This window comes from Eretmochelys imbricata, chromosome 27, assembly GCF_965152235.1.
Source record: "Eretmochelys imbricata isolate rEreImb1 chromosome 27, rEreImb1.hap1, whole genome shotgun sequence".
Classification (NCBI taxonomy): domain Eukaryota; kingdom Metazoa; phylum Chordata; order Testudines; family Cheloniidae; genus Eretmochelys; species Eretmochelys imbricata.
This window is the reverse complement of record NC_135598.1, coordinates 15753268-15869170: the sequence shown is the minus strand read 5'-3', so window position 1 is coordinate 15869170 and position 115903 is coordinate 15753268. Positions and strand designations below refer to the sequence as shown.

The following is a 115903-nucleotide window of genomic DNA, read 5'->3' as shown; positions in this document are numbered from 1 at the left end:
GCCCCCAATTCATCCCTGCCCCCCAGTCCCCAATTCATCTCTGCCCCCCAGTCCCCAATCCATCCCTGCCCCCCATCCCCCCAGGTCAGCCCGAGCCCCCAGTTCATCCCTGCCCCCCAATCCCCAATTCATCTCTGCCCCCCAGTCCCCAATCCATCTCTGCCCCCCAACCCGGCCCGAGCCCCCAGTTCATCCCTGCCCCCCAGTCCCCAATTCATCTCTGCCCCCCATCCCCCCAGGTCAGCCTGAGCCCCCAGTTCATCCCTGCCCCCCAGTCCCCAATTCATCTCTGCCCCCCAGTCCCCAATCCATCTCCGCCCCCCAACCCAGCCCGAGCCCGCAGTTCATCCCTGCCCCCCAGTCCCCAATTCATCTCTGCCCGCAACCCAGCCTGAGCCCCCAATTCATCCCTGCCCCCCAGTCCCCAATTCATCTCTGCCCCCAACCCAGCCCGAGCCCCCAATTCATCTCTGCCCCCCATCCCCCCAGGTCAGCCCGAGCCCCCAGTTCATCTCTGCCCCCCAGTCCCCAATTCATCTCTGCCCCACAACCCAGCCCGAGTCCCCAATTCATCCCTGCCCCCCAGTCCCCAATTCATCTCTGCCCACAACCCAGCCCGAGCCCCCAGTTCATCCCTGCCCCCCAGTCCCCAATTCATCTCTGCCCGCAACCCAGCCCGAGCCCCCAATTCATCTCTGCCCCCCAGTCCCCAATTCATCTCTGCCCCCAACCCAGCCCGAGCCCCCAATTCATCTCTGCCCCCCATCTCCCCAGGTCAGCCCGAGCCCCCAGTTCATCTCTGCCCCCCAGTCCCCAATTCATCTCTGCCCCCCAACCCAGCCCGAGCCCCCAGTTCATCCCTGCCCCCCAGTCCCCAATTCATCTCTGCCCCCAACCCAGCCCGAGCCCCCAGTTCATCCCTGCCCCCCAGTCCCCAATTCATCTCTGCCCCCCAGTCCTTAATCCATCTCTGCCCGCAACCCAGCCCGAGCCCCCAATTCATCCCTGCCCCCCAGTCCCCAATTCATCTCTGCCCCCAACCCAGCCCGAGCCCCCAGTTCATCTCTGCCCCCCATCTCCCCAGGTCAGCCCGAGCCCCCAGTTCATCTCTGCCCCCCAGTCCCCAATTCATCTCTGCCCCACAACCCAGCCCGAGTCCCCAATTCATCCCTGCCCCCCAGTCCCCAATTCATCTCTGCCCACAACCCAGCCCGAGCCCCCAGTTCATCCCTGCCCCCCAGTCCCCAATTCATCTCTGCCCGCAACCCAGCCCGAGCCCCCAGTTCATCTCTGCCCCCCAGTCCCCAATTCATCTCTGCCCCCCAGTCCCCAATCCATCTCTGCCCCCCAACCCAGCCCGAGCCCCCAGTTCATCCCTGCCCCCCAGTCCCCAATTCATCTCTGCCCCCAACCCAGCCCGAGCCCCCAATCCATCCCTGCCCCCCATCCCCCCAGGTCAGCCCGAGCCCCCAGTTCATCCCTGCCCCCCAATCCCCAATTCATCTCTGCCCCCCAACCCAGCCCGAGCCCCCAGTTCATCCCTGCCCCCCAGTCCCCAATCCATCTCTGCCCCCAACCCAGCCCGAGCCCCCAGTTCATCCCTGCCCCCCAGTCCCCAATTCATCTCTGCCCCCAACCCAGCCCGAGCCCCCAATCCATCCCTGCCCCCCATCCCCCCAGGTCAGCCCGAGTACCAGTTCATCCCTGCCCCCCAGTCCCCAATCCATCTCTGCCCCCCAACCCAGCCCGAGCCCCCGGTTCATCCCTGCCCCCCAGTCCCCAATTCATCTCTGCCCCCAACCCAGCCCGAGCCCCCAATTCATCCCTGCCCCCCAGTCCCCAATTCATCTCTGCCCCCCAGTCCCCAATCCATCCCTGCCCCCCATCCCCCCAGGTCAGCCCGAGCCCCCAGTTCATCCCTGCCCCCCAATCCCCAATTCATCTCTGCCCCCCAGTCCCCAATCCATCTCTGCCCCCCAACCCAGCCCGAGCCCCCAGTTCATCCCTGCCCCCCAGTCCCCAATCCATCTCTGCCCCCAACCCAGCCCGAGCCCCCAGTTCATCCCTGCCCCCCAGTCCCCAATTCATCTCTGCCCCCCATCCCCCCAGGTCAGCCCGAGCCCCCAGTTCATCTCTGCCCCCCAGTCCCCAATTCATCTCTGCCCCACAACCCAGCCCGAGCCCCCAGTTAACCCCTGCCCCCCAGTCCCCAATTCATCTCTGCCCCCAACCCAGCCCGAGCCCCCAATTCATCTCTGCCCCCCATCTCCCCAGGTCAGCCCGAGCCCCCAATTCATCCCTGCCCCCCAGTCCCCAATTCATCTCTGCCCCCAACCCAGCCCGAGCCCCCAGTTCATCCCTGCCCCCCAGTCCCCAATTCATCTCTGCCCCCCAGTCCCCAATCCATCTCTGCCCCCCAACCCAGCCCGAGCCCCCAGTTCATCCCTGCCCCCCAGTCCCCAATTCATCTCTGCCCGCAACCCAGCCCGAGCCCCCAATTCATCCCTGCCCCCCAGTCCCCAATTCATCTCTGCCCCCAACCCAGCCCGAGCCCCCAGTTCATCTCTGCCCCCCATCCCCCCAGGTCAGCCCGAGCCCCCAGTTCATCTCTGCCCCCCAGTCCCCAATTCATCTCTGCCCCACAACCCAGCCCGAGTCCCCAATTCATCCCTGCCCCCCAGTCCCCAATTCATCTCTGCCCCACAACCCAGCCCGAGCCCCCAGTTCATCTCTGCCCCCCAGTCCCCAATTCATCTCTGTCCACAACCCAGCCCGAGCCCCCAGTTCATCCCTGCCCCCCAGTCCCCAATTCATCTCTGCCCACAACCCAGCCCGAGCCCCCAGTTCATCTCTGCCCCCCAGTCCCCAATTCATCTCTGCCCCCAACCCAGCCAGAGCCCCCAATTCATCTCTGCCCCCCATCTCCCCAGGTCAGCCCGAGCCCCCAGTTCATCTCTGCCCCCCAGTCCCCAATTCATCTCTGCCCCCCAACCCAGCCCGAGTCCCCAATTCATCCCTGCCCCCCAGTCCCCAATTCATCTCTGCCCCCAACCCAGCCCGAGCCCCCAGTTCATCCCTGCCCCCCAGTCCCCAATTCATCTCTGCCCCCAACCCAGCCCGAGCCCCCAATTCATCTCTGCCCCCCAGTCCCCAATTCATCTCTGCCCCCAACCCAGCCCAAGCCCCCAGTTCATCCCTGCCCCACAGTCCCCAATTCATCTCTGCCCCCTAACCCAGCCCGAGCCCCCAGTTCATCCCTGCCCCCCAGTCCCCACTTCATCTCTGCCCCCCAACCACCCAGCTCAGCCCGAGCCCCCGATTCATCTCTGCCCCCAACCCAACCCGAGCTCCCAATTCATCCCTGCCCCCCAGTCCCCAATTCATCTCTGCCCCCCATCCCCCCAACTCAGCCCAAGCCCCCAATTCATCTCTCTCCCCAACCCAGCCTGAGCCCCCAATTCATCCTTTCCCCCCAGTCCCCAATTCATCTCTGCCCCCATCCCCCCAGCTCAGCCCAAGCCCCCAATTCATCTCTGCCCCCCATCCCTCCACCTCAGCCCGAGCCCCCGATTCATCCCTCCCCCAGCCCCCAATTCATCTCTCTCCCCAGCCCCCCAGCTCAGCCCGAGCTCCCAATTCATCCCTTCCTCCCCAGCCCCCAATTCATCTCTGCCCCCCAACCTAGCCCGAGCCCCCAATTCATCCCAGCCCTCCAGCTCCCAATTCATCTCTGCCCCCCAACCACCCAGCTCAGCTCAAGCCCCCAATACAACCCTTCCCCCCAGCCCCCAATTCATCTCTGCCCCCATCCCCCCAGCTCAGCCCGAGCCCCCAATTCATCCCTTCCCCCCAGCCCGCAATTCATCTCTCTCCCCAGCCCCCCAAATCAGCCCTTCCCTCGATACCCCAATTCATCTCTACCCCCCAGCCTCCAACTCATCCCTCCTCCCCAACCCCCCCCAGCTCAGCTCTCCTCCCCAAGCCCCCAGCTCAGCCCTCCCGCTGGCCCCCCAACTCATCCCGCCCCCCCCCTCGACTCATACCTCTCCCCAACCCCCGCAACTCATCCCAACCCATCCCTCCCCCGACCTCCCAGCTCAGCCCCCTTCCACACAGTCATTGGGACAGCCCCGAGGGCTGGGCCCGGAGGTGCCGGGTTCTGCAGGGGCTGCGTTTCAGCCAGTAACTCGTTGCCTCTTGGTTCCCCTTTGTGCTCGGCTCGCTGGCCCCGTGCTGCGGCGTTTGGGTCGGGGCTGAGTAAGAACTAAGGGGGGCGGGGGAGACAGGCTGAATCAATTTGTATAGTGTGGGGGCTGAGAGCCCTTGAACCAAACTGTAAACCCTGCATGTGATGGAAACCACTTCAAGACGGGTTCCAGCGCCCATGGGCTGAATTGAACTTTATCTGGGGGCACAGGAGACATCTCAGCTGCTCGCTTAATGCACTGAATGTTTGTAGGGTTACACCACCCCAGAGCTGGGCTCTGTTGTGCTGCCCTACAGCTACCAGGGGGAGCACCCAACTCTGCTTTCTGGGGGGCCTGCAGTTAATTCCTCCCCCCGTTTGTTTTTTGGGGTATTTTTTAATTTCTCGGCAATAAGGCAGGTTTGATTGGAATGGGATCTATTACAATAGCTCCAGGCAGAGGCCCCAGCCAGGTGTGCCACCCAGTCAAGGCAGGCTCTGTACAGACAGGCAGCCTAAGCTGCTGACCTGCCAAGATTTGTGCCTATGCTTACTGGGATGCGGCTAGTAGGACTACTGCAATGTGTAAAGTTAAGTGTGTGCCTCAGTCTTTGCAGGATTGGGGCCTGAATAGACGTGATTAGAATTCAGCAGGCCTTGCTCTGGCAAGCTTTAGCAGAGACACTGCTGACATGAGCAAGGTCCTGATCCTCCCAGAAGAACTCTGCAGGCAAACCCTAGGCCCACACATGGCCCCACCCACATAAAAGGGGCCCTGCTGCTCACACAGGATCAGGGCCTACAAGTCCCCAATGCATCTCTTGCCATTAATCTGTAATGGGTGGATTAGAGAAGCACACCGTTCATCATTAACTGTTATTGATAGCACACTGTGGGTGACTTAAGTGTTTTACAAATAATAATAATGTTTTTTCCCTGGTGCAAATAATGTAGCTCATCAGTCAGTGAAGGTGTTGTTTCTCCCAGGCTGTGGATACTGATATCCGTGCACTGGCCCAGAGCTGGTGCTAAACTAACCTAGTAATAAGGACCCGCCAGCATCCGCCTGCAACCAAACTTCTAGCAGCTCATTAAATAGCAAGATATGCTGTCTGAGCTGCCAGGTCCTTTTCTTGCTCTGAGCTAGCCAGATGGTTGTAACCAGTTCTGGGGAAGTCTTTGGCACATCCCAGAGCACCTCTCTTGCCTATGTCTAAAGCTAAGAAAAAAAATTCATATCCGGGTGCTCACCATAAGGAAAGCATGAACGAATACACAGGTATCGCCAGAGCAAAAATCAGAAAGCCAGACCTGAGCCTGCATGGGTCAAGGGTCTTTGCCCCTTTTTGCCAGCCTGTTGTCTGGGTTCAACGGGGGGCCTGGTGAAATTGCACTTTCAATAACATTTGTGAGTACTTGTGAAAAACAGGAGTTTTCACAGATATTTGCAAAGCAGGGCTTGGTTGTGTTGAGGGAGGGCCACCGGTAAACCAAGTGGGAGGAGTCACGTGGTGCCCAGGCCATGTGCACTGGGATGAATTTCACCCGCGGTGCAGTGCTGACCTGGCTTTAATTGAAAGTACCTTTGTATGTTACAATGGAGGGTTTCTTTCTGTAGATCACATAGGGTGAGAACTGTGATTGTCAGCTCTTCGGAGCAGGCTCTGTCTTTTGGGTTATGTTCATGCAGCATGGTGGGGCCTGGGGCACTACCATAATGCAAATAATAACAACACTAATGAAAGGTACCAAAGGGCCTGGAAAGCATCCCAGAGGTCAAGGCTGCTCACTCTCACCTAGCGCTGTTCCCGCTGTGTCACCCCAGCATGTGTTAGCCCTTAGTCAGGAGCAGAGGTGGTGGGGGATGTTTTGTTCCCGTGAACATTTTCAGCAAAAATTTTAAACTTCATTTTCATTAAAATTTTCTTTAAAAAACAACCACCACCCCCCGCAGTTTTTAGACTTTTTGTTTCTGTTTTCAGTTGCCAAAAAAGTTTGTCAGTTCATTGTTCACCTCCAAAATTCTGTCGAAAGCAGACATTTCCCACTGCGACAAAAACGCCATGTCTTCACTGAAAAAAAAATGGTGAATGAAGAATGTTGACTAGTTATACCCAAGAGTCTAAAACCTCTGCATTATTTAATGAAGAGCATCAAGTAATATCTGCAAAGACAGAAGTCTGGTCTGCTCGCCACTTATACATGCTGCTCTGCCTCCAGGCAGATTCACAGGCCTGGTCTGAGCTTCCACAGCCCTCTGCAAAGAGTTTGGTAATTTTAGCTCCGCAGTGGAGAGGCATTTCTCACTACGTATGGACCGTGTGTCTATACATTACGTGCACCGATTTTAATTAGCAGAGTTATTGAAAGAGGAAGGGCTCCTTCTGTGCTAATATCTCACTGGCTGAGTTGCAGAAAGATTTACCCTAATGGCAAACTTTAATTTGTCAGCGACAGGCTGTCACAAAATGCTGTAAAAATAGAGATAACGAAGACACAGTGACTCTGAAGAAGTGGAAATAGAAATGTTTTGGCAGCGATGGCGGGGGGGGGAGGTTATTAATGGGCTGGTGGGGCTCATTTGTTATTCCTCAAAGCATGTTCATTTTTCATGAATAAATGTTGTGAATGGGACAGGGAGCGGGAGGCAAAGGACGGAGACAACACCAGGAAAGGTCTCTCTTCTCTGAGAGAGTCAGTGGGGCTATCAGTGCCCAAAGCTCTGAATTGCTCTGCCATCAGCTAATGAGTCTGTCCACCTGAGCACTGACTGGGACACATTTCCTCAGACTGGCTTGCACCTTGCAGAGCGGGCTACAGCTCAATTGCACATGTTAGCACATGTTAACTAGCGCACTGTAAAAGTCCAATCTAGACAAGGCTGTGCGCCTTTGATGTGTTAAAGCCTGTGTCCCCCCGGCCCCGACACCTTCACATCCTGGCAGGGGAGCGGGAAGTCATAGAACAACATCGCCAGTCCTGTATAAGCTGGAAGCCAGGCAGTTGGTGCCATTATTCCTTTAAGCCAGGGGTGCTGCTGCATGCCCACACCCCTCATTCAGCCCCCCGTGCACTCTAGACAAGCCAGAGAGAGCAGAGTGGGGCTCTCCTTGCAGCCCTGTGACACAGCTGCTCACAGACTATAAGGCCAGAAGCATCCTTGAGAGCATTTACTCTGAGTTCCCCCAGACACAGGCCACAGGACTGCCCTGAATGAATCCCTGCTGGAGCCAGAGCAGTGCTAGTTAGAAAGCCATCCAGCCTTGACTGGAAAAGAGCCAGTGATGGAGAATCCAGCCCAGCCCTTGGCGAATTGCCCCAGTGGCTAATTACCCTCACTGTAAAATTTTGGGCCTTGTTTCTATCCTGAATTTATCTAGCTTCAACTCCCAGCCATTGAATCATGTTAGACCTTTGCTCCAGAGGGAGTAGACGAGTTTTCCCCACGCTCAGTCCCTGGGGCCTTGCAGCACCCTCAGCCACTGCTGACTCAAAAGCACCTACGGGAGAAACTGCTTGATTTCCCAATCCCCTCCCCCGCAGCTTTTCCAGAGCCAAGTAGGGAATTCAGCAGCTAGTCTTCTGCAAAGAGAGGAGGATCCCAGCTGCAGAATGTGTCCCGTTTGGTGCAATCTACCATTTGGCAGGGCAACACTTGCATAATGTCTATTAGCCAACCCACACTTGCGGTGTAAATGTTCAGCGCAGGGTGCAGAGAGCTACCCAATGAAATCCCACCCTGCTTCGGACCACTTGCTGTGAACGACAGATGGTTTCCACACACACTGCTGACCCTGATAAAGGAAAAGGAGGACTTGTGGCACCTTAGAGACGAACAAATTTATTTGAGCATAAGCTTTCGTGAGCTGCATCCAATGAAGTGAGCTGTAGCTCACGAAAGCTTATGTTCAAATAAATTGGTTCGTCTCTAAGGTGCCACAAGTACTCCTTTTCTTTTTGCGAATAGACTAACACGGCTGCTCCTCTGACTGCTGACCCTGGTTTCTCCCGGGGTTGGATAGTCCCTTTCTCCAGGGAGCTGTTGAATTATTACGACAACTCACACAACTTCGTGCTACTATTACTACTTTATGTATGGTAGCCCCCAAAGCTCCCATTCAGGATCGGGCCCCATTGTGCCGAGCACGGAGCAAACACATTGCAGGAAGCCGTCCCAACCCGAAGCCCGGCAGGGCTCAAACGCAGGCCTGCAGAACGACTGGGGAGCAGCCACCTCCATGCTGCCACCCAGTGGGAGCTGTAAGAAGCTTCTGCTCCACTGCCCAGGACCCAGTGTGGACACAGACCATGGAAAGTCCCACCTCAAGGCGGAGGTGTCTTCTGTAGCTGCCACAAACATTCCTGCTCCCGAGGTCCTGGCTTTGACCTTGGCTTGATTTTGGACTTCACTCCTGACCTGGACCCTGAAACCTGACTCTGATCCTTGGTATTGACCCTGACCTGGAACTTGACTATGAACACCTCCGTGGCTCTCAGGGCGTGTGCAAGCGGGGGCAAGCAGGAACGCCTCCCCCCCCCAATCATCAGGGGCACAGGACTGCTCCAGAACTTCTCTGGAGGGAGGGAAGATTGAGCTCTTCTGGGGGTGGCAGCAAGCTCCTGCTGGGGGTAGGGAGTGGGGGCAGTGAGCTTCTGTGCTGCCTCAAAAGAGGGGTCAAATTTTAATTCCTGCGCATGCCCCTGGCTGCTCTCAGCCCCAGGTTTGACCCTGCTCTGACTCTTGGTCCCAACTCCCCTTGTCAGGATCCTGACACCCTGCCCCAAAGAGCTCACTCTCTAAAAGCTCAGTCCCGCAATGGCCCACGGAGTGCTCCCGCGACGTTAGCAAGGACCTGCCCACATAGAGCAAGTTGCAGGATCTGGGCCTAATTTAAGACAAAATGCAAAAAGTGAGTATCACGGACAAGAGGAGGGAGTGGGGAGGGGCACAGGAACAGGCCACCAACATGCACAAACAGAGTCTTCCGGATCCTTAGGGGCTGAATTTTTAATGTCTTTGCAGAGGGGAAGCCAAAGGAATCCCCCATGCTGTTCTGTGCAGTAAGGCCCTGGTCCAGCAGAACACTTAAGCATGCATAAAGAAAAGGAGTCACTTGAAGCACGTGACCTCTCCTGTTGACACTGCATGCTTCAAGTTAGGCGTGTGCCTGCATGCTGGGCAGGATTGGGTATTTTTCACTCCTTTCTGCATTTCTGTGTCTTGCATTACTTGGTACCGAGCTTTTCCTGCACCGTTTAACCCCTCCCTCTGTAGCTCCACAGCCTTGCTGTTACGTCCCAGGTCACTCTGGAATCTCCCCAATGCATTTCTCCACCAGGAAGACAGAAATAGGGAGAGAAACACATTTTTATTTCCTGACGGATCTATTTTTACATATCGCCTTGGTGTCTGATTAAATATTGTGCCAGAGAGCTAGAAACACACAAGGCAAACATGCAGAGTCTTGATGGGCTCTAGCAGAAAATGCACTTTCAGCAGTTAAGTCATTCAGCCCTGAGTAGCGTGTTATTTGATGGATTCACCTGGAAGATTAGGAGGTGGAGTTTGAACACACACAGCAAAAGATACAAATCAACAGCAATTAGGGAGGTTCAGAGAGAGAGAACATCCCAACCAAATCCCCTTTAATGTGTTTTGCCTGTTTTCATTCTGCACTAGAATGATGCTGATCTGACTCGCCACTGGCATTAATGAAGTTTGCACCTTGGGGTGAGCAATTTAATTTATCTCAGCAAACCAAAGCTCATTATAACAGTCCATAAATGTTATCCGATGAAAGCAGCATCCTTCAGCAATCTCAGGGATTAAAGCAAGGAGGTATTCGATTTCCAAGGACAGTAATCAGAGCAGCAGCCATGTTAGTCTGTATTCGCAAAAAGAAAAAGAGGACTAGTGGCACCTTAGAAACTAACCAATTTATTTGAGCATGAGCTTTCGTGAGCTACAGCTCACTTCATCGGATGCTGTAGCCTAATGAGATACTGAGAATTCACAGCTCTAACCGAGACATTGTATCAGAAAGGAGAGCGGGAACCCCCGAAACACTCCAGAGTTACAGCAGCCCCTCTTTTCTCTGGTTCTGCTGAAGAGACAATCCCTGGGATGCCTTCAAGACCAACCAGGCTGAAACTTCATTTGAGCTATGCCAGGGTCTGAAGGACTCTCCAGACACTGCAGAGTCCAAGAGCTTTCCTTCCAACCAGGATACAAAGACAGGCTTATGGGAGGGGCTGTCACTTGCAGCATCAGGTACACATACAAACAGGATGGGGCTGAGATGGGGAAGGAAGCGTGATCTCCCTTTTCTGCTTGGATGTGAAAATGTGCCCCCACCACCTTGGAGTACAGCCAGCTGTTTGAAATTCAGTCGCCCCTGCTTGTTTGGGCCTTTCCCAGGCTGTAGCTTCGAGGTGGAAGCAGTACTGAACAGACAAGCTCTATTTTAGGGCCCTTTGTATCAAGGCTGTCAGTTGTTTTCACAGCAGTACAGCTCTCTGCTGACTCCTGGATCACAGGTTATCAGGATTATGGAGCTGCGTGGCTGAAATCTTTTCATTAGAGATCTTTCAACAAGACCCAGCTTTGGAACAAGGCGACCGTTTTCCACGGGCGTGTTCTTATTGTTTGGCATCTTTTGTCGCAATGAGATGAACATTGGTGCTGGGATTTTTTCTGTTCTCCCTCTTTTCCAGTGTGGAGGTGGGGGTAGAACTGACAACCAAAACCGGACAGTTTCAATTTCAGTTTCAACCAAAATGAATTTTTGTTTAGTATGAATGAAAAATTGAAAATTTACAGGAAATTTTGAAAAAAAAGCCCACCACCATTTAGACATTTCTTTAAAAAAAATCTCTACCCAAAATATGTTTCATTTTTAGACCTGCCCATCATTTACTCCTGGTGTCCAAGTAGCACCTGCAGGGTGCAGGGAGGGGTCCCACTGGGCCAAGCACCACCCCCCATGTGGCAGAAAGACAGCGCTTAGTTCCTGCTCTAGGCTAACAACAGGGTGCACCAGGCTGACGAAGCAGGGTTGGGGGGAGTCACAGGAACACACTCCTGAACAGACCAGATGTGCCTGCTGTCACAGAGTCCCCAGGCGATGATCTGGAACTGCTCCCCATGAAGCCAGGCAGGACTCTGGGGAAGTCTCCTCCCTGGGAGCAGCCTGTCTGCAGGACACACAGCTCACCCGGCTTCCACCTTCCTGGGTCTGACCTCGGAGCATTCAGCATCCTCTGCCCCTCCATGCGCTTCCCACAGCGAGTCCGCCCAGGCGGGGTCCTGGGGAAGCCAGAGGGTCCTGCACCCCAACTCCACAGTCAGACGTGACTCTCAGCCAGCCAGTAAAACAGAAGTTTTGTTAGATGACAGGAACATGATCTAAAACAGAGCTTGTAGGTACAGGAAACAGGACCCCTCAGCCAGGTCCATTTTGGGGGGCAGTGAGCCAGACAACCCCGTCTGCCCTTCACTCCATGTCCCCAGCCAGCCCCAAACTGAAACTCTCTCCAGCCCCTCCTCCTCTGGGCTTTGTCCCTTTCCCGGGCCAGGAGGTCACCGGATTCCTTTGTTCTCCAACCCTTTAGCTCTCACCTTGCAGGGGGGAAGGGCCCAGGCCATCAGTGGCCAGGAAACAGGGTGTCGGCCATTCTCTGTGTCCAGACCCCTGCACACACCTGCCCTCTAGGGCTCTGCAACGATCATACACCCTTATCCCACCCCCTAGATAGTTAAGAACTGCATAGGGGAAACTGAGGCACCCCCCACACTATTCAGAGGAAACATTAAGAAGAGTCCCGCTTTGTCACACCTGCAGTTTAGCTTCCCACCAGCCGTGCCACTCTGCAGTGTTTATAAATATCTGTCGTTCTACGTGTGTGATAGGTCTACGAACACCCCTGCTGCCAGCTAGTGAGAAAATCCCCTGTGACATGGCTGAGATGCAATCAGAGAGCCATAGCAAGCACTGTGACAGAGTAGCTATGAAGTGCAAAAACAATCACACAGCTCTTTAACTTGCCGCGCTGTATGGATAGCTGTATCTTCCTTGCTACTGTATTCCCACCTCCCAGCCAGCTCGGGCTCCCACCCACAGAACCCTTGGCTCTTGCATGGCCCTCTTCAGCCTTGGCGCTCCCAGCGCGGTATAAAGGAGGGCTGTACCGCTATCCCCTTGGACAGGAGGGGGCAGTTACGTGCCCACAGTACGCCAGGGACTAAAACCCACACGCATTAGTGCTGTACTAACCGTGCACAAAGCTATTTATAACTAGGTTGGCTTAGACAGCTCATTTCTTCTTCTGTAAGACAAAAATTCAATGGGATCAAGCCCCTTGGCTTCACGCTCAGCCCGTTGGCTTCCAGCATTAGAAGAATGAGCCACTTTGCAAAGAAACTGGATCAAACCGTTTCCTCTCTTTAAATCATTGAGAAGGCGTCTGTTCGGCAATCCCAGAGCACCCCAGTCCTGCTGGAGTGAAGAGTGTGCGGATGGGAGCGGAGGCAGGGTGCAGGTACTCCCGCTGGCCCAGGCCTAGCCCACAAGCAGGAGATGCCTCTTTGGTGTATCACTAGGTTTGGAAGGATTCGATTTTCATTGGGAAATGTCAATTTCATGGTCCACACGCAAACGGATGAAAAAATAGTTCCCTCAATAATAATCAAACTATACAGACAGGCAAGGCACATAAGGGATAACACTGCTTAAGAACTTGTTGGTGTCTGATTTAAGGCTCTTTACTTTATTTATTTTACTTTGGCTTGCGTTGCTGACCATTTATGTTTTAACAGTTCTAAAATATTATGAATCTCAGCATCTACAGCCCCCAGCCCATAATTATCGCCTGACATACCCACCCCCAATTTCCCACACCTGTGAACATTTAAATAGCTAAAAAAAAAAAAAAAATCTTAAAACTCATCATTTGTGCAACTGTGGAAATTTAAATAAAAATAATCAGGGAAAAATGCTTTAACAGAGACATTGCTGTTATCCCTCAAAATTATACACATCGAATTCTGCCAAAGCTCCTTCCTGGGGGTGGAGGGACCAGTTCCCAGGGCGGGAGCCTAGTGAAGGAAAAAAGAAAATGAGTACTTGTGGCACCTTAGAGACTAACCAATTTATTTGGGCATAAGCTTTCGTGAGCATCCGATGCATTGATGCATCCGATGAAGTGAGCTGTAGCTCACGAAAGCTTATGCTCAAATAAATTGGTTAGTCTCTAAGGTGCCACAAGTACTCATTTTCTTTTTGTAGGCAAGGACTGGCCTGTCTCCCAAGATCTGTGAGAGTGATGGGTCGTCCTTCAGGATAGGTTGTAGATCCTTGATGTTGTGTTGGAGAGGTTTTAGTTGGGGGCTGAAGGTGACGGCTAGTGGCGTTCTGTTATTTTCTTTGTTGGGCCTGTCCTGTAGTAGGTGACTTCTGGGTACTCTTCTGGCTCTATCAATCTGTTTCTTCACTTCAGCAGGTGGGTACTGTAGTTGTAAGAATGCTTGATAGAGATCTTGTAGGTGTTTGTCTCTGTCTGAGGGGTTGGAGCAAATGCGGTTGTATCGCAGAGCTTGGCTGTAGACAATGGATCGTGTGGTGTGGTCAGGGTGAAAGCTGGAGGCATGCAGGTAGGAATAGCGTTCAGTAGGTTTCCGGTATAGGGTGGTGTTTATGTGACCATCGCTTATTAGCACCATAGTGTCCAGGAAGTGGATCTCTTGTGTGGACTGGTCCAGGCTGAGGTTGATGGTGGGATGGAAATTGTTGAAATCATGGTGGAATTCCTCAAGGGCTTCTTTTCCATGGGTCCAGATGATGAAGATGTCCTCAGTATAGCGCAAATAGAGTAGGGGCATTAGGGGACGAGAGCTGAGGAAGCGTTGTTCTAAGTCAACCATAAACATGTTGGCATACTGTGGGGCCATGCGGGTACCCATCGCAGTGCCGCTGATTTGAAGGTATACATTGTCCCCAAATGTGAAATAGTTATGGGTAAGGACAAAGTCACAAAGTTCAGCCACCAGGTTAGCCGTGACATTATCGGGGATACTGTGCAGCCACTTACAGCCTGTGGCCACAAGAGGGTGAACAGGACCTGTCACAGGATTCTGGTCACTCATGGCTTGTTTTCCCTTGCAGGATGGGTGTCCGTCTGTGCTGCACATTTGTTTTAGGGGTGTCCCTTGGGTGTGGTACACATAAAACACTGATGATGATGGTCATTGTCTGTACTGGGGTGTACCTAGAAGCCCCACCTGAGGCTGGGACCCCGGGGTTCTGGGCGCTCTGTGAAGTCATAGGGAGAAACAGCCCCTGCTCCACAGGAACAGGAGGAAGGATCAGTTCCCCATTGTACGGAGGGGAAACTGAGCCTCACCCGAGAAGTTTCTGGCAGAGCAGAGCACTGAAGCCATGTCTCTTGAGCCATAGCTCAGAGCTCACTCTCCCCATTAGCAAACAGTCCCTCTCTCCCTTTGCCTTCTCTCCTGGCATCAGCCCCCTCCCCATCTGTAACAATCCAAACAACCCCAGCACCTGACCCAGCCTCGTGACACCCACAATGTTCTGGGTGGGCACAGATGTGTCAGACGGGTCCAGGGGTTTAAAGATATTTAGGTTTAGGTGCCTGAAGATACTGAGAAGTGCCTAACAGGGTATTTGAAAGGACCTGAAGACCTCTCAGGCCTGGCTGGAACAGACAGAGAGAGAGAGAGCGAGAGGGTCCGAAAGATAAGTCTGCCCAGAGCTATGCATCGGCTGAGCCTTGAAGGACCCACCTCCTCAGCGTCTCCTTCCCCGGCTCTGCTGGGGGAAGAGGACAGCGCGGTTCAGCCCTTCTGCTCCAGCCAGGCGGGGCTGGGGAGGGCTCCCTGCGGGGCTGGGAGGTTGGGGCAAGGCAACTCAGCGCTAAAGGCAGAGGGAGGCCGTGGCACCTCCGTCCAGAACTCCCACAGAAGAGGCGCCCCCCGCACGACCCAATGCTGGGGACAGAGGGGCGAGGGGAATCTGCAGCTGGAGGCCTCTTGTGGCAGCTGAAAGGCCTTTATCCCTGTGGGGTTACAGCGCAGAGGGCCTGTGACCCACAAGCCCAGACTGCCCCCTGCCAGCCTCCAGTGCAGAGGATGCTGAGAGGATGCCAAGTTGCTCCTGAGAGCTCCCCTGAAGGCTGTCTCAAAAGGCGGACTGGATTCAGGTGTCTGGGGAGTGAACTGCTTTGTAAAGAGATAGCAGAGTTTGCTAAAGAGCTGTGTAGCTAGGCTGGCATTCGCCCAGGAGCAGGACACAGGGCCCACTGCACCACCAAGCTCTAGGGCAGGGGGCACAAGGCACGGCTGCAAAGGCGCCCCGGCATAGTGAGGGACTTGCCACGCCAGCCTCACGTGGATCAGAGTTGGAGCTGTAATGGGGGAGAGCCAGGGGACTGGCAGCCGTGGGGAGTTGAGGGTCTCCCCTGGGCCCCAAGCTCCAGCCCCAGGTTGTGGGAGTGGATTTCACATACCCCCAAGCCTGCTGCCTGCTGCGGATGCTGCAACACAGAGCCTCAACTCCGACCTGCTAACTGACTTCGCTATATGGCATGTGCCCCTGTCGTCCACCCCGCATGGCTGTTCTATGCCAAGCACGGCAGGGCCCCAGCCCAACTGGTCACTCTGGGCGCTGCTGCAGTACACAGGACAGTACTCTTAGATTTTGTCCGGGCGTGTGCATCTCAGTAAAGACCGGTCAAGAGCTTCAAAAGCGGGTGCCTAAAATTTGACACCTAAACCCAGATTTCTGCACCCCAGAAAGTGGCCTGATTTTCCAAAGTGCTAAGTACAAGCATCTCCCATTGATGCTCTGTCTAGGGCTTTGCTAAGTGGTGCATCTCAGATGAGCTGGTTTTATGAACGCCATCATGTGAATCGAAAGCAGTTAGTTTTGTGGTTTTGATAAGGTAGGAAATGCAGACCCTGCAATTCGTCTTCTGCCAGACAGCATGTGAAGATGCTAGGACTGTCATTTTAAGATTACCGTTGTCATTAAATGATTAATGCAGCGCTGGACGGTCGGCGTTGTACACTGGAGTGTGATTTTCAGATCCTGACTGTGCACCGAGCATGACAATACTGTGGAAAGTGCGTTAAGCGGGATAGTCGTGTGCTGCTGAGGTCCAGAGCGGCACCTCAGCAGCTGATGCTTGGAGACTGGTGTTAGGTTGAGTGTGAAAGTTGTCCTGGCTTATTATGATTTCCTGGCTATCTGGTGCTTGGGTCTTTGCAAGGAAATTCACTGGAGGAGCCTCGACTCGAGCTTAACAAAGTGGTTTGTATGGGAATTATATAGTGGAGTTGCAGATTTTTTTCAGTGTCTTGTCACTATAAAGAGTGAATTGCCATTCACTAAGCATCAGTTAGTGTCAGACAATTGCCTCTATTGTCTGTGTGATCAAAACAGCTGGCAGGAGAACTACAGCTCTGAATGGCAGCTAGCTCTGAATGGTCGTGTCAGATGCGCTCCGTGTGCTGCTGTATATGTCAGAAATAAATGTCATTTACTGTGATACACGTACAGACGTAGTCCAATAGTTTTAGCATTCCCCTCGTGTGTGAGATAGCACAGACGTCACCAAATGTCTGCTTCTCCGCTCACCCCAGCCCCACGCGGAGAAAGGGAGTGCAGCATTAGGAAGGATTCATTTTCTCTCATTCCCTACGACTTCAGATAAGTAGATGGGGGCTGCACTGGCTCTAGACCAGCAATGCTCAAAATCTGCAGCCTTGAGAGAACCATATGGACAGACGGCACACCAGGTGCCCAGGACTGCCAGCCCGGAATTTGCTGTATCACTGCTAACCATGCTCCCAATCTGGACATTTACTGCTGCAGTCTCTCCCTTGAAAGCTGGACAGAGAGGGAGGGGGCCTAGCATCCCCCTCTGATGGCTGCTGTCCAGAGAGGTTAACAGCTGCGGGGGGGGGGGGGGGGGAGGGTCTGGAACAATTTGTACAGTGTGGGGGTCTGAGAGCCATTGAACCAAACTGTAAACGCTGTATGTGATGGAAAGCCAGGGGGTGCGGCAGGCTCCCTTCCCCCCTCGTCCCCCCACACTCCTAGTTCCAGCACCTCTGGCCTATTGTGGCTGCCAGCTAATAGTGTTACTCCTTTCGTTCAAGTGGTGGAGGTCTGCACTTTAGTGAAGGCCCCAGCGACATCTGCATTCCCCAGCAATGAAAAGCTGCAGAAAGTGGCTTTGGGTTGATATCTCAGGTTGCCGCCGGCTGCGTTTGGCCTGTGGGCTGCATGTTGAGATCCTAGCCCTGGTGTTCCCTTCCTCCCTACCCATTGTTTACTCGCACACTAAATGGTCACTGAACAAGCTGCCCCCTTTGGTGACCATCTGTCCCACCCAACGTGGCCAATTTGGTTCTGCCAGGCCAATCAAAACCAGGCCTCGGAGCCCAAACCCCCGCAACACCACGTCCTGCACATGGGATAACTGGGGTTTCTGTCATGCACTAAGCAGAGGGGAGGATCCAAGTCTTTCTTGGCAGGATGTCTCCTCTCATGTGACTCTGGCCCATCTGCAAGCCCTGTGTGAGTGCATTACCCGGCCATGACCTGCAAGCTCCTGAATTAGCTCCCCCCATCTCTGGCCATTTACAGGATCCCCAGTGGCTGATCCTGGCCAGGGGGTGGCAGGTGTTTTGCTGCTCCAGGAAACCGGGAATTCTTTCAGAACTGGTTTTAATTCCAGTCAGGCCCAGGGAGAAGCTCTGCCCCTCCCACAGTCAGCACAGAGATTGTCCAGGCCTCAGACCAGGCCACTCCAGAAGGTTCGGAGACAGGAATGAGCATTGGGCATGAGAAATGCAGTGTGAGGGGAATGGTGGAATCCCCCGGAAAAATGTCAGGACAAAGACGCTGGTCAGGAGTCCTCCAGCCCCGGACTCGGGGAAGGTGCAGCAGGGTTGTGCCGTGGTCCCCCGACCCAGATCCTGCCTCTGTACATGTGAGGAGAGTCCCTCAGAGTCAGACCCAGTGCTGGGGCGATGATCAGAACTCGCCTGCTGGCCTCTGCCCCTCCAGGTGAAGGGAATGGGAAACGGGCAAGGCCACCAACACCTGCTGCTATGACAGCCTGCTTCAGAGCTCACTAAACCCCCAGCCTGCCTTCCGCGCCCCCATCAGAACAGCCACCCTCCTTCCCTCCCACAAACACCCAGGGCCAGGCCCTGCGCTCAGGGCTGAGGGCCTGGGGCGAGTCCAGTTTTTGCCACCCTGTCTGTGTGAATGAGAATGTCTGAAATGGGTTTGTGATGTGACGGGAGGGGTGTGAGAGGGACAGGAGGACGGGACTGTCTGTCCGTCTGTCTCTCTCTTTACGTAACGCCCACCACTGTGGCGCTGAGGTGCTGATGGGCTGTGCATGTGGCCTCTCCTGGAGGCCTGCACTGGAGGGGTCCCCACAAGCCACGATCAGCCCGGCCGCAGCCGCTGACCCTCTGTGCGTTTTTCTTATAATCAAACAAAACGTCCTCTGGAGGGACATGGCTGCTCCTCACCACACTGGCGAAGCAGAGACAAGGCTGGAGGGAGCCTGGAGAGAAGATCGCCCTGCACCGGACGTCAGGGCTTTGAGTCAGCAGCCTGGCTTCAGTCAGGCCCCCGCATAAGATGTCTGCACCTGGGAGTCGCTCGCTGGCTGCTCCGGGTCTGCCACTGTTCACGCAGAGAAGTGAGAGCAGGATGATGGAGGGGGCGGGGGCTGGAGGATACAACGCCCCCCCCCCCCACAGGGATCACCAGCTGCTGGGGAAGGGGCTCTGCGGCAGCTCTGATACCTGGGAGCCGTGGCCAGGAATCCCTGCAGGGTAATGTAGCCTCCAAACCATCATGAGGCCGGACAGGACGTGGGTGCAGCACGTGCCAAGCAGCGATTGAACCGTAATCCAGGGATATGGAGCTAAGAAAGGGTCCTTGGAAGCACTTTGCTCCCCTAGGAGCCCCCCGGGGTCTGACCTGGGCCAGAGTCTGGCCTCCCTCCCACTGCCCCTAGCTCTCCCCTTTGCCAATGCCTCAGTTTCTCCTCCTGGCATCTACAAAGCTCACCCAGATGTTCCAGCAGTCAGCAGGTGGCTCTGCGGCAGCGGGAATACGGTGCAGTGGGGGGCTGCTCGGGGGGGAAGGTGGAGGGAGCTGTGACCTCACAGACTCGTGACCTGAATGGGCCGTGGAGACTGGCAAAGCACATTGGTGAGGAGGGGAGTCTGCTCCTGGACTGAGGCTGCACAAGCCTGTGGGAGAAGCACAGAAATGGGCCCAGTGGCACCGAGCTGAACACCCAGCAGCTCAGCTCCTCTGCATCCCCACAGTTACCAGACCTGCTCGTTTATCCTCAAAGGCTTTTAATTAAACCCCTCAGCTGGGGCCCACCTCAAGAATTCCTCTTGCCGGGGTGGAGAGGGGAGACCTGCCGCTGGCTGAGTTTCCTCATGACCCCTCCTGTTTCTCAGAAGGCCGGGAACCCCAGGGAACCAGATAGCACTGGCTCCTTGCCCCTCTGCAAAGCAGGGGTGCTCTCGCAGGGGCAGAAGCCTATGGACTGGTGAAGCAGAGGCTGCCCCATGCTTTTCCTTATCCTCTCGCTTGCTCAGTGCTCTTTGTTCGGTGTCCTTGAGAGCAAAGGAGAGGGATTGTTAAAGCTCTGTGTGAAAATAAACTGAGCTGAAACAATGAGCCAGGCTTTGGCTCTGTCTGTGCTGCAGGCCCATCCCTCTGCCTCCTCCAGGCTCTGGGGCCAAGCAGTTCTACTGAGACAGAGCTCCGGAGACGGAGGAGTAAGTCAGAGACTCACAACAGCCTCACACAGGGTCTGTGCGACTCTCTGCTTGTAAATCACAGTATCTGCAAAGGAAGTGAATAGCTAGGGCTGGTCCAGCACCTGAACTGCATCCTCCTCCAACGGGCAAAGCCATATTTTGAAAAACAGGGTGGAGGAGAGAAAACTGTCTCCACCAAGCAAACTATTTTCTCTGGCTAAGCTTCCTATGACTAACCAGCTACACTATCACATCTCCAGTGATAAGCGGCCAACCAATCCTCTGCTGAGAAATCAGAGATCTCGCTAACTCAGAGCATTCCAGAAGAAGAGAATCCGGCCAGGACATACAGAGCCGATACCTCCCAAGCTGTAGTCTCCATAGCCACAAAGGCAGGGGCTCTTCACACCCCTCCGCCCCACTGACATTCTGCAGAGTGTTCGAATCCCCAGAAATGTCCCCATGAAACTGATGGAGTTAAGAATTCATAAAAACTGCAAGGAAAAAACACAAATCCAAAGAACCTGGAAAGCAAGACATATTGAGCGAATGTTATTGAATTAACTGGATAAAGGAGGATTGATGGAGCAACAGTAAAGGCCAGTGGGGAGATTCAAGCAGCAAAAGAAGTCTGGCTGATCTAAGTCTGGCTGATCTAATCCCTCTGCCACGCCATACGAACCCCTTGATCCAATCACTGCACACGTCTCCTCTCAGGCTAGGGGGATTTTCCAGAACAGCGATGGGGGTTTTACACCCAAGCCCCGCTGACTTTCACCCATGTTTCCTTTGAAAATCTCCCCCAATCCCCCAAACTGCATCCAATGAAGTGAGCTGTAGCTCATGAAAGCTTATGCTCAAATAAATTGGTTAGTCTCTAAGGGTGCCACAAGTCCTCCTTTTCTTTTTGCAGATACAGACTAACAGGGCTGCTACTCTGAAACCCCTAATCTTAGGTAATAGGTACTCTGAATAGATCCATTTTTCCCCAGCTGCGTGACCCATCGCTGCCCACCTGGCTCTCATTCCTGCACGGATCCGTCCCTCCCAACAAGGCATAGTTATTTGGGACACTTGGAGGAACACCCGTTGAGCTCTAGTAGACTCAGAGAGTTCCTAGGAAGAACAGTGGGAGACAGGAGAGAGATTTTGCTCTAACCCTCCCTTCCTAAACCAACAAACAGATCATCCCATACGCCGCAGCCCAGCCCCCAGTACCTCTTGGGTCAGAACATCGGCGTCGGATTGTGTGTTTTCATCTGTAGCAAAGGCAGTAGGGACTGATGCAGTGTCGCAGGAACTGCTTGGTGTTCTGTAGTACCAGCAGCCTTGGGCCCCCTCCTCTCCTGTTCTTAGCACAACCACGTAAATGCCCCTTAAATGTGCCACACCGCAGAACCCTCTGAGCGGTCTCCTACACAGACCCTTTGCAGTGCTGGCTGCTTTCCTGCCTTTGTCTTCCACTTCCTTCAGAATCCCACTCCTCACCCACTCCACCATAGTGCTTGTGGCTTTCTGAACAATCCTGCATGGTGCCAAATGACTCCTGGGAGGTGCTGAGCACCCCAGCCCCTACTGAAGTCAGTGGGAGTCCAGAGCACTGAGCCCCTTGCAGATCAAGGCCGTGTTCATGCAAAGCTCCCACTGAACCCAAGCTGCAAACTTCCCAGGCCTTGGGATCTGGGGCTGTTGTCACAAAGGAGAGGTTCTGAACACACATGCTCAAGCAGGGTGGGACCCATTCACTGGTTTATACAGGCTGCCTTCAGCAAGTGCTACGAGAGCAGCTCTTTCAAAACTGGGGGCATGCATTCCCTGCAACACATAACACAGCATGCATACCCAGCACGACCTCCTCTGAACGGTCGCCACAGGCATGGAGAACTCGGACAGGATTTTCCTATTCCCCACTGGCCATTCCCCTTTTGTTCAAAGCAACAAGCATATAAACAATAAAAGCTTTTAATGCAACATTTGTCATTCAGGGAACAGTGTCGCTGAGGCAAAGAGTTTCGCAAGGTTCAAAGAGAGATTGGCCATTTTGTGAGAGTATCCAGAGTTACAGCAGCTAATGGTACCAAAATGAGTATTGGAAGGGAAGGGAGAAAACCCCTCATGTGTCAAGGTTGAAACCAATCTCTAACTATTGGGCATTAGAATGAGATCTTCATGGGGGGTAGACTATCTCCCGTCTGCCTACTGAGGCATTTCTTGCATCTTCCTCTGAGGCCGGCTATGATTGGAGAAACCAGCCTGGGCTAGATGGACCATGGGTCTGATCCAGTCCAGCCATTCCTGTGCTTCTGTGAACAAGAGGGATGTGTTAATGTTCTGGTTTTCATTAAACCGCTTGCTTTACTCTCTGGCGGATGGCTCAGCCCTGCACACTCTCCTGGGCTCTCTGATGAGTTCTCTCCACACACAACCCTATTATAATTCAAATGAAGTCAGTGTAGTTACACCAGGGATTAATTTGACCCGGTGAGTTGTTGCGGGTGTGAGAGAGAGAGCTGCACACTCCCTTGTCTCTTTAAAAGATTTGTAAATGATCTTAAAATTCCCTGCTTCATCACTGTGTGGAGTTTTCGAAACACGCAAAGCTGCAACTCAGGGAATTCTCTGGATTTGCTGAGTTGTCTCTTTCTCTCTCCTGCTTCAGATGACAAAGCTAAAAGCTAATACAGAGAAATTACTAAGGAACATTTACAGGAAGGCAGCAAGGGACATGCACTGGTCATATGTTACATCCCCATTTGTCTGGAGCTGAGAGGATGTGTACTATGGATGTTTCTTCTGAACTGCCCCACAGGAATAAATACTCTGCATTTCCTATTCTTTCTTTTCCATTGTGGCCTCCTTTTCCTACAGGAATGGGATGATAGCAGTATGCACCTGGGGGCTTTGCAAAGGACTATTTGTGTCTTGGATATAGTTTTAGTTTTGGTGCAAGCAAATACGCTTTCTGAGAGCTGGAGTTAGGTGCAGTTTTTATCTTCTTCTCAGTACCCCATCTCCACTCTCCCTCCCAGAGCTGGAGCTAGAACCCGGAATCCTAACTCCCCATCGTCATCCTCCCCCCAACACCTAAAGCCCACACCTCCCCCAGAACTGGGAATAGAACCCAGGAGTCTATTCCATTCTATATAGACTCTTACACCACCTTTATTACCATAGGTTTCAGAGTAGCAGCCGTGTTAGTCTGTATTCGCAAAAAGAAAAGGAGGACTTGTGGCACCTTAGAGACTAACCAATTTATCTGAGCATAAGCTTTCGTGAGCTACAGCTCACTTCATCGGATACTTTCAGTGGAAAATACAGTGGGGAGATTTATATACACAGAGAACATGAAACAATGGGTGTTACCATACACACTGTAAGGAGAGTGATCAGGTAAGGTGAGCTAATACAAGCAGGAGAGCGGGGGAGGGAGGTGAACCTTTTGTAGTGATAAGGTGGGCCACTTTCAGCAGTTGACAAGAACGTGGGGGGGGGGGGGAATAAACATGGGGAAATAGTTTTACTTTGTGTAATGACCCATACACTCCCAGTCTCTATTCAAGCCTAAGTTAATTGTATCCAGTTTGCAAATTACTTCCAATTCAGCGGTCTCTCGTTGGAGTCTGTTTTTGAAGTTTTTTTGTTGAAAAATTGCCACTTTTAGGTCTGTAATCAAGTGACCAAAGAGATTGAAGTGTTCTCCGACTGGTTTTTGAATGTTATAATTCTTGACGTCTGATTTGTGTCCATTTATTCTTTTACATAGAGACTGTCCAGTTTGACCAATGTACATGGCAGAGGGGCATTGCTGGCACATGATGGCATATATCACATTGGTAGATGTGCAGGTGAACGAGCCTCTGATAGTGTGGCTGATGTGATTAGGCCCTGTGATGGTGTCCCCTGAATAGATATGTGGACACAGTTGGCAACGGGCTTTGTTGCAAGGATAGGTTCCTGGGTTAGTGGTTCTTTTGTGTGGTGTGTGGTTGCTGGTGAGTATTTGCTTCAGGTTGGGGGGCGGTCTGTAAGCAAGCAACTTATTACCATAGTATCTGAAGCCCAGATCCACAAAGGTATTTAGGTTCTTAACTCCTGAAGTTCAGAACCTAAATACCTTTGTGGATCTAGGCCCGAGCACTTTCCAGTTGCGCGTTAAGCATTGTGACTAACATTGTCATATGTGGGCCGTTCCCTCTCCAGTGGTGTGTTTTGCTTTGGTTGGTTTTGTTTGGAAGTTTGTTTGTTTTTCCAAATGTACCTGCTGTTCTTCATTTATATTGGAGAATGAAGATTTGGAAGGTGGTGACGTGAGGTTTGTGATGGCTCTTAGTTCCTGGCGAAGTTCATTCCACAGTCTTGGACAGGCCCAGACAAGCACACAGATGAGATTTACCCTTAGGGTAGAAAGTTCCACTGTGCCTGGGGATTGGAGTTGTTGACTACGATCTTCATCATAAAGCTGTAGGGTTTTTTGGATATCCCGGGCCCAGGCCATGGAGCTCCTGGAAGGACCAAGACCTTGCACTTGACTTGCTGCTGTATGAAAAGCCAGCGCAGGGAGCAGAGGACAAGTGTGATGTGTTCACAGGAGCCAGCATTGCTGAAGGGCCACAGTGCAGTGTTCTGAACTATATGGAATTTCCTAGGCTCTGAAGACATCATGTCCAGGTACACACTGCTGTAGTCCCGATGGGAAGTGACAAAGGCATGACCAGCTGAGGCCAGGTCCTTGTTTGCCAGGATGGGACAGCTAAACTATGATCTGAATCAACCATTTGTGGGTGTGAACCTTCAACCAAATGAGACTGCACCATGGCCGCAAACTCCTCAAAATACTTTCCTCTGCCAACCAGCATCATCTCTGTCTTGCTTGGGTTTAGCTTCAACCTGCTGTCCTTCATCCATGAACTGATGTCATCGGAGCCTTGGGCATCATGGGCACGTGTGGTGAAGATAGGTAGAGGTGTCCTCCACCCGCACATTGCTGGCACTTGAGAGTTCGGTTCATCTGACCAGTGGCTAGTGGTAGACATTGAATAGAACTGGATAGACAATTTATCCTTGTGGGACCCCATAAATAAGGGGTGTCGTGGCATTCCCCTGGCCCCCTGCCACCTCTCTGACATGGGACAGCACTCTCTCAAGGTGGACAGTGATGAATGTTGCTGGAGAGGCCCAGGAAGACCAGAATCGATGTCTCCCCACCATCCCTCAAAAGCTGATTAACACCATGTTGCTAAAGTCTGTCCCATGATTTGGTCTGAATCCAGATTATTTGAACTAGAGCATCCCTTTTAGAAAAACATCCACTCTTGATAGTCTGCTGCAGTTTCCACGGTATGCATCCGATGAAGTGAGCTGTAGCTCACGAAAGCTTATGCTCAAATAAATTGGTTAGTCTCTAAGGTGCCACAAGTACTCCTTTTCTTTTTGCGAATACAGACTAACACGGCTGTTACTCTGAATCCACTCTTGATGTAACATTTGCAGGGATGAGGAATCCAGCAGGACCCTTGCTAAGCTGTTTCATAGTTAATGACTTTCACTGTTCAGATTTGCACTTTATGAGCCCAGCTTGTTGCTGGCCTTTGGCTACCTTCTCTGGGAGCTTGGGTTTGACACTGGGGTCCTTACTTGTGGATTAAGTTCTGACTCCCCGTCCTCTCCCTGCTCTAACTCGCTAGACCCCCGCTCCGCTCCCAGGGTGGGGAAGAGAACCCAGGAGTCCGGGCTTCCAGCTCCAGCCTCTGCTACCCTGCGTGAGACGCCGCGCCCCGTGGAGGGAGCTGGTGGCTCCGCTCCGTGCGCCCCGTCCACGTTTTCCCTCATTCCAGCCACGCCCCGGATTCCGGCTCCGGGTTTCCCCACAAGCCCGCGCTCAGCCCAGCTGTTCGCAGCTGTCCGGCCGCGGCTGCCCGGTGTCCTGCGCCCGCCGGTCCCGGCCGCTGCCCCAGGGCCCCACACCCGGCTCCGGCCCGTCCGAGCCCCGCACCGCGAGCCCGGCCTCTGCCCCAGGGGCCTCTCCGAGCCCCGCACCGCGAGCCCGGCCGCTCCGGACCCCACCCGAGCCCCGCACCGCGAGCCCGGCCGCTGCCCCAGGGGCCCCTCCGAGCCCCGCACCGCGAGCCCGGCCGCTGCGGACCCCACCCGAGCCCCGCACCGCGAGCCCGGCCGCTGCGGACCCCACCCGAGCCCCGCACCGCGAGCCCGGCCGCTGCGGACCCCACCCGAGCCCCGCACCGCGAGCCCGGCCGCTGCGGACCCCACCCGAGCCCCGCACCGCGAGCCCGGCCGCTCCGGACCCCACCCGAGCCCCGCCATGTCCGGGGAAGAGGCAGCGGCGCCCCCGGCCCCCGCCGAGCCGGCCCCCCCGGCGGAGCAGCGGGCGGCGGGCGGCGGGGACGCGCCCCCGGCGGAGCCCCAGTACCGGGCCCTGGTGCTCTCGGGCTTCGGCGGCTACGAGAAGGTGAAGGTGCAGGTGCGGCGGGGCGAGCCCAGCCCGCGGCCCGGGGAGCTCGCCGTGCGGGTCCGAGCCTGCGGCCTCAACTTCGCCGACCTGCTGGCCCGGCAGGGGCTCTACGAGCGGCTGCCGCCGCCGCCCGTCTCCCCCGGCATGGAGTGCGCGGGCACCGTGCTGGCGCTGGGCGAGGGGGGTCGCCGGCCGCCAGGTGAGACGGGGCCGGGGTCGGGGCAGGCGAGCCCGGGGGTGGGGGCGGGGAACAGGGGCGGCGGGGCAGGCGAGCCCGGGGGTGGGGGCGGGGAACAGGGGCGGCGGGGCAGGCGAGCCCGGGGGTGGGGGGGGCGGGGAACAGGGGCGGCGGGGCAGGCGAGCCCGGGGGCGGGGGCGGGGCAGGCGAGCCCGGGGGTGGGGGCGGGGCACGGGGGCGGGGGCGGGGCAGGCGAGCCCGGGGGTGGGGGCGGGGCACAGGGGCGGCGGCGGGGCAGGCGAGCCCGGGGGTGGGGGCGGGGCACAGGGGCGGCGGCGGGGCAGGCGAGCCCGGGGGTGGGGGCGGGGCACAGGGGCGGCGGCGGGGCAGGCGAGCCCGGGGGTGGGGGCGAGGAACAGGGGCGGCGGCGGGGCAGGCGAGCCCGGGGGTGGGGGCGAGGAACAGGGGCGGCGGGGCAGGCGAGCCTGGGGGTGGGGGCGGGGCAGGCGAGCCCGGGGGTGGGGGCGGGGCACAGGGGCGGTGGCGGGGCAGGCGAGCCCGGGGGTGGGGGCGGGGCACAGGGGCGGCGGCGGGGCAGGCGAGCCCGGGGGTGGGGGCGAGGAACAGGGGCGGCGGCGGGGCAGGCGAGCCCGGGGGTGGGGGCGAGGAACAGGGGCGGCGGGGCAGGCGAGCCTGGGGGTGGGGGCGGGGCAGGCGAGCCCGGGGGTGGGGGCGGGGAACAGGGGCGGCGGGGCAGGCGAGCCTGGGGGTGGGGGCGGGGCAGGCGAGCCCGGGGTGGGGGCGGGGCACAGGGGCGGCGGCGGGGCAGGCGAGCCCGGGGGTGGGGGCGGGGCACAGGGGCGGCGGCGGGGCAGGCGAGCCCGGGGGTGGGGGCGGGGAACAGGGGCGGCGGGGCAGGCGAGCCTGGGGCCGGGAACGGGGGAGGCGAGCCCAGGGCTGGTGACCGTCTGACGGTCTCGGGGCGCTCCGCCCTTCCCGCTCCCAGACAGGGGCGGCAGCTGGGCGATGCCCTGGCGGGTCCCTCCCGGAAAAGGGGCGGGGGGTCCCCCCCATTCCGGCCACCGCTCCGAGGCCGGGAAACAATGGGGGCTGCGGTGCGCATGCGGCCGGGGGGCTCGGGAGCGGCCGCCCGAGCTCGCCCCGGGGCCGGGCCCGCCGCTGGGTTCCGCCCGCGCCTGCAGCCGGAGGCGGCTGGTCTCGGGGTGGGGGTGTGCGCTGTTAGGGGCAGCGGCCAGCGCCCATGTGGGGAGGGGGGTGTTTGGGGCGATTTTCCCCTTGCTGTGGGGTCTGTATGGGGGAGGTGGGGCACCCCCACTTTGTGGCATATCAGGTCCTTGCACCCCAAGCTGCATCTAAATGTCTGCAGACCGCACAGGTCCCGGATCTCCGGGATGGGGCGGGGGGCTGCCGCGCCCCCAGCTTGGGGTGGTGTCCAGCACATCCAGGTTTACAGTTGGGTTCAGTGGCGCTCAGCCCCCTCACTGTACAAACTGTTCCCATGCCCTTGGCTGACAGTAGGACAATGGAGATGGTGATAAATCAGCCAATAATCCTGTAGCCTGGGTGAGGGGGGCGCTTCCTAGCCAGGTGCCTTCAAAAACTGAAGTCCCTTGGTTGTGTGATGCAACATAGGGATAAAACAGGTATTGGCATCCTCCAGATACGTTTCAGGCCCCTGATACTGGCCATTACAGATATCCCGTGGCCACCAACGTAATGCCCTTTAAGCCGCAAACACAGTTTGTAATAGCTCTGTCGGGAGCCCCTCCTCATGCCTGTGGCCAAGTTAACTAGTGGAAGCTAGACCTGTCTGTGATGGTACAATATCTATTCTGTGAGTTCAATAAAGAAACGTGGTTTTCGTTCAGCACAAGGCAGGAGAACAGGTTTCTGGTCTGTGCACAACGTATAGTGGGAGAATAATCTTGTGAAGGGCTGCAGAAATGACTAGGGAACAGAACCGCTTCCATATGAGGAGAGAGTAAATAGACAAGGACTGTTCAGTTTGGAAGAAAGACGACTGAGGGCGGAGATGGGAGAGGTCTATAAAATCCTGACTGGTGGAGAAAGTGACTAGGGAAATGTTATTTACCCCTTCACATATCAGAAGAACCCCAGGGGGCACCCAATGAAATTAGTAGGCAGCAGTTTTAAACATAAGAAAGTATTTCTTTGTGCAACGCACAGTCAACCTATGGAACTCATTGCTAAGGGATATTGTGAAAGCCATAAGTATAATTGAGTTAAAAAAAGTACTAGATAAGTTCATGGAGAATAGATCCATCAATAGCTGTTCGCCAAGATGGTCAGAGACACATCCATGTGCTCCAAGTGTCCCTAAGACTCTGACTGCTAGAACCTGGGACTGGATGATAGGGTATGGGTCCCTTAATAAATTGCTCTGTTCTGTTCATTCTTTCTGAAGCATCTGGCACTGGCCAATGTCAGAAGACAGGATACTGGGCTAGGTGGACCATTGGTCTGACCTGGTATGGCCGTTCTTATGTTCTTCTATATTACGCTTTCCCTGTATTACTTTTCTCAGCAGGGATTAGGCAAAGATGATTTCTCTTTATTGTCACTGTTACAAAAAGAAAAAACTGTTCCCAGATGGCCTATATTACTTGTGCTGGACTGAATGTCTATGACTGCTTCTCCACAAATGTAAAGTGTATCCGCCCACTCAGGGTGGGGCAGTTCCCATGAAGCTGGATTTAAATTAAACTGCTTTGAGGTCTCATTTTGTAGAAATGGGTTTAGTGAATTACAATTTAAATGGCAAAGAATTTCAATCTCATTAGGAGTTGTAAATCCAGCACTTGGCATATGTGCTCAGACATCACACTTTCTTGCGACAAAATTGTCTTCAAATAAAAGCAGTGTACGCTGATTTGGGGGCTTCCATCAAAAGCGTATTTGTGTGCAACAAAGGTGGTCTGTGGAGATGATCATATTAACGCATCAATCTCGGAGGCTAGTTTCTCTATATCATTGTCTTTATGGGCAGAGCTGATTGATGAATGTTACTTAAGAGCTCTTCAATAGTAGAACAAAGATTCTGTATTAATTAGCTTTTTCTAAATATATGTAATTCTTCTATTTAATGGTTGCCTGCTCTAATCCCACTGCCACTAGCATTGTGGATGAGTCAGTAGAGATGGTTGGCTGCTATAATAACACAGGTGTGCTAGAGAGGTGACTTGCTCAGGTGCAGGTGTGAAGCTTTCAAATTAGAGTGGGCAGAACTGTTGATTACAAACTGGTTGTTTTTATTTTGACTGGGATGTTTTGTCTCAACACTCTAGCTGCTGTCAGGTGCATCGTTCTACAATAAGGAGGAAGTTAGCTTTAATGATGTTTCAGACCTGGATATGCTGCAGGGGACAGTATATCTGCCTGTTTCTGATCGTTATGAGATATGTAATAAACATTGACTATGCATCTAACATGGCTTAATCTAGGGGGAAGGAGAAGAGCCTTGGCTAAGCTATCTGAGCATTAGAATACTTGGCAGTAATGATTTCCACCACAGATCTTCATCTGCTTTTAAGCTACCTAAATGAGTCTTTTTCTGGGAAAATGCAGCGTCTCTCAGACCATACTCTGTGGATTCTTTCCTCATTTTTGGGTCTTTAAGTTTTAGTGCAGCTGATTACTGTTTGTCGTCTACTTGTTGTCCAGTTCTCATTTTGAGGAATTAAGCTGCTATATTCTATTCCTTTCTCTGTGCCCTCAAGAGTTTACAATCTAGATAGACAAAGGTTGGGACTGATTTCTGGACCCTCTAAGCGCTACTGCAATAAAAATAGCTTACTATTAATGTACTAGATCTGCTCTGGAACAACATACGGTATATATTTCATTTAAAGATCAGTTTGGGTTTTTTTAAAAACACTTCCACCCCTCGCCAGCTAATAGCAGGTTTATTTAATAGATTGCTGTTTTCATAGTTTCTCCCAGAGAGTTTAAATGGATGTTAATCTGTCTGGCAGATCAATCCTGAGTGTGTTATAAACATGTTAGTTCTGGGAGTCATGTCTCACTTCAACTAAATGGAGAACATTTCCAAGATTGTCTTGAAATTCACCACTGGTTGTAGAACCTTAAAATTACCATCGTTCCTGTGGCTGACACCCATCCAGAAGTGGTTAGTACCCTCCTGGCTTTCTTTCTAGCACATATTGCTGTGCAGTCACTAGGGCAGGGCAGGTGAAACATGTTACTCATACCCACTTGCTGGTGAAGGGCTCTCAGCAGAGCAGATTGGAGTAGCAGAATGCATCTGTCTGACATCAGCAGTTTGGGGAATAAGTAAAATTTAAAATAAAAATAGCGTCCAGGTTCGGTAAACTTGTGGCTGGCTGCATGACTGTTTGAACAGGGGTCATCCTTGCTGTCCCCAGGAAAGGAGGGAAGACGCTGTGATCCTACAGGTTTCAGAGTAACAGCCGTGTTAGTCTGTATTCGCAAAAAGAAAAGGAGTCCTTGTGGCACCTTAGAGACTAACCAATTTATTTGAGCATGAGCTTTCGTGAGCTACAGCTCACTTCATCAGATGCATACCGTGGAAACTGCTGCAGTTTCCACGGTATGCATCCGATGAAGTGAGCTGTAGCTCACGAAAGCTCATGCTCAAATAAATTGGTTAGTCTCTAAGGTGCCACAAGGACTCCTTTTCTTTTTGTGATCCTACAGTGAGCTGAAGGCCGTGTGCTCAACCCCCCCACCCCTCGTGTGTGTGCATGATGTATGTGGCAAATGCTTGTGCATGTGGTAAAAGGGTTCATGTAAAAGGTGAAGGATGCAGAGCATCAATAACCCTTTTTTCCTGACACTGCTGCCAAATAAATACAGGATTTCCTGCCAGCAAAGGAAGATGGTGTTTTCTTTTAGCATGAAGGATGCATTGCTCAGGAGCAGTGGAGGCTTCAGGGGTAAGCAGTTCCAGTGGCGTTGATTTTACATTGTCTCCAGAACCAGTTTCAGGCGTCCACCAGCATGCTGGGGGGAGGCTATTTATTGGCAGGAAGAAATGTCTAGCTATAACTTAATTTAAAAGGAGAATCTTCTTGGGAATCTGGCTAATATGAGATCAGCTGCTGAGGCCCTTTGTCTAGGGGTCACCTGGCTGGTGGCCTGCATGGACGGGATATCTCAGGGGAAAATAACTCTGTGCGCTGGCTGGAGCAAGCTGCTACCTGAGCCAGGTTCCAAGATCTGAGATTCTGTCGGAGCTAGGTGAGGGCAGTGTCGCGGGGCAGACAGTCTTTGAGAGAGGGGAGATCAGATGGAAGAGTGTGGAGCTCTTATTTCTGTTTTTTTATGAGGCTTTGCATGAGCAAAATTGCGTGCTCATTGGAGTTAGCGAGAACCCCTGTGTTGCTCTCCCCTCCACCCCATACCTGGCAGCCTGAGCGCTGTTTCTGAATGCGGCCAAAACACGATTGGCCCCAGTTTCAGCGTGGAAGGCAATTGCTACAACTATTGCAAACGCTGTTTGCCAGCCTTAGAGCTGACGAGGCCTCAAGGGCACGAGCAGGTTAGCCGCTGCGAGGTCTTGCTGAGGCCAATGCAGCATGATTCTGGCGTTGCTCTGTAGATCACGGTTATCTTTGGAAGTTCATCGGACTGAAATGCCCTCTTTGTTCTGTTTCTCTCATTAAAGCTTTGGTAGCTCATTGACAGACGTGCCAAGTTTTTTTCCGTCACCTGTTATCATTGGGTAACAGAGTCGTGACCGTTTGAGACGTGTCTAGGGAATGTATTCGCAAAGCCTCTCAAACAAACCTCGATTATTAAATCTGATTCCGTTACACTTGCCCCTCCCCCCAGCGAAAACATTTCAGTTTGCTCAAGTGTAAATGCCAAACCCACACAGCTATGAGCCTTTCCGCTGCCTCTCTGCTGTCCAATATGCTGCTATCTGGTTTTGCTGGCCCCCCTCCTGACACACGAGGAACAGATGCTCCCTGTCTGGGGGGATGAGAGCAGCTCACTGGAGAGGCTTTGGGTTTCATGCATCTGGAAGCAAAACTAAATTTGAAAGATTTGCACTCACACTGAAACTATGGGTACATCTGCATTGCAGGTAAACACCTGTGGTTGGCCCATGTTAGCTGACGCTGCGAGGGAGGAGGGTCCCAGAGCCCGGGCTCCAGCCCAAGCCAGGACATCTACACTGCAGTGTAGCTCCACAGATTGGCTGCGAGCCTGAATCAGCTGAGACAAGCCAGCCACGGGTGGTTAACTGCAGTGTAGACACATCTTGTCTTGTGTCACAGTACACAGCCTGTTCTCTGTGCTCTTAAAGTTACAAGAGAGGTTCAAGGTGGGGGAGCTAACATCTTTTATTGAATCCACTTCTGTTGGTGAGAGAGACGTGCTTTCGAGCTTGTGCAGAAGTCCAGTAAGTTCGGCATGAGGTGAGAGGACTGTGTTGTCCTCTGTACTTCCTGAATATAGAGCAAAGTGAAATCTGAGGGTCTCCTTAGGTGTCTGGCAGGACAGACTTAAGCTCTTAGCTTACCCCATGCACTTGGGTTTACTGAGTGGCATCTGAATGCAATGGCTGCACATTTTGAGAATTCGCTCCGTCAAGTTGCCACGTGGAAAGGCTTTTTCCACATGTGCATACCCTTAAGTTGCCTTTGAAGAACGTCAGATTCTTGTATCTGATAGAAGCATACGTAGTTTGTGGAGATGTGGTTGGTTCATACAGTGGTTATTCCACGTGTCTTAATTGTACGCTGCCCACCCCCTCCCAGTGCCATCAGAGAGTAGAGCTGGTTCTGTTGATATCATCCTTCAGCCGTGATGTAAGTGCCGTTGTGATGTTGAGTTCGCCTGCAGCCACGTTGTTTTCAGCTGTGATTCCCTCGGGATTTGCAGGGTCAGACCATTTAACAAACTGTCCTGGAAACTGCTCTTATGTTGAAATATTTCTTATCATTATCTGAGGTCTCTCTTAAGAGCAGAAGCTTAAAGCAAAGGCCTGTATTGTGGAAGGAAATCTCTTTTACACAAAAAGAAAAGGAGACGGCTGTTACTCTGAAACCTGTCTTCTACACAGGCTTTCCTGCTGATATCCTCCTAGCAGGGAGTTTTTGGTGCAACTGTTGGACTCTGTGGTGAAATCACTTCCGAAAGAGGAGAAATATATGGAAATTGCCTTTGTGACTTATCAGCTGACTCGTATAACAAATGTCACATGCCTCTTTTAGTGCAGAGTTCAGAGGGGCTCAGTTACTTCCCCAAAATCCTTCTTCAGAAAACCCTTGAGGCATCAAGAATCTAGAACTGGTCATTGCACATACTGTTAAAATATAAAAAGTCTGGTAAAAAATGCAATGCTTTCCTAGTCGCTCCCTCCCTGGACTGATGCTCCTAGAGTACCCCCTTCACAACCTCATTTGGGACTCTGAGAGCAGCTAACGTTTGGGACAGTGTTTGAGTTCTGGTGATTGGTAACTCCGCATTCCCAAAGTGTATTATATTGTTTCACAGCTAGAGTTGCTGCTTGAGCAGTTAAATAACATCCTGAAGCACGCCCCAGAGCTCCAAGCCTTTGCTGGGTAATACTGACACCATGCCAGCTTTCTGCACCTAGCTCTGTAGTCGAAAGGCACCAGGCATGAATGTCTGGACACTCTTAACCTTCCCTTAGTCATTCAGAATGAACAGTGATGCAAACAGAGCATGAAGCAGATGACTCTGCTGGACTGAACAGCACCTTAAAGTTGGGCATGCTATATTCAAAGACAGATCTTACTAACCCAGTGCAATCATCTGCCTAGGAGCCTCTGTCCACACGCAAACAAATTCAGCTATGAACATAAGAGCAGCCATACTGGGTCAGACCAATGGTCCATCTAGCCCAGTATCCTGCCTTCTGACAATGGCCAATGCCAAATGCTTCAAAGGGAATAGAATAGGGCTATTATCGGTTATCCATCCCATGTCATCCAGTCCCAGCATCTGGCAATCAAAGGCTTAAGAACACCCAGAATATGGGGTTGAATCCCTGACCATCTCGGCTAATAGCTAGAGCCTTGTGCAATTATGAAATCTGTATCCACATCCAATCCACGCTCCCAAACATGGTCTGTGGATATAAAGCAGATACTAATAGGCCATTCCTAGGCCTATCCTCCAGGAACTTACCTAATTCTTTTTTGAAACCAGTTATAGTTTTGGCCTTCACAGCATCCCCTGGCAATGAGGTTGACTGTGTGTTGTATGAAGAAGTACTTCCTTTTGTTTGTTTTAAACCTGCTGCCTATTAAATTCATTGGGTGACGACCCCCCCCCCCGTCTTTGTGTTATGTGAAGGGGTAAATAACGCTTCCTTAGTCATTCTCTCTGCACCAGTCATGCTTTTATAGGCCTTAAGCATCTCCCTCCTCAGTCGGCTCTTTTCCAAGCTCAACAGTCCCAGTCTTCTTAATCTCTCCTTATAGGGAAGCTGTTCCATCCTCTCAATTATTTGTGTTGCCCTTCTCTGTCCTTTTTCCATTTTTAATATCTTTTTTTGAGATGGGCAACCAGAACTCCACACAGTGTTCCAGGTGTGGGCGTACCATGGATTTATTCAGAGGCATTATGATATTTGTGGTCTTATTATCTGTCCCTTTCCTATGGTTCCTAACATGCTGTTCGCTTTTTTGATGGCCGCCGCACATTGAGCAGATGTTTTCAAAGAGCTAAGCACAGAGACTCCAAGATCTTCCTTGAGTGGTAACAGCTAATTTAGACCCCATCATTTTATAGGTATAGTTGGGATTGGAAAACATAATGTGCATCACTTTGCACTGATCAGCATTGAATTTCATCTGCCATTTTGTTGCCTAGTTATCCAGTTTAGTGAGATCCCTTTGGAACTCTTCCGTCTGCTTTGGACTTTACCCTGAGTACTTTAGTATCGCCTGCAGATTTTGCCACCTCCCTGTTTTACCCCTTTTCCCAGATCATTTATGGATATGTTGACCCATAGGTGATGTGGGGAGCACAGTTGAAAGGATGGGGGGCGTCACGTGACCGCCCCACACATTGCTTGTGCTGCCCATCCATTGACCCTTTATATGCTCCCCTCCTCGCTGTCCTCCCCCCACTTTGCCCCTTCACCCACCACCATCCCCACTGCTCTTCCATAAACCCCCGGTGGAGCGCGTCCTGTGCCCAGCGCTGTGTGGAGCCCCTGGCGGGAGCTCTCAGCACACCTGTAGCCTGCCCACCGGGCTCCTTCCTCCCCAGCTGCCTCTGGCCGGGCCAGCACCCCAGGAAAGCCCAAGACTCTCCTACATGGGGTGCTGCCCAGGAGGAACCAAGCCCTGCATGTACCAAAGCCGCCCGGAGCCCCTGCCAGTGCCAGGTGGACGCTACACGGGCACGCGGGAGCCTTGCCACCCCTCAGAGAAACGCTGGAGTAGGGAGGGGAAGCAATTTCCAGCCGAACCTGCAGGCTCCGCAGCGGCCCCCTGGGCAGGGGCTTAGCGTCCTCTTCCCCCCGCTGCCCCTGGTCCTGGTCCCAGTGAGCATGGGGCTGCTCCGTCCCCTAGGCGACGGGCGCCCTTCCCTGCTGAGCCACCTCTGGCTGGGCTCCACGGCCGCTGAAGCCCCTGCAGTCAGGTTTTCCAGTGCACAATGCCTCTTCCCCCCAACAAATTGTGTTCATCGATGTCTGATCTTTCTGTTCTTTACTACAGTTTCAACCAGTTTGCCAGGTACCGAGGTCAGGCTGATGGGCCTGTAATTGCCGGGATCGCCTCTGAGCCTTTTATAAAAATTGGAGTCACGTTAGCATCTGGTCCAGAGGCTGATTTAAATGACAGGTTACATTCCACAGTTCTGCAGTTTCATCTTTGAGTCCTTCAGAACTCTTGGGAGAATATCATCTGGTCCTGGTGACTTATTACTGTTTAATTTATCGGTTTGTTCTAAACCCACCTCTATTGATGCCTCAGGTTGGGATAGTTCCTCAGATTTGTCACCTAAAAAGAATGGCTCCTGAATCTCCCTCACATCCTCTGCAGTGAGGACCTCTGCCGGGGTGGCCAAACTTACTGACCCTCTGAGCCACATATAACAATCTTCAGAAGTTTGAGAGCTGGGGTGCACCTGCTGGGGCTCGGGGCTTCAGCCCCATGGGAAATGCCTGTCGGGAATTGGGGCTGAAGCCCTGCTCTTGCTGAAGTCCCAAGACCCGCCCCCCTGCAGAGCAGAAGCCCCGACCCCACCACCCTGCTTCAAGGCAGAGGTCCCGAGCTCCACCCCCAGTCTGGTAGATAGAGAATGGGGGGAGTGTGAGGGGGGCCCCTTGAGCTGCACTTTAATGGTAAAAGAGCCGCATGTGGCTCAAGAGCCATAGTTTGGCCACCCCAACCTATTGAAAGAATCATTTAGCTTCTCTGCGTTGGCTTTGTCTTCCTCGAGTGCTCCTTTACCACCTCAATCCTCCAGTGGCCCCACTGATTGTTTGCAGGCTTCCTGCTTCCGATGTACTTAAAAAACATGTTGCTAATAGTTTTTGAGTCCTTTGCTAATTGCTCTTCAAATTCCTTTTGGCCTGCCTCATGGGAAAATTCTGTGCTGCTTAGAACAGTGATGTTGCTGCAATGCCTGGAGAAGTCAGAACTGCCAGGTATATAAACCAGTGCAGGAATCTCTGCAGAAGTTGTAGAACCAGAGAGGAATTTGCAAGTGTCTGCAGAGAAATGCATGGTATAGCTTCAGCTCCATGGCTGGGCTTTTCCGCACAATGTCTGTATCCATTTCAACATCGTTAAAGTGCTGGATATCCTGTTATTGTTTGAGAGCTAGCAATGAGAATGGTCTCTGCCCTAAGGAGTTTACACCAACCACTGTGCCACTAGGAGCCAACGGAAAACCTGAAGTGAGTCCATGTGTCAGTCTTCTGAGCTGCCTGGCAAAGTAGAAAGTACAAATTCTCTCCACTGTGGTGTCATGCTTACATCGCTAGATCACACGGTCCCAAGACACTGCTGCCTTCAAGCAGACAAGGCCCCTGTTAGAGAGGTAACTCTCAAAGGGAAGCAGGTGTCACAGAATGGCTCGAGGCCTTGGACAACTCCTTGGTCCCTGTTTTGTGAATTCTCCCCCCCACCCCTCCCTGCCTTGCCTCAAGTTTCAGCCCAAGCTTCATGTTCTAAGTGAAACTAAACTCCAGAAGTTTGCTGCTCCCTTTTCCAGTCCAGTATGTCACACCAAGCCGGGCTGCCACAGTGAGTAGGGTCGTGTCAGGGAGCCTGGCTAGGGGGATGGCTGTACGTGTATTGAGTCTGTGGAGGAGGCAGAGAGTCTCGGCATTCCCAACCAGAGACCAGGAGCAGTCCAGGCACTGGAGACCTGGTGCTTGTGCTGAGTGCTGTGGGCTAAGTGCAGACTGGGATGCACAGGATGCTGGGTGTGACCTCCGTGCCGACCCAGAGCATGCCACTATCCGCCCTCCTTCTCTCTCTCTCTGGCCGTAGGTTGGTGATAAGGTGATGGTGCTGGCCAGGGCAGGGCTCTGGCAGGAAGTTGTGACTGTCCCAGCCAATCAGACTTTCCTGATGCCGGACGGAATGAGCTTCGAGGAAGCAGCCGCCTTTCTGGTCAACTACATCACGGCGTACATGATCCTCTTTGACTTTGGGAACCTGAGACCCAACCAGAGCATCCTCATCCACATGGCTGCCGGTAACGTACGCCCAGCACGCCCCGACGGGGCTCAGCCTATGGGGAGTTGGCTTCAGAGCGGCCAGTCCAGCTGCTGGGAGGGGACATGACTTAGGCTCTTGGACAAAGAGTTGACGACCCTGATATAAAGGCTTACACAGATCAGTTACACAGGTGCTGGGTTGGCAAAATATCCCACTGCGCTATTGGCTGATCCGATCCACACCCCGGCCTGTTGGATGGCACACGGTAAAATCAGATGGGTCTGATTGTATTAAAGCCCTGAGCGCCATAGTGAGGTGGCAGATCCCAGGGCCATATTAGTTCGCCTGAGGCCATCAAGCTCTTAGGCTCAAAGCATGAGTTTTTCTGAGCCGCAGACAAACCCTTCGTGCTCAGATTGAGCCGTGGCATGGAGTCAGGTGTGTGTGTGCCGGGGAGGGGGGAGCACCACAGCCGGGGGCTGGTTTGTCTCCTATGTCCTGCCCGCGCCTCTAATTCCCCCGTTGCTGCCTGTTTCAGGGGGGGTGGGAACGGCCGCCGTTCAGCTCTGCAAGACGGTGGAGAATGTCACCATCTTTGGCACTGCCTCTGGCTCCAAGCATGACGCCCTCCGGGAAAGCGGGGTCGCTCACCCCATTGACTACAGGAGCATGGATTACGTGGAGGAGGTCCGGAAGATCTCCCCCAAAGGTACCGTGAGGGACGGGGTGGGATAGGGCTCCCCTACCCCGCTACAGGCCTATCCCTCAGGAAATGGAAGGAAACAGCCTGTTACTCTTTGTGCAAACTCTCTCTAGGAGTCGACATTGTCTTGGATCCACTGGGAGGATCGGACACGTCCAAAGCATTCAACCTCCTGAAGCCAATGGGCAAACTCATAACCTATGGTAAGTATGAGGGAATGATGTGTCTACCGAACAGCTGATCAGTGGTTCTCAAACTTTTGTCCTGGTGACCCCTTTCACATAGCCAGCCTCTGAGTGCGACCCCCCCTTACGAATCAAAACCACTCTTTTTCATATTTAAGACCATTATAAATGCTGGAGGCAAAGCGGGGTTTGGGGTGGAGGCTGACAGCTCGCGATCCCCTGTGTAATAACCTCGTGACCCCCTGAGGGGTCCCGACCCCCAGTTTGAGACCCTTGGCTGACGTCAGCAGGCCAGATTCCCTGTAGGGTGGGGTTATGCATTAGCGCCTGGGGGGTGGCTCTGCATGAGAGCACTCGTACTGGTTTCCCCTAGCCAGGTCCTGAGGGAGAGCAGCCCACTGTGGCTGGTTACCACATTAGTCTGAGCTCTAGATTCTGCTCTGTCTGGAGGATCACACAGGTGAGAGAGCCAGATTCCTACTGGGGGTTTGGTTCGCTCATGGCTCATTTTGAGAGCTGCAACCCTAGGTTCCTGTACTCTTTCCCTGCCTGAGAGATGCAATTCACTCCACTCCATACGCTGACCTCTGCCTCCGGTATCAAATCTCCCCTGCACAGAGAGTTGTTTCCCAGTTCGAATACACACATGCAGGGTGAAGTGGGATCTGTGTCCTGCACACGGGATCAGTTGCAGTGAGTTTATCCTGGTTCAGGCTGACTTAATTCGCAGCACTCACAGAAGCTCACTTTTTTTTCTGTGGGGTGTGTGGGTGACGCGGTTTGAAGCTACCGAATACTTCTCTCTCCGTTCCCCAGCTGCAAAACACAGCGATTCTGTCCCCACAGACAAAGCCCTCACACAGCCCGACGGGATATGCAGGAATCTCACGCTGACTGCATTCCCTCCCTTGGCATTGGCCTCCTCACTCTGTGGACTGCAGAGTGTTTTGGCAGGATTAACCATTACAGCGGGCCAGGCTCCGAAACCCTAGCTTGGGGTGGATTCGGCCAACACGGCTGGCTGCATTTTAGCATCAGCAGTACTCTGATGTTGCACCAGTCTCACTGGCTTGGCACCTAAATCTAGCTGTGTTAACTTGCTGCCTGTCCTAAGATAAGAAACTGTCCGGTTTTGAATACTTACCCTAGCAATGACCCTGCACATCTGCTGGCCCAAAGGGGTCTCTGTTGCATCACTCAAAGCCTATTTGCTTCTGCCTTTCTTTGGTAGATCCTGGCCTTACCTGATCCTGAGTGTGCAGGTCGAGCGAGTACTCTGTGCTCTCTGAGCTGTCTTAGATCTGGTGCACTGGGTTCTTCACCATGCATTAGCTTTTTGAGAGCTCTGAGCGTGACTGTGGCCTTGACTTCCTCCTAGGGGTGGCCAACTTGCTCACTGGGCAGAAGAAGAACCTGGTGGCCATGGCGAAGACATGGTGGAACCAATTCAGTATCAACGCTCTGCAGCTCCTGCACCTCAACAAGGCCGTGTGCGGCTACCACCTGGGTTACATGGATGAAGAATTTGAGCTCATTGGGAGTGTTGTGGCCAAGCTGGTTAGCCTGTACAACCAGGGCAAAATCAAACCCAAAATAGACTCCGTATGGCCCTTTGAGCAGGTGAGTCTGAGTCGTGGTGCAGGCTGGCAGCCTCCGTAAGAGAGAGAGTGCTGCAGGGAAAGCTGCTGCTCCTGTTCCTGGCTGGGTTCGGCAGAGTTCTGGGTCACGGTCTCTGGGATTGGTTTTGTTTTGCAGTCGAGGTCCCAACCAAGATGGGCTGCGTTGTGCCATGTGCTGGATCTGGACACATTGAGAGAGTCCCTGAGCCAGGGAGCTTATAATCTAAATAGACAAGCCAGACAAAGGGTGGGAGAAGGGAATATTATTATTTCCATTTCACAGACAGGGAACTGGTCCAGAGAGATTAAGTGTCTGGCCGGGGGTCACACCGGGAGCATCAGAGCTGGGAAATGAACCCAGATCTCCTGCATCCCAGTTCAGTCTCAGCCACAAGACCACCACTCTCCCCCCGCAGTGCTCTCATGCAGAGAAGAGCAGTGCAGCGTGTCCTGGAACTGGCTGGGTGACTGGCATCTGAACTAAGTGGCTGAAGCCTTCAGCACTCTGTGCCCAGTGTCCCTTTGATTTCCACTGGATTTGGAGCGTCAGGCTCTCTGAGGCAGGAACTGTGTGTGCCCTGTGCCTTGTGCAGTGGGGCCCTGATCCTCGACTGCACGCTAGCACAATTCAAATAATAATTGATCTCCCCTGGGAGACCTGGGTTCGAGCTCCACCCTGGAAGCTAGGCCAGAGGTGAAGGAGTGCTCAAGCCCTCTTGTTCCCCCAAAGCTCTGGCTGGTTAAGGAGCATCGTCCCTTTTCTTGCAGGGAGTCTCCTAGTGCGTTAACCTCTACTTGCCTCCCCCCCAGTCCAAACTGGAAGGATGGAGATTGGATCTTGGAGCCTTGAGGATGGGTTTAAATTGGGGCACTGTGGATTACAGGAGACACTGACTTGCTTAGGGAACTTGTATTCAGCAGTGTAAACCAGGGGGGCTGGAACAATGTGTACAGTGGGGGTGCTGAGAGCCATTAAACCAAATTATAAACCCTGCATATGATGGAAATCACTTCAAGTCAGGGGGTGTAGCAGCATCCCCCGCACTCCTTGTTCCAGCACCTATGGTGTAAACTGAAGCAGATTATCAAGATCGGTGCTGTTCACAGGATTAATGAATCTCCTCTCCACCAGGCAGAGAGCTACCAGCAGGAACTCAGCTTGGATTGCTAGTGTCAGAGCCAGGTGTGGCTGCTAGTGGTAACGGAGCGAGCAGAGAGTGCCAAGCGCTAAGTGGTATCTTGGAGCAGAGACCTTGGGGGAATCTGGAGTAAAATGCAGGAGGCCTCTAGGGGCTGGTAATGTGCTGGGTGTCTGCATGACTGATTTCCGTTGGTCCATGTGTGGTAAGCCTGGAATCGCAGCTCATCAGAGAGGTGTGTGTGTGCAGGAGAATTGGAGAGTGAACTTGCACATCAGGTAGCTTCACCCCAAAGTCCCCTGTACAGTGCTGTGAGGCCTTGGGGCCGCGGAGTCCCTGGGGCCAGAGCAGGGGAACCCCGCTGCAGCGGTGGACGGCAGAGTCCTGGGGAAGAGGCCAATGTACTGATTTCACTCGACAGCTGTTGGCTCCTACATGCTCCTCACTGGGTTTGGGTTGGCACGGGCTGCGGTTTCTCCCTGCAGGGAGGGTGGGGAGAAGGGGGCGTATCCTGCTGAGTATGTGTTCTTATTGTGTCCTGCAGATTCCTCGCTCTGAGTGGGAGACATCCGTGCTTGTTCTCTTCCCCTTAGCAGAGTAACTCTCTGTCTGTGCCTAGGGCTGCTCAGTGTGCCCTGGGAACTCTCTGCTTAAGCAGCCAGCCCACGTAGAGGAGGAGCCTTGTTCCCAGCCGTGGGAGTGTTGCCCTATAGCACAGGCTGCCCTGCAGAAAGCAAAGGGGGAGTTGGGAGTGGCCATGGGAGGAGTGTGGCCAGGCTTGTGCTTGCCGTTGGGAGTTGTGGGTGTATTGGATGCTCTCATCCTTGGCGTGGGGAGTGTTGGAGCCGGCTGTGGACCTACCCGAGTCCCTGGCTGCGCACTGCGGGTGCAGCCTCTGCACTCGAAGGCCCAGCCTGGGTCCCAGGTGCACCTCGGTGGAAGGTGTTCTCACGTCCGAGGCCAGCAGTTCCCGTGGGCTGTTACTTGCGTAAATTCCTGAGCTCTCCCTCGCTTACACTCCCTCCACTTCTCCAGCAAAGCTTTGCTGGGAGCCCCCGTGTCCTCTCTGCAGAGAGGGGCGGGTACCTGACCCGCTCGTTTCCGGGGGGGCGGAAAGGGGAACACTGAGCATACAAAGAGCAGGAGAATTAAGTCACTTTCTTCTTGTTTTAAGTGCCTTTTAGACTGAGGTTTCGAGGCGTTCCCAAGCTGTGGACGGAGAAAGGGCTAAAGGGCTGAGTTACATTGATTAATTACAAACAGCAGCGCTGCACACTGCATGTGGGGCGTGTGCTGTGCGTGTCATACTAGAGACTGCGTTGAATCTCTGCTCAGTAATTACAGAGGAAACTGTATGTGGGTGGGTGGGTCATTTTGTTGCTTTACCCTCAGATTTTTCTGCTGATTGGAAACTGAGGCAGCAGAACAAAGTGGAGATGCTGCAAAGTGAGACTGCGGCTTCCTAAACGGCTGTTACACATTTCTGCATTTGGTGCATCCTTATGTCTAGTCAAATTCTGCTGTAGACTCTGGGCTCTCCACCCTGAGCTGTCTCTGGGGCTGGGGGAGCTCTTACGAAACTAGATCTTTCTGCTAAACCCCGCATGTTGTAATAGGTGGATTCAAACCAGCGTTGCTAACGAGAGAATTCTCCTGACACAGACCCTGCCCTGCTCCGCTCAGTCACATAGCACAGCGATAGTTTGCGATGATGGCTCTGCAGAATGGTCTTTAACAGTGTGATGAAAAAATTCCCAAACCAAGTATTCTAAAGGGCCCTAAAAGAGTTGAGGATCAGAAAACAATGCCTGGCTGGAGGATGGCAGAGAATTACTGCACTGGTTTCCTGTCACCATTTGTGACCTAGTCCAGAGTTAAACAATGACTTCAGATGAAATGGGCTCTGAGAAAAGAGCTGACATCTTTGTCACTTCACAGCGAGAGACCAGGACCGGGATAGCAGGGGTCCTGTGGGTCGGGATTCAGGGGCATCTGCAGAGCTGGGAGTGAGGTGCACGGGACTGATAATGAATGGGACTCTGGGTTTGAAGATGAGCTGGGATGTGGGCACAGTGCCTGCCACAACATGTCTTGGTTTCAGGCACAACACAGCTCCAAAGACTTTAAACAGGTTTTAGAGGGGTAGCGTGTTAGTCTGTATCAGCAAAAACAACGAGGAGTCCTTGTGGCACCTTAGAGACTAACAAATTTATTTGGGCATAAGCTTTCGTGGGCTAGAACCCACTTCATCAGATGCGTGGAGTGGAAAATACAGGAGCAGGTATAAATACATGAAAAGATGTGAGTTGCCTTGCCAAGTGTGAGGCCAGTCTAACGAGACAATTCAATTAACAGGAGGATACCAAGGGAGGAAAAATAACTTTTGTAGTGGTAATGAAAGTGGCCCATTTCAAACAGTTGACAAGAAGGTGTGAGTAACAGTAGGGGGAAATTAGTATGGGGGAAATCAGGTTTAGGTTTTGTAATGACCCAACCACTCCCAGTCTTTATTCAGGCCTAATTTGATGGTGTCCAGTTTGCAAATTAATTCTAGTTCTGCAGTTTCATGTTGGAGTCTGTTTTTGAAGGTTTTTTTTTTTTTTTGTTGAAGAATTGCCAACTGGAAATCTATCTGCAACTGAAATCAACATTTAAAAAAACCCTGACTCCTTTCCAAGCCTGGGGCGAGTGCTGTGGTGCTGTTAAGTCCTTTAATCAAGTCTGTCTTCAAAGGAGATACATAAGGTGGCTGGAATGTAGTCAAATGACCACTTGACTGCTGACTCTCCCTGAGCTCCTTGTGTCTGCCCAGAGCAAGGGATTGTCTGGCTAAGCTGCGGTCACATGGTGTTTTCTCTGGAGATAGTGGTGGTTCTGTTAATCGTATTGCCCATTGTTCTCTGCAGAGATTGTCAGCTTCTGGCATACACTAGAATTGCTTAACCCTCCTCTACAGCTCCAGACCTTGAGATCAAACATCACCGTGTGGGGCAAGAGTGCGTGCTCAAGAGCAGGGCTGGAGGGAGCTGTGTGCCCCTCCTGCCGAGTGGGCCAGAATCTCCACTGGGGAGCTGATTTGTAAGACAGGCAGCCTGGAGTGGCTTTCTTACCCGAAAGCTGCTGGCCAGTAGCAATCGTGGGAGCCAGGGGTTAAGTCTCAGGAGTTTGCTGGACTCTACCAAGCAGCTTCTGGAGCCTGCCGATATAGCTCTGATTTCAGTCTAAGCACGTCAGGCTGCCCGAGCTCAGAGCGGCCCAGGAAGTCTCTGCTTCTCTGAGCTTAACTGTCCAGGCTGCCTCATAGGTGTTGGGCAGAGGCCACCCAAGTCATCTCCGCTGTCAGTGAATGGACAGTAATGCATGGAAGTGTGTTAGCCCTTCAGGCCCAGCCAGGGGCAGAAGTCCTCTCCAGTGAGGAGCAGAGCTGGGTGACTTGTTCCCCTTCACCCAGAAAGAATAGCTGCTTCTCAGGTCTCGACAGCAGAAGCCAAAAGAGATGGGGGGAGATTCCCGTAGAGGGTCTCGGAGTAACCTGGGCCCAAAATACAGAGGTGCAAAGGGCTTAAAGAAGAGTGATGGAACTCTCTCTCCACTAGCTGAGTCTCCCCGAAGGGCCAGCACGGCGCGGCAGGAGGGCGCTTGCTACGCTAGAGCAGCCAGTCTCCAGGGGTGGGGGAGAGAGGGATTTGGCAGGGACGTCGCTGCAGGAAGGAGCAGATTTCTCTTTCCGATGGTAGTTTGTAGCCCCTTTGCTGCTAGCAAAGCGTGTGCATTAGCTCGTAGCCGTTGGTGTCAGATTGGCTTCTGGCCCAAGCACTGGTTGGAGCAATACATGCTTCGTGCCTGTGCCATGCTCTCGCTGAAGCATTCAGCTAGAGCTACGGGGATGGAGACACCACAGACAGTGGAGGCAGGGCTGGGGTGCTCACCCCATTTAGAACCCAGCATGGTGGCCCTGAACATGCACCAGGAGCATTTTCCTGCCCAGTCCTGGGACTTCCCAAGCCTGCCCTGACTCGACAGTGGGTGAGGGAGATGTTTGCCCAAACTGAAGTGCCTGCTAGATGTTAAGACCGTGCTGTCAGCTTTGTGTTGGAAAGTGCCATGGAGGGGGCCCTTCTTTGAGTCCCGTTCTGTGAGGTGTGGGGGATGCAGCTGGGAAACCCTTCCGGAGCCGGGGAGACACTCAGGTGCTTACCAGGTAGTTAGTTAGTTAGTTACCTGGTAAAACATCTTATGTCGGCCTCCCCTGCCCTTGGTTCTGATCTCCCTTTCCTCCCGTTCCCTGCAGTCTGTTTAAATTAACTCTGGCAGGAGGCATGTGGTCCCGGTGCATCACTGTGCTGATCTCCTCCTGCCGGAAAGAGCAGCTCGTAATGGGACTCTGATTGCATTACTAGCAAACAGCTTCTGCTCTGCCTGCATTGATCTGGCCATCCACTTTGCAATGAGCCGGCACCTCCCAGTGGTCTGTGCATGAGGGAGCGCGGTGCCCCAGAGAGATGCAGGCGAACATGAGCATCTCATCAGCATGTCTGCTTGGCATGGTGACGAGGACAGCGCCTTCCAGGGAGCTGAAGGCAAACTGCTTCTTCCGGGCTTTCCAAACTGACTAGAGATGGAACTGTCCAAGCCTGATGTTCTGGGAGCCTTCACCATAGGGCGGCTGGACTCGGCAGCACTGCCGGTTACTCCAGCTGGGGCTCAAAGCAGCAGGATCCTTGTGGCTAGCATAAGATGTCCCTGCAAGGTGCGCCAATGGCCCTGTCCGCTCTCCTCTCTGGTGGTGACCACTGAGTGGCACGGTCATCTGCAGACATGGCTCATCCCTGATGCAGCATGGCTAATGCTGGGGGCTAGAATGTGCTGTACCTTTTTAGGCAGAGCTCCCCACTGATTCCAGACTGATGGTACTGTATGGCCTTTGCCTAGTGCTACATGCTTTTCTCCCTTCCTGACACTAGGCTGTCTCTCAGTAGCTGTTTTGGCACAGTTTGTTTGTGTCGCAAGAAGCCCTAGCGGTGCCAGTGTAACCTGTTGGACATATTCCTCCTTCCTCCCGGCTCTCTGTTCAGTGGGACGCCCTGGAGTGCGCTGCCCTGGGCCCATGTGCTCTGAGCGCGCTCTCCCCTGTCGAGGCAGTGTGGGATAGCTGCCCAGGAGTACCCAGCATTCTCCGTTGTGTGGGATGTGTGAATGTCCAGCAATTGCTGACCCGTGGTTATGCTGTAGATGAAAACGTCACTGTGTGGACACCCCTGGGCTGGCATGTCGCCCGAGTGGTGCAGCGAGGCAGGTGTGGATCTCCTTTCACGGGACTTCTTTCTTTCTAGGTGGCCGATGCCATGAGGCAGATGCAGGAGAAGAAGAACGTTGGGAAAGTCATCCTAGTTCCTGAACTGCCGAAGGAAGAACCCAAAAAAGAGGAAAACTAAAGCAAGGAGACCTGTCTGCAGGTTGTGAATTTGTGGTTTAACTCCTAACCCTTTTGGGACCTGGGAATGGACGGCTCAGTCCCTGCCATCTTCCCCATTAAGGGAATGATACATTTTTAAAGCCAGTTCTAGGACTGTGAGCACCTTGGGTTGTGAATCATATGCATCTGCCATAGCCAGCCTCTCCCAGGTGTGATTGTGTAACATTGAATGTGATGCCTCCAGCCTTAGCCCTGCTTTTCTCACCTGGTTGTTATATTTCCTTTCCCAAATTCCAAACCAAGTTCTTTTTCTCTGGCAGCGCCTCTCTGGCCTCCAAGCAGTCAGTGACTAATGGCTGCGTAGTATGTTGCTGCAAAGTGTAAACGCAAATTGTTATGGCAACCATTGACTGTCTCCATAGAAACCGAGCCCTTTTTGCAGTCTTAAGATGCACGTTCGACAGACGAATGTGCCAAGCCAGAGATGCTTGTCAATGAAATTGCTGTAGGAAAAAAACATCAGACCTTACGTTGTTCTAGTGCTGGTTATTTCTTTGCCATTATTCCTGCTGTCACAACACTTCCCTTCCTCTTCCCCCTCCTCTTCCCCACACCCCCAGTCCTAGGCCTTTAATGCCAATCAGCTGGCAAAAGGCCAGTTTTTCTAAGCCCAGCTTAGTATCTTACATGCTGGTCACGCTGTAGCTTTTTAATTTGCTGTTCCTTCTCTGTTCACGCTGCATGTATCCTGAGGAGGAGTTAGGCTGGTGCTATATGAATACTAAAGAGAAATTTCAATTCAACAATTTGCTCTCGTCCATTTTCTGCTCCCAAACCGTTAGGGAAAGTCTAAACCAATTCTGTGGTCAAGGCTGGGTCTGGAGACTGAAAGAACTCAGCAGTGTCTCCGAAATGACTGACCCATTTGTGTTGGCTCTATGTGCTTTGTTAACGTTGGGCTCTGAATGTCCGTCAGGCTAAACTTCACCCTCGTGTTTGTTACCAAGGGCTGCAAATGTGAAAAGGTGTCTGCAAGACTGGGACAAAACAAGCCTCATGGTCGGCCTTTGCTTCTGCGGTTGTGTGTGCTAGGAGGGGGATGCTGCAGCTCTAGAAGTGAGCAGGCCCAGTAAAGTCTGCGCTGGCATCCTCCCCCTGGAGGGCCAGCCTGTGGTTCTGAGTGAGTCACACGCTGTCTGGGCTTAGACCTGTCGAACCCGCCGGCGTGAGGCTCTCGCCTGGTTAGATCCTGGCTTTTGTTTTTCACTTTCCACTCCAGTTTTAATTGGCTTTTCAGATTCTCCCCTAGTCCCAGGCTGTCCCCATGGCCTCTGCCCGTCCCCATGGCTGGCTAGCTAGCGCCGAAAGGGGGCTTGCAGCTTGTCTGCTCGAATCATGAAGTGCCAGTGTTTTCAGGGTACTTCCTAGTGCTGCTGAGATGCTGGGAACTGCCCAGTGGGCTCCTCTCTCTAGGAAGAAAACTGGGCTTGCCCATGCCAGGCGTGCAGGTAAAGCTGTGGGTGGGAACCGGAACGGTTCAGTCTGTGAGCATCTAAACTTGTCCTTGTTTAATGTCCTGACTGGCGCTGCCCCTTCCAGTGGTGCTCGGTCTCCTGCTGCAGTCCCAGGACTTGGCGCTTGTCAGGTTTGGCCCTGCTGGGTGGCGGATGGCGCAGTAGCTCAGGCTTTGCTTGTATTTTGGATTTGGTAACTGAAGGGACCAAGCCCCCACCTACCCCCTTTTCGTAAAGGTGCCATAGCAGAAGCAAAATGCTGCTCTTAAGAGCAAACATGGATCTCCTGGGCTGTGAACATCCCCTCCTGGGTCCCTCCCCCCATTAAAGAAAACCTGGCCCAGCATCAGCACGAGGACTGTATTGTGCAAGGAAAAGGAAGGCGACGGCCTCTATTAGCTGCAGCCGCCCCAGGAGGCGTAAGTGGTGCTTCGCTGAGGCTTGGGCTACACTTGGAATTAACGTCGGTGGAACTGCATCGCTCAGCCATGCAGTTCTATCGACCTAGCTCCCAGAGTAGACAACGCTGCTCCCAGCGACACGGCCGCCGCCTCCTCGGGGGGCGCGGTACGTACGCCGACAGGACAAGCCTTCCTCTTGGCGCAGGCAGCTTCTTCACGGGTGCGCTACAGTGGGGCAGCTGCGTTATCTCATCAGTGCAGCCTGGGTTTCAGTTCCTAGCTCTCTTACCCTGCTGGGCTGCATGAGGCCTGGAATCTGGAGGATTCACTTCAGGTAAAAAATGGTGCCCAACATTTAGGACTTCAGAAAGGGAACCACGACTGGGTTCAGACCCTCTTCTGTCTTCGTTCCTTCCATTCGTGACACGGGGGTTGACTCCCCTGATGTGATGCAGCAGAACTCACACGCACAACTTTTTTCTAACCTTTTCTAAATACAAACTCTCCTCGCTGGGTTTTTCCCCTCTCAGAACCGCTCCTGCCCAGTGAATTAGATTTTACTTTCCATTGTTTTGTGCCATTTCACTGCAGGTTTGTAAAAACAGTTCAGACACTTGTTTGCTATAAAAGGAAAAGCCCAAGACCTACTCTTGTCCAAATCTTGGCTTCACCTTGAGACAGGAGGAGTCTGGACAAACTGCACCGCAAAGCTTCAGGTTCTCTAGAGTCTTTGAAAGGGGGAAAATGATCCCACTTTCCTACTTCCCTTGGCTCTACTCTGCCAGCTGAGAGCACCTGGTGCCTTACTCTGGCCCTATCCTGGGCACTATCGCAAGGCTTTTGTAGTCTAGTCCCCCTTTTGATACAGCGTGAAGGAAGCAAATGGGAATATCTTGTATCTTCCTGTAGGACAACTCTGACGTATGCTGCATTGCATAGAAAACAGTATCTCAGTGCCTTTTCTAGACCACTTGTAAGACTAGCAAGTCACTGAAGCCTTTGCCATACTGGCCTCTTAAAATACTGCCAAAAAACTAGTGTGCTGCATAATAGATATGGCTTGTGGTACACAAGTGACCTAGCTCTGCTTACCCTCCGCCTTGATATACTCTTCGTACACGTGCGTTTTATGGACTCTCCAGGCTGATCCCTGGAAGCTCCTGCTCCAGAGCCTAAGCAGCAGTGCCTGCCGTAAGGCAATGCCTCACCCAAGTTGGCTGCATTTGGATGTGGCCAAAGGTGATGTCAGCCTGCCCGTGCGCGTCAGTATCTCTAGGCCTGTCCTCTTGCAAAGCTTTGCTGGTTGTGGCCTCTCCCGAGGCTGAGGACGTTGAGGGTTTGTCGCCATTGCGGAGACTCTCTGGAATTTCTTTTCTCTTTGTTTGCAATGTGTAGCTGATGGTGAATTTTCTACCTATAAACTTCTCATGCCCTTTTCAGTCTGACTTCTGAATCCTTCTGAGCAATTAGGTAGTCGTGATAAGAGATTAGCATTGACTCTGCACCCCAGTAGCTAAGTTTTCTACGGAAGATTAAGTGTAACCTTGCGCTTTACTGCCTCACTGACTAATGCTCTGTTCTAGATTTTACAGTAGCCTTTATTTACCCTGGCATTTTAGGGCCCAGTAAGTATTAAACCTACTGATTGTCAGACTTAATACAACTTTATTACCAGTGTCTCAAACAACTTGTTAAACAGCGAGTTGTTCTAGCAAGGACCAAAGCACAATGCCATTCCACTCCAGAAGATGTCTGATTAGAAGGAAGCATGCTGAACAGTTGAGGGCACAGCTGGTGTCATCCAGGGAACAAAGAATGCCAGGTTGCCTCTTAAATTGTGCATCGTTCCAAAATAACTGAAGTGCAGTTTAATGTTCATTTTGCTAATTGATCATTTTGACTCAAATCTTGTGCCATGGGTGCAAAATGGCTGGAGGGCAAAAGTTTGTGTCGTGATGCTATGAGCACTAGCTAAAGGTTTCTGTGTTCCCTGCACTCTCTCCTGCTCCAGTTTGCAGGGTCTTCTGCCTTTGGTATGTATGTGTAGATTGTGAAATCCAGTGGTATCTGTCTAAGTGTGACCTAACCATCATTGCTGTATCTGTTACCAAAACTGCCAGTCCAGGAAGGGGCCCTTAAACACAACTTTACGTACTTTGCCATCCCCAGGCGGCTTTAGAACTAAAAAGCTTGTTTAGTTTAATAAGAAATTTATTAAAGTTACAAATGTTTCTTGCACCTGGGAGATGGGAGTGGAGCTCAGCTTGCACAAACATAAGCCCTGTTGAGAACCGTAGCTACATCAAGACTGTATTTGAGAGATGGGGAAAGGTCCTACAGACACCAGGGAAAGGAGTTTAGCTGTATGTTTAGTTACAAACCAGCTGTGTGAAGTAGAGTTGTGGGCATCAGACTTCAACCAATGCAGGAATCTGACCCATCTGCAGCTGCTGTCAGAGGTATAAGACCACTCCTGTTGCCAAATGAAGTCTTGGATGCCCCAAGTGCTGGTGATGGCAGAGGGTGACGGGCAGGTAGCGTATGAGCACGGTGTGAGAATGCGTTGCTCTTGGAGCCTCTTACGACACATGGCAGTGTCTGTGCCGTCCAGCTGATTTGCGGAGATGAGATATGAGGGGCTGTTGTCCTACAGCACGGCGCCTTTAAAAATAATTATATTCCGCTTTGTGCGTGTAACCAAGTTGAACAGAAAGCGATTGTGCCAATGCTGTTTACATGACTACAACGTGTAATGCTCTTCTGCCTAACGTTACCGTATGCCTTACGTGTTTCAAATGTTAATTAAAAGCATAACAAAATCCTTGCTGGCATGTTTCTCTGCTTGTGACAATACTGGGGTTAAGCATAAAGCAAAAGTCCATGGGTTTGTCAGCGGCCCAGCAATCTATCTGTAGTTCCCTTTATCAGACCTGGGCAGACCCCTGTCCCGTCCATCTCACGCTTGTTCGTGTGACCGAAGAAATCTGGGAGCAATAAATGCTCCCCAGTCTGTCACAGAATCGTAGACTTTAAGGTCAGAACGGACCATTCTGATCGTCTAGCTTGACCTCCTGCACAACGCAGGCCACAGAATCTCACCCACCCACTCCTGTAACAAAGCCCTCACCTATGTCTGAGCTACTGAAGTCCTCAAATCATGGTTTAAAGACTTCAAGGTGCAGAGAATCCTCCAGCAAGTGACCCGTGCTCCACCCTGCAGAGGCAGGCGAAAAACCCCCAGGGCCTCTGCCAATCTGCCCTGGAGGAAAATTCCTTCCTGACCCCAAATATGGCGATCAGCTGAACCCTAAGCATGTGGGCAAGACTCAACAGCCAGACACCCGGGAAAGAATTCTCTGTAGTAACTCAGATCCCACCCCATCTAACATCCCATCACAGGCCATTGGGCCTATTTACCCCTAATAGTCCAAGATCAATTAATTGCCAAAATCATGTTATCCCATCATACCATCTCCTCCATAAACTTGTCAAGCTTAATCTTGAAGCCAGATAGGTCTTTTGCCCCCACTGCTCCCCTTGGAAGGCTGTTCCAGAACTTCACTCCTCAGATGGTTAGAAACCTTCGTCTAATTTCAAGTCTAAACTTCTGATGGCCAGTTTATATCCATTTGTTCTTGTGTCCACATTGGTACTGAGCTTAAATAATTCTTCTCCCTCCCTGGTATCCCTCTGATATATTTATAGAGAGCAATCATATCTCCTCTCAGCCTTCTTTTGGTCAAGCTAAACAAGCCAAGCTCCTTGAGTCTCCTTCTCATAAGACAAGTTTCCCATTCCTCGGATCATCCTAGTAGCCCTTCTCTATACCTGTTCCAGTTTGAATTAATCTTTCTTAAACATGGGAGATAATGTCAATTTGGATCAGTAACACTGGGAGGGGAGCCAAGGTGGGAAGATTCAAGACTTACCCTACAGGTTTCAGATAGCCATTGGCTCATGCTTGCAATGGGGGTTAGTGGATTTAGCAACAGAGCGGCTAGCTGAAAGGTGAATGGGATAACCAGGCAACATGAGCCGGGCAAGCTCTTGTCAAGTCCTGTAGTGACCCGCACAGCAGAACCTGGATGGGTACAATTGTCACCCCTTGTTAATAGAAACTTATCGGGGGAGCATAAACCGATGTTAGAGAACACACGTAGAATTACTGGACTGCTTCTCTGCTGGCACGAACGCTAAGCAGCCCCAGAAACATGCTCTAGGCAGGCTTGAGCCTCTACCCCCAGACTTTCAAGCCCACCCTCCCCCTTCCCTTTTGTGGGGCTGAGTATAAGGCAGGCATCTCCCCTCTGGAAGAATGTGCTGGGTCTGAAAGAGGAGCCTGAACCCATAGAGCCGGCTGAAGAAGATCTTGGTGCCTGACTAAATATTCTTAAGGATGTTTTTCACCCCCAACTCTTCACCTTAGAGCTCTTAAATATTGGTCCAAGCTTCATCGCAGTGCTGTAACACACAAGTGAGCGAAAACAAGGGTGCTTGTCTCCGATGTGACAGGCTATCTCCCCTCCAAGCTGCCACCCCGCTGCAGCGGCAGAGAGCCGTTCTCTGACACAACTTCTAGGGCTAGGTTATAGGGCTGTTGTGCTCAGGCCCAATCACGCTTGTCGCTTTCCCAGCAGGCTCAAGAACTGAATGGAGTGTGAAGTCCCCTCTTGGCCCAATGACAGCCTCTCCACTTCAGAGGGGAGGCTTGTTGGCCAGGGCTGGGGGGAGCTGGTGCTGTGGCTAAAAGGAGACCTTCACCCCAAGCTCTGGCCACGGCTGCACTCCTAGCGCTGCGATTGTAGGAAGCAGATTTTGCACATGGCTTTCGAGCAGCAGCACTGAACACCTGCTGTGAAATGTACCCAGGATCTCAGCTGCTTTCTAAGGTTTCAGGTCAGCCCTGCCCCCTCTGGCATCCGCACCAAGTGTTCATTTGGAGCCTTAAATGCACCATCACAGTCTCATAAAACGCTGCTCGAGAAAGCCCAGTCTCTGCATAGGGGCTGCAGACACTTCAACCTGCAATGGCCCCTCTGCTCTGGAAGCAGCAGCCGCTGCTGGGCGGCCGGTAGCCAGTTGTTGCTAGCCCTGCCTGTGACCAAAATGGGGGGCATTTTGAGGCTCCCAGCCTGAGACACGACCAAGCACTACTGAACAGGGTGGGGAATGAGACTCGTTTATTTGGAATTCTCCACCCAACTACACGGAATGCAAAGTAACAGGGAATGTGCAATGCTGTTTGAACGCTGCAGGTTTGGGCCACGGTCCCACAGGGCTAGAGGCCTAGGGATGGGACGGGAGCTCCGGACTGTCTGTCCAAGGAATGAAATGCCCAGGCTAACAACTGAGATCAAGTGTAGTTCCGCACTGCCCAGGATGCTGGTAGGCGGGACCCCCTGTGTTTTGGCTTCATTAGCCAAAGGGGAAAGTGCCATTCCAGAAGCACTGAACACTACAAAGACGAGCAGCTTCCAGCCTCCCGAAGGCAGAACTGGGATGTCCCAGGGTGACCTTTCCTGCAGCCAGACACGGGCCTCCATTGGAGATTAGCATCGGGCTGGAAGCTGGTAATGGCTCAGCCTGTAATGCTGGTCGTTCACTGATGCCGAAACAAGCTGCTGCTGGCGGCTGGTTAACAAGCTAAATCCAAGTGGGAGCTGGAGCTGACAGCAGGTTTTACTTCCCTTCAGCTGGAGCGAGGGTGGGTGCTGGTGAGACGCTGCTGCTGGACAGCTCGGTTTTCACTTACACTTGGCACAGGAATTCCTGGCTAGCAAAGGGAGGTGGAGATGAAGCCCAAGCAGCGAAAAACCAGCACTGTCCTGAGCAGCTCAGAACTGAACGTGGCTTGTGCCAGCTGGGCTGAGCCTGACTGGGGCTGGAGGACGGCAGAGAGAGGGCGGCTTTTGGCAGCTCAGCGCTGGGAATTTCACTCGATGCCCAAGTTTCTCAGCAGAGCGCAGACCTCGCGGAGGTACTGGGAATCTGGGTAGCCATTCCTACCAGGGGAGAGGAAGAGGCGTGAGGCTGTGGCCCCGCGGGTAACGCTCAGAGCATGTTCCAAACACTACCCCTCCCAACGACCGCAGGAAGTGGGGGGCATCTTTCCCTATTCTCCCACACTCCCTATTTCCCTGATGGGGAGGGAGCCAGGGGCCCCAGCCACCCAGGGAACCTCTCAGAGCTTGGCTACCCCACGCTCCCAGCCCCAGAGCAAGAGGCGGCCTAGGTCTGGGGCAGGAATTGCTCTTCGCTGGGGTCTCACTGGGTCCTGCCTTGCAGAGATGGAAAACGGCCGGCAGGGATGGAGTAGCATGAAACATTTAAAATGGCGTTTGGATGCTGCTCTTGTTCATTCATTTCTTATCTGACAAAGCGGCTGCTGCAGCCCCACACGCCAGGGTACGAGAGGGGCTCTGCCCTCCCAAGCCAGGGCAGGGAAGCAGCTGGGGGGCTCGGACAATTCCTGGGCCTGGTGCTGTGTTGCACCACCGGTGGGTTTGCTCCAAGGCTGGCTGCAGCATTGGGCTCTTGGGCTCTGGCAGGTGCCTGCACGCCGAGCGTGGATTCAGCACAGCACCCAGGCGTCTAGGCCCGGGCCGCCTTCCTCTCCCTCCTAGGCCAAGAGCTAACAGGCCACAGGCAGCCTGGGCCCCCAGCCCCGTTCAAACACCACCGGCACCGTTCCCTACCTGGCCTTGCCCTTGTCGAAGGAGGTTTTGTGGGGAATGAGGTGCCACGTCACTCTCTCCTCCTCGTCCTCACAGGATTGGATCCGGAAGGTCAGGCCCTGCTCAAATGCTTTCTGCAGCAGCTGAGATGTCTTCTTCCCCTCCCTGTTGTCGGGCAGGAAGGCCTGGAAGCGGCCACCCCTGTACGGTCTCCCGGGTCGGGGGTCTCCAGCCTTCAAATGGCGGTGTGGGGGAGGGGAGAAGGAAGAAAGTCGTAAAATTAGCCCGGAGCTCTTGGGTTTGCCCGGTGGGAGGCGAGGCGGGTTTCGTCGCCTGCTGGGGTAATGCTCCCTGGGCCGTGAAGGCAGGGTTGGTTTGTGGGACCCAGCCCCTGCCCTGCCCTGCCCTGCCCAAGGAGCGAGCCGGGAATGCTGCTGCAGCCGGTGCGCTGGCTAGTTAGCAGGAAGCTGGCACCCAGAGGGGGCTGCTAGTGGGAGGTGTTCGTGGTGCTTCCTACCACGCTCCCAATCCCCCTGCTCAGCACTTCTACACAAAAACCCGACTCTGCTGGGGTTTCCTTCTTGGTCGCTTCTCTCTGCAGTGCCTCAGCCCTGGGGTGAAATGGGGGAGGAGACTGCTCTGGGCTATTGCTGGGTTGGAAGGGAACATGGGAAAAGGCTGTTCCACCTAGTGCCGGTAACTCTCACCGCTGGCTTGGGCTTGGGCTTAAAATAATAAATAAATGAAGGTGAGTGGCTGGGGAAAAGCCACTGCCAGGGACCGGGCGGCAGGCCTGGCACCTGCAGGAAGCCAGAGCCCCCTTCAGCCAGAGATGAACGGTGTATCTGCCTCATTCAACTCCCCTCTGCTGCTGTGCCCGCAACAAGCGCGACAACCTCAGGACAGCCAGACTGGGTCAGACCAATGGTCCATCTAGCCCAGTATCCCTGTCCCCGACCGTGCCAGGTGCCCCAGAGGGAATGAACAGAGCAGGGCAATCGTTGAGCAATACATCCCCTGTCACCCAGTCCCAGCTCCTGGCAGTCAGAGGGTTCGGGACACCCAGAGCATGGCGTTGCGTCCCTGCCCATCTTGGCTAATAGCTATTGATGGACCTGTCCTCACTGAACTTATCCATTCTTTTTTGAACCCAGTCATAGTTTTGGCCTTCACAACATCCCCTGACAACGAGTTCCACGGGTTGACTGTGCATTGTGTAAGGAAGGTACTTCCTTATGTTTGTTTTAAACCCATTGCCTAGTAAGTTTATTGGGTGACCCCTGGTTCTTGTGTTATGTGAAGGGGAAAATAGGGGAAAATAACACTTCCTTAGTCACTCTCTCCACCCCCGTCATGATTTTATAGCTCTCTATCGTATCCCCCCGAGTCGTCTCTTTTCCAAGCTGAACAGTATTAGTCTGTTTAATCTCTCCTCGTACGGAAGCTGTTCCACAGACTTAAACATTTTTGTTTCCCTTCTCTGTGCCTTTTCCAATTCTAACCTATCTGTTTAGAGATTTGGCAACCAGATCTACATGCAGTACTCAAGATGTGGGCATTCCATGGATTTATATAGAGGCATTATGATATTTACTGTCTTATTATCTATCCCTTTCCTTACGGCTCCCAACACGCTGTTCGCTTTTTTGACTGCCGCTGCACACTGAGCAGATGTTCTCAAGGACTTATTATCTATGATGACTCTAAGATCTCTTTCTTAGTGGTAACAGCAAATTTAGACCCCGTCATTTTGTATGTATAGCTGGGATGATGTTTTCCAATGTGCATTACTTTGCACTTACCAACACTGAATTTCATCTGCCAGTTCGTTGCCCAGTCACCCAGTTTAGTGAGATCCCTTTGTAACTCTTGGCAGGCAGCTTTGAACTTAACTATCTTGAGTAATTTTATATCGTCTGCAAACTTTGGCACCTTCCTGTTTACTCCCTTTTCCAGCTCATTTATGAATATGTTGACCAGCCCTGCTCCCAGTACAGATCCTTGAGTGACCCCACTATTTACCACTTTCCACTGAAAACTGATCATTTGTTCCTCCCCTTTGTTTCCTGTCTTTTAACCAGTTACTGATCCATGAGAGAACCTTCCATCTTCTCCCATGACTTCTTACATTGCTTAAGAGCCTTTGCTGAGGGCCCTTGTGAAAAGCTTTCTGAAAGTCCATATACACTATATCCCCTGGATCCCCCTTGTCCACAAGCTTGTTGACCCCTCAGAGAATTCTAATAGATTGGTGAGGCATGATGTCCCTTTTCAAACGCCATGTTGATGCTTCCTCAACAAATTTTGTTCATCTGTGTCATAATTCTGTTCTTTATGGGTGTGCTTTGACGACTGCTCACCCCCAGCTGGCATCCGTGCTCCCCTTCTGCCTGTGTTATCCACCCGCCTCTTTTCTTGTGCGCTCTTTGGGGCAGGGACTCTGTTCTGTGTGGGCCGTGCCCAGCACAACAGGGCCCGGGCCGCTGACTGGGATGCCTAGGCATTACCCCAAGTCCCATAATTAGGGGGCTGGGAAGGCCCTGGTGGCAGACTCTTTGTGTGGCCTGGCTACCTACCTCCTGCACACCGTCAGGGATGTCATAGATGATCTTGAGCGTTGGGTCTCGAAAGTAGCCAGGCAGGCTCTGGGACAAGGTCACGACCTTGAATGCCCCTTTAATAGCCCTCGTGCTCTTGGGGGAGCTGCAGCAGGCTGGGTGCGTGTCTTCTGCTGCAAAACAAGTCCGGCACAGGGAGTGGCCGCACTGGGCGCGGCAGGTCGCTGTGCGTGAGGTCTGGCACGCATCACACTTCCCAAGCTTGTGCTCATGGGCTTCCTGCCCAGGGCTGGGCCCTCTTAGCTCTAGCTCTGAAATCCCAGTCTCCTGTGAGTCCCCATCTCCTGCTGGGGGCAAGTGGCCTTCCTGGCTCACAGGGTCCCCTTGGCCTGGCTTGGGGGCTCGCTCTGCTGCAGGCCTGGCCTGCAGTGCAGTCACAGAGCTAGAGAGCCAGATGGGCAAGGACTGTGGGGCACCATCTGCTGCATGAGAATGGGGTCTCGGGCTTCCCCCTGCCTCACTGGGGCCTCCTCGGCTCTTGTCTCTTGCGAACTGGAATCTGTCAGGCAGGACCCGCTTTATCCTGGCTGCCTCGGGCTCTCCAGCTGGCCTCTCCCCCTTCTGCAGCTCCTGGGGGTCCCTTGGGCTGAGGCTCTGTCTGTCTGCCAAGCTGGCATCAAGGAGGCCACTGCCTCCCTGCACGTCCTGTGAGTCGCTGTGGTAACTTGGGTCCTCTTGCCCCACTGCCTGCCGGTAGCTACTGGTTTTCGTGGCGTTCCACCCGGGACCGTACAGTCTCACTGTGTCAGCACCATTCAGCTGGGGGGCGCTCTCCGAAATGTCAGACAGGCCGGTTGTGCTGCTAACCTCCAGCAGCTGCAGTCCCTCCCGGCTATGGGGATATTCTGCAGCCAGCGCTGGGTCCTGGGTTTTCACCTGGTGCGTGTGGCTTGGATATTCCTCAGACAGAGATCCCGCCAGCCCCCGAGACGGGGAAGAAAGCGTCAGAGCACTTCGCCTCCTGGCAGAGAATCTCTGGAACGCCTCATTGACTCTCCGCAGCGCTTCCTTGGGGCACGTGAGATGCAGTTTGTACCTGTCTTTGCTGACTCTGACCTGGGCAGAGCATCCTTTCAAGAGGCTGCACAGCTCATTCAGGGCCTCGTCGCTGGGTCCCTCCACATCAAGTTCGGAGTAGCTCAGACTCTGGCATACGAGAGCAGGACACACCGTCTGGCACAGAGCCTCCATCTTCCACCTGGCTTGGAGGAGCTTTGTCCTGTCCTCAGCTGTGAGCGTCAGCACGGTGCAGTCTTTGTCGCTGCGCTCTGCGAGCAGGACGCCTCCCTCCCTGCACAGCCCGTCAATAGCAGAGCCGTGAATGTCTTTCAGATAAGCCCACTGCACAGGATCCATGGTGATCTCCTCGCTGACCTCGTGGGCCCTGCTGGCTGCCCTGCTGGGGTCTCTGGGTGTGTCGCTTGCCTTCGACTTCGGAATGGAGAAACTGTTGGAGCGTCTCAGAGGGGCGCTAGACTCGGGTGGTTTCGAATCCAGTGCTGAACAGGTCCCCGTGGTATCGAAAAGGCTCAAAGATTTGAAGGCGCTAGACACGTTACTAATGGGCTGAGGCTTTACGGGAATGGGGCTTTTCCAGCCCCCAAGACTCTGCAAAGTGCTGCTTTCTTTGCCTCCAGCCAATAGAGACAGCGTCTTGGGTCTCAAGAGCAGGGGGGCCCCCTTCCTTTGGTCCCAATCCTTCAGCTCCCTCTGCTGACCCTCTGCCGCTGGCCCAGTGCCAGGCGCAGAGACGGGCAGGTGGTGCTGACCACTTGGTGGTGCTGGATCGCTCTGGCTCAGGGCGCCAGCTTCCTTTAACCAGCTGCCAGAAAGCTCCATCTGATCTATGAACGGGGAGCTGCGATCCAGCGAGGGCCATGCACTGGAAACAGGCATGTCGTGCGTTAGGAAGCTGAAGTTGGCGGCTAGCTTGTGTTCACCTTTAGACTCAAACTTGCCAGGGCTAAGTCTTGGGGGTGAAGGATCCACCGGGGGTTCGGGCTTGCCCAGTCTGGCATCCCCTCCATGAAGGGCGGCTGTGTAGGTGGCCAGGGAGGTGTTGGGCATCCTGAGGCCGGCTGTAGCTCTTCTCCCGGTGGTTCGATCTTGGATGTATTGTTTGGCCTGGGAGACATCGACCAGATTCCCGATGAGATAGAGATGCCGCTCATCTTCGTGACAAAAAAGCAGGGGGCACAGCTTCTGCAGGTCCCCTAGCAGGGCCCTCTGAGACCTCATGTCACTGCTCAGCTCCCCCTTGCTGATCTTCTCCTTGCGCAGACTGGCTTCCAGCTGCTGATAGAGGCCCAGCAGCGCCAGGCGGGCTTGCACCACGGAGCTGATGTTCCCCATGTTCTTCGAGGAGGCCTGGAGGTAGAGAACAGCGATGCCGTCACTGCTGACGTCCACCACGTCGACCTGGTGCTGGTGCAGCACCCGCTGGTACTTGTCGCTGCAGAATTTCCGCATGTACAGGTAGATATCCGCGTCCATCACCAAGGAGAAGTCCTCCAGCTGCTCCACAGCTTCTCCGTCCACGGGGTCCCTGTGCAACGGGGGCTCAGACACCTCCTCGTGCACTTGGCCCGGACTTGGCTGCTTCTCCACCCTGGGCTCTGGCAAAGGGGAGCGGGGCCCCTGCTGGGAAGCGGACGTCCCTGTGACTGGGTGGCTGACTCCCTCCGGGGGGCCCTCTCCAGCGTGCTGGCTCCTTAGCAGCTCCCTGCTGAAGGCCTGCAGCTCCGTGAACGGCCCCTTGACAGTGCACAGCGTCTCCTTAGGGTCGAAGCTGAACTGCACGGCACCGTAACGTCTGCGCAGGCTTCTCAGGAGGGTTTTGCCATCCAGGAGCCTCCCGTAGTCGATGATCATACAAACGCGCACGAAGATCTGGGGGGACAGGACCAGAGGAGTCAGAGGACAGCGACTGATGGCAAACAGCCCCGCTGCAGGAGGGAGACGACCCCCTGACCGGCCCCACTCCACCACCCCGGCATCATCAGGACACATTATCTCACCACGACTCCCAGGGTCACTTCAAGGCCAAGCGCCAAGCGCCCCCACCTTCCCTTTCACTCTGTGTTTGCTCTCCTCAAGGGCAGGCAAACAAACCTCACGTAGCTTCGTGCTGCAATCGCTGCCCGTGGCGATGGAGAGGGCGTGCCCAGGCGGGAGTGCACGGAGCACGGACACAGGCAGAGGGCTGCCTTCCCGATGCAGGCTGAGCTCGGCCGGGCACCGTCGCTGGAGGGCCGTGCGGCCAGGGCTGACAGAGAGTCAGCAGCCTGGAGCAGAACTCTCCCCTCCACGCGCGGCACAAAGGGCTCGGCGAGCAGGGAGTGGAGCCGAGTGCGAGTTTACCGCAGCTACAGCATCTCCCATGTGCGCAGAGAGCTCTGCAAAGGGGCCAGGCCTCCCCACTTCTATAACTCTCAGGCCCCTGCGCGTGGAGCCAGGCTCCAGCCGCTTCCCACTCCCTCTGCTCTGGCTGCAGTGTCCCCAGCAGGCCCCAGGCTGCCTGTCTCTGACATCACACGCCGTTGCCAGGGAGATGACTGTGATGTCACAGACCCCGCTGAGCTTCTGTGACACCAACGCCCAGAGCCGGCAGCTGGCCGCGGCGCCAGCTCCCTGACAGCCGAGGAAGGGCAGAACTTCCTCAAGGTCTCTGACACCAGCCTTTCCCCTGACTGCCCTCCCCCCGAGGGAAATCGCCTGCTTTCCTGGCTCATGAAATGGCAGAGAAGTGAACAGAAGCCCTTGCCTGGCCATGCGGGAGCAGACAGCTGGGCTTAATGACCCCCGCCACCCGCGCATCCCCTCGCCCTGCCCCAGTGCTATTCCCTCTGCGCTTGGACAGGTACAAATGCAGACTGACCAAGTGTAAAACGGGGCCCTGCCTCAGGCGCATTATCAGCAAAACCCCTTTTAAATCGTCATTTGAATACAAATAGAACGAGTTTGCTTTAACTCTAATTTAAAGATTAACAGGATGAGCAGAGTCTCCTCTCTGCGTATCTGTTCCGGGCAGCGGCAGGGCTCGGGGAGGGGTGTACACAGCCGGCGGGGGCTGCTGCGGCCCTGCCCACCTGATCCCGCTCGTTACCTCGTCAGGGCTCAGCTCGGCCGCGTGCGCTGTCACTGTCAGCGGGTACGTCTTTCCACCGACCAACAAAACGTGGTTCTCCATCTCCAGGACCCTCTGAGCCACTAAACCGAGCAAAGCAATAGACACTGGTCAGCCAGCTGTGCGCTGGCCCGGGCTGTGCCACTGGGCTCCCCAGCCAGACGAGGCCCAGAGCGGGATCTTTATTCCTCCCTCTCTCCCACCGCATTCTTGGGGCATCCCCTTGTTGGAGGCTGGGGAAGGGCAGGAGGCTGGGAATTCCACCAGTTACCCAACAGGATGAGGGCCCAATGCCCCAGGAGGTGCCCTGGCCTCTAGGCCCCTGTGCAGAGCTTCTTGGCCTGCCCCCGTGACCCCAGGACACAATTTAGCCTGCCAAGCGCTGCCTGGTGCAAGCACCCCAGCCTCACCCCCTGCATTACCTCCCGCTTCCTCAAAGGTGACGAGGGCGCAGGCTGGGGAACCAGCGACGAGCGTGATGTCTGCGATCTCTCCACCGCCGTTGCGGGCCCGCAGGAAGTGGATGGTGAGCTTGTCGGCGACTCTCTCTGGCGGGATGTCTGTTGGGATCCCCCCCACACGCACCGTGCGCCCATCCATGCTGCCAGACCCTCCTGCAGGGAAGGCGCGCAGACATGAGGCAACGAGCAAAGCTCCCAGCCCCCCCCCACCAGGGCTCGCATGCTGCCCCCTCCCCTCTGGAGCCAGGGCTCTGGGCTCGCAGGCAGGCGACCCGGGTTCTGTTCTGGGGTATGTGCCCTGCCTAGGCAATATTTAATGCCATGCTCCTCACTGGGGGTAGGTCCGCTCTGTGACTCAGTTTCTTCACCTGTACAAGGGATTGCCGCACAAAGGCTTGTGCAGCTTAATTCAGGAGTATTTGCAAAGCACGTTTGGATCTGCAAACAAAGCCTGTTGTTATCCAGGGGAAACCGGGCAGCCCTAGCACCCCTTGAGCGAAGCCCGTCCCTTCACCCCATGGCGCTCACTGGGAGCAGACCCCACTGGTTTCAAGGCCGCAGCTCGGCTGTGTGACGAGTCAGTGGGAATCCGGAGGAACCCACTGTCCCGCATGAAACCACACTGGATTTCTGTCACTGGAGCACAGCTGAGTGTGGCCTTGCGTCTCCATCCAGCCTGTGCAGCACACCAGCCTCTGCCCAAGGCACTTCCTGCAGACAGAGGGTCAGACGGGGGAGCTCTCATGCCTGGAGAAAGATGTTCCTCACTCAAGGCCCCATTTGCCCCAAGGGAAACTGAGGCCTCCGTTGGATTTGTATCTCAGCAGCTCTTTTCTCTGAAGGTTTCAGCCTGTTTTTTCCTGGCTTCCAAGCTCCTGCCAGGGTGGCCAAACTTCCACCAACCCCTTGCAAAGGGGTGTCATTGACTGTCTCTTGCAGCGAGCAATAGAATGGCCAACCTCTGCAGGCACCAACGGGCACCGTCATGTTCCCCAGCTGCATGAGGCTCGCGTTTGGCATCAGGGCCCCGGCTTTCTGTGGCCAAAGGAATAATGCCGCCTCGGTGCCCTGCCCTCATGAATACACATCAGTGTTGCTCTTTGGAAAGGCACCGCGGGCAAGACCATGCTGTCTCTGCTAAGGGCTCCAAGCTCTGTGACCTGAGCTCGGGTACCTCTTCTCTGCTCAGCTGCAAGCAGAGGGGCTGAGCTCTTGGATTATTCATGAGCTTCCACTGAACATGCAAAGATGCAGCTGGACAGCCTATAAATATTTATTAGGCCTTGGGGAGGGGGACCCTCTGTTTCTGCAAATTCTCATTAAGCTGGGAGGAGCAGACTGAGAGGTGTCAAGGGGGGAGCCAGCGCCACCAGGCTCCAACAGCCTCTGCTGGCGGGAAGGACAGCACCACTCAGGGTGCAGGGCAGGCCAACCCCCACACGCCTCCGCTGGGCCAACACCCCATGCACCAACTGGTAAAGGGATCAGCCTGTGTTTCTGCTGCTCTCCCCCTCTACTGCCCTCCCCCAGGAGCGATCCGACGCCTGAGGAAAAGCCCTGTTTGCCCCTGCTGCTCTTGGCCTCGAGGCTGGGCCAGGCCCAGACAGAATGGGCCGTGCTCAGGGGTTTGCCGCAGAGCTTCTGGGGACTGAGCTGTTACCGTACCAGCTGCGTTGGAGCCAGGATCTCTCTATGGTTTTTATACAGGCGCTGTCCCCGAGGCCCCAGTGGGAAATGGGGGTAGGGTGTCCCCTCCTGCCCCCAGCGGTTCAGGTGTCCAGGTCACCAACTGCTCCTGCAGACGCGGGTTCCTGTGTCCCGGGCCCAGTCTGAGCAGGCGTCTCCAGGCGGCGTCTCCCTCGATCAAGAAGGAGAAGGGGAAGGTTTAATATTTAAACAAGCTGTTGAATTTTTCAGCACTAAAGGTAGCAGCCGCAGGGCCCCCTGGAGCTCACAGCTGCCTCGCTGGGCGTCGGGGGGCTCTCCACAACCCAGCAGCAGCGCGGCCGGAGGAGACGGCTGCAGCAACCTGTGAGGCTGGCCAGGGGCGCTTGGCTCGGCCCCATCCCTGCAGGGACGCCCCAAGGGGCGCGGGGGGGCCTGCGTTCACAATGCAGCCCCCAGGGGCGCAGGTTGGCCTCGTTGCTCTCGCTCTCAGGGGGCTGCCAGCCTGACAGCGGCAGAGACGGAAAATGCTGCCCTGAAACGGGAGTGTTGAGAAATGGCACCAGCTCCTGCCGCGGCCGTGCCCAGCTGGGGGAGCGCCCGACTCGGGCCCCTGATTGGGCAGTGGTAGCCAGGGACCCCATGGGGCCCCAGCCCCACGGGGCCGAGGGCAGGATCCCGGCCCCAGTACCTTGTCCCCCCCGTGCTGCCCGGGAGCCAGGCTCTGCTGCGGGCCAGGCCGGACCCCTTGGCTGACCCCCCAGGGCCTGGCAGCGAGGGGGGCTGGAGGCTGGGGGCGGGGGGCTGGCGAAGGGCAGGACCCAGCCCCCCAGGCCTGCCCGGAGCAGGGGGCACGGGGTGAGCACAAGCCCTAGTGCCCAGTCCAGCGCGGGGCCCGGAGCCAGCGAGGGCTGATGCCCCCGGAGCCCCCCCAGGCCAGATCCGCGCCCCCAAAGCGCCCGGCCCCGCCCTGCGTGACGCGAGGGGGTGGGGGCCGCAGCTTGGGCACAGGCCCGGGGGGGGGGCGGAAACCCTGTGTTTGCTGTTGGTTATTAGTGCTCCGAGCGGGGGGGGGGCAGCACCCCAAGTTCCGGCCCCCCCCCGGGGACGGTGCCCACCGCGCCCCCCACTCCCTGCCCCCCACTGAGCACGAGCGCCCGGCCCCAGGGCGTGGGGGGGGGGGAGAGACGGGGCATGGCTGGGGGCGGGGCTGTGCGTGCCCCCGGGGGGGGTCCCTGCCCATGGGCGGGGGGGGGACTCCCGCGGGGGCCAAGCGCGGCCCCGTCCCGCGCCCCCCGCGCCCGGTACCTGCGGGCTCCGCTCCCGGCTCCGCGCGGCCGCCGCGGAAACGAAAGTGAAAGTCCGCGGAGGAGCCGCCCCGCCCCCCTCGGGGGGGGTCCCCATAGCCCCCCCCCAGCCCCGACAGCCCCTCCCCCGCCCTCTGGGGGGGTCCCCTATAGCCCCTGCAACCCCCCGCGCCCGGCCCCTACAGCCCCCCCCGCCCTCTGGGGGGGGTCCCCTATAGCCCCTGCAGCCCCCCCCCGCCCTCTGGGGGGGTCCCCTATAGCCCCTGCAACCCCCCGCGCCCGGCCCCTACAGCCCCCCTCCCGCCCTCTGGGGGGGTCCCCTATAGCCCCTGCAACCCCCCGCGTCCGGCCCCTACAACCCCCCCCCGCCCTCTGGGGGGTCCCCTATAGCCCCTGCAACCCCCCCCCCGCCCGGCCCCTACAGCCCCCCCCGCCCTCTGGGGGGTCCCCTATAGCCCCTGCAACCCCCCGCGCCCGGCCCCTACAACCCCCCCCCGCCCTCTGGGGGGGTCCCCTATAGCCCCTGCAACCCCCCGCGCCCGGCCCCTACAACCCCCCCCGCCCTCTGGGGGGTCCCCTATAGCCCCTGCAACCCCCCCCGCCCGGCCCCTACAGCCCCCCCCGTCCTCTGGGGGGTCCCCTATAGCCCCTGCAACCCCCCGCGCCCGGCCCCTACAGCCCCCCCCCGCCCTCTGGGGGGGGTCCCCTCCCATAGCTCCGGCCCTCCACAACCCTATGTACCCATCCACCCCCCCGCCCCAGGCCAGCTAGCACCCCAGCCCCCCCCCCACTATCCCCTGCCCTAAATATCAGGGGGTAGCCCTGTTAGTCTGTATCCACAAAAAGAAGGAGGAGGCCGGTGGCACCTTGAAGACTAACAGGGTTATTTGGGTAAAGCTGCATATGAAGAAGTGGGTTTTTTTAAACCCACGAAAGTTTAGGCCCAAATAAATCTGTTAGTCTCTAAGGTGCCACCAGACGTCTCCTTGTTTTTGCCCTAAACACCCACCCTGGTGCCCCCCCCCATAGCATCTGCCCCCACCGCAGTGACGCCCCCCCCCCATCCTCTACACGGGGCCCCTATGCCAGCCACACGAACCTCCAGGCGTGACAAGCCCAATGAGCTTCTAACACCCATGGAGCTGCAGCCAGCACCCCACCCCTCTGCTGGGCCCTTGCTTGGGCCCCCTGGCACGGCCTCAGAGCGCACACCGGCATGGCAACATCTCTGCCCCCCACCCAGAAAACCCCTGAGCTAGTGCCCCACAGCAAACCCTGTCCCTGCCCCGCTCTGAGCCCAGCACCCTAGGGACCCCCCCCCAAACACCACGCAGCACGGGGAAGCAGCTCGGGCTCAGTCTGCAGCCCCCTCCCTAGCACGTGGGAATGAGGAGCCAGGCAGAGACCACCCTCCCCCTCCCCCCCACCCCACACACGACAAAGGGTTTGCTCAGCCCCATAAGACTAGTCATGCTGGTGTCTGTATGTCCCGCTGGGTATACAACCCCTCCTGCCCCCAGGAACCTCTGCCTGCATGGCCCATCCCATGGACAAGAACCTCACCCCACACCTGTCATGGCCCCCTGCCCAGCCCAGCCGGCTAATGCCAGCCTGCTCCCCGCAGAGCCACGGGGCTGATGCCCAGTGACAGCACGGCTAGGCCTCACCCACCCCTGCCGCCCCACCGGGGGCAGAAATTCAGCATGGGGGGGGGGATCTCTGACTAACACTCCTGCGAGACCACACCACCATGTAAATATCAGGGTTTGGCTAAACTCTGACTCCCCCAGGCTCCAAACTCATTTATTAACCCTACACCCTGCGGGCCCCACACCCTGCTGGAACGAGATGCCCGAGTAGGGCCTAAACGCTATTGGGGTTGGTGGGCAGAGAGCCGTTGGTATTTCACCCACTGCTCATTTCACGCCATTTCATGCCCGTGTCCTCCATGCCGGGTGTTGGCGACAGCCAGGGCTTCGCGGAGAGCCACGCAGGCCGAAACAGGAAGCTCCGAAATGGGGTTCTCTCGCCCCATGGCTCTCTCACAAGATCCTTCCCTCGTGCCCAGCCCCACAACACCAGAGATCCACACTCGGCCCTGAGAACACGGCCAAGGACCCAGAGCAGCTCCCTAAATACTTTAATTCCAATCAGAGGCCGATTAATCTATACAGTGCTACATGGAGCACGCGTGGGCTCTGAGCCTGTGGCTGTCTCAGGCCCAGTCCCCGGGCGCCGACTGTCTTGTGTTCGGGTTAACGTCCATGAAGGAGCTTCAGTCCGTGTCCTCCTCAAAAACAGCAAGTCCCTGTTTCCTCACTGGCACGTATCCCAGGGCATCCACCTCACCTCCGCCTTGGCTGGGCTTCTGGAAGTGAATCTCCAGGGTGTCCCTCATGGACTCCTCGTCCAGAATGTCCGAGATCCCCGACAGGAGCACGGTCTTGGCACAGACGGACGGACGGACCTAGGGGGAGAGAGCAGAGGAGTGACCCCGCAGAGCGCGCTGTCTCCTGCTGGCAGAGCCAGAGGTGTTGGCTGAGCTACGGGGAGAGCAGCCAGGGAAGAAGAGCGTCCGTGGCTGGGGATCTCAACGGATGGAATTAAACGCCACAGAGACATTCCCCCCCCCAGGAGTCAGAGCAGGGTGTGACTCGCCAGGCAAGCTCCAGAGCCTCGCTTAGCTTTGCACAGAGCCTCCTGCAGCTGTCCATCGGGGCAGGGTCCCTGCAGAGCGGCTAGTCTGACCCAGCAGCAGGGAGTGCTGGGAACGCAGAGCAGGGGTTCCCCAGCTGGGCTCCTCCTCACTGTGTCTCAGCCACTCCCCAGCGTTGCCATCTGTATTTCCACAGGGCCTAGGAGCCCAGTCATGGGCCAGGCCCCACTGTGCTCTGCGCTGTGCAGACGCAGAACAAGAGACAGCCCCTGCCCGACAGAGCTCAGTCTGCCTCTGTGCCTCTCGTGCTCTTGGCCATCAACCCTTTCGGCTGGCCGTGTGCCTTCAGCCTCGAGGGAGAGCGAGCGCGGAGCGTGCCGAGGGCGGGGTGGGGCACGCAGGCTTGTGCAAAGTGCATGTAGGGTGGAAAATGGGCACTGGGCTCACGCCCAGGGTGGGGGTGGTCCTAGGGTCAGGAGTGGCGCTGACAGCATGTGCTGGGACTTGTGCAGAGGAGAGGGGTGTCAGGACCAGTGCACACTGTGGGGAGTGGGCATGGTCAGTGTACGCCGGGGCTGGTGGGGGGGGGGGGGGGAGGGGTCTCAGGATCAGTGCACGCTGGGGGGTGCGGTCAGTGCACGCTGGGGCTCACACCTGGCCGGGGGTGGCAGCAGCGCACGCTGGGAACGCACTGGGGCTCGCAACCCCTACCTGAAGGTCTGTGATCTGTCCGCGTATGTAGGGCGTCACTTTGAGCTCGTACGTCTGCTTCCCAATGGGGACTTGGAAGCGTCCTTTCTTCGCTAGCTGCTCCGCCACTGCCGAGGAAGAGAGAAGCCCTGACCTCCTGCTCCCACCCGCAGGCTGAGCCTTTCCACCAGTGCCGGGCGTGCGAAAGTGGCCGCTCAGACACCAATATTGGTGCCTGCACCATCTGCCCAAGGACACCCCAGGAATCCGGTGCCAAGGGCACCTAGCCCAGTGCAGCCTCTGGGAACCTGGAGCCACCCCAGCCTGCTCCCCAGTCCAGCCCTCCTCACGGCTCCCTCTGGCGGACGCACAGAGGGAAGCTCTGTCTGCTGCAGGTAGCTGTCCCCTCCCTGGACTGACAGCTCCAGGGCCCCCCACCCCAGCTCTCAGCGTCTCCCCCACGTACCTCCATTGTGCACAAAGGTCAGCACCACGTGCCCAGAATCACTCAGGAGCTCCCGCTGCTCCACCTCACTGCCCCCATTCTTCTTCTTGCTGAAGAAGATCTCCAGCTTGTCCAGCAGCTGCTCCTCAGAGAGATCCAGGCGCGGGAGGCTGGACAGCAGGATGCACCTGTCACTCAGCTTCATCTCAATCTGCGGGGCAGGTACCAGGCCGTCACGGCTCCAGCCTGGAAAGAGGGGGCCCTGGCTGCCTGGGACATGGCAGGAGGTGGGCACCAGGGAGCTTCATGCCCCAGGCCTCCAATGGGGGGAGCTTTGTGCTGGTACTGAACACAGCCCCGGTTACCTTGAGAACAGGCCACAGCAGGGCACACAGCCCTGCAGGACATGGGGAGGCTTCCCACCCCTGCCGGACACAGCCCATCCCCCCAGCGTGCGAGAGGCTCCCCGCCCCTGCCGGGCACGGCCCATCCCCCCAGCGTGCGAGAGGCTCCCCACCCCTGCCGGGCACGGCCCATCCCCCCAGCGTGCGAGAGGCGGCCGAAGTTCCTCGGGGGAGGCAAAAGCCCCGGGCACTGACGGTGAGCCAAGGATGCTGAGCGGCCCCCGCAAGGGATGCGGCATGCAGACTCCACGGCAGCTGGGCCTCACCTCCAGGGCTGAGGGCAGCAGCAGCTCCACCGGCTCTGCCTGCACTCGCAGTCGGCCCTCACACCCTGTGCTCTCATCCAGCTTCACCTCGTGCCACTTCATCTCTAGGATCCTCTGGGCAACTGCAAACAGGGAGAAACCACTCAGGCCTGGGGAGCGCCAGGCAGGTGGCTCTGGGACGGGATGGGCCAGGGCCGAGCCAGGCAGGGAATCCCCCCACAGGAAGGGCTGGGCCGTGGGGCACGGCCTCCACACAGGAAGGCTCTGCAGGCGGGAGAGAGAGCCTGGCAAAGCGAAGGGCAGCAGGGCTCCAAGCCACAGCAGCACGAAGGGCCCTCAGCGAGGGGAACGCTGGGGCCTCGCGCCCAGGCCAGGCACCTCTGCGGGAGGGACCCCAAGCGGGCACCAGGCTGCTCGTCTGAGCCAGTGTGTGGGGAGCGGGGAGGCCGCCCCAGACTAGGCACTGACCAGAGGCAGGCTGGCCTGCAGCAACAGACCTACCCTCCGGCTCCTCGAAGGTGAGGAGGGCAGAGCCCCCAGGCAGTGCCCACTGGACCCGAGGGGCGACCACCAGTGCGTTCACGTCCTCGGCCTCCGTCACGTGTCCCGTAAACAACATCTTTCTGTCCGGCAGGGAGGGCGGCGCCTGGGGAAAGCACGCCGGGCAGCGTGAGGGAGTGCTGCGCCCAGGGAGGGGTGGGAGGAAACGGCGGGGGCCCATCCCCGCCTGCCCCCACCTGAGATCCTGCAGCTCAGCTCCCCACCGAATCCCACCTCGGGCACCGGCTTTCTAAAGCCTGGAAGGCTGCCACCGGAGCAGCCCGGGCAGGGACCCGGTCGGACCTCCCAAGCGAAGCAGGGTCAGTTTGGGGGTGGGAGCCCTCCAAGGGAACAACCCCCCACAGCACACGGAGGATTCCGGAAGGGTGCTCCCCCGAGCCGCGCTGACCCCAGTGCTGGGGGGCGCCGTGCTGCTGGAGGCATCTTCTCGGCCGAGATGTAAAAGCAAGGTCCTGAGCCCATGTGCTCACCACTTCTCCCGAGAGCCAGACTCCGGCCGGGGGACTCGGCGGATCGGCAGAGCCGCTAGCGGGCTGCTGTTCCCTCCCCTCCGACCAGAATGGGAGTCGAGCGCACTCACGGCAACCAGCCCTGAACTGATCGGCCCCCGCCAGGCCCACGGCCCCTCAGCGACAATCACCAGCGGACGGGCGGGGCCAGCGCGGGACCCTGCTGAGAACTTCCTCACCTTGGCTTGCTTCTCCCAGGCCACTCTCCTCGCCTCCAGATCCTCCAGCTCCTTTTCCAGCCTCTGCTTCTCCTGAAGCAACTTGCCCCTTTCCTCCTTTGCCAGACAAAGCTCCTTCAGGAGGGAGGGAAAAGCCAATCAGAGAGGGGGGCAGGGGAGCTCTGCCAGTGGACCACCCATGATTCCCGCCCTGCGCGCCCCCCACCCAGCTCTGCTACAGCCTGACGCCCACCCGCAGCCCCGGCTCCTCCCGCCCTGCGCGCCCCGCACCCAGCTCTGCTACAGCCTGACACCCACCCGCAGCCCCGGCTCCTCCCGCCCTGCGCGCCCCCCACCCAGCTCTGTTACGGCCTGACGCCCACCCACAGCCCCTGCTCCTCCCGCCCTGCGCGCCCCCCACCCAGCTCTGCTACAGCCTGACGCCCACCCGCAGCCCCTGCTCCTCCCGCCCTGCGCGCCCCCCACCCAGCTCTGCTACGGCCTGACACCCACCCGCAGCCCCCGCTCCTCCCGCCCTGCGCGCCCCCCACCCAGCTCTGCTACGGCCTGACACCCACCCGCAGCCCCGGCTCCTCCGGCCCTGCGCGCCCCCACCCAGCTCTGCTACGGCCTGACGCCCACCCACAGCCCCGGCTCCTCCCGCCCTGCGAGCCCCCCACCCAGCTCTGCTACGGCCTGACACCCACCCGCAGCCCCGGCTCCTCCCGCCCTGCGCGCCCCCCACCCACCTCTGCTACAGCCTGACGCCCACCCGCAGCCCCTGCTCCTCCGGCCCTGCGCGCCCCCCACCCAGCTCTGCTACGGCCTGACGCCCACCCGCAGCCCCGGCTCCTCCCGCCCTGCGCGCCCCCCACCCAGCTCTGCTACAGCCTGACGCCCACCCGCAGCCCCTGCTCCTCCGGCCCTGCGCGCCCCCCACCCAGCTCTGCTACGGCCTGACGCCCACCCGCAGCCCCGGCTCCTCCCGCCCTGCGCGCCCCCCACCCAGCTCTGCTACGGCCTGACGCCCACCCGCAGCCCTGCTCCTCCGGCCCTGCGCGCCCCCCACCCAGCTCTGCTATAGCCTGACACCCACCCGCAGCCCCGGCTCCTCCCGCCCTGCGCGCCCCCCACCCAGCTCTGCTACGGCCTGACACCCACCCGCAGCCCCGGCTCCTCCCGCCCTGCGCGCCCCCCACCCAGCTCTGCTACGGCCTGACACCCACCCGCAGCCCCTGCTCCTCCCGCCCTGCGCGCCCCCCACCCAGCTCTGCTACAGCCTGACGCCCACCCGCAGCCCCTGCTCCTCCGGCCCTGCGCCCCCCACCCAGCTCTGCTACGGCCTGACACCCACCCGCAGCCCTGCTCCTCCCGCCCTGCGCGCCCCGCACCCAGCTCTGCTACAGCCTGACACCCACCCGCAGCCCCTGCTCCTCCCGCCCTGCGCGCCCCCCACCCATCTCTGCTTCAGCCTGACACCCACCCACAGCCCCGGCTCCTCCCGCCCTGCGCGCCCCCCACCCAGCTCTGCTACAGCCTGACACCCACCCACAGCCCCTGCTCCTCCCGCCCTGCGCGCCCCGCACCCAGCTCTGCTACAGCCTGACGCCCACCCGCAGCCCCTGCTCCTCCGGCCCTGCGCGCCCCCCACCCAGCTCTGCTACGGCCTGACGCCCACCCGCAGACCCTGCTCCTCCCGCCCTGCACGCCCCGCACCCAGCTCTGCTACAGCCTGACGCCCACCCGCAGCCCCTGCTCCTCCCGCCCTGCGCGCCCCCCACCCAGCTCTGCTACGGCCTGACACCCACCCGCAGACCCTGCTCCTCCCGCCCTGCGCGCCCCCCACCCAGCTCTGCTACGGCCTGACACCCACCCGCAGCCCCGGCTCCTCCCGCCCTGCGCGCCCCCCACCCAGCTCTGCTACGGCCTGACGCCCACCCGCAGCCCTGCTCCTCCGGCCCTGCGCGCCCCCCACCCAGCTCTGCTACAGCCTGACACCCACCCGCAGCCCCGGCTCCTCCCGCCCTGCGCGCCCCCCACCCAGCTCTGCTATAGCCTGACACCCACCCGCAGCCCCGGCTCCTCCAGCCCTGCGCGCCCCGCACCCAGCTCTGCTACGGCCTGACGCCCACCCGCAGCCCCGGCTCCTCCCGCCCTGCGCGCCCCCCACCCAGCTCTGCTACGGCCTGACGCCCACCCACAGCCCCGGCTCCTCCGGCCCTGCGTGCCCCCTCACCCAGCTCTGCTACGGCCTGACGCCCACCCGCAGCCCCGGCTCCTCCCGCCCTGCGCGCCCCCCACCCATCTCTGCTTCAGCCTGACACCCACCCGCAGCCCCGGCTCCTCCCGCCCTGCGCGCCCCCCACCCATCTCTGCTTCAGCCTGACACCCACCCGCAGCCCCGGCTCCTCCCGCCCTGCGCGCCCCCCACCCAGCTCTGCTACGGCCTGACGCCCACCCGCAGCCCTGCTCCTCCGGCCCTGCGCGCCCCCCACCCAGCTCTGCTACGGCCTGACGCCCACCCGCAGCCCCTGCTCCTCCCGCCCTGCGCGCCCCCCACCCAGCTCTGCTACAGCCTGACGCCCACCCGCAGCCCCGGCTCCTCCCGCCCTGCGCGCCCCCCACCCAGCTCTGCTACGGCCTGACGCCCACCCGCAGCCCCGGCTCCTCCCGCCCTGCGCGCCCCCCACCCAGCTCTGCTACGGCCTGACGCCCACCCGCAGCCCCCGCTCCTCCCGCCCTGCGCGCCCCCCACCCAGCTCTGCTACAGCCTGACACCCACCCGCAGCCCCCGCTCCTCCCGCCCTGCGCGCCCCGCACCCAGCTCTGCTACAGCCTGACACCCACCCACAGCCCCGGCTCCTCCCACCCTGCGCGCCCCCCACCCAGCTCTGCTACGGCCTGACGCCCACCCGCAGCCCCGGCTCCTCCCGCCCTGCGCGCCCCCCACCCAGCTCTGCTACGGCCTGACGCCCACCCACAGCCCCGGCTCCTCCGGCCCTGCGTGCCCCCTCACCCAGCTCTGCTACGGCCTGACGCCCACCCGCAGCCCCGGCTCCTCCCGCCCTGCGCGCCCCCCACCCATCTCTGCTTCAGCCTGACACCCACCCGCAGCCCCGGCTCCTCCCGCCCTGCGCGCCCCCCACCCATCTCTGCTTCAGCCTGACACCCACCCGCAGCCCCGGCTCCTCCCGCCCTGCGCGCCCCCCACCCAGCTCTGCTACGGCCTGACGCCCACCCGCAGCCCTGCTCCTCCGGCCCTGCGCGCCCCCCACCCAGCTCTGCTACGGCCTGACGCCCACCCGCAGCCCCTGCTCCTCCCGCCCTGCGTGCCCCCCACCCAGCTCTGCTACAGCCTGACGCCCACCCGCAGCCCCGGCTCCTCCCGCCCTGCGCGCCCCCCACCCAGCTCTGCTACGGCCTGACGCCCACACCGCAGCCCCGGCTCCTCCCGCCCTGCGCGCCCCCCACCCAGCTCTGCTACGGCCTGACGCCCACCCGCAGCCCCCGCTCCTCCCGCCCTGCGCGCCCCCCACCCAGCTCTGCTACAGCCTGACACCCACCTGCAGCCCCCGCTCCTCCCGCCCTGCGCGCCCCGCACCCAGCTCTGCTACAGCCTGACACCCACCCGCAGCCCCGGCTCCTCCCGCCCTGCGCGCCCCCCACCCAGCTCTGCTACGGCCTGACGCCCACCCGCAGCCCCGGCTCCACCCGCCCTGCGCGCCCCCAACCCAGCTCTGCTACAGCCTGACGCCCACCCGCAGCCCCGGCTCCTCCCGCCCTGCGCGCCCCCCACCCAGCTCTGCTACAGCCTGACACCCACCCGCAGCCCCGGCTCCTCCCGCCCTGCGCGCCCCCCACCCATCTCTGCTTCAGCCTGACACCCACCCGCAGCCCCCGCTCCTCCCGCCCTGCGCGCCCCCCACCCAGCTCTGCTACGGCCTGACGCCCACCCGCAGCCCCGGCTCCTCCCGCCCTGCGCGCCCCCAACCCAGCTCTGCTACGGCCTGACGCCCACCCGCAGCCCCTGCTCCTCCCGCCCTGCGCGCCCCCCACCCAGCTCTGCTGCGGCCTGACACCCACCCGCAGCCCCGGCTCCTCCCGCCCTGCGCGCCCCCCACCCAGCTCTGCTACGGCCTGACGCCCACCCGCAGCCCTGCTCCTCCCGCCCTGCGCGCCCCCCACCCAGCTCTGCTACGGCCTGACACCCACCCACAGCCCCCGCTCCTCCCGCCCTGCGCGCCCCCCACCCAGCTCTGCTACGGCCTGACACCCACCCGCAGCCCCGGCTCCTCCCGCCCTGCGCGCCCCCCACCCAGCTCTGCTACGGCCTGACACCCACCCGCAGCCCTGGCTCCTCCCGCCCTGCGCGCCCCCCACCCAGCTCTGCTACGGCCTGACACCCACCCGCAGCCCTGCTCCTCCCGCCCTGCGCGCCCCCCACCCAGCTCTGCTACAGCCTGACGCCCACCCGCAGCCCTGCTCCTCCCGCCCTGCGCGCCCCCCACCCAGCTCTGCTTCAGCCTGACGCCCACCCGCAGCCCCCGCTCCTCCCGCCCTGCGCGCCCCCCACCCAGCTCTGCTACGGCCTGACACCCACCCGCAGCCCTGCTCCTCCCGCCCTGCGCGCCCCCCACCCAGCTCTGCTACAGCCTGACGCCCACCCGCAGCCCTGCTCCTCCCGCCCTGCGCGCCCCCACCCAGCTCTGCTTCAGCCTGACGCCCACCCGCAGCCCCTGCTCCTCCTGCCCTGCGCGCCCCCCACCCAGCTCTGCTACGGCCTGACACCCACCCGCAGCCCCGGCTCCTCCCACCCTGCGCCCCCCACCCAGCTCTGCTACAGCCTGACGCCCACCCGCAGCCCCGGCTCCTCCCGCCCTGCGCGCCCCCCACCCAGCTCTGCTACAGCCTGACACCCACCCGCAGCCCCGGCTCCTCCCGCCCTGCGCGCCCCCCACCCATCTCTGCTTCAGCCTGACACCCACCCGCAGCCCCCGCTCCTCCCGCCCTGCGCGCCCCCCACCCAGCTCTGCTACGGCCTGACGCCCACCCGCAGCCCCGGCTCCTCCCGCCCTGCGCGCCCCCAACCCAGCTCTGCTACGGCCTGACGCCCACCCGCAGCCCCGGCTCCTCCCGCCCTGCGCGCCCCCCACCCAGCTCTGCTACGGCCTGACGCCCACCCGCAGCCCCGGCTCCTCCCGCCCTGCGCGACCCCCACCCAGCTCTGCTATAGCCTGACACCCACCCGCAGCCCCTGCTCCTCCGGCCCTGCGCGTCCCCGACCCAGCTCTGCTACAGCCTGACGCCCACCCGCAGCCCCGGCTCCTCCCGCCCTGCGCGCCCCCCACCCAGCTCTGCTACAGCCTGACACCCACCCGCAGCCCTGCTCCTCCCGCCCTGCGCGCCCCCCACCCAGCTCTGCTACGGCCTGACGCCCACCCGCAGCCCCGGCTCCTCCCGCCCTGCGCGCCCCCCACCCAGCTCTGCTACGGCCTGACGCCCACCCGCAGCCCCGGCTCCTCCCGCCCTGCGCGCCCCCCACCCAGCTCTGCTACGGCCTGACGCCCACCCGCAGCCCCGGCTCCTCCCGCCCTGCGCGACCCCCACCCAGCTCTGCTATAGCCTGACACCCACCCGCAGCCCCGGCTCCTCCCGCCCTGCGCGCCCCCCACCCAGCTCTGTTACGGCCTGACGCCCACCCGCAGCCCCGGCTCCTCCCGCCCTGCGCGCCCCCCACCCAGCTCTGCTATAGCCTGACACCCACCCGCAGCCCCGGCTCCTCCCGCCCTGCGCGCCCCCCACCCAGCTCTGCTACAGCCTGACACCCACCCGCAGCCCCTGCTCCTCCGGCCCTGCGTGCCCCCCACCCAGCTCTGCTATAGCCTGACGCCCACCCGCAGCCCCGGCTCCTCCCGCCCTGCGCGCCCCCCACCCAGCTCTGCTACAGCCTGACGCCCACCCGCAGCCCCGGCTCCTCCCGCCCTGCGCGCCCCCCACCCAGCTCTGCTACGGCCTGACGCCCACCCGCAGCCCCTGCTCCTCCGGCCCTGCGCCCCCCCACCCAGCTCTGCTACAGCCTGACACCCACCCGCAGCGCTGCTCCTCCCGCCCTGCGCGCCCCCCACCCAGCTCTGCTACAGCTTGACACCCACCCACAGCCCCGGCTCCTCCCGCCCTGCGCGTCCCCGACCCAGCTCTGCTACAGCCTGACACTCACCCGCAGCCCCGGCTCCTCCCGCCCTGCGCGCCCCCCACCCAGCTCTGCTACGGCCTGACGCCCACCCGCAGCCCCCGCTCCTCCCGCCCTGCGCGCCCCCCACCCAGCTCTGCTACGGCCTGACACCCACCCGCAGCCCTGCTCCTCCCGCCCTGCGCGCCCCGCACCCAGCTCTGCTACGGCCTGACGCCCACCCGCAGCCCCGCTCCTCCCGCCCTGCGCGCCCCCCACCCAGCTCTGCTACGGCCTGACACCCACCCGCAGCCCCGGCTCCTCCCGCCCTGCGCGCCCCCCACCCAGCTCTGCTATAGCCTGACACCCACCCGCAGCGCTGCTCCTCCCGCCCTGCGCGCCCCCCACCCAGCTCTGCTACAGCCTGACACCCACCCGCAGCCCCTGCTCCTCCCGCCCTGCGCGCCCCCCACCCAGCTCTGCTACAGCCTGACACCCACCCACAGCCCCTGCTCCTCCGGCCCTGCGCGCCCCCCACCCAGCTCTGCTACGGCCTGACACCCACCCGCAGCCCCGGCTCCTCCCGCCCTGCGCGCCCCCCACCCAGCTCTGCTACAGCCTGACACCCACCCGCAGCCCCTGCTCCTCCGGCCCTGCGCGCCCCCCACCCAGCTCTGCTACGGCCTGACACCCACCCGCAGCCCCGGCTCCTCCCGCCCTGCGCGCCCCCCACCCAGCTCTGCTACGGCCTGACGCCCACCCGCAGCCCTGCTCCTCCCGCCCTGCGCGCCCCCCACCCAGCTCTGCTTCAGCCTGACGCCCACCCGCAGCCCCGGCTCCTCCTGCCCTGCGCGCCCCCCACCCAGCTCTGCTACAGCCTGACGCCCACCCGCAGCCCCCGCTCCTCCCGCCCTGCACATCCCTCACCCAGCTCTGCTACGGCCTGACGCCCACCCGCAGCCCTGCTCCTCCCGCCCTGCGCCCCCCCCACCCAGCTCTGCTACGGCCTGACGCCCACCCGCAGCCCCTGCTCCTCCCGCCCTGCGCGCCCCCCACCCAGCTCTGCTACAGCCTGACGCCCACCCGCAGCCCTGCTCCTCCCGCCCTGCGCGCCCCCCACCCAGCTCTGCTATAGCCTGACACCCACCCGCAGCCCCCGCTCCTCCCGCCCTGCGCGCCCCCCACCCAGCTCTGCTATAGCCTGACACCCACCCGCAGCGCTGCTCCTCCCGCCCTGCGCGCCCCCCACCCAGCTCTGCTACAGCCTGACGCCCACCCACAGCCCCTGCTCCTCCCACCCTGCGCCCCCCACCCAGCTCTGTTACAGCCTGACGCCCACCCGCAGCCCCGGCTCCTCCCGCCCTGCGCGCCCCCCACCCAGCTCTGCTACGGCCTGACGCCCACCCGCAGCCCCTGCTCCTCCGGCCCTGCGCGCCCCCCACCCAGCTCTGCTACAGCCTGACACCCACCCGCAGCCCCGGCTCCTCCGGCCCTGCGCGCCCCCCACCCAGCTCTGCTACAGCCTGACACCCACCCGCAGCCCCTGCTCCTCCGGCCCTGCGCGCCCCCCACCCAGCTCTGCTACAGCCTGACACCCACCCACAGCCCCCGCTCCTCCCGCCCTGCGCGCCCCCCACCCAGCTCTGCTACGGCCTGACGCCCACCCGCAGCCCCTGCTCCTCCCGCCCTGCGCGCCCCCCACCCAGCTCTGCTACGGCCTGACGCCCACCCGCAGCCCCTGCTCCTCCCGCCCTGCACGTCCCTCACCCAGCTCTGCTACAGCCTGACACCCACCCGCAGCCCTGCTCCTCCCGCCCTGCGCCCCCCCACCCAGCTCTGCTATAGCCTGACACCCACCCGCAGCCCCGGCTCCTCCCGCCCTGCGCGCCCCCCACCCAGCTCTGCTACAGCCTGACGCCCACCCGCAGCCCTGCTCCTCCGGCCCTGCGCGCCCCCCACCCAGCTCTGCTACGGCCTGACGCCCACCCGCAGCCCCGGCTCCTCCCGCCCTGCGCGCCCCCCACCCAGCTCTGTTACGGCCTGACGCCCACCCGCAGCCCCGGCTCCTCCCGCCCTGCGCGACCCCCACCCAGCTCTGCTACGGCCTGACGCCCACCCGCAGCCCCGGCTCCTCCCGCCCTGCGCGCCCCCCACCCAGCTCTGCTACGGCCTGACGCCCACCCACAGCCCCGGCTCCTCCCACCCTGCGCCCCCCCCACCCAGCTCTGCTACGGCCTGACGCCCACCCGCAGCCCCGGCTCCTCCCGCCCTGCACATCCCTCACCCAGCTCTGCTACAGCCTGACGCCCACCCGCAGCCCCTGCTCCTCCCGCCCTGTGCCCCCCCCACCCAGCTCTGCTACGGCCTGACGCCCACCCGCAGCCCCTGCTCCTCCCGCCCTGCACGTCCCTCACCCAGCTCTGCTACAGCCTGACACCCACCCGCAGCCCTGCTCCTCCCGCCCTGCGCCCCCCAACCCAGCTCTGCTATAGCCTGACACCCACCCGCAGCCCCGGCTCCTCCCGCCCTGCGCGCCCCCCACCCAGCTCTGCTACAGCCTGACGCCCACCCGCAGCCCTTGCTCCTCCCGCCCTGCGCGCCCCCCACCCAGCTCTGCTACAGCCTGACACCCACCCACAGCCCCGGCTCCTCCCGCCCTGCGCGCCCCCCACCCAGCTCTGCTACAGCCTGACGCCCACCCGCAGCCCCGGCTCCTCCCGCCCTGCGCGCCCCCCACCCAGCTCTGTTACAGCCTGACACCCACCCGCAGCCCCGGCTCCTCCCGCCCTGCGCGCCCCCCACCCAGCTCTGCTACGGCCTGACACCCACCCGCAGCCCTGCTCCTCCCGCCCTGCGCCCCCCACCCAGCTCTGCTACAGCCTGACGCCCACCCGCAGCCCCTGCTCCTCCCGCCCTGCGCGCCCCCCACCCAGCTCTGCTACAGCCTGACACCCACCCGCAGCCCTGCTCCTCCCGCCCTGCGCGACCCCCACCCAGCTCTGCTACAGCCTGACACCCACCCGCAGCCCCGGCTCCTCCCGCCCTGCGCGCCCCCACCCAGCTCTGCTACAGCCTGACGCCCACCCGCAGCCCCGGCTCCTCCCGCCCTGCGCGCCCCCCACCCAGCTCTGTTACGGCCTGACGCCCACCCGCAGCCCCGGCTCCTCCCGCCCTGCGCGCCCCCCACCCAGCTCTGCTACGGCCTGACGCCCACCCACAGCCCCGGCTCCTCCCACCCTGCGCCCCCCCCACCCAGCTCTGCTACGGCCTGACACCCACCCGCAGCCCTGCTCCTCCCGCCCTGCGCGCCCCCCACCCAGCTCTGCTACAGCCTGACGCCCACCTGCAGCCCCGGCTCCTCCCGCCCTGCGCCCCCCCACCCAGCTCTGCTACGGCCTGACGCCCACCCGCAGCCCCTGCTCCTCCCGCCCTGCGCGCCCCCCACCCAGCTCTGCTACGGCCTGACGCCCACCTGCAGCCCCGGCTCCTCCCGCCCTGCGCCCCCCCACCCAGCTCTGCTACGGCCTGACGCCCACCCGCAGCCCCTGCTCCTCCCGCCCTGCGCGCCCCCCACCCAGCTCTGCTACGGCCTGACGCCCACCCGCAGCCCCTGCTCCTCCCGCCCTGCGCGCCCCCCACCCAGCTCTGCTACGGCCTGACGCCCACCCGCAGCCCCGGCTCCTCCCGCCCTGCGCGTCCCCGACCCAGCTCTGCTACGGCCTGACGCCCACCCGCAGCCCCGGCTCCACCCGCCCTGCGCGCCCCCCACCCAGCTCTGCTACGGCCTGACGCCCACCCGCAGCCCTGCTCCTCCCGCCCTGCGCGCCCCCCACCCAGCTCTGCTACGGCCTGACGCCCACCCGCAGCCCCTGCTCCTCCCGCCCTGCGCGCCCCCCACCCAGCTCTGCTACAGCCTGACACCCACCCGCAGCCCTGCTCCTCCCGCCCTGCGCGCCCCCCACCCAGCTCTGCTACGGCCTGACGCCCACCCGCAGCCCCTGCTCCTCCGGGACTTCGCTGAGCAGAGGTGGCCAGTTGTGCCAGACTGTGCTGTGGTTCTGAGATATATTCACTAGACTCTGACTAACTGCATCACGGGAGGGTGGGGTGCAAAGGGCCTATTCCTAGAAACCAGCCTGGTAGGAGGGCTCCAGCTCCCTGCTCAGAGACTTCTCTCTCTCTAGTTTCCCACGGAGGAGTTCGGCTTCTTTCTGGAATACTCGTGTCTTGTCCTCAGCGGCTTCCTTCGCTGTCCCCAGCTCTCGCCGGTCTTGTTCCAGCACCTGACAGCGCTCCTGGGAGAGGCACCGAAGGGAACATCAGGCTCCCGTGGGCTGCTCTGCAGAGGCTGCACCGTCCCCATGGCCACTTCCACCCCACAGAATGCCAGTCTGTCCCGTGCGGGTGAGCAATGGGGCATAGCTGCTCCCCAGGCACTATCAGCCCAGAATCGTCTGGGGCTGGGCCTCTATTAACCGCGCACTGCGGAGGGAGCTGCAGCTGGTAGGCACATTCTGAGCCCCTGCCCCATCCCGCCAACGGCTCACGTGGAAAGCAGCTGCTCAACCTACAGTGCCTGGCCAGAGACCCACCTTGTACTTCTCAATCTCCTGCTGCAGGCATTTGGGTGTCATCACGAGGGCGCTGTTCCCCAGTTTGAACTCTTCGGGCAGATGGACAAAGGACTCCTAAAAGCCAAGAGAGGTCAGTGACCCTGGGGCCCACACACGGAAGCACGGGGCAGCCTGTGCCATGGGCCATGCCAGTCACCGTCTGCACGTGAGCTCTCTGGCTCCACCAGCACAGGGGTCAGACTTCAATGTGGGTGGAGCCAGAGGGGTGGGGGTGGAGCCAGAATCTGCGTGGGGGTGGGGAAGGAACTTTCCTGCTGGACTCAGGCTGTTCCTTTCCCCTGGGTGGTCTCCCGCTCCCCGCGCTCAGGGCTCGTCTACACTCAAAGCGCAACAGCTGGACTGCTGCAGCAGTTCAGCAAAGACGCTGCCCACGCGGACGGGAGGGGTAAGGCACCTCGGCGAGGCGGCCGGTTGATGGGAACGCACTGTCTGCACCAGGAGTTAGGTCGGGTGAGCTGCGTCACTCAGGGTGCTGGATTTTTCACACCCCTTAGTGGCGGGGTTATACTACCCTAATTTCCTAGTGAAGACCAGGCCTCAAACAACCAACCTCCTGGCGCCCCCCAGGAAATGTTACTCTCAGGTTAATTTCCACTTTGGCTTTCAAAAACCCAGGGCAGGGACTGACTCGCCTGGTGCCCAGTTACCTCTTCGGAATCTGTCATCGTGTCACTCACACCTGGGGAGAGAAAGCACCAAAGTGTCAGAATCTGGCACCAAAATCAAGCTCCCCGCCCCTAGCGTTGGCTCTACAGTGATACAAGCTTGTCACCAGGGGAGACCCTGGGCCTTCCTGACTCGCCAATCACTGCAGCATGGAGCGTTTCTCCAGGTTCAGGGGGGTGACAGATGAGAGCTCACCCCATGTTCACCGCAGGTCACTCTGGTCTGAGTAAGATTGTGCCCCCCCCTTCAGGTGCCCAGAAACCGCAGGGAGCGACAGGAGACACAGTCTAAAGGGAGGGTTGGCTCCCAAATGTCCAGCCGGGACCAGTTCTGGGGTGGGGGGAAATGGGCCCTGCTCCAGTGGGGCTGGCCTGGTCCCTAGGACTGCAACACCCCAGTGCACTGTGTGTGACGAAGTGGGACTGTTCTTAATGTTTCCTCTGAATAGTGTGGGGGTGCCTCAGTTTCCCCTATGCAGTTCTTAACTATCTAGGGGGTGGGATAAGGGTGTATGATCACTGCAGAGCCCTAGAGGGCAGGTGTGTGCAGGGGTCTGGACACAGAGAACGGCCGACACCCTGTTTCCTGGCCACTGATGGCCTGGGCCCTTCCCCCCTGCAAGGTGAGAGCTGAAGGGTTGGAGAACAAAGGAATCAGGTGACCTCCTGGCCCGGGAAAGGGACAAAGCCCAGAGGAGGAGGGGCTGGAGAGGTTTTTCAGTTTGGGGCTGGCTGGGACATGGAGTGAAGGGCAGACAGGGTTGTCTGGCTCACTGCCCCCAAAATGGACCCGGCTGAGGGGTCCTGTTCTCTGCACCTGCAAGCTCTGTTTTAGACAATGTTCCTGTCGTCTAATAAAACTTCTGTTTTCCTGGCTGGCTGAGAGTCCCGTCTGACTGCGGAGTTGGGGGGCAGGACCCTCTGGCTTCCCCAGGACCCCGCCTGGGCGGACTCGCTGTGGGAAGCGCACGGAGGGGCAGAGGAGGCTGAAGGCTCCGAGGTCAGACCCAGGAAGGTGGAGCCGGGGGAGCTGTGTGTCCTGCAGACAGGCTGCTCCCAGAGAGGAGACTTCCCCACAGTCCTGCCTGGCTTCCTGGGGAGCAGTCCCAGAGCATGGCCCGGGGACCCCGGGACAGGGGGAATCCCTGGAACGGAGCCAATGGCGCAGACACAAAGGGGCTCCCCCAGTCACTCCAGACAGGGACTTGGGGAGGCAGCGCCCCTGGGCTGGAAACAATGAGGGAGGGGGCACAGCGCCTCCAACGAGTGGGGAGAACACTGGGAGACCCTGTGAAAAAGGGGTGCACTGTACAACCCCCTCACAGCCGGGGCTGGGCCTAGGACAAGGAGCAGACCCGCTAACCCCCTAGGGGACCCAGGGCAGGAACCCCCCCCAGCACCCCGGGGGGCTCAGCGCAGGGCGCACCCCCCACGCGGAACCCGCAGCCCCTCTCACCGCTCCAGCCTCCTGCAGCGGCGCTGCCTGCCTGACTCCGGCCCCTCTTTCACTTTCGTTTCCCGGCCGCCCCGCCCCGCCCCGCCCCGCCCCGCGGCAGAGCCCGGGCGGCCGCAGCCCGGCGCCTTGCCCAGGGCAGGGACCGCGCCAGGGCCACCCTGTAAGTTCATCTCGGTCTTGCGGGGAGACGCTGCCTGCAGCCAGGAGCAGGCAGGCTCTGCTGCACGGTGCCCTTCAGCCGACAGCAGCCGTGTGCCGGCCCTTCCTGGCCAGCCAGGAGCGCCCTGATGGTCACGCTTACACCTTGAGGGGTGGGACCCTTTAAAGGAACTAGGACAAAGCAAAGCTTTGCGGTTCAGGCAACGAAGAGAATTTCTCTCCCTGAAACGATCCCCCCTTCATAGCAGTGGGGTCCTGGCAAGGGCCAATATCCCCGTCTAACCTCACGCAGTGGAGAGTGGCCCTGAGTCCCTGTGGGGGGGAGACCAGAGGCTTATTTGTCTCTGTTGAGTTCCTGGTCGTCAGATAAGTCATCCACCAGGTGCTCATGAAACCTTTTTGATGGAACAATTTTTGCACAATAAACCCTCTAAATTACCTCTACCCACTGCTGAGCTCACACCACCTTCATTTAGCTTCTGCTCCCAAAAGGTCAATGATGCAGTTGGAGACTATTGGAATCAAAGTTGCCACTTGCCAGATAAAGACCAATCCTTAGCAAATGCAGTTGGAAAAAAATGGTTTCAGAGTAACAGCCGTGTTAGTCTGTATTTGCAAAAAGAAAAGGAGTACTTGTGGCATCTTAGAGACTAACCAGCATCCGATGAAGTGAGCTGTAGCTCACGAAAGCTTATGCTCAAATAAATTGGTTAGTCTCTAAGGTGCCACAAGTACTCCTTTTCTTTTTGGAAAAAAATGACACCCCACCCCCCACTGAACATATCACTCCCATTTCTTAGGCAAAGAACCAAAGCCAGCTGGAATAGCAGGATCCCGAATCATTTCCCTCCCCATGAGTGACCTTAAATTCATGTTCAGCGCATTTTAGACTACCCAGCCTCCATTGCTGGAAAGGTGGAGCAGCTTTGTCATCTGCTCACAACACTGTGTGGGGAAGGCATCAGATACAGAGAGAACTCTTAGGGCAGTTCTCCAAAGCCATCTCGGTTAGTATTTAATTCCATTTAACGCTCCATGAATCCCTTCCTGGCTGGCTTGGACTGTAATTACCCCTGCAAGTCATCTAATCGAAGCACAGAGCCCGTGATGTTTACACTGCAAAGCCAGATGCTTCGCACCAGGGAACACTTTACAGGGCAACAAAATGTTTTTTAATAAACATTTATTGATGCAGCCATGTTACAAGTTTAGAATCGCAGCTTCTGGAAGAACCACTTATTCTTGCCAGTCTTGTATCTGAAAGAGAGCACAATCCACACATTAGGGAACGCTTGGCACCAGTGTCCCGAACGAGCCTCGGCCCACGCTTCAGGCCCACTGAAGCGCACATCTGCCCAGCCTGAGTGGGGCTCTGGAGCAGCCACCACCTCCCTCCCCCAATCCTTTGCAGAGGAAACTTACATGGGACTCTTCACCCTCATCTGCTTGGGTTAAACCCACTAGTGAGAATTTGCTCCTGTGGGCACTGCAGCCTGGCCACACAGGTCCCACAGCAGAGAGCCCAGTCCGTCATCGTGGCTGGAGAGCAGTGAGTTCAGCTCCTCGTGAAGAGGGAGCCACCTCACTGCTATGCAGTGACCCCTTTGGCCACACCAGAAGCACTACAGGAGGCTGGGACGAGCCTGCTAATAGGCGTGACAGGCCTTTGGAAGGAGGAAAGCAAAGCAAAAATGCCACTCCCCACACCAAATCCTGGGCCAGTGCCTCACCTGGAGGGGAATAACCCCAGAATGTAAAACAGCATCTGCCTGGACAGAACTAGCCTCTCTGGTTGTTTGGTTAAGTACAGCATGGAGATGTGTGCCCCAAATCAAGTTAAATGAGGCCTACAATTTCCTCTTTAACCCTGTATAGTCAGCAAGACGACAGGGGACAAGGGCAGCAACTCTTGGCAGTTGCAGGACTGACAATTCCCACTAGGTATTTCACAACTCCAAAGTTAGCAAGACATCTGCACAGCCCCAAGCCAGAGGTCAGCCAGAGCAGATACAGCAGTGTAATCCTGCAGCTAACAAAGGAGCCAAGGCAGTGAGGATGGCTATAGAAGCCACTACACCCTCTGCAGGCAAGTCCCAAGAAAGGATGATTGCTTCTTGTTGCAGGGGACGCTAGTCACAATTCCTTCCTTTGAAGGGGAGGTTCTGAAAGAGGCCACTGAGAAGGCAAATCAGCCAGCCTGAAGCACTGATTGCAGCCGGGACACACTGGAGTCATGTACATAGGAAAGGGAATTCAGTGACATGCGCCTAACAGGTAACTAAGGAACACAATGTCAGGAGGCCACACCAACAAAGTTAGGAAACAGCTCCTTTAAGGTCCTGCCTGCTCCTACTCCTCCCCTTCCTCCCCCACCACCGGGCAAGGTTGCTCCCTGCACTATGGTCACAGGTGCTCGTGCAAGTGCAGTATGAAATCTGGTTAACGCAACACACTGCTTTGCAAGAATCCGGCCCCCACCGCTAGAATGCAGCCTCCTTGGGGTAAAGAGGGCACACTGAAGGACAGGAAGTGAAAAACTAGACGCATCCAGCTGAAAAGGTAGAATTTTAGGTGAAGGAGGGAAGTAGGTAAATATTAACTTAGGATGAGGCCTGGTGTTAATTTACAGTTAATGCGAAGGATCTTAACATCCTCAAGCAGCCAGACCCCCAGTTACTGTCACTGCAGGGCCAGCACAGCCCCATTCAGGAGCATGCTGGGACATCAGTGCTATATGAACCCGGTGTTGCTTGGGTCTCCCAGCCAACAGCTGTCAGGATGGACACACTTCACTTGAGAACCAGAACAAGCCGGGGCACTGGGTTGCAGGTTTCAATGACTCAGAAACTGAAGCATAAACAGATTCCTACAGTTCAATAAAGAAGTGAAAATGTAACAAGCAGCTGGGGGAGGGAGAAACAAGTTTCCAACTCACCTTTCCTCAAATTTCACCTTGGCTTCGCGCCTTGCCTTGCGTTTTAGTGCAGGGTCCCTGAACACATCTTTATTGACAACGGTTTTGTCCAGAGGAATATCAACAGAATACCTGAGAGAGAGGGAACAGCAGGCTTTGAAACATCCCGAAGATGTGCTACACCCATATGCCAGGATGCGAGATAGCTAGCCTGAGCCTGGCTAGACAGTGCACCTCTCCTGCCAGCCCACAGAATGATGGCAGTTAAAACATACCTAAGAGACAGAATCAGGCCAGCACCCCTGACGACCCAGGAATCCTCAAGCACTCTGAGCCAGTAGACAGTGTGAGAGGTGCCAAGCAGCCTTGTTTTGCCCTCACTGTGCACTCAGAAGCACACAACACTAACAGAACCGGGGAAGGGAAGGCCAGTGACAGTATCATAAAATGCTCTGGTTCCGCTACAGTCCCCAAATACCCAGCTCTTTCTATTGCACTGTCCATAAGTAGATCTCAAAGTCCCTTACCAAGAAGATCCGTATCGTAATTACAAATCCTCTTCAGAGCTTACAAGAGGAAGGCTGTCTCCAGCCAAAGAAAAAAAAGGAAAGGTCTAAATAATGGCCAATGCCACAAGAGATGCATTTGGGGACAACAGAATTTGTTCACCGACCTCTCCCACAGTATGCACCCGACGAAGTGAGCTGTAGCTCACGAAAGCTTATGCTCAAATAAATTGGTTAGTCTCTAAGGTGCCACAAGTCCTCCTTTTCTGTCCCACAGTGAGAGTGTCAGCCTGAATCGAGATGATAAATGAATGGGGAAGATCATGAAGGTCTCACCCCAACTTTTGAATCCTCCAAGATAATTAGCACTGGCCACCCAAATCAGCATCCTGCAAATCTATTCACTGAGCTGCATAAGAACATAACTGAGGAAATCTCAGAGAAGCAGATTTCTTGGCTTTACCATAGAGAAAAGCTGCTTTTGCCATGTGGAAGGAAACGAAAAGGAGTTTACTAGTTCTATCAGCAGCACTTCAGGGAGCCCCGAGCCTGCTCACCTGGTGGGCATTAGATGGTTGTAGTTATAAACCTTCACAAAAGATTTGATCTTGGACCTCTTCGCTATCTTCTTTTTGCCCATTGCAGCAGTTACCTTCCGTGGGTACCTATCAATACCAGCCACCAGGGCGTGGCTATACGGTCGGTCCGAGGTACCATCATCAATGTTCTGAAACACACAGGAGACCTATTAGCAATGCACAGACACCTGGATTCTGGGAGGTTACCATAGAGTCTTCTACCTTTTGAACAGAAAAAACTGCTATAGCTTAACGAGTTTAAGGCTTTGGAGAGAAAGCCAAATGGCAGGTTGCAGAGAACCCAAAAGAAAATCCTCAGCTATGTGAACAGATCTAAAGTCCGCATGCCACAAAAAGCAGCTCTAAGGGAAGTCCCCAGAACGCTCACGCTGTATTCCATGGAATTTTTAGAGGCTTCTCTTCTGCAGGTGTGCAACCCCCATGAATAACAACAGGATATACGCAACAACCTCAAACTATCTAGCTCTAGGAGTTAACATTTCTAGGCATCTCCGTTCTCAGCCCGACAAGCAGCATATGGATGACAGGTTTCCAGATGCTCCTAGGTAACACAGAGAAAGCAGATGTCTAATTACGTTATGTGCTTATCCAGCCCTTGTCACTATAAAATCTGAGCGCCCCACAATCTTTAATGTATTTATCCTCACAATCCCCCCGTGAGGTGGCAGTACTATTATACCCATTTACAGGTGAGAAACTGAGGCACAGAGGTTATCCCTGCACAGCTCCTGGGAGGCTGGATCCCAGCACAGGTAGACAGATCCATGCTATCTCTGCTCAAGCGAGTGTGCTGAAGGTAACAGTGTGGACACAGCTGCAGCCAGACGTACCCAGAGGGATTAAGTGACTTGTCCAGGGTCCAAAAGCAAGTTTGCGACACAGCAGCAAATTGGCCCTGGGACTCCCAATCCTAGATTAGTACCTGACCATTAGACAATCCGTCACATCCTGGCGCACCATGAATGTCGGCGCGCTGGCCTCTCTGTGACCCACTCAGCAAACGTTAACCAACCCTCACTGAACACACACACAGCGACTAAGGCATACAGAGGTTGATTTAAACCCCATAAAACCACAAAGGGATGAAGTGACAACTAAGATCAGAACCCATAAATCCCCAGCCGTGTTCAGAACAGGCCTCTCGCGAGAATGGTACAGAGAACTATGGAGACTGGGGAGAGCCTTTGGCTCTTTAAATATGCCCCACGTTTACATGCCAAAGGGCTGGGGAGCAAATCATTCATGAACCCCCAGACCTGCAGGTGGGGCCGCCCCTTACATAGCCCAGGCCAAGCCCTGGCCCGCCCTCTGCTTTTCAACAGCACCCAGAAAGGTCCGGGCGTTAGGCCACCGCTGCCGGAGACCCCCCCCTGGTACTCGGAGCTTTGGGCCGCGGGCAAGGCCTGATCTCAGCGGGTGACTTACCTTCACGATGACAGCTTTACGCCCCGAGTAGCGCCCAGCCAGGACGAGCACCACCTTCCCGGGCTTCATGAACTTCCCCATCTCTGCCAGGAGAGAACGCACGTCAGGGGCCGCCCAGGCCCGGGCCCCGCCCGCCCGGGGGCGCCCCCCCAGAAACCCGGCCCCGCCCGGGGGCGCCCCCCCAGAAACCCGGCCCCGCCCGCCCGGGGGCGCCCCCCCAGAAACCCGGCCCCGCCCGCCCGGGGGCGCCCCCCCAGAAACCCGGCCCCGCCCGCCCGGGGGCGCCCCCCCCAGGCCCCGGCCCCCCCCGCCCGGGGGCGGCGCCCCGGGAACCTGCCCCGCGGGGTCCCGAGCCCGCTGCCCGCAGGAACACCCCCGGCTCCAGCCCCGCCCGGCCCCAGGCCCCGGCCCCCCCGCCCGGGGCGCCCCGGGAACCTGCCCCGCGGGGTCCCGAGCCCGCTGGAACACCCCCGGCTCCAGCCCCGCCCAGCCCCAGGGCCCGGCCCCGCCGCGGACCCGCCCGGCCCCGCGCGCCCCCAGCCGGGCCCCGCCGCCCCGCGGATGGCGGCCGATGGCGGCCCCGCCGCCCGGGGCTCACCGAGGCTGCGGCTCCGATGGCGCCCAGACCGGAAAAGGAAAGAGCCGCCGCGGCGCCGACCTTTCACCCCGAGCTTCCGGTCACCCGACTTCCGCTTCCGCCCGAGCCGCGCCGCGGCCCCGCCCCCTGCAGCCGTGTGGGGCCTGGCCCGGGGGAGCGGCGGCTCCGCGCTCGTCCGGGCTCCAGGGGCGGGGCCCGTGCGCGGTGCAGCTGATACAGCGCCGAGCACGGCCGGGCTCCCTGGCTGGGGGGGGGGGCGCAGCACCGCAACCCCCTCCCCGTGCACATTTCAGCGCGTTTAAAGGGGCGGCGGGGGCTACAGCTGCCCCCACCCCTTGGCCGCGGGTCGGGCCTTCCACTTTAACGCCCTCGACAAGATGATTTTATCTCCCCCCTGCAGTCATGTAAACCGCCCCCCCCCACTATCGGGACCTAAACCAGCGACCCCGACCGACCCCCCTGCCTCTCCCAGCCCCTCACCCCCACAAAATGGAGAAGTAGCATCTTCCCCCCTCCACGTTTTTTCCCATGGGGCAGCTAAGGTATTACTCCAGAGAGGCGTGCAAACTTTAAAGTGGACAATCCTTTCCACTCCAGCCCTCAAGGCCAAGGTAGCCTCTTCCTCGCCCCACCCCTGAGCCCCTGGGGAAGGGGTGCACTTGACCATCCAGAAGTTTTGGGGTGTTTTTTCCTATTAAGACATCAGCTGCCCCTGGTGGTGCCCAGTTGTGTCCTTACTGACCCCAGTTTTTTAGTTACCAATGTTCTGTTCCTAAATAATGGTGCAGCATACAAGCTCTAAAGGTAATAGCTGTAGGTATGAACCAAAGATTCAAAGTCTAGAAGGAAGGAGAGGGTGCATTAACAGTTTATCTATTAATGTACACGTAATAAAACATACACAAACCACCATGACTTTTATTATCGGCAATAGATATTGTACTCTCCACAACACAAATACATCCATCCTATTGCACATATGCACAGACCTAAAATCAGAACTAAATCAACATCAGAAATAAAGCAGATTTCTGAACTAGTGTACAACATAAACTTCTCCAGCATAGCACTGTTAACACAAAATGGAGTTAAGAATTAGAAAAACCTGAAGACAAGATGCTTTATGGAACCATTTAGGTCCCCAGAAAAGCCTTTCCAGCAATCAGACACTTCAACTGCCAACTTATTTGTAACTGCCACAGATTTAACAAAAACATGCAGATTTCAGACAAAAAATATCAAAACCAGAATGGGGAATGTTCCATGAAAATTATTCTTGAATTAAATCTTGCCTCTCCAGCTAATCTTAATGTGGTTGGTCATTGGTAATTCTATACTTTGCTGTCCAGGAAGACAAGTTTATCTGGATAAATGAGCTTGGAATTTTTCACCCTTAGACAAGCCTCTGAAAATACATGAACAGTTTCATAACTGAAGGGTACAACATGAAAACAGTTTCCACATATGTAAGAGTCACTGCTGCTGGTTTTCATTATATTACAGTAAACTATTTCTGCATTAAAAACATGTGGAGGAATGGGTTACTAACCACTAATTCTTCAAAGAAACTAACACCCTCCTTATAGTGTACTGTAAATTTCACTCTGCTCCAAACAGGCAAATAATTTTTTTTTTTTTTGGGGGGGGGGGGGGAGGAGATTCTGGTCTCTCTGTAATGGCAACTTTGTCATTAACTTCAATGAGAGCAGATGGGCCCCAGTGCTCAATGTCCAAAATCTGTGGTGTCAGTCTATGTAATTCTACATGTTTTCCCAAATAATAGTTTCAATGCTTTTTAGACAGAAATAAGTAGAAGCCAGCAGCCCGACTTCACTAAACTGTGCGTGCAACTGAGAGGAACTGGTAGTAAGAAAACATTCCTTTTCAAGCTTCAAAGAGAGAGCTATTATGAACAGTGGGGAAACAGGGAACAAAGAAACTACCTTGACAGCCCTATTTCTAGCTACTAAATGTACAATTGGAATAGTCACTTCCAACCCTCCCCCATGTGCCTGAGACTCGGATGTTGCTGTTTTGCCAGGAAGCTGAAGGGAACAGGAGGCCAGAGTGAGACACTACTGTTTCCCATATAAATCCATTACCTGCTGCTCAGGGCATCATTGATGCATGTACAAAGGAGACCACTCCCCTCAGCTCTATTCCAGTCAAAGCCTCAGTTCTCTTCTGATGCCAGAAGTGATTTTCTCTTGCAGATTACTACTTCCACAGTGCTGACTGATTTGACTGCAGACCTACCTGTAACCAGTGCAGGAAGCTTTGCCCTCAGACCAGCAGAAAATGCTCAGTTACACAATAACCAAATACACTCGATGTAGAAAGTTCTGGCCAAGAGATACTGACCACAGAAGTGCTTTCAGGAATTACACTGGGAATATCAGACATCTGTAACTACTACAATTTATTTTCTACAAGGAGCCATATGAGCAACTGTTCTTGCAGCGCAGGGGCTAATAATTAACTCAAGTTAAACACAGTAACTGGAAAATGGAATATTTGTTTACAGTTGTTAAACCAATGCATCTGCAATGAAACCCTGGCCTGATGGTATTCAGGGCTTTGACCAAAGCTCCAAGAGGGAGCTGAGATTCTTACACAATGCACCTGAATGCTCAATCGAGTCACCTGTCACCCCATAGTCCAAAGAATCTCAATGTCTGGACTTCTGCAGCCACTAATCCTGCAAGATACAAACCAACAGGCAACTATAGCTCAGGGCAGAAACTGTTCCCAGGCCTCCTGTACATTCAAAATCTACATAAACGTGGGGGAGGGGATGTCTGACTCCACCACCGGTCATGTTACATCAAGCCTAAGCAGCAGAAGGAAGGTATATCTGTCAAAAAGCCGCACCCAGCTCTGTGTGAAACAGCCAAATGCCACAAGTGACAGCTTTTAGACTAAAAATTCTGGGGACTGACGTGCAGCCACAGCACAGGAACCGCTTCCACTGAACTCCACGGGAGCTGCTCCAATGCACTGGCTGTAAAATCAGGCCCTTTTTATTGCACTTCAGACAGTGGTTCACTCCTAATGCATGTGACAGAGGCAAGGCACCGGCAGATGGGGTGCAGCAGCTCTGCTGTTAGGAGCTGCATTAGCATAGGCCTGGGCGAGGTGGCACACAACCCAAACATCTGCAGCATTTCCTCACAGGCAATCTTGTAAGGGAGGTTTCCAGTGTCAAGACAGGAGACTGCTATCCTAGTAGACACAACCAGCTTCAAAGGGGGAAAGTTTGGTCATAAACAAGGCTCATCCTCTAAGCAAGTAAGTTAATACATTCCTATGGGGGAAAGGGGGCTAATCCGGAAAGGGCACATCAAAAAGCATCTCTGATGTTTTTCAGCTGCCGGACAGCCAGGTCAACAGGAAGGTTGAACTTTAGATTGCTCAGGCGGCTGAGAAGGTTGAGTGCACTCTCAAAGCCTGTGTTGGCCACGTAGCTCCAGGGCTGATAGTGAGACTGTATCAGAGCCCCAGATTTGCAGATCAGGTTCACCCAGGAAACCAGACGCTGTTCATTTAATGCCATGCACACCAGGGCTTTCAGTTCAGAGTCCGCACTGCGCTTGAATGGATCATGCTCTGTGAGGACAGTGTGAATAGCCGTTAACAGGCTCTGCTTGGGGGTCACAGTGATGCCCCCCATCACGGGAAGGGAAAAAGACTGGGAGAGCTTGCGCGCTGGGGACTCCACGAAGGCGCGGCCGTTCTTGGTGTTGTAATACTTCACAAAGAGTTCCCAGGGGTGCATGGTCTGTGGCGACGAGGTAAGTGCAGGAATCAGGCACGCAATGGGTGCCAACACCAAGCTCATCCCTTGAGAAGAGGCACAGAGCCCATGAGCCATCAGGTCTCGTATAGCAATGGTCAGTTCCTTCCGCACAGCCAGCGTCAGCTCATCTCTTGCTCCTAAGGAGACATCCTGCATGCTGGAATAGCTGAGCACATGATCCTGGTGCTGGTGCTTCAATGCCAGCTGCCTCACTTGGTCTACAGACAATTCTAGTTTCTTAATTAAGGGAGAATAGTCCTTATTGGCCTGGTCCTTCTGCCAGAGGGTGCGGGGGATCTGACCTGTAGCACAGCCAAACTGACTGACAGCAAATATCTGCAGCACAGCAAGCATGCGACGCATAAGGTGCAGGCCTGTTTCTCGCATCTTTCTGGCATCCTCTGGGTTCACTGTTTGATTAGGGAAAAGGAGGAATGCTGCCGTTAGAGAATCAGATTTATCTATGCTTATTCCTATAAGCAGGGAGCTCATCAGCTACTCCACTAGGGGATGCTTTCGCTCTGGTGCTGCTGGCTGGGTGATTCATGTGGCTTTGCTCAAGAGAGAGTGGCAGCTTCTCAGCACTCATGCAAACTGGAAAATGGGGCATCAGATATTCATGTGTCCCATTCTCAAACTGCATTATCCACCTTAAATCATGTGGCAGAGAATGAATCCTACTAGGGGTGCTCTTTTAGCAGGCACAAGTGACCATACCAGAATTTTAAGACTTCTAGTGAGGGGAGAGGGTGTTTCAGACACAGATTTGTGGATATCCCAGGATCAGAAGGATAATGACAGGGTGCCAGAAGCTTTTGTGGAAGGAAGTTGCTCATGTGCAAGGAACTAGTTGTCTCAGGGAATAACCTGGCCTGCTCATGCCAGAACCTGGGACCAAATCAAGCTCTTAAGTTGGTGGTCTCATTGTAAACTATAATGAACAATAGATACACCAGCCAGCGACTTCTGCTGATGAAGAGTCCAGGACTAGAACAGCTGGAGTGGTGCAGGCCAAGACTGAGCTGCTTTGGTAAAGCTGCAGCATGTCAGGAGAGACTGCACAGCACCTTGTCTGCATTATGTCTGCTGCTAGATAATTATCAGAAGCCCCTCATTTTTGTGAGCTCCACGTTGAAGAGCAACCCTATCCCTCAATGATGTGTTGGTGCACATTCACCGTACAATCACACTGGCCAACAGGGAAAGGTAAGAGGTCAAACATAAGGTTTCTGGCTTATTGTCTGGATCAATGAAAGGGTAAGGAAAATCACCACTAGCAGGGGAAAAGCACTGAATGTAGGAAGTGATGGGACACCAGTTCCTGCAGGATGGAAGCCATCTGGCTAACAAAAGGAGAAGCAGCAAGAGCCAAACACATGTAAATTGCCCACCTCTGTTATTCCCGGGAGGCAGCCTGGCATTCGGTTTGTAGGGGCCACTTCCAGGCTTCCTGCCTGAACATGCACACTGTCCATCCTCCACCTGGCCAGCTTCACCTAGAATGAGGAACCCACAATGCCAACAGTTCGTTATTTTGCATCCCTACATCAGCTGTAAGATTTCGGCAACATATTGCAGACTGCAGGTCAGTATTGCCTCGTGTTCCTCTACACATGGGTGACCACCCTGCCTCTCAGCATCACATGTATCAGTGCCCCGGGGTCTCCACACACTATCCCTCACCACCGAGAGGTCTGTGCTGCTCTGTGCCAGATTCTGCCCCATTGAGGTGTGCATCCTTCCACTCCCTGATTCAAGCCATGCTATACCCAAGATGCCCCTGCTGCACCAATGAGCAGCTCTCCTGATTGTATAAGCAAAACCCAGCACGGACCCTGAATGAAGCTGATGAACATCTCCAGGTCCCGTATTTGTGTCTTCAGCTGTTCCACCAGCTGCTCCTTCACCCTTGCAGGATTGACAATTTGGGCAACAGCCACATCCACCTGCTGCCGCAGCTCCTCTGGGGACAGCGACGCAATATCCTCGTTCAAGTTCATATCCAGCTTCTTTATTAACTCCTCTATAATCACCTGCAGAACATTACATATAATGAGTGTCATGATCTCATGTGGCCCTCCCACCTGTGGAGCCAGATTGCTGCTTTCACTTTCCCACTAGTTATTCTGGGGCGAAGCCAGTCCGGACTTTATTCTATCCGCTAACAGTAAACTGTAGTAGTCCCCATGGATTATATTCATGGATGCAGACTTATGATGATGTATTACAGCTGCCTGAATCAGCACTGGCCACATGCTAGTGTTCTGAGGGAGGCACTAGCTGGTGTTAAGAAAGGGCACTGGCAGAGGATCCGGAGGCCTTACCCGCTGTCTTTCCATGACCATGGATTGGGGCAGTGAATCATAGCTGCCCTCTTGGTAAGCGAAGGTCTCCAAGTCATCTAGTTGCGTCTTGAGCTGCAGGATCAGCTCTCGCTGCTTCTCCTTCCGGGCTTCAATTCGCTCCTGATTCTCCCGCTCCCCCTGAAATGAGTTTATTGGAAAAGAAATTGAACACTCTACTCATAGCCAAGGCCCTGGAGATAGGATTGTTACACCAGGGATGTTTGGCAGTTAATCTTACAGCCCATGCCACTAGCGAGTTCTGTGCACCCTCACTGACAAGAGGCTGCAGGCTTTCAGTGAGAAGAAATTCCAGCCCAGTCACCTCTATACAAAAGCAGCGTTTCTGCAGGCGTCTTGCACCCCCCTACTCTAGTCTCACTCGTCAGAAACCTCAGCAAGTAAAGAATTTTGTTGTAAGCAGTCAGATGATGATCACGTCTCATAGTAACTTCTGGAGTTCTTACAGATCTCAGAATGAAGCAGCAACCTGACACCACGCCCTACATAACAGAGTAGAGTCACGGCTGCATGGCACTTTATCTTGGTATAACCTGAAGGGTATTTCAGGAATAGGTTTTCTGGATAATGCACTAAAATTGTACATAAGTGAAACAAATGCAACCTATTATATCTCAATCAAAAGGTAGATTTATATTGAAAGTGGCACGTATCAAGGCCTCCAGATATTAAGCATGGGAATAAAAAGCAGAAATATTCAGTTACATTCTAAATTAGATTTGGGTTTGTTGTTGTTTTTCCTCAAATAAAGTAGCTGAAATTTTATTTATTTAAATAAAACCTCATTATCTCACAGACATTTGGGATCCTTCTGAATTACATACAAAGCCAATTAGTATCAAGATCACAAACCCTATCTCTACTCCTGCATGAAAATCAAGGGTCCCAAGCAAGCGTCTGAACTGCCCTGACTTCAATCTGAACTTTGCAAGCAGTACTAACGCCTACAGAATGAGAGAGAGAGCGAGAAAGAGAAAGTTCAGCCAAGAGCCAGAGTTCATTCTGCTCACTATCCTCACCACTTCCAGCACAGGGCAGCAAACAAGCAAGATTAAACTTGAGCATTTTAAAACTGCAGATGGGCAGGAAATTGCCACTGGAATAAGGTTTGGTGTAGGAGACTGGAGTTGTAGGGAAAGCCTTGTAACAGTATCTTATTTAAAACTGATTAATTGTGGGGGTACAGATGAAGCTTCTTTGCTTCTGAGAGTAGCTCTAAGTCCCTGCCCTGCTGTTTTTGGTGATGTAATAGCTGCTAAGCAGCTTTTAGTAACATTAAAAAAAGCAAATGGCAATCATCCAGATTTCCCATGTGCAAAGAGGCAGCAACATTCCCAATTAACCTCCCTGTCCCTCTCATCCTCTTCTCCAGTGTGAGCTGGCCCCTTGCACAGGGCTTCCCCATTAGCTGGTAGCAGGGGCCCTGGCTAAGCCCAGCACCCTGATCCAGCCCCATGCCTAAATTGCTATAACACTCCTTGTTCATTGTGCTTGAAGAAAAGGTGGAGAGGGGTGTGGAACTGTAAACATAATTTATCTGTACAGGTGTAAGATCAAATGAGGAAGGTCAACTTCCCCTGTTCTGATGCGAGTGGAAAGGGAACTGTAATGCAGGAGGCTAACAGGCAGGTTACACCGAATGTTGTCAGTGATCTAAGCTAATGAATCACACTGGAGAAATTCACATGGATGCTGTATCCTGACTGTCTTGTACTGCTCCTGGGAAATGCTAGCAGGCCAGGCAGAATCATATATCCTACAAAGATGAAGTGCAGTATCACTTCAGCTTCCTTCACATGGCTATTGCTGGACACACCGTACCTTCTCATTTTAACTGGGCACTTCACGGCTGAGGTTCAAAAGTGAACTTTCATATTCAGCGGCTGTCCACACTGTGAAACAACCACGTTTAAGAAAACTCCGTGCAGCCGAGTCTAACTATGGGTGCACCGGAGCGAAACAACAACAAAAAAAGGAGTACTTGTGGCACCTTAGAGACTAACCAATTTATTTGAGCATGAGCTTTCGTGAGCTACAGCTCACTTCATCGAATGCATGAAAGCTTATGCTCAAATAAATTGGTTAGTCTCCAAGGTGCCACAAGTACTCCTTTTCTTTTTGCGAATACAGACTAACACGGCTGCTACTCTGAAACCGGAGCGAAACAGTGCTTTAGCCCAAGGGCAGATTAGTCCAGAGCCTGGGCATGAACAGTCCAGCCCCATGCACACAGGTTGGATTGAACCATTTGATGGAGTCAGTTGTGGATTTCGGGTCCTTTGACCTTGAAGCCGTTCCCCGTAAATTGCACCGTTCAGGAAACCGGGTTCTCCAAACTGTGCCCTTCCACTTCTCCTGGGTGTGACCATGGGGTACCTCGCCAGCGTGACTCACGAGAGCAACCCGCTCCGCAGAGCGGAGAGCGAAAGGCGGGAGCGGGACAGAAGACGGGGGGCTCCGAATTCTCCCCTGCATCGGTCTCTGCGGAGACGGGCCACTGGCACCGCGCCCCCTGAGGCTGTGCCTGTAGCGGGGAGCAACGCTGTGCCCCCCCAGCCAATCCGCCCCAGCTCGGCCCGCCCCCCCCGGCCAATCCACCCCCTGCCCCCCCTGCCCCCCCCCAGGCAATCGCACCCCCTGGCCCCCCCCAGGCAACCCACCCCCAGCCCCCAACCCACCCCCCCGGCCCATGCACCCCCCCGGCCCCCAACCCGCCCCCCCAGCCAATCCGCCCCAGCCCGGCCCGCCCCCCCCCAGCAATCCCACCCCCCAGCCAATCCGCCCCAGCCTGGCCCGCCCCCCCCCGGCAATCCCCCCCCCGGCCAATCCCACCCCCCGGCCCCCCCCCGGCAATCCCACCCCCCGGCAATCCATATCCCGCCCCCCGGCCGCACTCACCGGCGCCCCCCCGGGCCCGTCCCCCGGCGCGGCCGGGCAGCCGCGGAAGGCGAAGTCCTCGAGCTCGCGCAGCAGCCGCTGCTGCTCGGCGGGCCCGGCGCGCGCCACCTGGCGGAGCCGAAACTGCACCTGGGCGAAGTGCGAGACCAGCGCCAGCAGGGCCCCGTGCAGCCGGCGGCGCTCGGCCCGGAGCCGCGGCAGCGAGCGGGGCGAGCCCCCCGGCGAGCCCGGCCCCGAGCCCCCGGCCTCGCCCGCGCCCGCCTCCGCCTCCGCCTCCGCCACCGCCCCGACCGGGGCCCAGCGCTCGCCGGGGCCCAGCACCCCGCCCTCCGCCTCCATGGGCCCGGCGCCGCCGCTAGCGGGCCCGCGCCGCCGCCTCGGCCGCCGCCATCTTCCCGGGAGCGCCGCCGCCGCCGCCGCCGCCGGGCCCCGCCCCCAGGGGCGGGGCTTCCGGGGAACGGGGCGGGGCTTGGAGCAGGGGGCGGGGCTTCTGCGCGGCGGGGGCGGGGCATGCGGGGGCGGGGCTTCGAGTTACTGCTGGAGAAACCGGGTCGGTCGAATGTACCCCGGGCCCCCCCACCCCGGGCTGTTCCCCTGTGCAGTGCCCCCCCCAACCTCCCCCCCAGGCCCCTCCCACTCCCCCATCCGGCCCTGCCCCCCCCCCAGCCTCTTCCCCCATCCGGCCCGTGCTTGCCACTGGCGACCGTCCTGGGGTTTCCCCTGGAGCGGTCGGGCAGCGCCTCCGGCCTCCGAATGGATGTATGGGTAACGGGGGGGGCCCGTGGGTGCTAGTCAGATCACGCTGCCTGATGGGTTTCGCCCCAGAGGTAGCTGCAGCTCTGTGCCGGGTGAAGTGGGTCCTCGTGCACTGGTCTGTAAAGTCCTTTGCCATGGGCGATGTTATTAATGATACGGGAGGGTCACGCACCATCCCCCGCTCCCACCCCATGCCAGGGGTTCTTTGTGTCCTTGATTCTGCCCTCTGCCCTTCTTCACCCCATACCTAGTTCCCCCTTTCGACCCCTACCAGGGGGTTTGTGTTGTCTCCTGTGTACCCTTCCCCTCAGGCCTGGGGTTTTGTTGGCCCCACCTTCCCCCCATCCTCCCTTAGAAGGGCCTGGAGAGCACTGCAAAAGCAGCATGCTTAGCTTCTAAGTGTGGGACACTTAGGTGGCTCTGTAGGATCCTTTCAGGCTGATTAAGGAGGCCAGAGACTGATCACGGTGTGGCTGGCTAACCTCATCCAGTCAGCCCTGTGTGGAAGGTTGACGTGCCATCATGTAGACATGTGGAGTTCATGGTTCATAAGAAAGGACAGAACATTTGAGATATGTAACTAACAGTCCCCTGTGCTCTAATTTTCACTCTTCAAACCACAGACTCACCTAACTTCTTGCATGGATCGTGGGTGCTGTAGTCCTGTTGGGATTTCCTGTGCTAAGAAATATAATTGTAGCTACCTCTAGAGGACACATAATACACTCCACTCTGTGCACATCTAATCACATGGAGGGTAACAAAGGTAACTGGTTTCCAAGCTGGTGGAGTTCAAGTGTAGGGAAACAGGGGATTCCTATAAGGAATGAGGGAGGCAACCTAGTGACGGAGGATGTGGAAAAAGCTAATGTACTCAATGCTTTTTTTGCCTCTGTCTTCATGAACAAGGTCAGCTCCCAGACTGCTGTGCTGGGCATCACAACATGGGGAATAGATGGCCAGCCCTCTGTGGAGAAAGAGGTGGTTAGGGATTATTTAGAAAAGCTGGACGTGCACAAGTCCATGGGGCCGGATGAGTTACATCCGAGAGTGCTAAAGGAACTGGCGGCTGTGATTGCAGAGCCATTGGCCATTATCTTTGAAAACTCGTGGCGAACGGGGGAAGTCCCGGATGACTGGAAAAAGGCTAATGTAGTGCCCATCTTTAAAAAAGGGAAGAAGGAGGATCCTGGGAACTACAGGCCAGTCAGCCTCACTTCAGTCCCCGGAAAAATCATGGAGCAGGTCCTCAAAGAATCAATCCTGAAGCACTTACATGAGAGGAAAGTGATCAGGAACAGTCAGCATGGATTCATCAAGGGAAGGTCATGCCTGACTAATCTAATCGCCTTCTATGATGAGATTACTGGTTCTGTGGATGAAGGGAAAGCAGTGGATGTATTGTATCTTGACTTTAGCAAAGCTTTTGACACGGTCTCCCACAGTATCCTTGTCAGCAAGTTAAGGAAGTATGGGCTGGATGAATGCACTATAAGGTGGGTAGAAAGTTGGCTAGATTGTCGGGCTCAACGGGTAGTGATCAATGGCTCCATGTCTAGTTGGCAGCCGGTGTCAAGTGGAGTGCCCCAAGGGTCGGTCCTGGGGCCGGTTTTGTTCAACATCTTCATAAATGATCTGGAGGATGGTGTGGATTGCACTCTCAGCAAATTTGCGGATGATACTAAACTGGGAGCAGTGGTAGATACGCTGGAGGGCAGGGATAGGATACAGAGGGACTTAGACAAATTGGAGGATTGGGCCAAAAGAAATCTGATGAGGTTCAATAAGGATAAGTGCAGGGTCCTGCACTTAGGACGGAAGAACCCAATGCACAGCTACAGATTAGGGACCGAATGGCTCGGCAGCAGTTCTGCGGAAAAGGACCTAGGGGTGACAGTGGACGAGAAGCTGGATATAAGCCAGCAGTGTGCCCTTGTTGCCAAGAAGGCCAATGGCATTTTGGGATGTATAAGTAGGGGCATAGCAAGCAGATCGAGGGACGTGATCGTCCCCCTCTATTCGACATTGGTGAGGCCTCATCTGGAGTACTGTGTCCAGTTTTGGGCCCCACACTACAAGAAGGATGTGGATAAATTGGAGAGAGTCCAGCGAAGGGCAACAAGAATGATTAGGGGTCTGGAACACATGACTTATGAGGAGAGGCTGAGGGAACTGGGATTGTTTAGTCTGCAGAAGAGAAGAATGAGGGGGGATTTGATAGCTGCTTTCAACTACCTAAGAGGTAGTTCCAGAGAGGATGGTTCTAGACTATTCTCAGTGGCGGAAGAGGACAGGACAAGGAGTAATGGTCTCAAGTTGCAGTGGGGGAGATTTAGGTTGGATATTAGGAAAAACTTTTTCACTAGGAGGGTGGTGAAACACTGGAATGCGTTGTCTAGGGAGGTGGAGGAATCTCCTCCCTTAGAAGTTTTTAAGGTCAGGCTTGACAAAGCCCTGGCTGGGATGATTTAATTGGTTATGGGTCCTGCTTCTGAGCAGGGGGTTGGACTAGATGACCTCCTGAGGTCCCTTCCAACCCTGATATTCTATGATTCTATGATTCTATGAACAGGGAGACACATAATCTTTCTCCACAAATGCAGTCACTCCACAGAGGTTAGGTTGGGGAGACCATGACATGACAATTGTCCAGCTTGCAGGGAAGAAATTTGTTATTGTAACTGGTGTTGTCATGGAGAACAACCAAAATAATCCTTAGCCCTCACATCACACTTAACCATCAGTAACTAAAGGGTAAAAAATGGAACCTGCAGAATCAAGCCATCAGCAATGAAAAATACCCCAGCTGGAGAGTGCCGCACAGAGCCTCTCAGTCATCTATGATTCATTAAAGGAAACTTCCGCAGAATCATTTTGTTTTCAGTAATAGACTCGCATGTATCCATGGTAAATCATTTTTATTTACTTCTGCAGTTGAAATCAGGAGGGTGACAGGACTGTGCGAGACAAATACAATTCCTGCTGTCCATGAACCACTATAGCCTTCATTACAGGTGGAATTAATGAGAATGCCGGGTTAAAGGACTCAAGCAGAGAGTTTTCACTTTAAAGTTCAGCCTCATTAAGACACAGATTGCAGCCAGCTGTCTTTTTGGAAATGGCAATGGGAGATTTTGCTGCAAGAGTTTTTCTTGAGTAAAGCTTTATGGAAGCAGCAATCCTGCTTCCCCTGGTAATTTTAATTTATATGGTAATGGATGGGGATGTCCCAGTGGGAGTGCATGTGTCCCAGATGATGAAGGGGAAAACCATCATTTAGATCTGCAAGTTCACCCCTTTGCATATTCTTCTCAGACTTGTGATTGTAGAAATGCAATGAGAGGATAAATGTTCTAGCCAGAAGGAATCTGAGTGATGCATGTTCTTTTTATGAACAGTAGACACATTAGATTGTATCAGGCATTTCTACAGGGCTTTTCATCTTTGCCACAACTTACTGACACAACTAGGGTGACCAGACAGCAAATGTGAAAAATCAGGATGGGGGTAATAAGAAAAAGACTCAAAAACTGGGACTGTCCCTATAAAATCGGGACATCTGGTCACCCTAGACACCACCCTATTCACCCTCGCAGTTGGTGAGACAGGCAGACAAGCACAGAGAGGTGAAGGTTACATAGCAAGACAGCCGTACAGCCAGAAATGGAACCTGTGGGCAATTTTCTCAAACTTAGCTGCCTAAAATGTAGGGCCTAAATCCATATTGGGCACCCAAATAAGTGGTCTGATTTTCAGAGGTGCTGAGCACCACAGCTCCCCTTGACTCCAGCTTTAGCAGGGCTGGGTCAGAACCACTCCGCTCAAGAGCACACAGAGTGACAGGCCAGGCCTGGCTGCTGTTCTGAATATCAACATGGACAAAAGCCAAATTAGCAGAGGGCCGTATGCAAGGCATGGGAGAGGAGAGGGCGTTTTCCCCACAGCTCTTGGTACAGACACCACATATCCTATTGACCTAAAGAGAATTACCAATCCGGTGGGTCCTATCAGGGCCCAGATTCCCCGTATAGGATGCAACAGGCAAGGTCGTTTGGGACAGCATAATATTGGGGGGCAGCAAACTGCCAGTGACCGTTTATCTGGGTGACGCTGGGCTAGCAGGGGATGGACACTGGCTAGTCCATCAAGGGCAGCACAAGCCCTAGTGCCCCATCCTTGGCATTAGGTTTCAGAATTAGAGGAACGTAGTCACTACATCCCCCGCTCCAGTCCAGCCTCCTGTGTCTGAGCCTTCAGAGGAAGCCACTACTCACAAAGCCCCAGAACCGTAATTCCCCTGCCCTCCAGGAGGAGACTGGTCTGGAGCTGGACTCTTTCCTCCTGTTACCTGCACTCTTGTTTATCTGGCTCATGTATCACAACTCGTCAGTCGCTTATGCCCTCAGTTCTCTCTCCGGGGTAAGTGAGCCAGGACCCACATGCTCCAGTCTAAGCCAAGGGGGAAAGGGGCCACACCAGCGATCTGCATCTCTGGTGTTTGTTTTCCCACTGTCAACTGTGCTTAACCCAGCTGCAGCAGTAGGCAACAGAGAGCAGGGGGGGGCTCCCAGGCCTTTTGGGGGTCCTCCTGTCCTAGTACCGTATACACAGGGCAGGGGTTAGCTATAGGCAATAGAGAGTGACCGCCAGCCCCCACTTGGGTCACTGCCCCCCCCGGTCACTGCCCCCCCCGCCTGGGACGGGACCCCCGGGACCCCACTCGAGTCACCCCATTTCACCTTGCCTGTCACCAGGTGGCTGCTCTCACCTCTGCACAAGAGAGGTTGCTCCCAGGTGCGGGGTTCTTGCACCCCTGACCACATGGTGCTGGGATCAGCGCCCCCTTGGCACCCGCAGACTGGGCGTAATCATCCCCAGTGCTGTACGAATCTGGGTGGAGGGACCATGCCCCCTGCTGGCCTTGGCTTGGTGGGGAGGAGGCAGGAGGGGCTGTGGACCCGCTGTGATGCAGCTCCAGCACCAATGGCTCCTACGCACCCCCAAGCTGCCCCACGGGAGGGGGGTCACTTCTGGAACGTGCCCTTCTACAGCCCCTGTCATCCACAGCCCCTCAGGATAGAGGCCACTATCCCCACGACAGAAGGGGAAACTGAGTCACGGCATGGGGAAAGTGATTTGGCCAAGGTCAGAGCAAGCCATTGGCACCGTCAAGAAAGGAACCCAGGAGTCCTAGCCCCAAACCCTAGATACCCCCCTCCCGCAGCAGGACTAGAACCCAGGAGTCCTGACCCCCACCCCCATCTCAGCCTATGACAGCGCAGGGTGCCGCGGGGGGCTCGGTGGCCCGGGCTGGGGGTCCCGCGGGGTCGGGCCGGGCGCAGCGTGTCCCTGACGGGCGCTGACAGCTGAAGCGGCCGGAGCTCCGCCCGCAGCCCAAAATAGCGGCGGCCGGGCACCGCCTCCGGAGCCAGCCCGGCCATGGCGAGGTGAGTGTGGGGCGGGCGGCAGCCTGGACCCGCGGGAACGGGACCCCCGGAACCCCCCTCGGGCCACCCCAGCGACCGCCAGCCCCCACTTGGGTCTCTGCCCCCCCGTCTGGGACGGGACCCCCGGGACCCCCCTCGGGCCACCCCAGCGACCGCCAGCCCCCACTTGGGTCACTGCCCCCCCCCGGGACGGGACCCCCGGGACCCGCCTCGGGCCACCCCAGCGACCGCCAGCCCCCACTTGGGTCACTGCCCCCCCTCTGGGACGGGACCCCCGGGACCCCCCTCGGGCCACCCCAACGACCGCCAGCTCCCACTTGGGTCACTGCCCCCCCCCGTCTGGGACGGGACCCCCGGGACCCCCCTCGGGCCACCCCAGCGACCGCCAGCCCCCACTTGGGTCACTGCCCCCCCCCGAGACGGGACCCCCGGGACCCCCCTCGGGCCACCCCAGCGACCGCCAGCCCCCACTTGGGTCACTGCCCCCCCCCGTCTGGGACGGGACCCCCGGGACCCCCCTCGGGCCACCCCAGCGACCGCCAGCCCCCACTTGGGTCACTGCTCCCCCCGTCTGGGACGGGACCCCCGGGACCCCCCTCGGGCCACCCCAGCGACCGCCAGCCCCCACTTGGGTCACTGCAAACCCCCGTCTGGGACGGGACCCCCGGGACCCCCCTCGGGCCACCCCAACGACCGCCAGCCCCCACTTGGGTCACTGCCCCCCCCCGTCTGGGACGGGACCCCCGGGACCCCCCTCGGGCCACCCCAGCGACCGCCAGCCCCCACTTGGGTCACTGCCCCCCCCGTCTGGGACGGGACCCCCGGGACCCCCCTCGGGCCACCCCAGCGATCGCCAGCCCCCACTTGGGTCACTGCCCCCCCCCCCCCGGGACGGGACCCCCGGGACCCGCCTCGGGCCACCCCAGCGACCGCCAGCCCCCACTTGGGTCACTGCCCCCCCCGTCTGGGACGGGACCCCCGGGACCCCCCTCGGGCCACCCCACCGACCGCCAGCCCCCACTTGGGTCACTGCCCCCCCCATCTGGGACGGGACCCCCGGGACCCCACTCGGGCCACCCCAGCGACCGCCAGCCCCCACTTGGGTCACTGCCCCCCCCCGTCTGGGACGGGACCCCCGGGACCCCACTCAGGCCACCCCAGCGACCGCCAGCCCCCACTTGGATCACTGCCCCCCCCGGGACGGGACTCCCGGGACCCCACTCGGGCCACACCAGCGACCGCCAGCCCCCACTTGGGTCACTCCCCCCCCCCGTCTGGGACGGGACCTCCGGGACCCCCCTCGGACCACCCCAGCGACCGCCAGCCCCCACTTGGGTCACTGCCCCCCTCAGTCTGGGACGGGACCCCCGGGACCCCATTCGGGCCACCCCAGCGACCGCCAGCCCCCACTTGGGTCACTGCCCCCCCCAGTCTGGGACGGGACCCCCGGGACCCCATTCGGGCCACCCCAGCGACCGCCAGCCCCCACTTGGGTCACTGCCCCCCCCCGTCTGGGACGGGACCCCCGGGACCCCACTCAGGCCACCCCAGCGACCGCCAGCCCCCACTTGGATCACTGCCCCCCCCGGGACGGGACTCCCGGGACCCCACTCGGGCCACACCAGCGACCGCCAGCCCCCACTTGGGTCACTCCCCCCCCCCGTCTGGGACGGGACCTCCGGGACCCCCCTCGGACCACCCCAGCGACCGCCAGCCCCCACTTGGGTCACTGCCCCCCTCAGTCTGGGACGGGACCCCCGGGACCCCATTCGGGCCACCCCAGCGACCGCCAGCCCCCACTTGGGTCACTGCCCCCCCCAGTCTGGGACGGGACCCCCGGGACCCCATTCGGGCCACCCCAGCGACCGCCAGCCCCCACTTGGGTCACTGCCCCCCCCAGTCTGGGACGGGACCCCCGGGACCCCACTGGGGCCACCCCAGCGACCGCCAGCCCCCACTTGGGTCACTGCCCCCCCCCCGTCTGGGACGGGACCCCCGGGACCCCCCTCGGGCCACCCCAGCGACCGCCAGCCCCCACTTGGGTCACTGCCCCCCCCCGTCTGGGACGGGACCCCCGGGACCCCCCTCGGGCCACCCCAGCGACCGCCAGCCCCCACTTGGGTCACTGCCCCCCCCGTCTGGGACGGGACCCCCGGGACCCCCCTCGGGCCACCCCAGCGACCGCCAGCCCCCACTTGGGTCACTGCCCCCCCCGTCTGGGACGGGACCCCCGGGACCCTCCTCGGGCCACCCCAGCGACCGCCAGCCCCCACTTGGGTCACTGCCCCCCCCGTCTGGGACGGGACCCCCGGGACCCCCCTCGGGCCACCCCAGCGACCGCCAGCCCCCACTTGGGTCACTGCCCCCCCCGTCTGGGACGGGACCCCCGGGACCCCCCTCGGGCCACCCCAGCGACCGCCAGCCCCCACTTGGGTCACTGCCCCCCCCCCGTCTGGGACGGGACCCCCGGGACCCCCCTCGGGCCACCCCAGCGACCGCCAGCCCCCACTTGGGTCACTGCCCCCCCCCGTCTGGGACGGGACCCCCGGGACCCCCCTCGGGCCACCCCAGCGACCGCCAGCCCCCACTTGGATCACTGCCCCCCCGTCTGGGACGGGACCCCCGGGACCCCCCTCGGGCCACCCCAGCGACCGCCAGCCCCCACTTGGATCACTGCCCCCCCGTCTGGGACGGGACCCCCGGGACCCCCCTCGGGCCACCCCAGCGACCGCCAGCCCCCACTTGGATCACTGCAAACCCCCGTCTGGGACGGGACCCCCGGGACCCCCCTCGGGCCACCCCAGCGACCGCCAGCCCCCACTTGGGTCGCTGGGACACTCACACCCTCAGCTGGGACTTTTCCTGTCTGACTGGAACCTGGAAAGTGTCCTGCATGTTGGAAACACTCCCACTTATTCCAGCCCTAGGAACTCCTGTGAGACATCCCAGCTGGCCCGGGGCCCCTCCTTGCCCCACCACACAGGGGGAGGGAAGGCTGTGTCGCTCAGGGAACACACACAGCCCAGGCCAGGAGCCTCCCTGCCATGGGGCACAGGCTCGGGCTAGCAGGGCTCGGGCTAGTGCTTTCCAAATAGCTATGTAGACAAGTCTTTAAGTTGGGGCTGGAGGAGCTCAGGCTCTGAAGCCTCCAGAGGGGGGTGAGCTTCAGAGCCCAAGCTGCAACCTCAAAGCCTGTCTCCACAGCTAGTTGGAGAGCACCAGCCAAGCTGGCTCGCCCAAGTCCATGGGCTGGCCGGGGAGGCTGGTTGCTGCAGCGTGTGCAGTCAGACCCCGGGTGGCCCGGGCCAGCGGAATGTAGAGGGCTCCTGTAACACGACTCCACGGTGAATTCTGGGCCCTGCTTGGGCTGTCTTGTCTCCTGCCCTTGCCCTGCTGAGAAGCGGAGGCAAATGCCATGGGGAAACGGGAATTTGCTTACCTGAGCCTCAGCCCAGGCTGCTTACGGGCCTTGCAGCCTTCGGCTCTTGCAGATGGCAGCCGCCTATGGGGCAAAGAAGAGAGGTGACTATAAAGCAGGGGGCTGCTCAGGTGAATGAGACCACATGGCAGTAGGGCGACCCCCGGAATCTGTCCCCAGAAAAGCAAAGTCTCCCTAGGGGCTGGGCTTCACTGGCAGTTACAGACGCTGAATGAATTTGTTCTGAGTCGGTGCGAATCTCTGTTACCTGGTGGCAGCCAGCAGGGCCCAGTGAAACGTGGAGGGATGCCCAGCAGTGCAGTCAGCATGCCCCGATTTATTTCAGACTCTGCTCACTACGGATTAAACAAAACCCTGCTCCCCGGGCCCCACAGCTCCTCTTTCCCCACGGCCCAGACCCCATGGTGCAGTGGCAGGGGCTCTCTGGGGCTCTGCCTGGCAGGCAGGGATGACTTTTCAGATCTAGTATCAGGGGGTAGCCATGTTAGTCTGTGTCCACAAAACAACAAGGAGTCTGGTGGCACCTTAAGACTAGGGCCACCAGACTCCTTGTTGTTTTCCAGATCTTGGTGTTTTCCTCAGACCTCTTGCCCAGCAGCGCTTGCCTGGGCACTCTCCGGGGCAAGGGCAGCAGCCTGGGGGGTTGGGACTGCGCTCCCGTGAGCAATTGTGCTTAGTAAGGGCCGTCCCTTGGCCTCGCACACGCAGACTGTACAATAACTTCACTCTCAAAAGCACAAGTCTTGTGCCTCTGGGAGGTCCCTCTTGGAGCACATGGTGCTGCAGGATTCTCAGCACCTCAGTGACAGAGAGAGGCCAGTTCCCGGGACACTGTAAAGATAAAATGATGCTTTTTGGAAGTGTAACAACAGGTTTGATGAATCTGCAGCCAGCTTCTCTCCTGCCCCCTTTTCCTGGGTCTCGCCCGCTCCCTGTTCCTACATGCCAATCATCTGGCCCAGATTGGTGTAACAAGGGCAGCTTACCGCTGCTCTGATAACTCCGCACAATGCCTTACACACAACCTGCTGCTGTGGGGTGCCGTGAGACGAAGGTGGTACAGAAATGCCAGCTCTAACTCTGCTCCCTGGGATTCATCCCTCCTGAACGGTCTCTTGTTTGCCAAGGCAACCCGCAAAAACGCTGTGGTACGACCGCCCGTGGTACGTCTTCCTGGAGTTCTGCGTGGAGGACAGCACGGATGTTAAAGTCGACATTGAAGACCACCGGGTGGCGTTCAGGTGAGTGTCCAGCCCCACTACAGGCCCTGGTAACCGGCACTCGATGGCACGGCCCTGAACCGGGAGCTGTGCAGGGAAGAGCAGGGCAACCTCTTGGAGATCGTCACAGAGGAGTTCCAAGCCCAGTTCTGAGCTAACTGAGTTTGTGTTTTGGCAGCTGTAAAAATGCAGATGGTGTGGAGATGTACAACGAGATCAACCTCTATGCCAAGGTGAACTCCAAGGTAAGCAGCCGCCCTTTGCAGTGAGGCATGGATGAACCATGCTCGCGGAGCCCAACTCCTGCCGGCCTCAATGCTGCCAAAGGGACCGTGAGTTTATGACAACCCGTGGAACAGTTTGGGTGACAGGGGGAGTGATTTGCCTCCATGCTGGCCAAGGCCATCCTGGCCTATCACGTCATGTGATCTCATTGCTCAGACAAGAGCATGACCCCAGACACCCACCATCCCCAGAGGTTGGGGGACCTGGCTGGACAGCCAACAAGGGATGCCATTAGGTGGCACCTCTTGGTGCTGCTATGCCATCAGCCTTACCCACCCCTTCCCATCAGCCCCCAGCAGTGCTTCGTTTTGGGTTGTGGCCATCGTGGCCTGCATCCAGGGGATTTTGCCCAGCTAAGTGAATCAGAGACACCCAGCAGGCCCAGCTGCATGGAGAAGATGGTTCAAGGCTGTCACAGGTATCCCCAGGAAAGCCCCCTCTTCTCCTGCATTCTCCTCTTATACCCAGCTCTCCCATGCCCAGATTTGCACCTCAATTCCTGCAGGCTGAGTCTTGGTCTCCAGGGACTTTTCCATGTGTCTCAGAGCTTGGGAAGGGCTCCATTTTAATTCTGGGCATCTTGGCTTATTGAGAGGGAGAGAGGTGCCCAGAAGCCATGTCAGGCAAGGTGTCTTTGTTCTGTCCCTTGGCAGGACTCGCAGCAGAAGCGCTCTGACCGCTCCATCACCTGCTTCATAAGGAAGTGGAAGGAGAAGGTGGCATGGCCGCGCCTCACCAAGGAGAACATCAAGGTAAACCCAGGGCCTGAGAAGCCGGGGCCCCTTCCTTTGGAGTCGGTTTTTCCTCAGTGAAAAGCTGAGAGTTTCTCCCACCTGTGGGTGCCATGCTATGCAGTGTGGGCACTGCCAGGGGTTGGCACAGCACAGTCTGCTGCTATGCTCTGGCATTGCTGGTTTGGATTTTATGCCCTGTTTAGTGCTGGTGAAAGGCGCCAGGTAAGCAGCTCCCAGAGACTGAAATCCTCTGGCTATAGAGCAGATACCACAGACACCAGCCTAGCACCACTCACTGCACCTGGCTCAGCCCTGATGGGTGAGACCCTGGGGGGGGCAGCTTGGACTCCTAAGCTCCTTGGGACAGAAACCTTCTCTCTGTTCTGTGTGTGCAACGCCCTGCACGGAAGGGCCCTGAACCATGAGCAGAGCTCCTAGGCACCACCACATGGTTTTACAAAAGGTAGATATGGGTTTACAAAAGGTAGATCGTGCCAAACCAACCTGATCTCCTTCTTTGAGAAAGTAACAGAATTTTTAGACAAAGGAAACACAGTGGATCTAATTTACCTCTATTTCAGTAAGGCATCTGATACCGTGCCACATGGGGAATTATTAGTTAAATTGGAAAAGATGGGGCTCAATATGAAAATTGAAAGGTGGATAAGGAATTGGTTAAAGGGGAGACTACAACGGGTCCTACTGAAAGGTGAACTGTCAGGCTGGAGGGAGGTTACCAGTGGAGTTCCTCAGGGATCAGTTTTGGGACCAATCTTTTTATTACTGACCCCAGCACAAAAAGTGGGAGTGTGCTAATAAAGTTTGCGGATGATACAAAGCTGGGAGGTATTGCCAATTTAGAGAGAGACCGGGATATCATACAGGAACATCTGGATGACCTTCTAAACTGGAGTAATAGTAATAGGATGAAATTTAATAGTGAGAAGCTGAAGGTCATGCATTTAGGGATTAATAACAAGGATTTTAGTTATAAGCTGAGGACGCATCAATTAGAAGTAACGGAGGAGGAGGAGAAGGACCTTGGAGTATTGGTTGATCATAGGATGACTATGAGCCACCAATGTGATGTGGCCGTGAAAAAAAGCTAATGCGGTCTTGGGATGCATCAGGCGAGGTATTTCCAGTAGAGATAAGGAGGTTTTAGTACCGTTATACAAGGCCCTGGTGAGACCTCACCTAGAATACTGTGTGCAGTTCTGGTCTCCCATGTTTAAGAAGGATGAATTCAAACTGGAACAGGTGCAGAGAAGGGCTACTAGGATGATCCGAGGAATGGAAAACCTGTCTTATGAAAGGAGACTTAAGGAGCTTGGCTTGTTTAGCCTAGCCAAAAGAAGGTTGAGGGGAGATATGATTCCTCTCTCTAAATATATCAGAGGGATAAATACCGGAGAGGGAGAGGAATTATTTAAGCTCAGTACCAATGTGGACACAAGAACAAATGGATATAAAATGGTCATTGGGAAGTTTAGACTTGAAATTAGACAAAGTTTTCTAACCATCAGAGGAGTGAAGTCCTGGAATAGCCTTCCAAGGGAAGCAGTGGGGGCAAAAGACCTATCTGGCTTTTAGATTAAACTCGATTAAGTTTATGGAGGAGATGGTATGATGGGATAACATGATTTTGGCAATTAATTGATCTTTAAATATTCATGGTAAATAGGCCCAATGGCCTGTGATGGGATGTTAGATGGGGTGGGATCTGAGTTACTACAGAGAATTCTTTCCTGGGTGTCTGGCTGGTGAATCTTGCCCATATGCTCAGGTTTTAGCTGATGGCCATATTTGGGGTCAGGAAGGAATTTTCCTCCAGGGCAGATTGGAAGAGGCCCTGGAGGTTTTTCGCCTTCCTCTGTAGCATGGGGCACGGGGTCACTTGCTGGAGGACTCTCTCCTCCTTGAAGTCTTTAAACCCCGATTTGAGGACTTCAATAGCTCAGACATAGGTGAGAGGTTTTTCGCAGGAGTGGGTGGGTGAGATTCTGTGGCCTATGTTGTGCAGGAGGTTGGACTAGATGATCATAATGGTCCCTTCTGACCTTAATATCTATTAATTACACCACTATTCAGTTCATGACAACAGAGCCCCATGCTGGACTGCTGACAAGGGGCTGCTGAACAGCCATCAGCCGGTAGTGACTGCTGGGCACAACTGGTCTGGGCCAAATCTCCATAAGTGCCTTAAATCCTCAAACTCAGGCTGGGGTGGAACCAGACTCTAAAGGTGGAAGGCCTCATAACTCCCCCTCTCCCCCCTCTTTGTCCATATCCCATCCCCAGCCAGTCCCCCCGCCCCCCAAAGGCATCAGACTTGCTGCATTCGGTGCTGCGCTGCCCTGTTGTGATGCTGTTTCTCCTGCTTGCTCATAGCCAGTCTGGCTGTTTGTGGACTTTGATAACTGGCGAGACTGGGAAGGGGATGAGGAGGTGGAAAGGGCCACGGCTGAGCAGTATGCAGAGGTAAGTCTTAGGTTACTGCATTTATATTTGGGTCTGAGCAGTGGGATAGCGGCATCACAAGATCCCAAGCAGTGACCTGAGGCCCCATGCGGAGTATGCAGTACCCGCTGGGGGCGAGACCTTCTGGGCGCAGGTGTTGTAGGGGGCCTTCCTCAGTTATCCTTGTTTCATGTTACTCAATGCCAAGTTCTTGGGTCAGGAGGAAAGTCTGAGCATTAGTATCAGTAAAGTGTCAATTATACAATACAGGCAAGTGCTCCTGCACTTTGTAAAACCTATTGTGAGGCTCAATTAATGTGATTAAATGACTGTCCCTAAAACCAACATCTCCACCAGGCACTGCCTGGGTAATGTCCCAGCTTGCCTTAAAAATTCACTGTTGACTCCAGACTGAATGGTTAGAGCAGCAGTTCTCAACCCACGGCCTAATTAGCACAATGCCGTGGCCCAGCTGTGTCCTAAAGGCCGCTTGCCCACCCAGTGGGGTCCAGGCTGCCCAGCATGGCAGGGGTCTGGGGCTGCTGGCTGGCCCCACTTTGTGGAGGGGTCTCTGGGCGGGAGGCGTTGGGCATAGGGGTCTGTGGGGGCGCGCTGTGGTTCTCAACCTGCAGCCCAGGTAACACTGGGTAAGAGAAATTTCAGCTGTGGCTGTTGGTGTGTGGCTCAGTATCTCCACCAACTGGCTAGCAGCAGAAATGCACCATGGCTTTGCCCGAACTGGAGAGGTGAGGTATGGACAATAATAGCAGGACATGGATCTTAATTCACAGCCAGGGAGGAGTAAGAGCGATAGTGGGAGAACTATGGAGTAGAAGCCCTGCTATTTCTGTCTAGCTAGGTACTTATCTGGCCCCCATGAGTATCTGAGCACCTCCCAGTCACTGCATTTAGCCTCACAGCCCCCCTGAGAGACAGGGAAGCATCAACCCCATGGTACAGAGGGGGAACAGGCCCTGAGATAAGGGACTTGTCCAAGGTCACACAGGGAGTCTGACTGAGCCAGGGATTGAACTCGGTCTTTTGCAACCCAATCCAGTGCCCCATCCAGCTGATCAACCATCCTACCCCACGATAGCAGGGGGTCTGTCTTACATAGAGCACCATTATGGGAGCTGCTTTCAACAGGAGTGAGGAGGGTCCAAGATGGCCACTGCCACTGGGCTAAAATCCAGTGGAAACCTTGGGGTACAACCTGCAGCCAAAGTCCCTTCCAGCCTAGCACCCACGCTGAGCAAGGTTTGGATGAACCAGTTGAGCCAAGCATGCACAGCACATGTGCTTATCCCTCTCCCCGCTGTGGGTCTGTGTCACAAGGGGCAGCTGGGATTCCTGGGGGTGGAAGACACTGCCTGGGAGCAGAAGGGACTCCAGCCCTGCCACCTTTGTTGTGGGTTCCTTTCTTTATTCTCATGACTGTCTGTTTCCTGTCCAGCTCCTGCAGAAGGTCACTGTTAAAGGCACACCCCCAGCAATGGACGACCTCGATGTAAGTACAGTTGGTCACTGCCTTG

The 115903-nt window shown here is 57.0% G+C and overlaps 6 protein-coding genes across 8 annotated transcripts; 2 read left to right on the top strand and 4 right to left on the bottom strand.

Annotated features, from left to right (window-relative positions):
* Positions 1 to 26325: 26325 nt before the first annotated feature.
* On the top strand, positions 26326 to 48653 carry VAT1 (vesicle amine transport 1). The gene is made up of 7 exons (XM_077806020.1): positions 26326 to 26674; positions 35924 to 36006; positions 38161 to 38368; positions 38870 to 39040; positions 39148 to 39237; positions 40598 to 40839; positions 47311 to 48653. Exons 1-7 carry the CDS (start codon positions 26326 to 26328, stop codon positions 47410 to 47412), a joined length of 1245 nt encoding a protein of 414 aa, XP_077662146.1. The 3' UTR covers positions 47413 to 48653.
* Positions 48654 to 54466: 5813 nt separating this feature from the next.
* LOC144257943 (uncharacterized) lies at positions 54467 to 66217 on the bottom strand. 2 transcript variants are annotated; one of them, XM_077806203.1, is made up of 7 exons: positions 66161 to 66217; positions 64853 to 65045; positions 63149 to 63340; positions 62706 to 62809; positions 58559 to 61489; positions 56004 to 56215; positions 54467 to 55310 (listed from the first exon to the last, which is right to left on the bottom strand). In XM_077806203.1, the coding sequence occupies exons 3-7, from the start codon at positions 63324 to 63326 to the stop codon at positions 55241 to 55243; spliced, it is 3495 nt and encodes a 1164-aa protein (XP_077662329.1). In that variant the 5' UTR covers positions 63327 to 63340; positions 64853 to 65045; positions 66161 to 66217; the 3' UTR covers positions 54467 to 55240. The 2 variants fall into 2 exon arrangements, with proteins under 2 accessions (XP_077662329.1, XP_077662330.1); XM_077806204.1 differs by lacking the exons at positions 62706 to 62809; positions 66161 to 66217 and having other exon boundaries at positions 64853 to 65791.
* A 2065-nt stretch (positions 66218 to 68282) lies between these two features.
* On the bottom strand, positions 68283 to 84837 carry IFI35 (interferon induced protein 35). Of its 2 annotated transcripts, none has more exons than XM_077806480.1 (10): positions 84773 to 84837; positions 83299 to 83330; positions 82610 to 82705; positions 82154 to 82312; positions 71870 to 71983; positions 71122 to 71266; positions 70621 to 70742; positions 69972 to 70161; positions 69527 to 69633; positions 68283 to 68626 (listed from the first exon to the last, which is right to left on the bottom strand). In XM_077806480.1, exons 2-10 carry the CDS (start codon positions 83314 to 83316, stop codon positions 68435 to 68437), a joined length of 1143 nt encoding a protein of 380 aa, XP_077662606.1. In that variant the 5' UTR covers positions 83317 to 83330; positions 84773 to 84837; the 3' UTR covers positions 68283 to 68434. The 2 variants fall into 2 exon arrangements, with proteins under 2 accessions (XP_077662606.1, XP_077662605.1); XM_077806479.1 differs by having other exon boundaries at positions 83284 to 83330; positions 84773 to 84825.
* A 1260-nt stretch (positions 84838 to 86097) lies between these two features.
* RPL27 (ribosomal protein L27) lies at positions 86098 to 91057 on the bottom strand. The gene is made up of 5 exons (XM_077806456.1): positions 90974 to 91057; positions 90376 to 90458; positions 88909 to 89078; positions 87867 to 87977; positions 86098 to 86188 (listed from the first exon to the last, which is right to left on the bottom strand). The coding sequence occupies exons 2-5, from the start codon at positions 90454 to 90456 to the stop codon at positions 86140 to 86142; spliced, it is 411 nt and encodes a 136-aa protein (XP_077662582.1). The 5' UTR covers positions 90457 to 90458; positions 90974 to 91057; the 3' UTR covers positions 86098 to 86139.
* An 814-nt stretch (positions 91058 to 91871) lies between these two features.
* On the bottom strand, positions 91872 to 100421 carry RUNDC1 (RUN domain containing 1). The gene is given in 6 exon segments (XM_077806247.1): positions 91872 to 95179; positions 96161 to 96265; positions 96604 to 96802; positions 97094 to 97252; positions 100031 to 100393; positions 100395 to 100421. Coding segments are annotated over 6 exon segments (1719 nt in total). The 3' UTR covers positions 91872 to 94313.
* A 5804-nt stretch (positions 100422 to 106225) lies between these two features.
* PTGES3L (prostaglandin E synthase 3 like) lies at positions 106226 to 114379 on the top strand. Its single transcript, XM_077806019.1, is given in 6 exon segments — positions 106226 to 106233; positions 110797 to 110913; positions 111071 to 111137; positions 111831 to 111929; positions 114303 to 114357; positions 114360 to 114379. Coding segments are annotated over 6 exon segments (366 nt in total).
* Positions 114380 to 115903: the final 1524 nt, after the last annotated feature.

Bases quoted from the DNA above. Each gene is read 5' to 3' on its own strand.
- VAT1 (XM_077806020.1), top strand. From the start codon at position 26,326: ATGTCCGGGGAAGAGGCAGCGGCGCCCCCGGCCCCCGCCGAGCCGGCC. The intron at 36,007-38,160 runs GTACCAAAGCCG...CTCTGGCCGTAG, and splicing joins GGAGGAACCAAGCCCTGCAT to GTTGGTGATAAGGTGATGGT. The intron at 38,369-38,869 runs GTAACGTACGCC...TGCCTGTTTCAG, and splicing joins CCTCATCCACATGGCTGCCG to GGGGGGTGGGAACGGCCGCC.
- LOC144257943 (XM_077806203.1), bottom strand. From the start codon at position 63,326: ATGGATGGGCGCACGGTGCGTGTGGGGGGGATCCCAACAGACATCCCG. The intron at 56,216-58,558 runs GTAGGTAGCCAG...CGCCATTTGAAG, and splicing joins TCCCTGACGGTGTGCAGGAG to GCTGGAGACCCCCGACCCGG. The intron at 55,311-56,003 runs GTAGGGAACGGT...CTCCCCTGGTAG, and splicing joins TTCGACAAGGGCAAGGCCAG to GAATGGCTACCCAGATTCCC.
- IFI35 (XM_077806479.1), bottom strand. From the start codon at position 83,316: ATGACAGATTCCGAAGAGGTAACTGGGCACCAG. The intron at 71,267-71,869 runs GTGAGGAAGTTC...TGCTTTCCCCAG, and splicing joins CCTGGGAGAAGCAAGCCAAG to GCGCCGCCCTCCCTGCCGGA. The intron at 69,634-69,971 runs GTACGTGGGGGA...CTTCCTCGGCAG, and splicing joins GACCTTTGTGCACAATGGAG to TGGCGGAGCAGCTAGCGAAG.
- RPL27 (XM_077806456.1), bottom strand. From the start codon at position 90,456: ATGGGGAAGTTCATGAAGCCCGGGAAGGTGGTGCTCGTCCTGGCTGGG. The intron at 89,079-90,375 runs GTAAGTCACCCG...TGTGTGTTTCAG, and splicing joins GTAAAGCTGTCATCGTGAAG to AACATTGATGATGGTACCTC. The intron at 86,189-87,866 runs GTGAGTTGGAAA...GCTCTCTTTCAG, and splicing joins AAGGTGAAATTTGAGGAAAG to ATACAAGACTGGCAAGAATA.